This window comes from Sphaerodactylus townsendi, linkage group LG08, assembly GCF_021028975.2.
Source record: "Sphaerodactylus townsendi isolate TG3544 linkage group LG08, MPM_Stown_v2.3, whole genome shotgun sequence".
NCBI lineage: Eukaryota > Metazoa > Chordata > Lepidosauria > Squamata > Sphaerodactylidae > Sphaerodactylus > Sphaerodactylus townsendi.
Genome location: NC_059432.1, coordinates 20793423 through 20937601, shown reverse-complemented (window position 1 = coordinate 20937601; position 144179 = coordinate 20793423). Strand labels below are relative to the sequence as shown.

At 44.0% G+C, this 144179-nt stretch overlaps 1 protein-coding gene and 1 long non-coding RNA gene across 2 annotated transcripts; one reads left to right on the top strand and one right to left on the bottom strand.

Annotated features, from left to right (window-relative positions):
• Positions 1 to 6195: 6195 nt before the first annotated feature.
• LOC125437487 lies at positions 6196 to 15469 on the top strand. Its single transcript, XR_007245223.1, has 3 exons — positions 6196 to 6372; positions 12471 to 12609; positions 15335 to 15469. It is a non-coding gene; the product is annotated as an uncharacterized LOC125437487 (long non-coding RNA).
• Positions 15470 to 47976: 32507 nt separating this feature from the next.
• Positions 47977 to 130672, bottom strand: CABCOCO1 (ciliary associated calcium binding coiled-coil 1). Its single transcript, XM_048506158.1, has 8 exons — positions 130337 to 130672; positions 116450 to 116547; positions 115707 to 115876; positions 110933 to 111077; positions 106626 to 106698; positions 54193 to 54315; positions 53323 to 53457; positions 47977 to 49932 (listed from the first exon to the last, which is right to left on the bottom strand). Exons 1-8 carry the CDS (start codon positions 130430 to 130432, stop codon positions 49858 to 49860), a joined length of 915 nt encoding a protein of 304 aa, XP_048362115.1. The 5' UTR covers positions 130433 to 130672; the 3' UTR covers positions 47977 to 49857.
• Positions 130673 to 144179: the final 13507 nt, after the last annotated feature.

Here is a 144179-nt window from a genome sequence, read left to right as displayed (position 1 = left end):
TTTGGGAGAAGTCTCTTACTTCCCTGCATAATATCTCCCCGAAATTATTTAGCATCTACATGGGATCCCTGGTGCAGCTGGTTCAGAGCATGCTGATGACACACAGCTTTTTCTGTTGAAGGAGGGCCAGCCGGCTGCTGCTCCGGATATTCTGAAATCAAATCCAGCAAAGACAGGGGTCCTGTCGCTGGGGTGAGGGGTGCCAGAACAGGGGTTCAAACTGACAAATCTAAACAGTGAAATTTTAACAACTGCCTGTCCTGTAAAAAGCCTGGGAGTCCCCCCTGTCTATGGAGGGCCAAGTGACACATATGACTAAAGCTGGCTGTTCCCATCTTTGCCAGGGTAGACTGTTGGCCCCCTATCTGTCCCACGCTGATCTTGCCATAGTGATCCATGCAACAGTTGCCTCCAGGCTGGGTTAAAGTAACTTGCTCTATGCTGGTCTGCCCTTGAGACTGCTCCAGAAATTAAAACTGGTCCAGAATGCGGTGGCAAGACTGCTCACTGGGCTTCCGGTTAGGGAGTATATAAGCCCAGTACTCCACCGTCTGCACTTGTTACCTGTCGAATTCTGGATCAAGGTTTTGGTGTTAACCTTTACAGCCTTGAGCGATCTGGGACCATCATATCTTTGGGACCACATCTACCCATATTACCCACGGAGGACTCGTTAGTCCTCTGATAGTAACCTCCTGGTGGTTCCCAGCACCAAGGACAAGTGGCTGACTTCCACAACAGCCAGGGAGTTTCTGGCCCTGGCTCCTACATGGTGGAATTTGCTACCTGCAGATATTAGGGGTCTGTGCAATATCAATGTCAAGGGTGTGCTTTTCCCAGCCATCAAAGGGGTAGAATTGGGTGCGAAGACTCACACCTGGGGAGGGGGCAGCCGGCATCACCTTCTGATATGTTAATGGACCTTTTCCTTTGATGCTTGCAACTGTAGCTAACTAGGAGCGACCCTGGTGCCTTCCTAGTGGGGGTGGGGTGAGGGGTGGTGGCAGGTGGCTGAGAATTATTGTTGCTTTGGCCTTGTGATGCTCAACTCCCAAACATCTCTCTTTCCATTCTGCTATTCTCACATTCCATGGGAAACAGGGAGGGGGGATTTATGGCAGGAACTCTGGGGGAATAAAGGCAACTGTTATTTTCGTGGTCTGGCAGAACTGGCTTCTGAAAGCCCGGTACTTGATGTTATCAACAAAGACTTCTGATCCAGCATCCAGAGTCTGCTTATTGACTTCAGTCTCAAGATCTGACATTAAGCCAGTTCTCCTGGATCCCCGCACCTACGTCCATACATATGTCTGTGGATGGAGCTACGGGCGGGGCGAATGCTGACAGCGGGGCAAGTGGCAACGATGAAACCATCAAGGCCCAAGAGGGGGCTCAGGAGCTGCTCGTCATCCCCGACTTCCCGGTTGGGTGACCTGGGCCATGGCTGGAGGACATCATGCTAGACCTAGACTCCTGGGACCTCTGTGGCCCATCCTCGGGGCGGTGGTCCTCATGGATCTCGGTGCCCCTGCTTCGCCAAATGTTCAATGACAGGAATGGGGATTTTGGACAACAGGGCCGGTACCACCTCAAGGATGCCCTGACACTGACGGCGGGGCCATCACAAGATGTATCAAGAGCTGCTGTTGCTCCAGCGGCAAGTGGCCCTCCTCCCTCTACTAAGCAATTGAAAGCTCTAGAAACTTTCCAGGTAACATCTCTGTGAACAGCCAGTTCCTGTGTATTCCCCATAAGTGTCTGCACTTAAGACAAGACCATGAACAAATCTTTTTGCTGCACTCCATGATGCACAGCCCTTGCTTGGTCCCTTCCTGGTCCCTTCCAATGCAGTCTGACACTGGCAAAGTGAATCTGTTTACCAGGTGCCAGCACAGAGCCAAGTGCAAGCCACTTACTACTCCACATGACCATCAGGCCCAACTACCATAAGCTTCTAGGCAAGGACCATGTCAATTCTAAGCTCCATGCAATGTCCAGCTTAAAGCTGGAATTCAGTATTCTGGTGGTGGAAAGGGCTGTCAAGTCACAGCTGACTTACGGCAGGTAGGGCTTTCAAAGTAAGAGACATAGGTGGTCAACACAGCAACCCTGTACTAACCAGGATCTGACCCTGCTTAGCTACCAAAACCTGGCTAGCCTGACCTATCTGAGCCGGGGCTCAGTAAGTATCAAAAGACACTATCACCTTGTTCCAGGGTTAGCTGCCGTAGGACACATATTTGATTTTCCCCAATAAAATGTATCGCACTTAAAGGAATATGATTGTGTATTGTGTTTCAATATTGTGATCCCAAATGCAGTTTTTTAACACATAGTTTAAATTAATTGTAAAAGAAAAAGGCTCTCTGACAAGCAAATAACCCTAACGCACAGTAACACAAATCCACAGCAGCATCAGAACGCACTCCTGGACGCTGCATGCCAGACTGTACTTTAGAGCATCAGAATCAGCAGTACAGGAGATCCAGGCCATGAAGTGATGCCTAACCAGGTGGGCCTCGGACCACTTTCCACAACCCAGGGGTGAGGTGCTGGACAGAAGCAGTGCTGAACTGGATGTCACCCAGTGGTTATGTGGGAGTGCGGTGCCGACAAAAGAGGTGTGAGGTTTCTGTTGCACAGACCAGATGGCGGGTGCATCGCTTACCTGGCACCAAACGTGCCTTGCTAATCAAAGCGTGCAAAAGTATTTGCAAGAAACAACGAGCATCAGTCCAAAATGGAACAGCTTGTGGCAGCAACATCTTGTATACATATGTTTCTAGAAATACCAATTGGCATCTAGATTAGCTTTCTAAATTGTTTCAGGGAGAGAAAGAGAGAGGCAGAGAGTGGCGGGGGGAGCTCGGCTGGCATCAGATTTTTGCTGCTTCAGCATCTGTTGCTAATTCTATTAATTTTTGTTTATACAGGATTTCCTCCCCCCTTCCTGCCTAAACATTCTAAAAAGCACAGAGAGAGAGAGAGAGAGAGAGAGAGAGAGAGAGACAGAGAGAGAGATTTGGTTTTGTCCAGTCAGCTTCAATTAGAAAGAGGTTGCAGATTTTGAAAGAGGGGGGGATCCCAGGAGGCCATTGACAAAAACCCTACGAAAAATGACCAAATTGCAACAGATGCTGCCACTAAATGGGACGACACAAACCTGTTCCGCATGGTTTGTTTCACTGGTTCTGGCCTCATACTGATTTGGTTTATCCCAATTTCCAAACCCATTTTTTGTGCCTTCAGTTTTCACTTGTGTCCCCTGCCCAGGTATTCCCCCCCACTCCCGTTATTTATTCTATTTAGTTCATCCTTCTAAAAATATTATTCATAGGCTGCTGATCCTCAACGAGTCGGGCTCACTTTCGAGATCACTTTTACCCTGAGCTTTTTCTGGGAGCTGATTTTGAGCCATTTTTTCCCCTCAAGCATAATGTTTTTGGTGGGTTTCTTTGTCCCGCCCACTGGTACCCACCTCCAGCGTACTTTTCCTGACTAGACTGAGGTATGATCTAGTTCCCTTCCACCCTGAAGATGAGAGGTTGTTTGGCACCAAAATGCTGATATATCGCTAGAGCTTTGTAACAATAGGTTCTCTACCTTGCAAGGTTTTACCCAAGTGGAACTGCAGAGCCTTCCAGTCAAACGCTGTCAGGGCTGCGCCATACTTGGCCTGGCAATTCGCACGTACACAGCCTCAATGCAGATGGTCCAGCTATTATCATCGCCCAAGGCCGTGGGCCTCTTTCTTTTGCTGGCAAGTAACTAGCAATAGTGCTTAAACGGTTTCTCCTTATCAGCCTTCTTAAGGGAGTAAACTGCCTGTCCAAAAAACAATCTCTCTCTCTCACTGTCCTTTCACATGCTGATATTATGGGAATGCAAGGGTGGGGGGATACTGGGTTGAGTCAAACTGTAACCTTCAGGTATATACCAGGGGCCAGAGAGCCAAACCTCAGTTTCGGCTATCTGGCCATTGGGCTGACACAGTTCTAATAAAGCTCTTGAACCATTCTTGAGACTTGTTATTGACCTTACAAAAACTTACTATTGTTACAAACAAAATGGCCGCCATTATGATGGGTTTGGAGCATCTGGAAGGAGAGCTGCTACCTGCAGAGGTTCATTAGCCAGCACTGGACCACTTTAAGTCAGAGGTGGAGGGTGACTCTTACCTTCCCTGCAACAATGCTCCCAAGAACAGTGGCTGTGATCGCAGTTTGAATTTGCTTACTTATTTTTATGATACTTTGGCCCCTAAATTGGGACATTTTTCTCCCCTCTTTCATCTTAACCCCACAACCTTGTGGGGTAGGATAGGTTGAGAAATAGGGATGCATCAAAAGGCATCCAGCAAGCTTGCATGGCAGAGTAGGGATTCAAGCCCAGTTATCCCAGGTCCTATTCTAGCACTCCACCCAGATTTCTAGGGGCAGCCAACAGTGTCTCTCTGCCTGAAATGGAAAGTTGTATTTGCCAGTGTGCACCTAGCACAGTGGTGGCGAACCTTTGGCACTCCAGATGTTATGGACTACAATTCCCATCAGCCCCTGCCAGCATGGTCAATTGGCCATGCTGGCAGGGGTTGATGGGAATTGTAGTCCATAACATCTGGAGTGCCAAAGGTTCGCCACCACGGACCTAGCATATCTGCCCCCGCTGTTGAGCTCATGCCTCGTCCCATTCCGCTCTGTAATGTATCTTGTGGTCTCCTGGGTCTTATGGATCCATTATCATGTTTCCTATCACTTCTTGCCACGTTTCCATTCATTGAATAAACTCCCCAGAGACTTTAAGCATCTTCACTGGCTTTTGACTCTCAGCCTAGTAGCTGTGTGGCCAATGAAGATATTTTCTTCCTCTTGGGAATGGGTGCCAATCCTTCTCTCTCTCTCCCCCTCCCCAAACTCAAGTAAAATCCAAACATCTGGATTGGCCCCAGACCTCCTCAGCTGAAAAGGGCACCAAAATCTCCGCTAGGAGATCTGCAAAGCTTCTTACCACATGGCTCAGGTGTACACTTCCTGGATGGATTTAGGGGCAACACTTGTTGTTGGATGGAACGTGCCCTCACTGTGCTACCTGGGTTTGAAGTGGAGATCAAGGGACATGTCAATTTATGCTAGAGAAATAAATTCAATATAACTTTATAAGGAATTCTGCCCGTTTTGCCTGTTTTGGTCCTGCCAAACTGATAGCTTTCCCTTTCCAGAACACAACAATCCCAGTGTTGCAACTCCAGTGCGCCCCCCCCCCCCATGCCCACAAGGGCCTTCTGTGTGCAAAGCATGGCTCCATCCCAGACCTTTAGAACAGAGGGGCAGATTGCCCTGATTTGGGGGCAAATGTCAGATGACTTTCAGCTGGATTTCTATGCAGCTTCCCAGTCGGTTCTGCCTGCGCTATTACACAAGCAAAGCTATTAAGAACTTCTGCGCTTTGAATTAAATCCTTTAACAAAAGTTATAAAGAGTGTGTGTGTGTTTGTCATATCAGACTTATCCATTTGTTTGGGCAATGGATAAGTCAGGGAAGGTCTCCAGCTTCCCGAGTGTGGTGGAAAGTGCTGTCAAGGTGCACTCGCTGCCCACTTATGGTGACTCCACAGACAAGGGACAAACAGAGGAGAGTTGCTACTGCCTTCCTCTGCATGGTGACCTGGGAATTCCTTGCTGGCCCCCCATCCAAATACGAAGCCACCGTGATGTAGTGGTTAAGAGCACTGGACGCGGATCTGGAGAACCAGGTTTGATTCCCTTCTCCTCCCCCTGAAGCCTTCCGGGTGACCCTGGGCCAGTCACAGTTCTCTCAGAACTCTCTCAGCCCCACTTACCTCACAAGGTATCTCTTGTGGGGAGAAGAAGGGAAGGCATTCAAAAGCCACTTTGAGACTCCGCTGAGAAAAGCGGGGTATAAATCCAAACTCTTCTTCTTACTAAGGTCAACCCTGCTCAGCTTCCGAGACATGCGATTGGGCTGGCCTAGACAGACCCGTGTTGCCCGTGCCGTTGTGAAACTGTTCAAAATTAACAAGAACTGCACTTTTCGATGGCATTCCTGGTTAAGGGATGCAGAGCTCAGAGCAGTCAGACACGTAACATTGTATAAATAGCAGCGACGGAGGAATTTCATCAATGTCATTTGCACCGCTCGGCCCAAAATAGCGCACGGCAGTCATGTGTGATAGCTGCTGTTGGGGCAGCATTCAAAAGACTGCTATTTTAGCAATTAACCTTTTAAATGAAAAGTTCATTATTTTCTCTCGGAACACACTTGTTCAAATGTCTCCATTTTTCTACAAAGCCACGGCCGTTTTGAAGACTTAAAAAAAAAAAGTTCAATTACTTTCAATCAAATTCTCATTACTTGGTGAGTTCATTTACTTATTTCATCTGTAGCCCGCCTTCTTTGCTGAAGGCTCAAGGCAGAGTGCATTAGGGGGGGTCCTTCCTTTCCGTATCGGGCAGGTAATTCCACAAGGTGGGGGCACAGCAGAGAACGGTTGCATACGGGGGGCCTTCAGGAGGATTTGCTGTGAGTTAAGGTGTCACAATGGAATCTTGCCCGAGACATGCAAGGAGCAAAATAATGTAAGAATCGTTGAGGAAACAGGGTGATGACTCTGGATGATGATGATGATGATGAAGAAGAAGAAGAGTTGGATTTATATTCCCCCTTTCTCTCCTAGAAGGAGACTCAAAGGGGCTAACAATCTTATTTTCCTTCCCCCCAACACAACAAACACCCTGTGAGGTGGGGGGGGGGGGGCTGTGAGAGTTCTGAAGACCTGTGACTAGCCCAAAGTCACTCAGCTGCAGAGGCACAGCTAGGGGAAATGGAGCCCCGGGTTCGTATCTGAGTTTTATGCCTCCCTCAGGTGGTCAGCTGGTGATGCTGGAATCCACCCCGAACAGCATCACTTTCAATGGTGTTTAAACTAGGGAGCCCAGATTCTCCTTTTAAATCCACCTTAAAGGGAGAATCTGGGGTCCACAGTTAAATCAACATTGAAAGAGACGCTGCTTTGGGGTGGTTTATCCCCCACCCTTAAACAGCATGACTTTCAATGTTTTAACTGGGGACCTCAGATTCTCCCTTTAAATCCATGCCGAAGGGGGTGGATTTAAAAGGAGAATCTGGGGAAATTTGGGGGGAGGGGTGCCTGCTGTCAGGGGTGCAATTGTGAAGCTAGCAGCACCAAACTTTCAGAGTATCTTTAGGAGACTCACCTGATGATACCACCCAGGTTTGGTGAAGTTTGGTTCAGGGGGTCTAAAGTTATGGACCCTAAAAGGTGTAGTCCCCATCTCCTATTAGCTCCCATTGGAAACAAAGGGGGATGGAGCACCCCCTTTGGGAGTCCATAACTATGGACCCCCTGAACCAAATCTCAACAAACTTGGGTGGCATCATCAGGAAAGTCTCCCAAAATATTTCTGAAATGTTGGTGCTGCTATCCTAAAAACTGCTCTGCAGGCCCAAAACTGAAAAAAACACTAAAAATACAAAAAAACCCATGAACCAACCTGAATTTTTGCACGCACGCCCCAGGCGTGTGCCTGGGGCAACGCGCACCCCCCAGTCCCCAGGTAGCCTCTGCCAAGCTGGCATATGCTGGGGTGCACAGGCTAATCTGAATTCCCCAGATAAACCTCCTCAGCTCAAGTGGCAGGGCAGGGAATCAAACCCGGTACCTCCAGATTAGAGTACACTTGCTCTTAACCACTACGCCACTGCTGCTCAACTGAGCACATTGGGAGAGCGGGCACTGCAGAGAGATGGGTTCTAGGTAATGCCAGCCCCCCCCCCACAGCTGGACCTGGTGATCTCCTGGAATTTACAGCTCATCTCCAGACTGTAGAAATCAGTTCCCCTGAAAAAATGGATCCTTTGGATGGTGGACTCTGTGGCATTGTTACCTCGCTGAGGTCCCCGTCCTCCCCAGGCTCCACCCTCAAATCTTCAGGAGTTTCCCAACTTGGATTTGGGAAACCGACTTCCTATTCCCATAGAAGTGGCCAGGGGGACCTGGCAACCCGAATCCTATACCATGGTGGGCTTTGTAGGTAATGACCGATACCATGAACTGAATCTGGAAACAAGACTGAAAATCAATGAAGAGACTGCAGGATGGGCATCATATCTGCACTCTGCCTAGCATCCGATAGCAGCCATGCTGTAGTATTCTGCACCAACTGAGGGCACTCCCATGTAAAGTGTATTACAACAGTCTAGCCCAGGGATGTCCAACTCTGGCACTTCAGAGGTTCATGGACCACAATTCCCAATTGGCCATGCCAGCAGGGACTGATGGGAGTTGTAGTCCATGAACATCTGAAGCACTAGAGTTGAACACCTCTGGTGTAGCCTGGGCCTAGATTCACATGGCCAGATCAGCTGGCTCTGCGCTAAATGGAGATGGAAGAAAGCATTTTTCGCAGCTGCATTAACTTGTTTTGCAGCAATGCTGCTCTAATCAGCACCACCATCAGTCTTTTCATTGACGAAAACGTGGGGAGTTCAATACTCTACAAGGCCTCAATTTTACCAGCCAGCATCACAGCCATCTTGCCAGGATTCAGTTTTAAAATGAAGACCTAGTGGAATCAAGGAAAAATTCTGGTTCTGATCCAACAAACGTCACATCAAAAGGGGAAATAAGTAATGGAATGTGTAGGAAAACCTACAAACTGTCACCTGGGCAAGTTCACCAAATATCCTTTTTCTAGAGTAGAACGCAGCTTCCAGATGTACCATTAGGGTCCATATCTCCTATCAGCTCTACCATGGCCAATTGGCCATGCTGACAGAGGCTGATGGGAATTGTAGTTCCTGAACATCTGGAGAGCCGCAGGTTCCCTACCCCTGCCCTAGAGTTAATGAACCACCCGTGTCTCTGTATTCCACTAAGACCCCATCCTCACCTTAGACCTAGTTGCACATTCAGCTACCAACATGTTAAATAAAAAGACACCAACTTGCATGCCCAACAAACCGGGAAGCAAAAGGCAGAGGTGGAGCGAGGGGAAACTGCGCCTGGGGCACGTGCACCCCCTGCACCCCTGTTGCAGTGCTACCTGCCCCTGCTGCAGCTCCACTGGGGGCGTCGCACTCCCCGCCCCATTGGCACTACACCACTGGCAAAAGGTCAAGAATGAATGTTGGCAAGGCAACAGCCACAATTTAGGTACCCACTTACCTACAGCCAGTCCTTCCAACTATATTCCCTCCATTAGGTGGGCATTCTGAAGTTACTGAGACGATGCCTTGACTGCCACCCACTCTGCTCAGCAAAGGTTGAAGGCTTCCTCCAGTGGCTGAGAACCACTCGAGTCAGAGGGAGTCTCCTAAGTTCAGAGGAAGTCTCCTGATTTTTCTCAGCAGAGTAGGAGGAGGAAGGCCACTGTTCCCCAAACGTTTGGTATCTGGAGAAGAGCTTTATTCTGGATTAAAATCAGAGGCTGCGTCACTCTACAATCTTTTTATACTTTGAAGGGTCCCCCAACAAAGGGCGGGCAACTTTTATCTTCATGTATTGGTATTCTATTATGCCTTATGAACAACAGCAATACTCCTGGGATTCCTCCCGGTGGCCATAACCAGAATCCCAGTGCATCCTTCTGTCCCCCTGTATGATGATGTCACTGTCCATCAATCCACCATTGGGTCTTAACGCTCGATGAGGTGTCCTTCCTCCAAAGGGCACAGAGCAGAGGATGAAAATGCCACACTGGTTTTACATTTAAATGCACACAAGTGCGCTCACAGACAGGAAATCAAGGCACTACATGAAGTGATTTGAACACTTTGAAATGTACCATATAAATACTATTATTATTCTAGCTGATTGGTCTTTTGGCTGTGATAAAAAAAGGAGAAAGAGGGAGGTAAAAGAACCCACAGTGGTGCATACATCCTCACAGCTAGGTGATGAAAGGGAGTGGTTCAATAATGCATTAAGCACTTTCATGCAAATTGCCACTTACAGAGAGCTAATAAATGATTCCCTGTTAAGATTTTGTTATTTGTTTTTGTTTTGCATCTATTCTTAGATGTCCCCCCCCCCCCCACAACTTTAAGGATAATGTCCGAGGGTTTAATATTTACCTTTGTCACTAACTCCCTGTAGAATTATTTCCATAAAGTGCTTTCCCTCTTTGTTTTAATGTGCTAGCATATCATTAAAATGAACTGCTTGGGGTAAAACTGTTTCATTCAGATGGATGCAGAACCAATAGGACATACATGGATAATTATAATCTGTCACGTTTTTATAATTTTCAAACTACAGATTGTATCAGAAAGCAGTATTTAACAAAGACAAATATGCTCATGTTGATTAGTTGCTTTGACATTTCCAGAGCTATACATGTGCCCGTTTGTAAACTAAGTGTGCTGGGGCTGCATATAGAAGACTCCTCTTAGTTCAAGTAGGCAGCATGGTGTGTAGTGGATAATATCTTAGTCTTGAGAGCTAAGGGTTCAAGTCTCCACTTGGCCATGAACCTTGCTAGGTCCATTGGATCTGTTTATGTCTGTAAGTGAGGATTCATTCCCTAGTTTTGTGTGTTTTCACTCTTGAGCTTCACCCCAAAGTCTTCTTGTGGGACAAGATTTTAACTACACCACATTCACAAGAGCAGTTAACTCAGGTTCAGAGTTTCATGATACAGACTATGTTTAGCGGTGCAGCTCAAATACTTGTGGTTTAGTCTAAAATTTGAGGTGGGAAATTGCCATGGGTGGCAAGTCATGCTATTTTACTTGGATTCATGCAGCATCAAACCAAGTCAGTTTTTAGTCCATATGAAGCAGTGGAAGAAACCTTCCACATGTTGTATGCACGCTTCGTACTTCAAGGGACATTGTCCTACCTAATCATGCCTCTGAATTACATACCTAGTCAATGTCCACTAGTCATAATTCTGAATTACAGAAAATAACCAAGATTATACATAGTTTAAACTTTGAAAACAAAGCTGATAGCCTTAGCTGTGGTCACAATATGGACCCATACCGGGGTGTCGTTCCGCCCTCTCCTTTATATTGTACGAGCCAAATTTAATTGAGATTTGGCAATTAAGGGGGCTATCACCTTTCAATTTATTACCAAAAGTATCAATCAGAACAGCCTTGGATCAGGGACTCAAAAATAATAATTAAGTGCTGTCAAGATGCAACTGACTTATGGCTGCCCCCTTATTGGGTTTTCAAGGAAAGAGATGAGTAGAGATGGTTTGCCATTGCCTGCCTCTATGGAGCAACCCTGGCTTTCTTTGTCTCCTATCCAACTAGTATCCATGGCTGATTCTCCTTAGCATCCAGGTACCAGATAGTCTGGGCAACTCAAGAGACCCTTTCGGATGGATGAACTGCGTGGGGTGTGTGTGTGTGTTTTGAAGCCAATGGAAGCCTTCAGGCCTCCCCTATTGCATGAGTTGTTCATTCTCGTTGTTCAGTATTTGCTTTTTGGGAAGAAGAAGAAGAAGAAGAAGAAGAAGAAGAAGAAGAAGAAGAAGAAGAAGAAGAAGAAGAAGAAGAAGAGGAAGAAGAAGAAGAAGAAGAAGAAGAAGAAGAAGAGTTTGCATTTTTATCCCCCCTTTCTCTCCTGCAGGAGACTCAAAGGGGCTTACAATCTCCTTGCCCTTTCCCCCTCACAACAAACAGCCTGTGAGGTAGGTGGGGCTGAGAGAGCTCCGAGAAGCTGTGACTAGCCCAAGGTCACCCAGCTGGCGCGTGTGGGAGTGTACAGGCTAACCTGAATTCCCCAGATAAGCCTCCACAGCTCAGGTGGCAGAGCTGGGAATCAAACCTGGTTCCTCCCGATTAGATACACGAGCTCTTAACCTCCTACGCCACTGCTGCTCCACTGCTGAAGAAGTGTGTCTTCAATTCTGCAGGGACCTAGCAGGCCCAAAGTGAAGAGGTCATGGCCCTCCTCCGATTCACCAATAAGGGCAAAACTGTACCATGTCTTCTCCCAGTTTAGGACAATACAAGGAACTCTAGGAACAAGGAATTTGTTTCCAAGTTCCCACTGGATTGCAATTTTTCAAAGGTTTCCAGGAATAGATGCATCCCTAAGGGCAAATCCTTGTAGCAAAGAGCTTTTCTTAATGCCATATCTTATCGCAACATTCCAGAGTGAGATTCTGGATTTCATTCGCTCCTAATCTTCCATCCATTTTACATCACTAAGCTATAATAATATAGAAGTCCTCTGCATAGTACATTGGTCGATAAAACCTAATAGACACAAAATTACTGATTGTCTGGTACCAGCAGAAAATGCAGTAAAGGATAAATGAACAAGTAGTGAGTGTTAAAAGCTTATGTACTACCTTCTGAAATGGGTTGATTCTCATAAATCTATGATAAATGGTCATTTAAATCAATAATACGTCTTTAATCCGACAAGAAGGAAAAAAAAGAGACCTTCATAAAGAATTTCTATTAATACTTTTCAGATGCAGTAGCTGGCTGTGATCATAGACAGCAACATCTCTCCATGCTGAGATGGGCTACCTTGCAGCCTTGGTTCATGTATGCCACTTGGAGAAATAATAATGGACATCACACACTGCATAGGAAATGGCAATAGTCCAGGTAACAGAACACCTTCCCTTTTGCTTTTATTAAATGGCATATATCTAGTCAAATAGAAATTGTGAGTTTTGCAGGCTTGGCCACAGGTGTTCTTCTCCCCCCAAAACACTCCATGATAGAATAGATATTCAAACCTGAGGATCCCAGATTCTAGTTAAACACTTTAAACACTACACAACTTTGTCTCTTTCTATATCATCATTTCCTCTAACAGGGCGCTTCATGGTTGAGTGCCTCTCTCAAAAGCAAACAAAGTTAAGGGTTTCTACATACTCAGTACACTCCCTATGCATGCGGAAAAGTGCCTGTTGTAAATAAGATGGAACCCACCATTTCAACGAGAACCTCATTTAAAACAAAAACAAGGGAAATTGGCCTACTCGAGTCTCCGCACTTAAAAGCATCCAGAAGAAAGAGATTTGGGGTTTAGTATTCCTCCACTTCCAAGAAGGTATTGAATTTGTTCCCTATACTACCATAGCTCATAGTCAAGTACCTATCAGTAGTTCAGTGAAATGGAGCTACCAAAAAAATATGATAGGGATACGTGAATACTTAGGGGACTCCCCAACTGTGCAGACCAATGTTACTTTTAACATTTAAAAAGACCTACTTCCAATGGCTTACTAAGGACTAGGCATACTCAGCATCCTATAGAAAGCACAGTGTGCGGAGGGCAGTTAAAGAGCATTTAAACAGTGTGGGGGAAGGATAATAAAGGGGATCAACTGGTCAGCTCAGGTCCCAAAAGAGTCATTTATCTTTCTATTGCTATTCTTTGCAAATCCCAACTTGTTTTATTAGACATCCCAGCAACATACATATAAGGCTGGATCCCAAAACAATCACACCCCTGGGGGTTGTCAACTCCTTCTTCTGTGGTACCCTTCCGACTCCCCTCTCTTCCTATTGCAAGGACAGGATTTTTAAAAACCCATAACCAATAAATAAGGTCATATAATGACAGATTCTTCTCATCTATGGAGCATTTATGACTTGCATTTCCTACACAGACGGGGCACTCAAAATGACATACAACATACTATCAAAAATATTTTTAAAAACCCACAAACAGCAGCATAAAAAGAGCAAAACGAGAGGAGCAGTAAAGGCCAGCAAAAGCCCATGCAGGCTTCTGTAGACAGATTCTCAGGTGACAACCAAGAAAACCAGGGCAGCAGGCAACCAGGTCTCCCTCAGCAATTTCAGAGGGAGGCTGACACAGCTCCTGGTCACAACACACCTGAACAATGACAAATAGAAGTCATGTGAAGTGTTTCATCAACTGACCTTAGAGCCACAGCCCTACACCTGTGGAGGAGGATGCCAACATGGCTTTGTCTGTCTCAGTCCCTTCACCCTACCTCTGTGTTGCTAATGAACTTTGACCCCAAGTGGAAGGGGCAACAGGCAGGATAAGTGAGGGTAACGGCTGCCTGGGCACTAATACTGTTAAAAATGCCAGGTTGTCTAACCTGTAACTCGGGGGCCAACTTAAACTAGAAGAAGCTGTCCTATTACAGAGAACTCCACAGTGGGTCTGCTCTGGCAAACTTCTTACAGGTTAAACCATGGGTATCCAGCTCTGGTCCTCCAGATGTTCACAGACTATGATTCCCATCAGCCCCTGCTAGGGGCATCAACATTAATCACTGCCCCTTGAGAGCCCTGCCCCAGATGACTTACCACTAAAACAATACAACAAATCCAAGTGGGTCTTTGATAAACACAGAATCAAAAACAGCATAAAACAAATGATTGGTCTGAAGGGGTACTCATAAAAACAGGCTAAACACATCATGAAAACTGACTTAGAAGACAAGCTTGAATAAACAGAAGCATTTTCATCTGGCCCCTGAAGGGACAAGGGAAGTGCCAGGTGAGTCTCAAGGGGCAACAAAAACAAGGCACAAACACAGAAAAAGCTGTTTCTGATTACTCCCCTCCTCACCTCTGGAAGGCATCAGATAGACAGCAAGGTCTGAGAACAGATCCTGAACTGATGGCAGGACAGTACAGGAGGAAGTGGCTCTACATCTGCATCCTACTTAAAGCTGAGATGCAATCAAATTCCTGGGGCTAGAATAAATACTACTAGGTCTGAAGCCCTAAAAGCTCAGGGCAAATTGAGGCCTTCCATAATTTTGCTGCACTGCCCACCCACTTCAGGAACAGGCTACTGGTTCTTAAAGGTGCCATGCTCGGTTATAGCAGAAGGTACTCTGATATTGTTGGGTGATCTTGACTTTGTGGGGATGGAGGAATCAGTTGGAGGGAGACCTTAGATGCTGCAGTGGGCTCTGAGGTAGTGGGCTGAGGGTTCAAGTGTAAGTTACAAGGCAGGGCTGAGGGCTCCTAGAGGTGTCTGAACGGCCTCCTTCTGAAGTCCCGGGAGGAGCTTAGCCTCCTCCCCAGCTGAGACTTTGGACTTTTTTGCTTGATGAGGAAGAGTTCATATTCTGATGCATGACAGTCTTACTTGCACAAGACTTACTTACAAAGAACCCAGTGCCCATGAACTCAAACTGAATCAATATCTTACATGAAATTTGAAAAAATAAACCATGTGACTTGGGCTGCAGTCAGCGAGACTCCTCTGCAGAGATGTCTCGGTAAGCAGAATGTGGGGCAGGTACTCACAGTGGGTGGCAGAAGTTGGCCTCGATCTTTCCCTCTCCTTGAACAGAAGTTCAATTAACTAGAATTGGCCTTTTATCTTTTCCAGGCATCCCTGAGAAAACAGCACTAAACTATCCCTAGCCTTTCCAGCAGCAAATGCAAAACCAAATGGCTTCTGATCATGGACGTGATACCACTGGCAGGGTAACATCCAGAGGAAAGCATGTATGAGTTTGCCACCATAAACACACACATATCATCACAGCTGGACCAAGAAATATTTTTGTCCTCTTCCTTTCAATCTTCCTGAAATAGTACTCAAACATTTTCAAACTGAATAATAACCATTTGGAAAGTGGGTCATCATCTTCTCTGCGCTTAGTAAAAGCAGAAACCATCCTTGTAATTTACAGTGATCCCTTCTGGCACACACTGTGCTGCTTCGCTGTACACCACACTGCAGAAAGAAATATAATGAGTCTGGTTTTCCTAGAAAAAACTAATAGAAACTCTCACCCAGTGGAGTGGCCACTGTGGTACAGTGGCTCCATTCAGACATCGCACAAAACCATGGCTTAGTTCAACAAGCTAGGTTAATATGATCAACTGAATGTGGACCACCTGACTGACTGTGGTTAGCTAAGGGCCTGTTAAACTAGGAACTAAGCCACGTTCTGAAGTTGGTGTATTAAATGTAAGTTTTAAGGCTGGTTTCACAGGATGTGTGAATTCAGCGCTCCTGTCATTCCTGGTCAACTCCCCAGTGACTTGCTCTTTAGCCCCAGAGCAAAGAATTTGTTGAGGCAAATGGATCACCTGTGAGCTGAATCATAGTTTCACAAACTAATTACAGTTAAAATATACCATGGTGCTACTGTAGTGTTTGAACTGAGCCAGTGACAATTTGGATTTCTCTTCTTGGGGCTGTGCCGCCCGCAGTATGCAAGAAGCACAGCAGCAAAGCCTGACTAGCTAAAAACAGAAATTCATTGAAGGACACTATTTGGGGAATTATTACCAGGTCGTACCAACATGGCATGAAAATTCTGCTTTCCACGCTTCTACCTTTTAAAATTTTTTGGAACATTCACACTGATGAAGAATTCTGGTGAGCTTGAAAGCTGACACATCTTTTGTATCAGCTTGGTTGGTATCACACAAATTTCATTGTTAGTAGTCAGAAAAGACAGGGCGTTCCCCATTGATGATATAATCATACACCTGTCTAAAAAAAAGCAAGGAAGGTATTTAGCACAGAACAAGAGAACTGGAAAAGTTCTCAAAGGGAGGCCACTGAAGCCTCTAAACAAACAAATGAAAAAAAATAGCATTTGGATAGCACTTTCAGTGTTCAAAGAGCTTCACATACATTATTATGGGAAGCCTGAGAACAAGCGGGAAGGTAAGTCAGTGCTACTGTCAAAATGCTGCAGAGAAAGGATGGGCAGACATTTCCTGTAACTGTGGTTGAAAAAGAGGCAACAGCACGCTTGACTTCTAGTAGATTTATATGCGTTTTAGACTTCCATTCTGACCAGTGCCCCCAGACCTGGAATGATCTGCAGGCAGCCACTTAACCTGTTACACAGGCATCTGTGGAAATGGTGAGCTCATGAGGAGAGGCACCCAGGCTGACACCTTTAAGTAAATTGAGAACACCACCAATGATGAGATCTCACAACTTCTCTGGGTACTGAAAGTTTATGAACCTGGGGGTCTGCATTAGGTCTGAACCTTCTAAGGAACAAATTCTGCAAGATCTCATATTTAGTCTCGCATGGGGAACTACCAAGGGAGTCAAAGCCATCAAACTCAGGAGTTTCTGGATGTGGATGGCCTTTTGGAACTTGTTATTAGTAAAAGTAGTGAAAAAGGACTGAATGGCCCTGAATCTTGGAACCAGTAAGTAAGTCTTGAGGGAAATGGCATCCAATAGCATCTATATTTTGACCTGGTTGTTATTGGAATTTTTCTGTACTGATTACCAAATCCAAACTGGCGAGTGTTTGGAAAGCCAAAAACAGGTCATCTTCCCAAGATTGGTGAGAAGAAGTCACAAACAGGCAGAAATGCAGATAGGGATACAGAGCACGGCCCTTGGACATGAGGAATGCAAACACAGCTGACATGCATTCCGTAAAAACACAAGGAGCTGTGTTAAGGCTCAGCCTGGTCTGCATGGGAACCCCTGGGAGGAAGACTCAGATAGAGAAGAGGGGACAGAGTTGGTTCCAGATTTTCAGGCACTACCTGTAGATGCAGAGACTGAGCAGCCAGGTGTGGGCAGGGGCGCAGGGCACACACTTGCCCTGGGCACAGTTTCCCCTCGCTCTGGCCCTAGTTGGTAGTGAAGAGTTTACCAGAATAATGCTGTTGTGAATGTGTGCTTAAAACATCCAATGCTTTGGGAGGTGATGCAAGTGATGGAAAAGAAATTCCGGCCCCTCCTGTTTGATCTTATTAAAATTCTCCACATTTTGGTGGAAGCTCGCTAGAAGACAGTTTAACCCACATGCCCCCACCTATTTCCTGAATACCCTTGATTAAAGGCAGGGCAATTGGCCAAGTGTTAGTGGCTTATAACACTCTCATTATCGGATCCAAAGATTTTGGATCTGACTTATGAATCTCCACAGCCTTCACCATCTGGATTAGTTGCTCTGAATAGAGTTTAAGGTCTTTGGTGGGTGAGACCAGTGCAGAGCCTCTGACCGTATCCTCTGCAAAAGGGATTGATATGTCCTCAGACCTTTTCCCTTGTCTGATAGAAGGCTGTCCTCTGGATCAGGCTGTAGACATGGTGAAGCAGATACAGAGTGCTTGTTGGTCAATTTTAAGGTTGGTGGGAAGAGGTATGGCATGGTGGAGGCACATACAAGTGGGCCCAGAACAGCAATCACATGAAGACTAGCATGGATGAGACTGGAAACCTTGAATCAGGAAAGATGAATGAGGTGCAGGTCCAAAGGGAACTTCAAAAATGTCATCCTCTGAGAAAGGAGAAGATTCTCTGCCATATAAAAGAGAGGATGACCTCAGATGATGGAGGATTTCAGGGCTTCTTATGACAGCAGTCTCTATCACTGGAGATGAAGATGTTCAACTTCAAGAGAAGCAGAAGCTTTGACGCCCAGACGCTTCCAGTCTCCTACCTTGACTGTGTAATGGAGCTCTGCCTAGGCAGGGACATGGATGGTCCATGTCAAGAAGACTGTTGACTTCAAGTAGGCGAGTCACATGTCAAGGTGGAAATGGTGTTTGACATCAAAAGGAGATAGTCAGCTGGCAAGCTGGGGAATCAGGCTGTGAACGCAATGAGCCTCAGAGCTGACATGACCGTTCGACTGAGAGGTATTCTTAGCTTTTTTTAAAAGTCCTTTTTACAGGAGGCTTGTAGGTTGCTCATTTGGCCATCAAGGCTGGATCAGGAGCTGGATCAGGTAGAACTGCTGAGACTGAAAGCGAATGAGCCCTCTTGAAAGATTTCTCCACGGAAGCATGCACCGAACTGAGCGTTTTTTCCCCACAACACAGCCTTAAGCGTGGAGGCACATTCATGTCTAGACTTTGGAGTAAAGAGGTGGCAAGATAAGCAGGTCTTGGAGACACGGGTCTTACCAGGGCAGAACAAACGTTCATTATGCTCATCATTCTGAGCCATCTTTGTTCTACACTTGGTACGTTTGTTAAATAATGCCATATCAATGAAAAGAGAAAGAAAAATCCTGAGGCAAATGAAGTGCTCTGTTGAAGCAGATTATCTCTCCATGGCGGCAAAGAGAGAACAGAGGGAGGAGTGCTCTCCCTGCCTCTGTCACGTGACCATGGCAGAAAACCACACTGCCCTTGGCTGAAGATGGAGGGGAGGGGTAGCACTCCAAGTATTCTGAAGTTTCTAGAAGCCTTCTAGTCAGTTCTCTGATGCTGGCCTGAGCAGTCCCAGGCAAAATTGTACTAAAAACATGATGGTGAACATATTGGCAGAGAAATGAACCAGCAACTTCCTGGATCTTTTCTTGACCACTGTCCTTTACCAGGTCACAATATAATCTTGATGGTCTAGTCAGGAATTTTACTATAACACTGAAGGTCTATGTGGCAAAGAAGCAGTTACACCCCTCTCTCTGCACTGTGCAAAAAAATATCACAGGTGATGTGGTGGCATCACAGGAATGGCCAGTTATGAAGGCCAGTGTGGTGTAGTGGTTAGTGTCAGACTAGGTTTTGGAAGACCCAGGTTCAAATCCCCATCTATACACTCAACAGCTTCCGAGACACAGTTCCCAGCTGCAACAAGTCTCAGCTGTAAAAGTATCTGCGTTCATACGCAGTGTTACCAGTTTGTTATCTGCGTTGACGTGCTGTCCTTTAAACTTGACGAAACGTCGTTATCTTGTAGCAACTCATTTAATGGAGTGCCAGAGAATCAACCAGATCGGTCTGTGCAACATGAACGGAATGCGCTTATTCTAACCGTTTTCGAGTAGTCTTCATCAGATTAGACTTTCATTTTAGCAGCCATAATTTGGGGTATATATTTTAGGTGAAACCTTCACATCCATGCACATCCCCATCAAGCTATGGCATGGCTATAAATGAAGATTTTTTTTTTAAAGTGTGCTATCCACTCTTATTTTAAGAGGGAAGAATTGCCTGAATCAGGCCTCTCTGTGAGTGGGTAGAAACCCAGCTTGTTTGTATTATATACTGTGGCCCAAGGAAGGCACAAAACATTGTTAGAAACCAGTTTTAAGTAAGTGCCACTGAGCTTATTCAAGGAAGTATAAGCCCTAAGCTCACCTGGGACTCCATTTGCGGGCCTGTGGGGAACAGGTAGAAGGCGATGTGATGTTTGTTGGCTACTGCGGTCAGCATGACCAGGTCAACAGAGGCCAATGTGCAGGCTCTGGGGGTGCGCAGGCTCCCTGGCACTTCCATCCCTGGCTGTTTCTCCACTCACTGTTTGTTGCGCGCTACTCTACCCAAGTAACGCAGGGTCCAGCAGCACTCCCCACTACAGGGGCGGTGACAACGCAGCTGCCCTGACTCTGCCACTCTTGTGCCCCCTCAGTGCGCGTCATGTTCCGAACAGCGCCTTTTGGATGACCGTAGTGGGGAAGCCTGGGTGGTTACTCCAGGTTTCCTTTTTCCCGCTGCTTAGTGACATGGACCCTCCCGTCCAATCAGGGCATGGCGGGGTGTGCGCGATGTGTGCGCAGCCGGTTTAATTTTTTATTTTTAACACAAGGGATCCACATCTACATGCCGTTTTTAGTGCACATAATCATAGATGTGTCCACAGATAGCCGTGGGTTCGTCGGGATGTTGATTCATCCAGTTGAAAATTTAAAAAAAAAATCCCGCTGCAGCACAACGCAGCAGCCAATCAGGACACCCCCTGAGCAGATTGTGGGGAGTCCTGCCTGGCTGCTACGCGGCTGCCGCACTCATTGGACGAAGGGGCAGAAGCTGCGGTGGGGAACATGACCCCATGCTAAAAAGGTCCTGGAGCAAACGAAACCAGTGAGTATCAACGTCATTTTAAAAGTGGGGAAACGACCTCTGTGTCCTGGCTGGAGGTGGGGGGCAGGGCTAAGGTCAGTGGGCTGCAGCGAGAGTGTGTTCTCCCATGAACACCCACTCAGGATGTAAGACAGCCCAGCTGAACCGCCAAGGTCGATCAGCCTTGTGGCTTCATTAGAAATTGGTTTTAATTGTGCCGGTGAGCTCCTTCAAGAAAGAATGTAGCATGGGAGTGATAAATAAATTGCAATTAAATCCTTCAAGCTAGAATTGGAAGCACTCCCCCAAACACACTTCCATGTTCTCACAATTAAACCCCCTTTTCTCACCTCGATTTCTTTTTCCAGCTTTCCCAGCTTCCACTGCCTTGAGAAGGGAAAAAAATAGTCTTTTGAAAAAAAAAATCTTTTCAAATTATTCATGACTTCTATCTAGGCCATTCCATCTCTCAATTTAAGAAGCAATGTTTTTTTAAAGGAGTTTGATCTTTGTCAAAACCATTTGTCTGAGAACCTTGTAAACTCCGTTCCAGTGGAGTCACTTCCTGACAAAGCTTCAATATTCAAACAGAATAAAAGCCTCTGTATGAATGAGAGATGTAACAATAGGAAGATCTGACTGGAAAAGTTAGGAAATCATAACAAGACTGAGTGAAACTAAGTCTTGCTTAAATGACTAAGCAAGTTCAGTGCTGCTTCAGAAAGTGAGTCTTAGCCAGGGGTATTCGCATGGTCAAAAACAACCCCCTATAACCGTGGTGGCGAACCTTTGGCACTCCAGATCTTATGGACTACAATTCCCATCAGCCCCTGTCAGCATGGCCAATTGTAGTCCATAACATCTGGAATGCCAAAGGTTCGCCACCACTGCCCTATAATCTAATACAGGATTGGGGTAGTTTAAAACAACTCATTGAAAGGAGTTTAAGCTGGTTAAATAATCCAGTGAAAGATGGGTACTTTCCAGACCCATTCATTCCAGTGCTTGAGCGTATGCTTAACAGCCCGATCCTAAAAATGCTTTCCTATGAGTAAGCCCCACTTAATTACCCTGTGCAAGATTCTGAACAGAAAAAAAGAAGAGTTGTTTTTATACCCTGCTTTTCTCCACTGCAGGAAGAAGCCTCTAAGCAGCTCACAATAGTTTTCCCTTCCTCTTCTCGCAAGAGGCCCTTTGTGAAGCAGGTGGGGCTGAGAGAGTTCTGAGAGAACTGTGACTGGTCCAAGGTCTCCCAGGAGCCTCATGTGTAAGATTGTGGGGGGGGGGGAACCCAGTTTTATAGAACCAGAGGTGGATCTTACACACCGGCAGCCCTCAGGTTATTCAAAGCCAAAATAATCCCACAGTTTGTATAGGAATCAGTCCTGTGCTCCTCCCCCTCTTCCTACAGCTCCCTGGAGAAAGTTCAAGCTAAATTTCTAAGGTCACTCTTGCAACTGCCCAAGTGTGTATCTAATGCCTGGATTGAATAGGGTAGGGTCCAGGTTTCATGTTTTCCAGATAAATCCACCATTCTTATCAGCTTCCTTCCTGCATGGCCAATTGGCCATGCAGGAAGGGGCTGATGGGAATGGTAGTTCCTGAACATCTGGAGAGCTGCAGGTTCCCTACCCCTGGAGTAGAAGCTGGAATGGTCAAGGTAGAGGCCATAATCAAAATAACTTCAATAAAATAGGTGTCTCACAGCTCTTCTCAATCTGCATGGTCTGTTCCTTGCAATGCTGCAGGATAATTTCCAATCAAGTTGGCATAATGCAGTTCTAAGAAATGTCCAGCAAACTGTACTTTGCCCCAATACCCTTTTACTTCTGGGGCTAGAGAAAACTAGGGAGATTGTCAGACAAAGAGTTTATGATATAGAGAGACAATCTGATTTAAGGCTTACTCCGGAATATCTGACTTGTGAATCCCTTAGATCCAAGTTAAACCAGCCCCCTATCTATTTTTCCTAGAGAATAAAAATCATAAGAGGATGTTTCCATTGGCTCATAATAACACCCTGCCATCTGCTGTCTTACAGGGTAGATTCAAGAAAATCCTCTATGGACAGAGGCTCTGTGGTTACTCCCTGGAAGAAGTGAATTCACTTGAACACAAGGTGCTTAAGTGCCCCCTACATGATAAGCTTGGAGAAGAAATCCTGGGGCCTAACTTGACTGAATGGGCTGGAAAAGATAATAAATGAACATTGAACCATTTGCTGTTGGGTAAGGACCAGACAATTTCCAGTAATATGGCTTGGTTTTGTGTCTTAGTAAATAAATACAGGAAAGCAGGTGGATAGGAGACCATCAATTCTTTTAGAGGAATGTTAAAATAAGTTCTATTTTCTATTTTATCTTTCTACCTCTTTGTTTGTAAAAATTTGGAATTTGGCCTTTTATGAATTATTGTATTGCTGGTTGTTAACCATAAAAACAAACGTTAAACAAAACAAACCCAATTCTCCAGATCAGAGCCTGCTGCTCATGTGAAGGAGTGGGAAATCAAACCCAGTTCTCCAGATTAGAGTCCATTGCTCTTAATCGCTACACCACACTGGTGTATACGAAATATACTAGGTATCTTCAGTATTGTTCTCTCTGTTTCCTGTAGACATCAACAGGGCTTCCAACCTAGCACTATGAAATTTTACACAGAAGTAACCCCCACGGATTTCAAGGGAACTTGTCCTCTTGGAAGCCAGCCCAGGATTGGGCTCCTCTCCAAGCTGTTTACTCAGAAGCAAGCCCGACAGAGTTCAAGGGAACTCGCTCCCAAGAATGTAGAGGGAGTGCTTAGGTTTGTTTGGATCCTGGCTCATGATAAAATTACATTTAAAAGGTTGTATAATTTCAAAAGACTTTAGTCCAGCAAACAGAAGGATTTTACTGCCTCCTTTTCCCTCTTCCATCTAGGACAGCTGTAGTTACAATAACTCACATTTGTTTTCTTTCATTCAGTCCTAATGGATCAACAGAAAATGTAGGTTACAACAAAAATGAATAAATATCCAGCCCTGACACTGAGAAAAACTTTCCCAGGCCTGGTTACAACAGAACCTCAGAGTGGGGGGGGGAGGGGGAGGCAACGGAATGCCCTTCTATTTCAGCCAAAAATTTTAGTTGATTAACGATTAAATCAATTACAGCCTGCAACCCTGCAGTTAACATTTCTAACCACTTGTCTTATACTAGGGAATAAAGCATTTGCTTTATTGCAGTTCAAGAAACTATTGGTAAACAGGTAGCAAAAGGATATAATTTTCCAGTAGGTTCTCTTTAGGAAAAAAATTAAGTTCAATTGATTAATCAAAAGTGACATTTGTAGTCGACCCACGTGGTCAGCGCAAGAACGAGACGAGACGCGGAGATAACATCTGGTGGAGATCGCCAGCAGCGGGAGACCGGAGGTCCGTGGTTCTCCTAGCTAGAAGTCTCCCGGCCTGCCGTTCCTCCTGGCACCTTTATTGTTATTCTCTATCGGGCGGTAGGAGGGAGGACCGGGGAGTTCCGGGAGAGCGGAGACGGAGGTCGGGAGATCATCATGTGATGCATGATCCTCACCTGGCTAATGCGGCAAGGAGAGGAGCGTGAAGCTGCCTGGAGCTCTAATCCTCACCTGGGGCAAGCACTCATTGTCCCTGCACCCGTGATTGAGCCGCAGGCAGTTCATGACCCGCGGACTATGGGGGGGGATGAGGGAGGGGGCGTGCGCGACCAAGGCCGTAGGTCCGCTGGCCCCCTAACGTTTTCCTACTCACGGTGCTGCTGGGTCAGCAGTGCATTACTACATCTCCTCCTTTACATTTTAGAAAAAGGGGGACCGAAATGCTAAGGGGCTGCATTTAGTATGGACGCTTTTCGTCTCCTCCTCCGGCTTCTGGGTCAAGCTGGACCAAGCTGCTTGTGTAACATTAGAACTTGGCTATGGGTAAGGGAAATTCTAGGGGCTTCCTTACACACGCTACAGGCAATACATTAGACACACATTGAATCGTAAAACAAGATCCGATAATCGAGGCACACAATTAAACCAATGCAGAGCTGTACAATAGCACTCAACCATCCTCCTGGCAGCTGCCAGCTCCAGAGGGCCGTGACCACCAATGGGGCAAAACATCATATTTCAGGATTAGATACAATCTTGCAGCTCCGCCACGCATTTCATATGAATCAATTGGGGAATTATCAGAAAGATTAAAAAACAACACATATTATGTACATTCTCACAACCTTGGTGATGTAAAAATTTCTAACAATAAGTAATCAATAGCTGCACGATTGTCTAGGGTCGCTTTGACGAAAAGTTCCTGCTGCTCGGAGGCTGTAGGGCATCCAGGAGCAATGGAGGTGGAGTTGATGGACTTCGCGAAGGGCACAGGCCAGCCGGCCAATAGTCTTGGTGTTACAGGAACAAGTCCGGGACTCCCACAAGGGAAGTTGCGAGGGAACCATACACCCTCGCCTTTGGCTAGAGTCACCGCTGGTCAAGTCTCCGGCAAAGGGGGGTCGAGGGGAAGGGCGGAGCGGTGAGCTGTGCTTGGGCTTCCCGGGTGAAGCCTGAGGCAGAACTCGATGGTGAGGCGGTAGCAGAGAGTTCCGCAGACACAGGCGGAAATGCAGCAACAACAAATAACATAACTTCTAAAATTAAGGCATGCAATAACTTCAGCAATAGTTGGTTCACAGTAAGCAATAAAACATGGGCTAAAACGATACATAGGCCGGGATGATGTATCGGAAGGAAGCAAGCAAACCCGCGGGTTGCATTAATTGTCCAATGCATGGCTCCCTTAAGCTGTTTGACTACCAAAGCTACAGAGCCGATGGCGCTAGGAGTCCATGTGGATTTCGCAAGAGCGTAGGGCGAGCCACGGATAGTCTTTAGCATTGCAGGTTCAGTGTGATTCTCACGAAAGCAAGGTTGTGGAGGAGAAGGCGGTTCCAACAATATTCAAGCTGCTGAGAACATGGAGGGTTCCAAGGGTTAATCTATCAGGAATGTCCCTGGCTGCAACTCCAAGCTTCAGCCAGGGGGCGGCAGAGAGGGAGAGAGAATAGCGAAGGACAGATGAGGGAGCAGCAACACGCCGGGTGCATCAACCTCTGAGCCATGGCTGGCCCAGGCTGCCGCCTCAGGGGTGAACACAGCGGGGGCTGTGGATCCTTGTGGGAAGAATGGGTGTGCTGGGTTCCAGAGAGATCCCTCCCATCTCGGGCCCAGGCTGGGGGCACCGGCCCTCTCGACAGGGCGGGCGGGGTCGGGATCCTCCAGGGAGGCCCCGCTCCATCTCCTCGGGATGGGGCTGGCCTGGCATGTGGCGAGCCTGGACTTCTGTATGGAAGAGAAAAGACAAGCAACGCTTTTCCGCCCAGGGGTTTGTGGCGGCTGGCTGAGTTAATCCTTATAGATGACGCATGGAAAGCCCTTGAGCCCTGAGTGGGGGGGGGGGCGGGCGATTTTTTGATAGATAGAGAATAGAGAAGAGTACTTTGATATGGTCTGCTGGATGAGACCTGATTGGGTCGACGGGAGGGGAATCTACTCCCTTCTTTCGCTTTGTTTCCGGGCCAAGCTTTCAAGAGGCGCTTAGTTGGGCCCATTCTCGACGAACGATCACTTGCAAATTATCTCAAGGCGTTAAGAGATACAAGGCAGGGAATTCGCCCGAAGGCTTAGGAGAAGGGAGAGGTCATATCCAGGTCGGATGTTTGTTTGCAAACAATCCCAATCACCCGGCCTAAGGTGTGGGTTTTTTTGCAAAGCAATCTTGAACAATTCACAATTATAGTCATATCGTAATATAGCATCTATAGGAAAGATATAGAGAAGATGCAAAGAAAAAAACAGTTCCTGGGCTTGAGGTTTGATCACAGGAGCAAATTGGAGAGAGGGTTTGCAAAAAACCCTTTATCAGATCCTAGATCTAGAGGTGGGGTAAAGCGCCAGCCCATTAGAAAGAGGGAGGTGTGCAGAAAGGAAGGCAGGGGGGAAGGGTTTGGAAGTCAGCTCTACCTTCCTTCCTCCCGTGAAGGGGACTTCTGTGGCCGGTTTGAGCTCAAGCTTCCTACCTTCACAGCGTGAGGCTGTGTAAGATAGGTGTGGCTGAGAGACCCCCCCTTGGCACTGTGGACTAGCCAGGAGCCAGCAGAGAATGGGAGCATGAAAATGATTTTGGCTTCATATGTAAACTTTGCTTCACGCCAATGTGGCAGTGTAGGCTCAGATGGACGAAGGAAAAGGTTCTCAAGCGAGAGGTTTGAAGAAAAGTTTTGAAGGTTTAAACTAAGATGGAGGCGGCTTGAAGCAGGTCCCATCGGGTATCCTGGGGAACACGCATCGAGCTGTGTCCCAAGCTTTTAAGGCGGATGCTGTAATGGGCGAAGCCTTTCTGCCAAGCGCTATTGGCAAGGCACATAATCAGGAAGGAGAAAAACTTTAATTGAAGCACAAGAGCATAGCTTAGAAGCTAATGGAAAAATCCTCTTATGAGGGGAAAACTTTAGGGGTCTCTTGAAAGGGGGCAAGAGCATACAGAATATACATAGGCATACAGAGCACATATAAAGTAACAAGGAGGATTACAACTCTGGATTTGAGGATCTTGCTCTCTCTGAGGTAAATTTCGACGATTTTGCTGCCACTGGGAGCTTTGAGCTTAGGGCTTTGCACAGGCGCAGAGGCTATGAGATCTGGTTTGAACTCTTACAGCTGGAGAGAGGGCCAAGGGGGCTTCCTCTTCACGAAGGACCTCTTGGCTTAAGGCCATTGTGTGGAGTATCTTCCCTTTCCATGCCCCCTCTTCATGTCCTGGTAGGATTGGCTATGGGGCATTCCTGGAGGAGGGTTCAAAAAAACGCGGGCAGTCCTCTTCCCATCAGCATTTCTTTCTGTTGCAATTCAGTGGACTGTGGACTCCTGCAGAGATTTTGAAATGCTGCCATTCCTGGGGCACTGGCGGAGGCATGGTGATCTTTGGAAGTAGAAGGGGTTAGCAGAGCAGGAAGTATAGACGTAGGGAGGGAGCAAGCTGGCAAGACCAGCCCAATGGTCTCCCGCTGTGGGATGGGATCACCATACTGAGCTGGGGCAGCTTAAGATCTCATGGGGAGTTCGGGGAAGGGTTTGAGGTGCGGATCTTGGTTCCGGGCTGCAGATGTCTGGCGCGGGCCTCCCCAGCTGGGCATTGGGAGCGTCGGGTCTTAGACTTTCCTGGGGGTCTTCGCCTCTGGGGAGAGACCCTCCTCCGCCAGGGTTGTAGGTCCCCCCCTGCCGGGCAGCTCTGCCAATTCCTCCCGAAATGTCCTGGCTTGCCGCGAATTGAGACACTCTGTCTCGGCTGTCTCTATGGCAGCGGAGAGGGATGGGCGGCCAGAAGTTGCCGGCTTGATGGGCTTAAAGACCCGGGATATCCTGGCAAGCTTTGAGCATGTCGGCCAGCTCCTCGGGTTCCTTCCTTAGGCCTGTGATCGCTATGCACCTTCAGCGCCGGAGGCGTTTCTCCTTGGCAAGGCGCTGAGGAGTTCGCCTCTGGGCCTCCTCGTTGTCAACCTGTTCTCTTGAGGGCCTCCCCTGGAGCCTGTTCACAAACTCAGCATAGGGCTCCTTGGAGGCGTTTCCTGCCGGTGCTAGAAAAACTTTTGGGTTGGCCGGGTCAGGTATTGGGGACTTTCAAAAACGCCTCTTTGTAGGAGCATTCAGAGGCTAATCTGTAAGGGTGGGCCACCGCAGGACAAATCTGATTGTTGGGGTTACTGAAGGCATCGAAGCCGTAAAGCTGTGCGGCGGTGTAGGCACCGCCGGAGGCGGCTGTGCCAGTTCTGCTAAAGCATTAGCTGGCGGAACTCGCCTCCCAGGATCACAAATTGTGCAGGGCTCAGGAGCATGCGAAAGGTGGTCTTCCAGTCAGTCCCGAACCATTAAGTGATTCCTCGCGACCGCCTTCAGCATGCCCCCCTCTGCTACATAGGGCTGGTGGATCATCCCACGTCCGCATCGCTTATTGGCGGAGCTCTTCCAAAGTGGAGGATGTTATAGCTTAAGGGGCGGTGACTTCTATTAAACCTTCGCCGAACAACTCCCATCCTCCCTCGGTATGCTGTGAAATGGACGGGGCACAATGCCAGAATATCAAGACATCGCCTTCCTCGTCAGGGTTTCTTTCCTTGCAGATCGTGGCTAATACGCTCTAAGTAGAGTTTTGAAACCCGCGCCATTACGTGGGCGCTGACGGAGGTGCGGTGGCTTTTGGAAAATGAAGGCGGAGCAGGAGGGGCGGCTGAGCCGCTGGAGAATTTGAAATGGGCGAAGGAGCAAGGGGGGCAGAAGGAGGACAGGCGTCCAATTTAGCAGATAGAGAAAATTCCGGGGTTGAAATTGGAAGGTGAAAGATCGAAAGCGAGGGCAGCCTACAGCAAGGAGCCATAGGTCTGGCAGGCTGATGGCGACATAACATTGTTCTCCATCGCCAGTAGCAGGTGACATCGGCGCTACGAGGCTCTGTAAAGCGCAAGAGTGCGCCTGGATAAGTTTTCCCAGTCCCAGATTCACCGTCCCCCTCTGGGTAACACCATGGACACTGGAGCTTCAATCTCCTCAACCAATTCTATGCGCAGGGCCCTTCTCTTTACGGGGACCCTGCCGCATTTCGCTAACGCTTTCAGCCTCGCTTTCAACGCGTTTTGTCATAAGCCCTGCTTTTGGCAAGCTCCCATACTCACCGCCGTGTTCCGTCGGACGAGAGAGTGTCCTAGGACGCAGAGTCTCTGGATGCGCCGATCCAGAGGACAGGCGATACCGAAACGGTGGTCCCCTGGATGCTCCGATCCAGCGGACTTCGTATCGCCCTTCCCCAGGCGACGGTGAGCAGGGTGGAGGTTCGAGGATTCCCGGGTTTCGCACCAGCTTGTAGCTCGACTCCACGTGGTCAGCGCAAGAACGGTCCAGACGCAGACGCGGAGATAACATCTGGTGGAGATCGCCAGCAGCGGAGACCGGAGGTCCGGGTGGCTCCTATGCGAAGTCTCCCGGCTGCCGGTTCCTGGCACCTTTATTGCTGGCCCTATCGGGGCGTGCAGGAGGGAGGACCGGGGAGTTCCGGGAGAGCCGGAGGCGGGAGGTCGGGAGATCATCATGTGATGCATGATCTCACCTGGCTACGTGCGGAGAGGAGCGTAAGCGTCTGAGCCTAATCCTCACCTGGGGGCAAGACCTTGGCCCCTGCGCCCGGTGATTGAGCCAGGCAGTTCATGACCCGTGACTCATGGGGGGATGAGGAGTGGGGGTGCGGTGCGACCAGCAAGGCCGTAGGTCCGTTGGCGTCCCAACGTTCTACCACGGTGCTGCTGGGTCAGCAGTGCATTACTACAGACATTTTCTTGTAGAAAAAAAAAACCCCCAAACCTTTTCAGACTTTAATAAAGGTGCTGAATAAACCATGAGCAATCAGATTTCAATGCCTGGATGTCACCTGTGCTTGTGGAAGCCGTGTATCAAAATCTTCTAAATAATATGAACATCTCATTATCAGCAGGAATGTTATGCTGTTGTTTTCCCACTTTATGAATGCATTCTGGGAGACTGGGATGTTCGGGGAGGGAAAGAAGATTTGGGCATTTACCAATGTTAATTCTATTGACCAGGTTTTGTAAACACACCTGCTGAAATGATAGAATTGTAACACAAGGAGTACCCCAGCAGAAAAACAGCCACTGCAATATAATCCCCAAGAATGAAAGAAGATAAAAGTTTTGAAACTGGTCGGTAGTTTGAAAGCTCCACTGCTCCACTGTAAATGCACATTTTATTGCCATGGGGATAGTTCTGATATTTCAGCATGGTTTAGATTTAAAGGGGTGTGTGTGTGGGGGGGGAAACAGTATAGTAGAAGGCACGCATTGGCTAATACCCATGCTATCACAAACCTGTCCTCATAACAGGGTTCAACTTAAATTTCTTCTTAACATAGTTTTTGGTAAGGTTAAGACGTACACATATACACATAAACACATGTTTCAGCACATGAGTTGTTGATATGTATGTACATTAAAGTTGTAAAGCTTGTGCTACCTTGTGGGTAAAGAACTTGCTACCTCTGCACTTAAACTCTTATGTCTGTTTTCACCTTCATGGACTGGGCCACAGGGTTTGCTTTGATGCATAGTTTTAGCAGTCAGTACCCAGATAGCTGATTCCCAGCACAGAATAAAAGCTAATATCTTACTAAAATCCTTGGCAGACGCATCCCAGCTGTCTAATATGATTCACCAGAAAAGACCACGTTTGGAAATGGGTGCCATATGTTCAGCTGAACTGTCAAAACTACAGTGAATCCAGGGAAATATGCTGACGGGATTGTATTACATTAAGGAATGCTCTAGATGGTATTTTGTCTGTACTCCCTGAATTATAAAAATAACCAACTTCTTCCTAATAACAGGACTCTATTGCAAAGTAGAAGCATAGTTTGTGGCAGACTCTTCATGTGCGAATGTCTGCCAAATTCTTCCCTTCCCCATTAGTATAAATTCATTTATTATGAGCTTGGGAAAAAATTGTTAGTATGATACACATCACGCATTTGGCAAACAAGACAATTGAAAACATTTCCCTGGAATTCAATCAAGGGACAAAATTCTTCTCTTTGAAAAGTCTGATCATTTTTGACTTTAATATTGTGCTCTGGGGAAGATTATGACTCTGAGCATGAAGGAGAATGGAACATTTGAAGCTGATGTCTACCAGATAGAACAAAGGGAAGAATCTGATGTTGCTGGCATACAACAAAAGGCATATATCATCATGTATGATCAATTACAAAACATAACGTTTCTTTCCTGCAGAGGTTTTACTTAAGAGTGACTATTTTTTTATAGTCAGTCCCATCACAAAGAGATATTTCAGTGGTGATTAGTGGTGATTAGTTAAAGTAGAACATCCACACACAGAAGGAGTTTATCAGATATCTCTGAGTAGCTAGAGCATGGGATAACCAGCAGTTGCAGAAAGAAAGTTATGCAGATAAAATTTGATGAAGAGTTGAAAAATAACAGATGTTAATCCCACCAACCCCTTAACTCTCTTTTAGTTTCCCCGTAGTTCCCTCCCTTAAGTCTAGTGAACTTTAGAAATGCTCCAAGGAGAGGAAATCTGATGTTGGAACTGAATGACTGTGCAATGCCTCTTTGCACCAGGCATACCAGTACTCTAGAGGGGCAGAAAGGTACTAGGAAGGAGGGCAGATTTGCAGGGCCAGAGCAACATTTTTTTGAAGAGAGGATAAAATGACACACACACACACACCCCGGATATTATACACAGATTTTTCTTTACATAGACATAAATAATCACAACTCATTTAAATAACGGAATAAATTATGTTGACCTTTATGAACTGTTAATGAATAATTACACTTTTACATTATTTTATCTATCTATAATGTTTGAATAATCCCTCAACCCCTCTGCACACATTAAAAACACAACTCGAAAAGAAAGTTTTTCAGCCTGGCCTTTTCCCAGACATTTTTAAAAAATATAACACTCATAACACGGGAAACATTCAACACACTTTCCAATACTTTGCAGTGCTCAAGGAAAACTTTATCTGGTTATTATGCTGCTAGACGGTAAAAAGGCTAAACTGAAGCTTCTGTACTTTAGCGACTGGAAAAGACAATAATGCTAGGAAATGTTGGAAACAACAGGAAAAGACGAAGATCCACCATGAGAAAATGTATTTTTGTGCCTGGTCACATTTTATCCCTCAGTTCCCAAGAAATAGTTGTTAAGGGGACCTCACGGCTTTCCCTAAGCAGAAGCTAACGACAACTCAATTTACCAGCAGCAACTACAGTCAGAGGTGAAGCTACAATGGGGACATCTGGGGACAAATGTCCCGGGTGCCCACCATTGAGGGTGCAGAAAAATTTGGGGTCATTTCTATTTTTTTGGGTATTTTTTAGTGTTTTTAAATTGTCAGCCATCAGGAGGCGCAGTTTTTAGGCTAGGAGCTCCAAAATTTCAAGCTATCATCAGGTGACTCTCCTGATGATACCAGCCAGGTTTGGTGAAGTTTGGTTCAGGGGGTCGAAAGTTATGGACTCCCAAAGGGGGTGCCACCATCCCCCATTGTTTCCAATGGGAGCTAATGGTAGATGAGGCTACAGTTTTGAGGGTCCATAACTTTGGACCCCCTGAACCAAAATTCACTAAATCTGGGGGTATCATCAGGAGAGTCTCCTGAAGATAGCCTAAACCTTTGGTACTATTAGCTTAAACATTGCTCCCCTGACAGGCACTCTCAAATTTTCCCCAGGTTCTCTCTTTAAATCCCTTTTGGAGTAGATTTAAAGGGAGAATCTGGGCTCCCTAGATTAAAAATATTGAAAGTATTGTTGAAGGCTTTCACAACCAGATTCAACTGGTTGTTGTGGGTTTTACAGGCTGTGTGGCCGTGGTCTGATAGATCTTGTTCCTAACGTTTCCCCTGCATCTGTGGCTGGCATCTTCAGAGGTGTGTCACAGAGAGAAGTCTGTTATAAGAGAAGTCTGGACACAGTGTATACTTCTCCCTGTGAGAGGGCTTCTGGCTGGCTGGGGAGGTTTGTTGTTCCCGTCTCCCTGTGCTGGCTGAAAGCCCTCTGGAGGCAGCAGGATGGTGCGGTAGCCGCGCCACATCCCACGGCTCTGGATGGGGCTGCCTGTTCCAGATGAATCAATGAAATTCTGACCACGCAGTGTCCTCCCCATAAATCCTCACTCTGGCTTTCTGTTTGCTCATGCAGGCAGCACAAACGCCTAGTCCTTACCTTCAGATCCCCCCCCATGCCTTTGACCCCCTTCCTTCTCTCCACTTTCAATACAGCCCACGACCGTCATTCTCCTTCTAGCTCCCCACATCCTCAGCCGCCCAAAGATCTCCAAATTCCTCAAATGACTCCAGTCTCTCATTTGCCTATATTTGTTTCCCAGAAAACCTTCATGATGTCAGCTCTTAGCCTCTTCAAAACCCATCTCTTCTGTTAAGCTTTTAGCACAACAACTTAGTCCGCTCGACCTACTGAAAGAAGCACCCAAACAGAGGAGATGCCCACATTCTATTTCTGGAGTTCCCAGGGTTTTAAAAAACTCAACCATCAGTAAGACATTACATTCGCTTCTGATTAAATGTACGAGGGCATATATAGGTACTGTATATTTGGCCCAACGGGGAGCACATTGGCTCCTTGGAGCCATTTTAGATTAGCAAAATGGCACAAATGAAAGGTTTGTCCCCTTTTGCCCCTACACTGTGATCCCAATCCAAAATGGGACCTCCCAGCCTAATAATTATCTTTTTTAAAAAAAACACTAGAAACTCCCAGTGTCTCAGCTGGTTTGGCTCTAAATACAGCCCGCAGCACAAAAATGAGGCACTCTCTTTCCCCAATGCCTCCACCTTTTTCTCTCTTTGTTGCCCTCTTGCTTAGATTTGAGTCTCTTATGGGGCAAGGGCTAGTCTTCTTGGTCTCTGTAAAGTGTTGGGCAGATTCTCTAGCAATCAATAGTTACTAAAATAATAAAGTTGTACACACTTCACAAGGGCTCTTGGGCTGAACACATCACACAGGATTTTGCCTTCATTACACTTATTTTAAAAGCGCACAGCTGTCCTGCATATGTGCAAAGTCTACAAGTTAACAAATCAATGTTGTAACACTTAGAACTTGTACAGCACTTTTTCATCTTCAAAGTGCTTTATAGATCTCCCAGAGCCTTCCTAACATCTGGAAAATGGCAGGGGGTCTGGGTTGATCTTCAGAGACCACTGGCATAAATCAAACTCAGGCCCAGTCTGTAACAAGCCGAACTTGAGTCTCAGGCAATCGGCTTTTGATATTTACACTGGGTGATTCTGCTACTAGAGATGTTAGGAATTATTAGGAAAAGAAAAGGAAAATCACAAGGTTATTAATAATCTTTATGGCATGGCCACAGTTGGAACATCACGCATGGTTCTCTTGCACTTCAGAGCTGGAAATGCTGCAGAAAAGCGCTACTAAAAATGATCAGGAGAGAGTGTGTGTGGAATATCTTCCCCCAAAAGAAGGGTTATGGGTTTTATTTTGGAAATGATACCACTAACGGGAGGACAGAAAGGAGATTCATAAAAGTAGGAACAATGCACAGAAAATAGACAGATACATTTCATAACAATATGGTTTGAGCATCATTCAATGAAATTCTGACACTTCGTTCTTGAGTACACACAATGCACAGTTAAACTACTATTGCACACTCAACGATTTGCAACTTAACTTGGATAAATACAAAATTGTGCTTTTTACCCATAAATGGAAAGCCACCAATTGGCAGATAGGCCACAGTAGTTTCGAGCAGGTGCAGTCATATAAATACCTAGGGCTTACCTACCATCATTGACAAAGTTCCTCACCAGAGACTGTTAAGAAAACTCAGCAATGAAGGAATAAGAGGGGAAGTCCTCCTATGGATTAAAAACTGGTTGAGAAACAGGAAACAAAGAGTGGGTGTAAATGGGAAGTTCTCACAATGGAGAGATGTCGGGAGTGGTGTCCCCCAAGGATCCGTTTCGGGACCAGTGCTCTTTAACCTATTCATAAATGACCTGGAAGTAGGGGTGGGTAGCGTGGTGGCCAAGTTTGCAGATGATACCAAATTATGTAGGGTGGTGAGAACCACAAAGGATTGCGAAGAGCTCCAAGCGGACCTTGATAAATTAGATGAGTGTGCTCAGAAATGGCAAATGCAGTTCAATGTAGCAAAATGTAAAGTGATGCACATAGGGGCAAAAAATCCAAACTTCACATACACGCTACAGGGGTCAGTGCTATCAGTCACAGACCAGGAAAAGGATTTAGGCGTCTTAGTTGATAGTTCCATGTGGAGAATGTCAACTCAATGCATGGCAGCTGTAAAAAAGGCAAACTCTATGCTGGGGATCATTAGAAAAGGAATTGATAATAAAACTGCAAAGATTGTCATGCCCTTATATAAAGCAGTGGTGCGACCGCACTTGGAGTACTGTGTCCAGTCTCTGAGTCGCCGCATCTCCAAAAAAAGGATATTGAGGAGATAGAAAAAAAAGTGCAGAGAAGGGCAACCTTAAGGATGATTGAGGGACTGGAGCACCTTCCTATGAGGGAGAGGCTGCAGCGTTTGGGACCTCTTTAGTTTGGAGAGGAGAGGCTGAGGGGGATATGATTGAAGTCTACAAAATTATGCATGGGTAGAACATGTCGACAGAGAGAAATTTTTCTCTCTTTCTCACAATACTAGAACCAGGGCGCATTCATTGAAAATGCTGGGGGGAAGAATTAGGACTAATAAAAGGAAACACTTCTTCACGCAACGTGTGATTGGTGTTTGGAATATGCTGCCACAGGAGGTGGTGATGGCCACTAACCTGGATAGCTTTAAAAGGGGCTTGGACAGATTTATGGAGGAGAAGTCGATTTATGGCTACCAATCTTGATCCTCCTTGATCTGAGATTGCAAATGCCTTAACAGACCAGGTGATCGGGAGCAACAGCCGCAGAAGGCCATTGCATTCACATCCTACATGTGAGCTCCCAAAGGCACCTGGTGGGCCACTGCGAGTAGCAAAGAGCTGGACTAGATGGACTTTGGTCTGATCCAGCTGGCTTGTTCTTATGTTCTTATAGGGCCTCCTGGACACTACATAGGAATCAGGCCATCTCCGCCGCTAAATTAAGTACCTCAGCCATTATACGCTTCCTCTATGGGAAAGGCCAAGGATACATCCCTGCAGCGTTGAGAGCATTTAATGCCAAAGTGAGTCAACAAATCCTTTATGGGATCCCCATCTGGATAGGGGCATGGAGCAGAGAGGTTGAAAGGGTCCAGTCATACTTTCTGTATAAAATCCTTGGCTTGCCCCATTCTATTCCCTATGCTTTGGCCCTGTGCTTAGAAACAGGCCAGCATCGGCTGGAAACTCTGGCCTGGTGCCGTACATTCAAGTTTTGGGCCAGGATTTGTTTTAATCGAGATGAACTGGACTATACATCCCAGGGATGCTCCATCCTCCACACAACCCAGTGGTGGGTTAAAATTGAAGCCAAACTTAATGAGTTGGGCATTTCCTTGGAGGACCTGCTAATGCTAACAGAGCAGGAGGTCTATGGGGCTATCAAGAAGAGACTTTTTGACAGAGAGTTTCAACAGATGCTAGAGAGGAAGCTTGAATAAAGCCTGTTCCCTGATCTCTCTGGAAATACCGGTGGATAGATTAATTGTGGCCCAGTACCTTTATCTCGTGGTTGAGACCCGGTGAAATGAAGCAATCACCTTAGCTAAGGTGTAATGCCCTGCCTTCTTCCTTTAGCCTTGGACGCCACCTTGGAATCCCACATAAAGAAAGGAAATGCCCGTGTGGCATGGGTTCTGTGGAAACAGTATCTCATATGCTGTTGAATTGTCCTTTTTATGAGATAGGTAGGAAGAAGCACATAATCCCCTTCCTGCATGGAAGTGAAGGCATTACAGATAAACAGAAGGTTATATATCTTTTAAACAGCCACAACTACGAGCTGTTGGAAGTGGTGGCTAAATTTTTAAATGGTGTTATTTTAACTCGTCAGAAGTGGTAAAGTTGTAAAGGCTGTTATTATCTTGCTAAGTTAATCTTAAACTATTTATATGTCATTAAAGGTATTCAAAATCAAAATCGAACTACTACACGCACAGCACAATGCACAGTTAAACTACTACTGATATGATATAGCGACTACCTTAAACGTCTACTACTTGTAAGGACTGGACAAATGTATGCTGCAAGGCAGCTCTGTTAGTGGCTACCAGCCCTGATGGCTAATTGGATCCCCTCATGGGCACAGACAGTACAGTACTGGTGTCTGACCCTTTTCTGGCTGTAAAATATGGCACAGTACAGCCTAGGCGCAACAAATCCTTCTAGCAGTGAGGACAATGGATTTGAGTCACTGAATAGGATTGCACTGTTGAATACCAAGCCAGCCAAAACATTTCTACATAGGGTTCTTCTCAAATCTGGTTTTAAACCACATTGGATCCCTTATAGTCCACCTTCTGAGCTGGGTGTGGGGTGGAGACAACTCTGACAACCCTCATGAATGACCACTGAAGACACCTAGATCTGACAGCAGCATCTGACTTGGTCAATTATAATATTATGACCAACCGCTTCGTCAACTGCTTGGAGTTCATGGGACAGCCTTACAGTTGCTAATTAATTCCTCCAGGGTTGGGGACAGACGGTAGCGATCGGCGAGAGAACTTTTGCACATCATACATTCCTGAGTGGGGTCCCACAAAGGGCAATTCTCTTGCTGACATTGTTTAATACCCATTATGTGCCTACCGCTGGGTTGATTCAGAGGTTTGGACTGGGGTGTCATTACTATGCCGATGACACTCAGTTATATCTGTTGATGGATGGTCATCCAGATGCTGCCTATGATGTTTTGGTCAGTACTTTGGGAACTGTAGCAGAATGGATGAAGAACCGGTTGTAGCTAAATCCTACAAAGACAGAGGTCATGGTGGGGGGGGGGGGATGAGGAGTGCCAGCTGCCAGCTCTGGATGGTGTGCAACTGAAGCCTCAGTGTGCTCCTTAATGCCTTTTTGACAACGGAGGGTCAAATGATGCACACAACTCATGTTACTTTTTTTCATCTTTGCCAGGCAAAACAGCTGGCCCCCTACCCATCCAAGTCCAATCTAGCCACAGTGATCCATGCAATGGCCCTTTCTAGACTAGACTTCTACAGTTCTCTCCACACAGGGCTACCCTTGAACCTTCTCCAGAGGCTCCGACTGGTCCAAAATGCAGCAGGAAGAATCCTTATGGGAACCTTGTTGCGAGAGCATTTTCAACCAGGGCTCCGCCAGCTGCGCTGGCACTGGGTGGAGTACCGGATCAGGTTTAAGGTTCTGGTGTTAGTCAATAAGGCCCTAAATGGTCTGGGACCAGCGTATCTGTGGGATCATCTCTCCTGGTCTGTTCACCCATAGGTCACTGAGGTCAGCGAACAAATGGAAATCTCCTGGAGATCTGTCTTGCCTCCACCAGAGTCAGGGGCTTTTCAGCTCTGGCTCCAATCTGGTGGAACACTCTGTCTAATGAGACCCGAGCCCTGCAGGATAAAGTAGTTTTGCAGGGCCTCCAAGACATAGCTGTTCCATCAGGCATATTGTTGAGGCAGTTACGGTTGTTACATCTAGGCCTCCTGCCTCCCCTTTCTCCTTTTCTTTTTTCTCTTCTCTTTCCCTTTTTTCTGTTATAGCTTTTAATTGCTGTGAGTCTAAATTAAATTGTATTTTAATTGTTATGTGGATTTGTAAGTATTGGAAACTGCCCCGAGCCTATATAAAGCAGGGCAGTACCTATGCCTAATAAAATAAAATAATTGTTGAATCTATTTTATTTCTTCTGTAATGCATGTCTATATGTTTTATTGGTTATATGGTACATATTAGTTTGATGTTTGCTTTTCAGTGTTTATTAACTGACAACTGATTATTTATTGAATTGTGATTTTATCTAGATTTTACCTGAACGCCTGTGGCTGAGAAATCCCAGGATAGAACTCGTATAAATCAATCAGGTTTGCTGCTCACATCCTATATCCAACCATTTAGTCCCCAAGACTTAAGGAAGTTTTCTTAAGAGTGAGGAGAGGGGGTACACCATTTTCCCCTCCTGTTGCAGCCAACTGAACACCTTGAAACTTCATTCCAGGGAAACAGCAGCCCCCACACTCCACCCCAGGAACAAAACAGGAAGCAAGGAGGAGGAGTCTGTTCCAAATTCAGGAAATTTAAGTCATCTAAAGTCTTTGGAACACATGTGGCTAGATACAGATTGATGTGACTCAAGGAAAATAAAATTTTGATGGCTTATAGATCCCAGTATCCAGGTAATTCATAGCCACCAACATCCAGGTGTGCATTTGGGTAGAATAAATGGTGCTATAAACTATTCCTACTCAATTTAGTTTGATGACGGTAAAAAGGCAATTTGTCCTATTCCTTAGTGAACAATGGATGGACAATATTCTGCTCATCAGTCTCAAGAGCTAGAACAACAGCAACAGCCAGAACATGGCCTGTGGCAGAAATCAGAGGGATCTCTGCCACCACCTAGGGAGGGGCACTATTGGCCCATTCAAAGCACTGGACAAGGGAGTCAAACTGAAAGGGCTGAAAAAACAGACAGAAGACGTGTGGCCGGTAGCAGGGAGTTATTGGCTGAATTCCCATTGAAAATTTAATCTAGATACAACCAAGTTTCAAAAGAATCGGCACCTTTTCATCCAGGTTCTACTGCATCCTCACTTTCATGTTTCTAGTGAAGACATCTAGGCCTGCCCTTGGGGATGCTGCCTGTTGTCAGAGTGCAGACTATTTAACTTCTTGCAGCACCAAAATTTCAGAGTATCTTTAGGAGACCCTCCTGATGATACCACCCAGGTTTAGTGGAAGTTTGGTTCAAAAGCAGGGGCCGCGGTTATGGACCCTCAAATGTGCAGCCCCATCTCCTATTAGTCTCCATTAGAAAACGATGGGGCATGGGGGCACCTTTGGGAGTCACTTAACTTTGGATCCCTGGACAAGCTTTCACAAAAACTGGGTGATACTGCAATGAGGAACTCTCCTGGATGGCAAATTTTCCTGGAGTTTAGTGAAGTTTGGTTCATGGGAGCCAAAGTTCCGGACCCCCATCTCCTATTAGCTCCCATTGAAGTGGTTTTTTCTTCAAAAAGGTACATATACAAGCAGGTCCAGGAAAATCCCGTGATAAGGGGGTGGAGGCAGAAACAGGTCTGATCTGTGTTCTGCGGTTTGGCTGTGAGGAGATCTCGAGGGAATCTGGATATTTCGGGTGACTATCCCAGGATTAACTGCCAGTGAGGATAACACCAAAATCAGGGTGTTAGTCTTGCTTAAAGGAGATCCGCAGGATTAGCTTGAAAGGCCAGAGCAGGAATCGAAAAACCCTGGGTGCAGAGAGCTGGAACAAGAATTTTAAAAAAGACTTACCTTCCAAGTCCAATGAAGTCAATGGGCTCTGCTTAGGGTTGCACTGTTGGAGCCATAAAGAGGATAAACATAGGATGACATGGATAGAAGGTAGCACCGATGGCAACAGTCAGGCTGGTGGAGATACAGCAGAGCTGAGCCTCCGCTATTGTGAGGTAATGAGCTGCTGGCCAATTGGGGGAGCTCATGACATGAACACATGAAGCTACCTTATACCGAAGAAGACCTTTGGTCCATCAAGATCAGCAATGGATACTCAGACTAAGAGCAGCTCTCCAGGTAGACGTTTTGGGCAAGGGCATGTGGGAGAACTTTCTCTGTGAATGTCCCCAGGCTCTGGAATAGCCTCCATGGTCTATTTGGCCAGCTTCACCCCTTTATGGATTCAGGCTACATGAGTAAAGGCTGTCTCTACCGGAGCATTTATACAGCCTTCCTGGAAGCCCCTCTACAACTTCTGGTCTGCGGGATTGAGGCGAGGGAATGGGGGCTAACTTTATGATGTCATGTGTTACTGTGTTACTTATGATGTATTCATTGGCACATTATATTATTGTAACTTTATTGTGAGCCACCTAGAGAACTCTGTATAAAGCAGGGTAAAAATATTAAATAAATTTCCTACCTCCGTGGTTCCCAAAGAGGTGCCCATGGGTGCCATGCCTACCAAGTGGGTAGGGGCAGGTAAGGCTATTGGCCATTGGAGGTTTGATTCGCTGCGAATTCTTTTTTTAAAAAAAAATGTTGCTTTGGCAGCAGGTGCCACCACAACACAACGATCTTTATGGTATGACTGAAGGCAAGCTGTGGCAGCCATTTTGTGGTTAGCTCCTCCTTCCTCTGCAGCTATCATACTTTGTCATCATTCCAAGGTGCCCACTGGCTGAAAAAGGTTTTGATTTCTAGGGCCATGCTTCCTCACATGGGTTCAGGGCAGCTTACAACAAAAAAAAATTATAGGTGCTCTGTTAGAAAGAGAACCGCGGGACGCTTCCGGTGGAGAGTGAACGGGGAAATACGCGTCTATTCCAGGCGCTGCAAGTCCTTGCTATTCTCTATCTTTTGCTGGCATAAACCCACGGAATATACCTTCTTCCGAGAGAGGGTTTAACCAGCGACAAAAGAACAAATAGAGAAGGGGAGACGAGACTACCCTCCTGAAAGCGACTCTGTGAAGGGGGGTGAGCAACCGACTTCCATCACCGCGGCCATCATTGGGAGAGTAGCAAGGGAGGAAAGAAACCCTCCCTCGGCTGCGCTTCTGAATTTACCTACTGGACCTTGGGAGACTTAAGAAAACGCGATCTACAAGAGAGACTAAAGACGTCAGTGAAAGCGGAAGGCATCTTCCCATATCAACAACGGAAGAAAACCCTACGCTTATTTAAGTTTGATATTTACCAAAAAGAGAGACTTCAAAGCAAGAAGATCAAGAAGACAGAGGCCCGAAGAGGCTTGGAGCACATGAGTAAGAAAGGGGACCTTGACGGCAAGGTCCGCTTTTCGCGCCCTGCTTGGGAAAAAGAAAAGAAAAAAAAACACCAAATATTTCCCAAAGATTTGAATTGTAATGGGCTGTAGAAACTCGTTATTATACCCTATTGTTAAGTTTGTAAACTAAGAAATAGATCCTACCGCTTTTAAAACTAATTTAAATTCCAAACTAACTTCGATGCCGGAGAGTGAAGAAGACTGATAGAAAAAAAGAACAACTCCTAGATAGTCAGGAAGTGCAAGATGAGAGTAAAGTGAAAACATACTAACGGAGCTGAGTCTGTGTGGAAAGTCTAGATAAGTGAGTGCTAATAACTTTACATAAAAGTAATTGATTTTAAGAAGTGCACCTTTTATTATTCTTAAGCTTGTAGACAAAGTTGATTGGCCTGTTGGAGATACAGTTTTTTTCTCCTTTTTTTTTTTTTTTCCCTATGTAAACGTAGCGGACAAGTTTCAAAACGGACTGCTAGATCTTTGGAATTTAGCTAGTGGCAGTTATTGAAAGAGTAATCACATCTGAGGTAAGAATCCTTGTGGCGCAATCCTTCGTTACTCTCATTTTAATAAGAAAAGATATTTTATGTGAAAGTCAATTCTATTTTTTTCTTTGATGGCTGGCCACAGAAGAAAGGGCGTAAAACCAATAATGGCAAATGGATTAGCTGCCATAGGAAATAATAAGCAGAACTCCTAGAGAAGACAAATACAGACCCAAAAATGGAACCAACTTATAGATTTGATAACAACTTTCAAAAAAAGACACTAAAGAAAAAAAAATTAGACAAACCTTGACAACGAGCGTATAAAGCTTCAAAAAGATTTAACAAGAGGTGGATAAAGATGTACCAAGGACAGATTTAACAAAATAGACATGGAACTCCAAGACATGAAAAAACAGAGATCAAACCAAATCAAAAAAACAACAAAATGGAGAGCTCCATAGGCCAAATCAAGAGAGACTCTAAAAAAATAATCAAGACCAATTATTAGAGGTGATGAACAACAAATATGAGATCCTCCAGAAGCAAGTAGAAGGTTACCAAAATACCATTGCACTGATGGACTTAAAACAGAAAAAGAAAAGAAAAATAAGTTGCTACATAAGAGGAATCAAAGAAGAAAAGGGAGAAGATCTACCCCTCAGAATTGGAAACCCATATTAGCTGGAAATCTGGGAAATGGAGGAAAAAGAAACATACAAAGAATCACGATCGTCTGTACAGAATTAACTCAAGATATGCCAGCAATAATAAATTACCTAGAGGCATTGATTATAAATTGGTGTAAGAAAGTCCATGAGGAATGAGAAATACTCCATTTCCAATTACCAAAAACCAATTAAGACTTGAGGGGGGCAAAAACTTTAACAGTCTTAAAAGAGGTCCCAAATTACATTTTACGAAAAAGAAAGGAAGGACTATCAGTTTTGGTTGAGGTACTGAGGAAAACCAAATTGTGTTTTAGATGGAGACTCCTGGAGGGGTCTATCTTTTACTTTTCAGGAGGAGGCCACGAATCCCTCATAAGAGATTCGATTAAGGAAAAAAAGCACAGACTTTTTTTGAAAAAACCTTCACAAACTTAGCCTATCGTATAATTAAGGTCTAAGACCCAGGGTAAGCTTTGTATTAATTTATTAATTCTATTATTTTGTACAATTAGTTAACAGGCCATGGATTGTAATAGTAGAATTTAAGAAATTTTCTAACTGGTATTAGTGAGTATACAGCTATTGTTAACGCGTGTTACTGGTTTACAACTGAAGGTAATCATGAATTTCAAAACTACATCTCGGATAATGTAAAATGAGCCTTAACAATCCTAGGAAAGAAGAAAAGAATTGTTCCTAATATTTTTAAAAAAAGAAGAAATCCATGATATAATATGTATCCAAGAATCGCATATTAAGGAGGATGATGTAAGATTACTTAAGAACAATAACTTGGGGAAAGTCTTCTATGCTTCCAGCAAAGAAAAAAAAAAACGCAGTGCAGATTCTATGTAAAAGAACATCTGAATCCAAAACTACTCTTTTTCAGATGACGGAAGAACTCTAATAATAGAAATTTTAATAGGGGGTGAAAAAATTATATTGGTTGGTATTTATGCCCCAACAGAGACAAATAAGAAAAACAACTATTATTCTACCTTATTAAACAAACTATTAGAATTTACAGAAGACAATCTAGTAATAATGGGAGATTTTAACGGGTTTAATAAATGTCCTGAAATAGATAGGGAAAGAAACAAGACAAAGTAAAAAAACAGATCTAAAAAAAGAGACATAATGTCAGCTTCCGGGAAAGCTTTCTTCACAACTAATTGGTTGGGCTTTAAAAGTGAAGAAGGATGTATGGAGACTCAAAATGGAAATTCTAGGGACTATACCTTTTTACTCTTACAGACATAAAATGTAAAATTTTGAGGATTGGACATGAGTATGGAGCAGCAGGGAAAAGATCCACCAACAAATTACAGATATTTAAAAGATCCTGCCTAAAAATTCTTGTCAGGATCATAACTTGGCGATCGTAATCCAGGAAATTGGCATATAAGGAAAAAAATCTAGGACTATGGAAATTAAAAATTGAAGCTGAAGGTCAAAGAATGGAGAATCCCACTCACAATAAAAACTAAAACAACAATTAAAGAGTTTTGGGAGTTAAATATAAAAATTCCATAGATAATTCTTAAATATGTCCTGGGATGCATTTAAAAGCTACCAAGTGAGAGGTTCATATATATAAGCTCAAAGAAATAAAACAGAAAAAAAATCCTGAGATCAACAGGAGGCAAAAAATTCTATGAGGTCAAAACTCAAAATCTTGGAATTAGAACTCCCAAAAAAACCCCTAAATAAAAAAATTGCAAAAAGAACATAAAATTGATAAGAGAACAATTGGAAGAAAGAAATAGAAGAGGCTCTAAATGCAAAATTTAAAAAGAATTAAATATCGTAATTATGCCCAGAGCATGGGCTCCATCGAGAGAAAATGGCTCTCTTCAAAAAATAAGAAGAGATAAGTAATGAGAGTAAGATTCATTAATGTAATAAAAAGATGAGACATAAATATAAACCAGACCCTTTCAAAACAATAGCTAAGGAACTGGAATGAATATTATTCTAAGTTATATCAATCAAAATTGATGTACCAGAGGAGAAGATAGAGCAGTTACTTAGACAATCATAAATATATAAATATACCCAAAGAAGACCTCGAGGGTTAAATTCCTCCATTTAATCGAAATAGAAATCTAACAAGCTAATCAATAAGAATTAAAATTAAAATAGAAGTCTGCCAGGGCCTAGATGGCTTTACATCACTATTTTACAAAACATACAAAAGAAGAAAATGTGAATATAATTCTTACTGAACTGCTTTTAATAACTTAACCCGCTCCTTAGAGACATCCCAGATACTTGGAAAAAGAAATCATATTATATTAATTCCTAAAAACAACAGACTAAATTCCTTGAAGTATTAGACAAATTTAGGCCAATTAAGCTTATTAAACATTGATTATAAAATTCTGACATCAGTTATGTCAAATGCTGAGATTTAAAAAAAATATCAAGTGAAATGGATAAAAGAAGAACAGAGAGGCTTTTCACCTAATAGGCATAGTAAAAAATAACCTCAGAACAATTATTGATATTATTGAGATTCTAAAACTAAAACTAAGCAAAAAATCTTGCCCCCTTATCTCTCCTGTGAGGCCTTGAAAAAGGCCTTTGACAAAATTAATTGGTTATTTATGCTAAAATTATTTTGAAAAAAAAATAGGATTAAACTGGGAATCTTCTTGGATATAATTAAATTAATATATAGAGCTCCAGAAGGCCACATTAAAATAGCAGTGAAGCTCAAGATGAAGATTTAATATATATAGAGGAACAAGACAGGGTTTGCCCACTTTCCAACTATTCATATGGGTTCTAGAACTGTTATTACAAAACATTAGAGCAAGATAAAAAACTAGAAGGATTAAAAATTGAGGATTAAATTATAAAATACAGGCATTTGCAGATGACACGTTGATTATCTTAGAGCAATAAATAAAATCAAACATCTCTGGCAGATAATAGAAGAATTTGGCAACCTGGCAGGGTTCACAATCAATAAAAACAAAACAAAGATTCTAGCATTTAACTTAAACAAAAAAAAGAAGAAACTCAATTGTAGAAATATCAGGCTGCAAAATAGTCCAGGAGTCAAATATCTGGGAATCCAACTTATCAAAAAAATAATCAGGACATCTATAAGAATAACTATGTACGACTATGGAAAAAATTGAAACAAGATCTAAACAAATGGATCTAACATCAACTTATCCATTCTAGGGAAAGTTGCACTAGATTGAATGGCAATATTACCTAAATTGATGTACCTACTACAAGTTATTCCATTTATAGATAACTTGAAACCCTTCAAAGAATGGAAAAAGATATTAACAAATTTATTTGGGGTGGGAGAGAAAGCCTCGAGTCAAATATAAAATAATGATTTCTAGGAAGGGAAAGGGGAGGTATGTCATTTGCCAGACATACATCTATACTATGTGGCGAGCGCTAATCTGGATAAAGGATTGTATTGAGTTATCCAATATACACGTCCTAAATTCAGAAAATTATGACCTAAATTATGGTCGGTACGAAAGACTTTGGTTAACAGATCTATGAACAAAATATAGATCGCTTAACCAACATGTGCGTAAGAAAGTCACTAATCTAAAGTGTGGGATAGATATAGATTACTTCTATATAGAACTACCCCTTATGGCTATCAAGACTTGAAGCAATAAATATGAAAGGTTGGCGAGAGACACCCGATGGCCAACTTATAGAAAGAGAAACATTAGAATTTGATAGAACCTAAATTAAAAGAAAAGAACTGATATCCAAATAGAAGGGAAAGAATGTAATTGGTATACCTATTTGCAGCTCACAGACTGTTTCAAAAAGATCAAAATATACTGTCTTCCATTATAAAATCCACTAAATTCGATGAAATTTTAACTAAAGGTAACAAAAACTAATAAAGTAGGATCTATATGTACTTAATAGACCTAGAAACAGAAAGAAGAATTAGTAAAAAGACACTATGCTACAATGGGCCAAGGACTTAGGAAGAAATATTGACTTAAATGAATGGGAAACAGTCTGAAGAGAGCTATACGATCCATTTTAAGTATGGATATAAAAGAAAATGCACAAGATGATACATAGGTGGTACTTAACCCCAGTAGCCATAGCTTAAAATGAACAACACTTATCCAATATGTTGTTGGAAATCTGAGATGATATTGGGTACCTTCATTCATTCCTGGTGGTATTGCAAAAGTTGAAGAGATTTTGGTGTAAAATACACACTCAAATGCAAAAAAAAAAATTCTTAATGTACAATATGAGATGGAACCAGGGTTATATTTGTTAGGGTTTATACAGTAGCAAAGAACTCCAACCACATTCTAAGCTCTGTACCTTCACGGCGCAGCAAGGCTACTAATTGCAGACAACTGGATAGTAAGGAACGTTCCATCTTTAGATGAATGGTTGGAAAAAAAATTTACATGATTATGGATATGGATTGCATTGCATTATCTTTTGGGAAGAAGACACAAAGAAAAGAGAAAATATGGACACCCCTGAAAACCTTTTTTTTACAAAGAAAGACAGAATTAAATTAGTTAAATTCAACCTTTATTGTTTGTAAAGCTATTAGTGTAAAATTCATATAAGTGAAGCTCTAACAGTTATACTTCCCGTATTTTGATAGTAGGTTAATTTGTAAACAAGGAAGAGAAGCCTTATCTAATTATTTGGTAAACACACTCCCTATGGTGGGAGAGTTAGACAAGAAAATTTACAAAGAACGTTGCAAGATTGAAACAAGAAAGTATGTACAACTTTATATACAGCAATTTTTTTTTATGTATAATGCATGATATCTATTAATGTATTATATTTTAAATAACTAATAAACTTATAAAAAAAATTATAGACAATCGCAATATATTATATTTAGGTGCCTTAAAAACCTAAGTAGGGAACATGAACTAAAAGGGAAAAGAGGAAGGGAAGGAGAAGGAGAGAAAGGGAGGGAGGGAGGGAGAGAAGGGAGGCCAGCTATGATGGATTCCATTGCTGACTCAACAATAGGCCTGGTGGAACAGCTTTGTCTTGAAGGCCCTGCAGAACTATGGCAGGTCCCACAGGGCTGGGGTCTCATTCAACAGAGCATTCCTCCAGACAGCAGCCATAGCCAAAGAGGCTGTGATCCTGGTTGAAGACAGCTGGATATTTTTCCACCCAGGGACCATCAACAGGTTATTTATCCATTGAATTATGTGCTTTCTTCGGGGGGTGTTTGAGGAGACGGTCCCACAGGTATGTGGGTCACAGACCGCTTAGGGCTGTCAAGATTAGAACCAGAACCTTAAGCCTGATTCAGAACTCCACTGGAAGCCAGTGCAGCTGGCAAAGCACTGGATAGATATGTGCATGCCACAGGGACTTCATAAGGACCCGCGCTGCTGCACTTTGAACCAGTTGGAGCTTTTAGATCAGTCTTAAGGGCAGCTCAGCATAAAGCGAGTTACAACAGTCTAGTAGGGCAGTCCAGATGCTCTAGCGCTGACTCACAGCCCCTCCACTGCCCTTCTTCCAGACTCACTGCACAAATGGGATAAGGGGGTTTAAAAGGTATTTAACTAAGCACCGACAGGACTTCATGGTTTTAAGCTTCTGATGCTGCATTCTGGAGAGAAGCAGAACGTTACCCTCCAAACAAGTGGTCTTCAAGCATCTTAGGCGTGTGTCCTCCTTCAGTTTGTAATCATTGTAGGTAATCACTGTTTACCCATGTGTTTTAGCATATCCCATTCTTGACTTTCAGAAACATCTTTTGAATGGGTGAGTGCAAAGTGTGTGTATGTTATGTATGTTTTGGAGGTGGTAAACATGGAACAGTCACTACATCTTAACACTGTACACCGTGTTTACTCACTTGGAAAGATATTCTGATAATTCAGGGTAGACAAATGGCACAAGTATATATTTGCCTTTCCTTTATGTCTGTGTTTAACAGCCATGGGCATTCTCCAACTGAAGTGTGAAGGAGAACGTCCCACCTTGGAGCCAGGGGGGACAGGAGTGAGAACACATCACTAACATGGCTAAAAGGATATTGGCTATTGATCCCTACCAGAATATTTGTCCTGCCACTCAATCATTTAGATGTCTTTCACAAACACAGACATCAGGGGAAGCATCACAAATCAGATGTCATTCAAATTTCAAAAACAACAAAACAGAATCACGCTCAATTTTAATTTTCTTCCTCCATTATTTAGTTGTCAAAGAATACACCACTTTTTACGCATACGGAAGGGCTACACTAAATACTCAGATGTTATGTTGGAGGATTCAGAAAGACATTTGCCCTAGGAAACAGCAATGACCCAATCACGCTGAGAGTTGGAATCAAAACACATCGTAGACACTGAGTGTGTTTTAAACAACTGGTGGAAAGCTCCATACCGACATGCTTCACGTGCAAATTTTCTCAGCTTTTCTTCAGCTTTTCTATTCTCACAGAGTAGGCCTCTTCCTGCATTTGTAGCTTTCCGTTTATCTCAATCTGTAAAGACAATTTTTAAAAAGTGGATATAATGGGGCTATCGACTGCTGTACATTGTCTTTATGGTTTAGACATAGTAAAGACAGACGTTATCTTTCACACAACTTCCTGTTTTGCAGATGTTATGATGCCCCCAGCTTGCACTGAGATGATAACACTTTATCATGTTACTGTGAGCATGATTCAGTGTACTGTATGTTTGCCAAGAACGGGAAGTAGAATGGTGACAACGTCCCCTCCCCCCCAAAGCCTTCTATTCTCAGAGAAAAACTTTGCCAATAAATTCCAAACTGATGGGAAAAAGAAGGAATCATCTAGCATTTGGATTATTGCCCCCCTTTTTCTTTCCTTTGCTGCAGATGTTTAATCTTTAGTAAAGCTTTATTGCTTTACTGGACATTAAAGAAACAAAGCAAACCCCTCCCCGCCCCCCAAAAACCCACAGAACTAGTTGCTGCTTGTCTCTTTTCACCCCAGCTGTAATTGCCAATAAAAATTGTATACAAGGCGCATCAGAAAGCCAGGCTTACATTTCATAGTGGTTATTTTCAACAAAGGTACAAAGGTGGTGACAAACTTTCCCTGGCTGCAGTGACACGTTTCTGCACACTTTGTTGCCTGAAGAACTGTAAGAACACTGGATCAAATTCCATGAATATCGGCGCCCTTGGAATTTATGTAACCTTTTCAGTATGCAGAGATGTGTATGTTTGTGGAAACAGATGGTGCAGCTTGACAAAAACAGTCCCAAAAGGGACAGATCGCAACAGAAAAATGTAGCTTTTTCAAAAACTGTACATGCCCACTGCATCTTGAGAGGAAATGTAGATATCAGCTGTACGCTAAAATTCAGGAACAAATAACTGTGCTGTTTTATAATGATTTTTTAAAGAAGTGTTTTCATGAAGTGTTAGAAACCTGTTCATAAAGGACTCAGTCAGTTATTTTAAAGATTAAGGCAAGGTTATCGGCTGAGGTCCACCTGTTACCTAAGTAGGAAGTCTCCAATAACTGGGGGGAATTAGCCAGACAAAGATTGCAAGAGAAGAGAACCTATGATCTGAGAGAACTCTTAAATGAGCAGGTAGTTGTACAATGAACTATTGAGTTTTATTAATATCGTCATGAAAAACAAGGAATTTATTTTAAAGTTATGAGCATACACACAAGCTATAGAAGAGCTAACTAAGAAGAAAAGCGTGCAAGTTCATTATGGTTTCTGGGATGGGTGATGGTTACTGGCCTGGAAGAGAGGTCCAGGGAACGCAGCACTGTGATGAAAATGACCAGCCTTTCTATGAACAAAAGGAGGGACCCACACACAAGCGGACTGTGGTCTTGCTTGACGCGGTGAGAATGAAAAGTGAAAGAGGGGCTTGGAGAAATACATCTGTTCAAGAAATCTTACTGTGACAGACATTTGCCCCCACCACTCAGGTTGTGCACAATCGGCAAGAGAAATCCAAACTATTTCAAATTAATCTCTTTTGTGGGTGTGGCAACAGGACATCACAGTCACTTGTTAACAGCAACAAGGCAAAGAAGAAGAAGAGTTTGGATTTATATCCCCCTTTCTCTCCTGCAGGAGACTCAAAGGGGCTTACAATCTCCTTGTCCTTCCCCTTTCACAACAAACACCCTGTGAGGTAGGTGGGGCTGAGAGAGCTCCGAGAAGCTGTGACTAGCCCAAGGTCATTCAGCTGGCGTGTGTGGGAATGCACAGGCTAATCTGAATTCCCCAGATAAGCCTCCACAACTCAAGCAGCAGAGCTGGGAATCAAACCCGGTTCCTTCAGATTAGATACACGAGCTCTTAACCTCCTACACCACTGCTGCTCCACAAAGCCATTGAGGGTAAAAAACTTCAGAACAGCAGCAGAAGCTGGAAGACAACCCTTAAATATCTGATGGATCTGACTTGTTCAATATCTGAGCCCTGAATAGAGCAGGACATAGGGCTACAAGTGTCTGAGAAAACCAGGACCTTGGATTTTGTTGGATTGATTGAAAGTCGATTAGAAGTGCAGTAGTTGTTACATTTGAGGAGTAAATTCTTGAGGCCGACCCTTGAGTGGGACAGCAGAACTGCATCATCGGCATATAGTAGGATTGGAACCGGAACATTATCCAAATGAGGACAATGAGAGTTTATGCTGTTCAGAACTGGGGCAAGGTCATTCAGGAAGAGATTAAACAGTACAGGGGCTAGAACACAACCTTGCTTGACTCCCTGGGACAGAATAATTTTGGGGGTTAAGTGGCCTAATGGATTGATTCTGATTTGGCAGGTAGGATTTTTATACAGTGACATTATTAGCACGAGGAGCATGGAGTTCATTCCAAGTTTCATCAGTTTGGACCACAAGAGGCCCCTGTCGACAGAATCAAATGCCCCTTTGAAATCTATGAAGGCTGCGTAAAGACTGGATTTGCCTTTCTGGACATATTTTGAGATGAGTGTGCTCAAAATCAGGCAATGGTCTAGGGTGGACTTCCCTTTCATGAAGTCAATCTGTTCAATACCAATGATCTCTGTCAATTACTTAACAATGGGATCCAGGGTAGGAGGTCATATGATGGCTATCCCTGAATACATAACATGTTATGCCAAATGCAGCCTGGCACCCAAGTATGGTCCTCTACCATAAGTGACTTGATAAACTCTCTATGTTGGGAACCATTTGGGACTGCTAGAATTGAAAGGCTAAGGAGCTTTGTCAAGCACTTGAAAAGTTACAAAATGTGGCTGATATATATTAGCTCATCTTTTGCAACCCTACAACCAAAATCACAATATAGCAGTGACTGAAAGGAACCAATCTCCAATTCTCTACTAGAATTTACACTCCATTGAATAATTACATTGTTCTCAACTGGTACACTCAATACAACTGGTATTGCTCAAAAGATAAATGGCATGAATGCTAATGTCAAAGGGCATGCTTGCAGTACAATCCTAAGTAGAGTTACACCCTTGCAATCCTATTAACTTCAATGGACTCCAAAGGCAGAAATTCAGCTCAGGGTCTGCACTGTAAGTAATTTGACACACACACAATATTTTCCTCATGCCTAAGAATTGTACAAAGTCCACAACTGGCACTGTAAAGGGCCTTGCATCTATCCATGTGTTGGCTTGCTTTTTCATGACAGTGGGATGGTGGCACTGAAGGAGATACCATAAGAAGAACGAGAATAGGATCAAATCAAGGTCAATGCAGCTAATAAATGCATAAAGTTGTGTTAGAAAACATATGTTCTTGCATCATGTATTACAGATAAATTCCAGATATCCAGATAAATTCCTCAGCCATAACATAGATTCAGTTTACACTCACTGAAGCAATAAACTAGAGCTGGATTTAGCATGTGTGCTTCCAATAACAATACCTGAAGTTGGCCGATCATTTCATTGGTCACTTCGCCCAGTACTGATTTGACATCATCCATGCAATAACCTGCCAGAGGATCGACAGGGGGCTCTGCTTCAGGTTGCTCATCTGGTTGAACATCTCCCTCAGTTTCCTGATAAGAAAAAAAATCCCCCATCAGTGGTGCCAGCTTGAACTCAATGTGCAAAACGGGTCTCGTGGAGTTGGTGCAAAAAGAGGTCACTTTTGACACTGGGCTTGACCAACCTAAGGAAGGCCACCATATTGCTTGAGAAGACCGTGTCATCCCAGGCACAGCTGACCACGTCATCCCAAGTACAGTTTCTCCTTCTTAGCCCGCTGAGTTCCTACAGACTCGGAAGGGTTTAGTGCTACTGAGAATGGTGCTTCGTCCTGCTTAGGGCAGCACTTCGAACCATCCCCTTGAGGTCAGCTGTACTTCTGCTTCAGATGGCGCTGTAAGTGGATGAGCAGCACTCAAAGTCATAGAGCGGCACATGCAGGGAACGAGGCAAAAGCAGGTCAAAGTACGTAGGAGCCAGATTTAAGCAGGGTCTCTTTCTGCAGTGATTTTGCTTGTGATGTCGTTGACCAGGAGCGAAGGAACTAGTCATTGGGCTACTGTGTGGTTTCCGGGCTGTATGGCCGTGTTCTAGCAGCATTCTCTCCTGACGTTCTGCCTTCATCTGTGGCTGGCGTCTTCAGAGGATCTCTGAACGTCAGGAGAGAATGCTGCTAGAACATGGCCATACAGCCCGGAAACCACATAGCACCCCAGTGATTCCGACTGTGAAAGCCTTCGACAATACATTGAACTACTCATTCTCGATCAGTATAACTGTAATATGGGAAAAAAACCCACTCTCACCTCAACTGCATCCTCTGTAGCTGGGATTGACACTATGAACGTGGAATAAATGTCATAAGGCAGACCTTCTTCCAAGGGAGCAGGGAAAAGGGCATCTGCAGGCTTGACCAGTTCAACAATGTTCTGTGCAAGGAAACAACAACAAAAATGCAAGCTTATGTAATGAAGATGTAATTCACACTCATCGCTCCTTTGCTGATGGTTTTTTCGAGAAAGGTAATAAAATGCCTCCCGCCCTCAACATAACTGCACTTTCTGGAACTGCATTTAACTTCTAGTTGTATGTACATTTTTTCAAATCCAGGAGTCTTTCTGAAATTTGAAAAAAAATGTTCATCCTTAAGCAGACGTCGAACATTTATTTTATCAACGATGGCAGTTTGATACGCATGCAGCCTGCCTCTGGACCATCATCACAATTTAATACCTCTTGAAATGGTAGAAAGAAATTCTACCTTGCATAATTTCAACAGTTTGAAAATGACAATTCTATCTCCCTGGTACACCAAGCTGATGCTAACGCCCAGACTTTGCCAGTCTGTGAGGAAGTCAACTTAATATTTTGCTATGGAACTGTGATTTATTATTCCTCCAGCACACAGGTGTCAAACTCGCGGCCCTCCAGATGTTATGGACTACAGTTCCCATCATACCCTGCCAGCTGGCAGGGGGTGATGGGAACTGTAGTCCATAACATCTGGAGGGCCACAAGTTTGACATTTATGCTCCAGCAGCTATTGAACTGATGTTCCTTACCGGCTCATCATAGACATTGGAGCAAATTAAATAATTTTCTATCTTGTTCAGTTTATGCTGCTCCCTGGCCAACCTGGTCTTCTCTGGATGAAGCTGCTGGCTTGGCCAGGCTATGTGGATCCACCATCTCAGCCCTCTCCACTCAAGGGAAGGACTCCTCATTTGAGTCCATGCCTAGCTCACCAGGCAAGAACATGGCAGGTTTATCCATTGTCAAGCTCCCTTCCTCAAGAGGAACGACTGTCATTTCTGGTAGGTTTTCTGGAGTAATTTGAAAACCACCATTTTATCAGTGATTTTGAAGCTTGGGACCTGAATCTGGTTGTAATTTAAATTGCCAAAATTATTCAGCTTTAAAAATCAAGATGCTTTAATGTATACACCCATCTTTACAGGGACTTCTAAGCCTATAGTTCTTGACTGTGAACTTAGCATTTTCTTCCAACATTTCTTTTCATGTATTTGCTTAGCTTCCACCCCCACTGTGGCCCATTCAAACAGCCAATTATAACTACATTACAGCAGAAGGATTCGCTTTTGTAACTCACAACAGCTCTAACATTTAGCCAACAGGATTTCTTTTCTTTTTTAAAAAAACCCTGCAGTTGCAACATAGAATTAAAATGAAGTATTTTGTTTAGTAATAGGGGTTTATGAGCAGAACTGTGCTTTGAAGCCAGAATGTACGGATCTAAAAAGCACTATTTGACTCGTTCCTTCCTATATTTTGCATTCTTAACAAGTCCAGGGAAAATCAGAATGAGTGAATTGTGAAGAGTGCCCAGAGCCAAATGTATTTAAATGAATCCTTCTGATGCAATACTTTCCTTTAAAAAGTACAATTAAGTCTTTGTATTTCCTTTAAACAAAACCTCATGTATACTATTACCAATGATTATGTCGTAAAATCTATTTAAAAACAGAGGAGACAAGGTCAGAATTATAATCTTGTTTTTTAAAGTTACAGTTTTTTTCCAAGAGAAATTTATAGCTTTCTTAAGCATGTGAATGGATTTGGGGCAATTTGCTTCTGCCAGCTTTGAAGGAATTAGGTCCGAAAAAAATAACACCAGAACATTCTGCTTCTACAACAAAGGTTGTATGATTCAAAACTCAGTGTTTTCTTTACAACATTCCTTTCACGTGGGTGCCCCCACCATTGCCCCCACTGTAGGCCATTCAAAGCACTGACTGGTCAGTGCATTACAGCGAAACTGGTCAGTGTGTTACAGCCAAACCCAGACAAAAAACTGGCTGGTGACAGCCAAACCAAATGAACTTTCCATCTCTTGGTGCATTTGCTCATTTCTGAACCACAAACAAAATGCAAGCAGAAAAGGAAATGACAACTACTATGGGATGATTATGCAAATCTATTTCTTTGAACGATTTGTAATTTTTCTTGTTAGCAATTTCTCAGCCACCCCTCCGCTGTAGGAATGCAAAAGGACTTTGAACGGGGATTAACGCAAGCCATTGTACTATATAAACCACGCTGCATGAGATATGCTAGTCTGAAACAACAAATCTTGTTTGCAAAGATAAAGAACCTACAACAGTCCATCTACCCTCTTTGTTCACTCCCTTGAGTCACGCACATGACCCTGCTTGTGCTCAGCTCCATCCAAGACAATGATTACCAACGGTCTGCATGCCTCACTATGTTCAACAACGCTTACACCCAAATAAATAAAAGGACCTTCTCTCCTGGTATGAATGTATGCAGTAACTTAGATCTGCTCCAGCATTTCCTCCTGGTTGTTGCCACATTTATGTGTGTTAGATCAGATGCAGCTGGATTGTGGCAATGCTACCATCTTTGTGGAGGTCAGGAGGGGACCCTCCCTGGCTTGGTTTTGAAAGCGGTGTTGTTCAAGAGAGCCTTTGGCACAGATTGTTACTTCCATTGGAGGGCTATTTTGGAGAGGCAGACAACTTCTTGAGCTGGTTGAAACACATTTTAATGTTCTTCCTGCTTTCACTGTGCCTTGCTTACCTGGGGCACATGAGTGAGCCTCCATCACTGGAGAGAAAGATGGAGCATGAATATTGCTATAAGGTTTTAAATAAAGGCTGCCAAGGAGGTGCCAGTACTTAGTGGAATCATCCTGTTACTATGTCCTTGTTCTCACTGGTGAATTGAGAACTTGTGTCTGGGTTATGACAGTTCAGACTGCCGGAAAGTCGCCAGCATATGTAAAACAGCAAGTCAAGGAGAAAGCTAGACTGCATCCCTCCCACCTGGCAATTGTTTTGTATTATTTTATCTATTGGAAAAATTTATTAGTGGGCTTCCTTTCTTTCGTAGCTCAAGGTGGCTTATGATAGAAAGGAAATACATAAAATAGATCACATGACAATATAGAACTGCTTTGATCAAATGCAGGCCTAAATGAAACCATTTTCAGTGGTCTCCTGAAGATCAGAAGTGAGGAGAGATTGTTCCATAATTGTGGAGCTGTCCCTGAAAAGGCCCTCTCTTGTGTACCCATCAAGAGAGCTTCTGAGATTGATACAACACTCACAAACTGCAAGTGAGCGCTTAGATGACTGAATGCTTGTGCAGAAGCATTCAGTCGTCTAAGCGGCCACTTGCAGTTTGTGAGAATCCCAAGCAGGTCCACCATCTCATTGACAGCTTGGCGTACAGGCAGTTGCACACCTCTGTGACTAAAATTCTGTAAGTTGACAACTCTCAGTAGTTAAAGGGGACCTGATCTAGTTGGGGTTATGGGGATGGAGAATGGGTTATTAACTCTCCTCCCAAAACAGTTTTATTAATCAAAAGCTGGCCTTCCCCCAAGCCTTTGCAGGAGAAAAAGAGAGGCATTATGCTGATGCCTGCGTATTGTCAAAGTATTTCACAGTCGGAATCCACTGGCTGTTGTGGCTTTTCCGGGCTGTGTGGCTGTGGTCCGGTAGTTTTCGCTCCCAATGTTTTGCCTGCGTCTGTGGCTGGCATCTTCAGAGGCATATCACTGTAAGATGTGTTTCTCTCTGTGGCACAGTGTGGAGTGATTGGGTGGTGGGGTGCACATTTTGTCTACCTCACAGGGGGGTGAGGCGCAAGAAGTCTTCAGGCAGTCTGAGCCCTCCTACTCCATCCCCAGGAAGCACTTCTAAGCAGCCCAGGGATGTCCGGCCAAATTCCAGCTTCCTTTTTTCAAGAGTTTTCTATCTACAACTTTAGATCTTCACAGCAGAGATACTACTGGATTGGAATCAAGGAGACAAGTAAACAAGAAGCTCAGTTTCAATGTCATACAACACACGCGAGTTCTGTGGTCACATCTGAATTTTTCACATCAGAGTAGAAATTTCAGAACAAAAAAATTATGCAGATCCTGTTTGTGAAATGTGTTTGCCAGTTTCAGAAAATGATTTGTAAACTGTTAGCCATTATGATAATTATGCAAAATAGGTTCAGCCCCTCCTGCCCCCTCTCAAGATTATTATGAAGACTGCTTTAGAAGTGAACAAGTTGCTTAGTCAGCTCCAAAGCCAAGGGAGTGCTGCCGAGCTCTGTGAATGCAGAGGCTTTGGAGCCTACACTTGAAGCTTCATCATTCCTTACCTCACTTCCAGTTCCTCCTGCCAGCTGGAGAAGGTTCACAAGTGACTTGCGTTGCCATGTGAGGAGCTGCAGCCACAGAGGTTGAAATGGAAGCAACCAGTGTGTCTTTGCAAATCCTTGAGCACGCCTAAAGGAGCTCTTCAGATTGCAGCCTCGGTCTCAGCATTACGCTGTACCTTCAGACATCCTTTTCATTTGCATAGGGGGCGGGAAATCCTACAGTAGATCTGCTTTCCTCCATTTGTCTCTCACATGCAGTCTTTGTGGCTGATTAACAGCAGACGGGCTTTCTACGAAACCGGGCAGGACAGCCACATTAAAATAGAATAAATAATAACTATTTTGCAGAGTGCAGGATAATGGACAGCTAAAAGGTCCTAACAAATACGTTTCCAAGATGCGGAACTTATTATAAAATTAACATTGCATAACGTACCAATATAAAACTTGACTTCCTCCAGATGTTATGCTACTTAAGTTTGTTGAAATGAAAATTATTGTACCATTTATCTACATGTGATTCTACATTTATGGAAATATAAAAAGGGAATTGATGGACGGAAATACTTTTCAGCAGCACACAGAATTGAAAACGTAACATTACACAAACGACTCCGGAACTTATTAGCCTCAATACAGAACGCCTGTTGTCAAAACACGAGGAAATCAGAACCAACTATTTATTTACATAGTTAATTTGGGCCATGGGAATCCCTGACAGTCGTTATATATGCAGAACATAGCCAGCTTACTCTACTCAAGGAATAACTGCTAGGCTTTTGGAGTGAAGAGCAACAGCAAGGTCAGTTTGTATATGCTGCCTAATATATTGCCGAAAAATCAGAACCTATTTAATGACTGCTTGACAATATCATGCCCGGGCCTGTGCCATGGAACAAGGTTGCCCAGATAGGAACATTGGACTGGCCATGCTGGAAGATGGCCAGCGGTTCACTCCTCGAGAAGCCGGCAAAAGGAACAGCCAGGGGGCAGGAGCATGCCCGTCACAAGAGTCCCCAGCAGTGACAAACTGGGACCCTCAAAAAGTTTTGTAAGAGCAGAAAGCAGTGTGGAGCTGCTGATATGGTCACCAGGGAGAAGCAGTGTAGTTGCAGGTCAGGTTCTGGGTGAGCCACCCGAACCTGAAGAAATATGGATCGGTGGTAATTGCATTCCTCTACTGCACAGATGTTACATCAAACTTTACCCCATAGACTTCAACACCAGTGCTGAAGGGATTGGGAAATCAGGAAGGCAAGCAAAATCTGAATATCCGCCTTTCTCTTGCGGAGGCTCCACCCTCTCATTTTCCTTAATGCCGGTAGAGAATGCGGCTGGAAAAATACTACAGCCCCAGCCATGGCTTCGACTTTAATGAATTTAACAGCTCAGATAAACATGGAAATCCTAACCTGACCCTTTGATGGGCTTGCCCCCACCCCCAGCCCTAGGCCCTTTCTGCACGGGCCATAAACAGCGTCCCAGGGATGACAAAAACACCATCCCCTGGGAGCTGTTCGCATGGGAGGCGCTGTTGCATTGCAGCAGCGCCGCCCTCACTCCCCCCCAGCAGCTGGAAGGCGCCATTTCCCCCCTTTCCCGAACGCCTTACCATCCCCTCCGTCTTTCCAGAGCTGTCGCGCAGAGCGGGGGGGGGGCGTGTCCCCTGGACTGTGTGACGTGCCGGAAGGCCGGAGGGGATGGTAAGGCGTTCGGGGGACGGCACAGCCTCTGCGCAGGCTGTGCCGTCTTCACCACCCCTACCGGGACTGTCCATGCAACCGGTCCCGGGGGGGGGGGGTGCGTCGGCGTCGTTTATGCCGACGCATCCCCGCAGAGTGGCCATGTGGAAACGGCCCTAGATAGAACAGTTCTGGCTTTTGGAATTAAGCATACTGAGCCGCCAGGCCACCCCTCGCTCATCACAATGATGTCTTCTGCCACGACTACCTGCATTGTGTCTGGCAGGGAAAAGCACAAAGTGCTGGACAGCCATTATCTCACCCTCATGCTTTCTGTCCCTTTCAACAGGGATCTTTTGGGAGCAATCTGAGGGCCTTTTCTTCCTTTCTGGCTTCTTCACTCACAGTCAAGGAAAGGAGGAGGCACCAAAGCAACGGATATGGAGCTGAATCTGCTGCAACCACTAAGCCCCATTCCCAGATTTGAACTGACCTAGAAGAAGTCTGCAGGCATCCTTCCACCTTCTTCTAGTACCGGTGTGGATACGTCTGAGTCAGAACCACCAGATGATGCCGATACTGGAAACTGTGTCCATTTCTAGTTGGTTCAGCATGCCTGCAGCTGGCTCTTTGCTTCACTTCTCAGCTACTCCATCACCCTTAACAAATCAAGGCTGTACTCCCATGTAAATAAAACACCTATGCAGACCTGCTATGGATGGTAAAGGCATCTAGACAAGGGCATGCCTTTAACACCCACAGCAAATCAACCAAATCTCCAAGGTCATGTTTTGAAGCATGGAACACAAGCATATAGAAGGATCAATTCCTGGATCAGTTGTTGTTTGAATGTTGTTGACATTCCCCAAATATCCCTAGAGGAGCCCAATTTAACCTTTGGTTTGCACACTCTTTTTGAGAACTTCCAGCAGAACTGGTATAGATATGGACAGTGCTGACAGCACTAGGCAAAGAAGAGCTAAACACTCTTACAGAATCTTTAGCAGTAATCACCAGCTGCCCACTGCTGGGTATTAAATTACCACAGATGGTCCAATGCTGCCCAAAGACCCACTATGACTGGAAGGCCAAGAGGTAGCATTTTTAAGAAAGGAACCTCATCCAGGTTAAGACTGTAGTTGATGGATCCTCCTCCATCTTGTATCAATATTCTTTCCTTTTAGTACAAAAGAAAGGGCAGAATACTTATTAGGTGCCAAACCAGAACACAAGCTTAAGTCCTATATCAGTGGTGGCGAACCTTTGGCATTCCAGATGTTATGGACTACAATTCCCATCAGCCCCTGCCAGCATGGCCAATTGGCCATGCTGGCAGGGGCTGATGGGAATTGTAGTCCATAACATCTGGAGTGCCAAAGGTTCGCCACCACGGTCCTATATGCAAACATGCCAAATTCCTGTCATGAACAGGATGTACCTTGTGGTAAGGCCCCTGATGAAATGGAGTTCTCTCTTGTATTGGACCATTACAGTTCCTGAAGTAAATGTTATCACTTCAATGGTGTTGCCACAACAGCAATCACTAGAGGTGCTGATGAGGGGCAACACAAAAATATTTGTAGATGACCTACTGCTGGTTATTTTGCAAGGTCTGCAAGGGAAACAGCCATGCTGTGGTATTTAGGCACCTGGGATACAGACTGCATCTTCTTCTCGACCTGAAAGAACAATTGGCCCTGGGGTGGATTGGGGGGCGGGGCAGGAGAGACCATCAACGGCATGGACCCAACCAACCAGCTGTGCCTTAATCCACACACAGCTGGTGCCCAGTGGCCATAAATCAGGCCAGCATTGAACAAGGGGAATAAATAATATTAATTTATCTAAAATTTCTGCTGCACACTCAGATCAGAATATTTAGTAGTTTTATTTAATCAAGCCAGGATCAAGCCAGAATCCCACCTGCTTACCGTGCTTACAAAACCTTTCTGTTATCTACCTTCTGCTCACATACCCTACCCCAGGCAGAATCAAACAAGTTCATTTCAGACATAAGCAAGCCTGTAAACTGAATCACTTAGCTTAGTTAAGGAAGGGTTTTGCCAAGCTCATTCAAAACACTCATTCATAGCTGTACATTTCAGTTTGAGGAATAAAAACAGAACACATCAGACATGCCCACGCTTGTTCGACAGATGAGTAAAATGCTAGGGCTAATAAGCTACAAAGAGTTGTTCATGTAATTCTAAAAGCTGCTCTTGTTCCATAGACAAAAAGCATGTTATTCTTTGAACTGAATTGTTCCTTAATTCATCTCCAGATTTTGCCTCCCATAGATGTACACCAGATGGTATGTTGGCTGGGATCCAAAGACCTTGAGCTTTCCTGATGCGCCACAGCTTTCAAGTACCTTTTCAAAACCATGAGGGCTAGATGCGTTTTTTTTTAAAAAAAATTAATTGAAAATGATTATTAGCAGTTAAACAGAACCCTATGAGTCCCTCAAATATGCCTTATGAGCAGCATGAGTTCCTACCTGGACATTTTATTTCCAGTGAATAGTCATTTCTTAACATTCTCTGGTCTTCTCAAAACATATGAACCTATCAAGAGAAAACAATTCTATCCCTGTGGAAAGTAATTCTGGAGGCAAAGTATGTCTTGTACATATTTTAATAGCAGTACAACATTGACAATTCAGGAAGCTGTGCATCAGTTAGAGGCACCTTGCCCTCAAGGACATGAGAATAGAGTGAAAAGTGGTAATCTATATTAACGAACATCAACATGAGATCTTTAAATCATGTTTACCAACAACGTAATTATTTAATGGTTTCTGCTTTTCCTTTTCTACACTAAGTCCACCAATTATGAGCTGGAAACACACTGTCAGGATAATACAAATTTTCCCTTGAGTTAAAGTTAATAAATAGTTTTGAAATATTCTCCTTCTGGCCAACAGGGAAAGGTACAATAACGAATGCTGCCAAGGTATGTTCTTCGCCAATCGCAGAGAATGCTGCTGGCAGAAAGCAGCCAATATCTTCCTATATTTTGACACTTCTGTTAAAAAAAAAATTATGTCACAAACGGAAGCCAACACACCATCAGGGACCAAGCAAACAAGACTCTACATTACAGAAAGGCTTCTATCATCTGAGTCCCAGTTTACCAGAACCTCCTGATTCATCAAAATTCACCAGGCATACCACACCCTTTAGACTCATGCCAAAATTGCTTTAGGATAGAGTTTATTTTTAAATATCAGGCGGCCTCTCTGGAGCCTTTCCACACCAATCCAGCACCCAACTATATGTTTTACCAGTCAGCATGAAGAGATTTTGGCGCACAGTCTGCTGTTATGTGTCAGAAACTGTGAACTGTGGTGCACCACCATTAGAGAAGAAATAGAACAGGAGCTCCTTCCACTCCTAAAGCATAGGGAAATATCATTTTAAAAAATAGAAGCTCTTCTTCCCAGCTCACTTGGGATGATGAAGCAACGACAATATGCTGCCCTCCACAAATCCAAGTTGGTCCATTGAGGGTCCTCTGCTAGGTAGAACTGAGCACAATCCGAAATTAGATGATAACAAAGGCATCCACGGCCTCAAATTCCTACCCCTTCCTAAAATTTAACATAACTTCTGAGTATCCCTTTGCACTCAAGGGAAACCTCCCCTTGCCACACAATTTAAGAACAAGGGCCTTACAAAGGCAACTTTGCTCACATTAGTTTTTACAACTGCATTTAGTTGCTGTGAGGAACCACAATGCCTTTAAACCGTGGTTTGTCTGCCAGATGTAAATAATGAACCCTTGATTCACCAGCTTCTTGCTTCTACTCAATCTTCCAGCAAGTAGGCATCCTCCTTGTACTGCCATCTCCGTGGCTAGGATAGTTGCCATAGCACTATCCAACCAAATGTAATCAGTGCATTCAAAAATTATAACAAACATTAATACAAACTAGGGTTTAGTAAACTTGATACAAAACTTGGTTTGAAATCTCCATTTTTTAATCAAATAAGAAATCCTTTTTTAAAAATCATCTGCCCTCAGTTGTAATAACTGGGGCTTGAATTATTCTAATTTCTGAATATCGCCTAAAAGAGACTTTAATTCATTATTGCCAGTACTGACATATTACAGAGCTAAGAATTGCTTCTGAAGTGACATATTTACTAATTATTTACGACCCTTTTTTTGCCCTGACCTGAAAAGCTCCAAGCTTGCCTGATTTCATCAGATCTCAGAAGCTAAGCAGGGTCAACCCTTGTTAGTACTTGGATGGGAAACTTCCAGAGAATATTAGGGTTGTGATGTGAATGTCTCTTGCCCTGAAAACCCTACAGGGCTGCCATAAGTCGGCTGCGACCCAACAGCACAAACAAAGCCCTTTTTACTCATCTGCCTCCAAAAAGGACGTTATTTGAAACCAACAGGAATAAAGTCATGAGAATGTAGGAGGCCTCCTAACATCTTCTGAATTTCTCTGACAGGAAAATCTCTGGAACAAGCAGCACCGTTCCAACCTGTCTTCAAGAGCCATTCTAACCTGCATCAAATCTTAATTTGCATGGCTGAGGTGTGATCGCAAACTATATTGTGAAAGAAGATCCTGGAGCTATATGCGTCTCATGTTGGGCATCACCAATAAGAAACATTTGAGGATTTCTATGCAATTCCTCTTATTTCGACATTAACCTCTAAACATTTTAGCAATATCATGCAATCCTCAATGCTCAAGGCTGCCGATAAATCACACAAAAACAATGAAGAAGAACAATCCTTACAATGCATAAAAAGAGACTGTCCTCCAGGGCAACAAACCCTGTTTCAGTTCTGTAGCCAGGGCAGAAACTAAACTGAGAAAGCACAAGGGCAGACGTGTCGTCCAGAAATCCCTGATACTGCTCTTAGGGGTGAGCAGTTGGCAAAAGCTGAACCAGAAAAAACATCCTAAAAAAGCTCATTGGTATTTTTCAAGTGGGGAGGGAGTTCACCCCCCAAAAAACACAATTTTAAGGGAGCCGAAAAGCAGATCTCAAATTATACTCAGTGTTTTCCTCTCAGCTTCAGCATTAGATGGCCTCTAGATTGGTGCAGGGGTATGACACATAGAAAGCCCTTCCACCATTACCGCAACTCATGAGGGCACAGCTATGCTGAGAATGAATTACCCAAGGGTAAGTCATTATTCAACTTGTTTAATCTGTTAATCCTTTGAGCAAATCACTTTATGGCGATTTGGTGAAGAATACAGGTGATGGACAATGATGGTAAGCTCTCTCTCCCCCCCCCCCCTTCCAAGCTGCCATGAGTCCTTCGGGAGATTGGCAGGGTAAATATATATATATATATATATATATCCCTTACCATATATATTATTACATATATCCCTTACCATCATTGCATATAGAAAAATAATGTGTGTGTGTGTGTGTGTGTGTTTGTGGTGTTTGCATAAATACATCTCCAGGAGGTAACTCTTGTTTTTATTGGAATGAACTTGAACCACCTCTATTCCAAACATTACTGAACCTCTAAGGGCCATCTATACAGAGAAGACAAAGCCTCACCCTGAATGCGCTGCATTCTCCGTCAAGCTGCACATGAACACATGAAGCTGCTTTACTTTGAGTTAGACCATTGGTATATCACGATCAGACTGGCAGCAATTGTCCAGGGTCCTCAGGTAAAGTCTTTTACATTTTCCACCACATGATCCTTTAAACTGGAGATGCCGGGGACGGAACCTGAGACCTTATGCGTGCAAAGCAGATCCTGAGCCACAGATGCCCACCCCTCATCACCAATTTCCTTCGTCTAATTTTTCAGATCTCCTGATATCACGATGCGGTGCCCCTATCCTCACTCTTCATCAATGACTGCCGGTAAAGGGAAAGATTTTTTTCAAACTGAGACTTGGGTGAGGGGAAGATCCCACTGAGAATGCTCTGTGGAGACAATCTGAGCTCCCTTTTGATGGAACATGAAGCCCTGCCTGATGGATTGATCTTAATGAGCATGTGCAGCAGGGCTCATAGGAAGGAAGTCTCCTGAGCCATTGAAGGCCAACACCAGTACTTTCAATTGGCCCAGAAACAAAACAGCAATGGATACGGTTGTTTTAGAACAGGTGTAATATATAAGAGCAAGTTTATTCCCATTAACCAAACAGGCAGTCCAGCCACACTCTATGAAGTTGAAGTTTATGAGCTGTCTTCAAGGGGAGCCCCATGTAGAGTGCATTAGAGCAATCCAATCTAAAAGTAACCAAAGCTTGACCATAGCATCCAGTTTTCAGTACATCATCTCTTCTACCGAGAGAGGGATAGACAAAAGAGATAAGGGCTCATTATGCATGGAGTGCTTTCCTTGAGATGCCTCGCTCCACAGTGGGGCCTCCTCACAGTTCTCTGTTTACAGGTGAGGAAGTGTCCCTCTGCCAGCTGCGTGGCTGGCCTGCTCCCACTTTCATTTCACTCCTAGTCAGTCGCAAGATTGTTGGCTTTAAAACAAAATCCCTTAAACGTTTTATATTGTTTTTCTTCATAGCACTATTGCGATGGCTAATTATTATTAATTTTGGGTTGTTGGTTTTTTTTAAGTCAGTCGTCAATCCCTTGGAAATGCCTGCAAGGAATGGGAGGGGGAGACGGGGGGGGGGGAGTGGGGGGTAGGAAAAACTCTCAGGAACCGTGGGGCTTTTGGAATCTGCTGTGCCATCAGTCTGAACATGTCTGCAACCAAAACTCTGCTCCAAAGGAGACATACCTTCATTGTGGGGCAGAGCACCAGGGTATAACTGCCCAAGAACAGAAGCTACTCAGTTAATGTCTCGGGGACAAAATACTGCACAGCCACCAATAGGGCAGAGGCCATTCACGAATTCTGCAGCAAAGTTCCTTTGAGTCCTTGCAGATATATGCTAACCCTGCCAAATTTCAATTCATTTCCAACTTACGTATAAGAACATTATTTTTTTAGTTCAAAGAAACTGGCACTTAAAAATAAACTTAACAGTCTTCATCCAGAGGTAGAAAAACATAAAATTGTTCTGAGATATAAAAACTCCACTATAGAGTTTCTTTTTGTAAATATTACACATTTAGCTAGACGTGTGGGTTACCGGGAGACATAAAGGGTGTAATGTTGTGTCCTCTACCATTAGATGCACCATACAAAGAGCTCCAGTCTTCACCACAGAGTGTGTTAACAGTCTGTTAAATAACCATTTGTTCTTCAGGCTGAAAATTCAATTACTTATTTTACAGGGATCACATTCTGCTGTAGAAACAAGCACACAGAGAGACAAGCACCAAGCTTAGACAGTTAATAAAAACTCCAAGCAAGCACAATTGAGTGAGCAAACTGGTTCTGAGTATTCTTTGCCTGTGAACAAGCAATGTGTTCCAACCTATTTCCATATTTTAAATTAGCACCTATTTAAAAATAAAACTTGTACCATCGGCCAAAAGGGGGAAATACAAAGTTCACTTTATCAAAAAACTAACTAAGGATTATTTTTTGGCAACTTTTCTTTTTCATGTTTCTATCAGTAAAATTTAGTTATTAGCATGCCTTCCCATTCTTGAATGCAGGGCATGAAAATAGGCCTTTCCAATCCATCTAAATGATTATAACTTGTGGCTCTACAGACCTTGGGTCATGGACAGTACAAAACAAGGGGACTGTTTGGAAAAGACTGTAATTTTCATACCCTCCACTTATTTGTTACTTCTAGAATCTAGTTAAACTGCAAGAAGTTCAAGGCTGTCACTAAAACTAGCAGTTTTGCTACATTTCCCTCTCCCTCTCTAGCACATGTAGAACGACTTATTTCAAGTCCTGATGTCAGAGCATAACGGTCCACTGGATACCTACCATGAAGGGTCTTTTTCCTGGTAAGCTAGTGCCCTCCTCCGGGTCAGCCTAACCGGCTTCCTGAGGGGGTATTGGTGCCTTCCCTCTGGGACAGCCTAACCAGCTTCCCAAGGAGGTACTAGTGCTCTCCTCTGGGTCAGTTTGCCAGCTTCCCGAGGGGGAGTTCGCCTCTCTTGAGTTCGCTGCTCAAGTCCCTTATGTCGATGACGGAAGAAAATTTTCCTTCTGAGGAGAGAAGGGCCCATCCGCCATCTTGGTTCATGGAAAAGAAAGCAGGAAAACTGCAGCCCTACTAAAAATTAGGCAAGACTTTGCCTCTCCTGACCTAAACACACACTGAGGGTAGGTGGGAAAGGAGGGAAGAACTGACACAGTAAAAAAAACCTACACATGGCACATAGTAGGACAAGGAAAAAAGCCAATGACTAAGGATATGGGCGCCTTAACAAAAGCCGTGCTCTCCCTTAAGAGGCAGGAAAAATACTGAGGTAATATGGTGCCCAGACTACAGAGGGGAAGTGACAGAAAACAATTTCCTGCCTCCCAGAGAAAGGAGTGTGGAATCACCCATGCAAGATGTCCTCCGCCTCCAGGAGAAGTAGGCTTTAGTCAAGCTGGGCCCTGTTTTTGGTACCAGTCTCATGCTCCTTGCAATGTTTAGTTCTGTCCTAATTCAGTGACACATAAAATTATGGTTATTTTCATTGTACCTCATTATACTTAAAGGACTCTGAATATCTCTCTATCCCAGAGTTTATTTATTACATTTTGATGCTACTCTTCCAAGAAACTCAAGGTAGCATGCACGATCTCCTCCATTTTATCTTCAAAACAACTATGTGAGCTGGTTAGGTTAAGGAAGAGTGACTGGTTCAAGGCCACCCAGTAAACTTCATAGGCATTCATATTAATAAGGTGACGTGAAGGACTGCAGCAAGTTTGGAGAAAGGGCACACATTGCTCCCTTTCTTACCCAATGGAAATGAACACCTTTGGATCCAACCACCTTTGGATCCAACCAAGAATGATTAATAATTAGAGAAATAAGCCCTACTAAGCAAACATCAGCATGATTTCTGAAAAGAAAAGCCACATCTCACCAAATTTTTGGAATTCTTTGGGAGTGTTAACAGGTTGAACACTACTCATCACTCAAGGCCAGTTCTCTACCCAAGCCATGCTACCAGTGCCACAAAGACTAGTGACATAGGAGAAGGGGATAGGTATGGCTCATGCCTGTCATTGTCTCTTGGACCCACACCGCTGCTAAATGAGGTGTGAAATTAGTTCTTCAGGTGCTGGCAGTACCACTGGGGTTCAACTTGCTCCTAATGTGTCCAGCCAGGAACCATGCTCAGTCTTTGCCTCTCCCTGGACCTGCTGGCACATGGACATCTTCTCAGTGACACAGCTGCAAGATTCCCTTGGTGATCAGGCCAAAGAGGCTGCCTACCTGTAGACTTGGCAGATTCAAGGAGGACTGGTCCATTGGCAGATGTTCATCATGGTGATTTAACAAAATGTCTATGGTGAAAGGCAGATGCTTCTCAACACCAGTTGCTGAAGAGGGAGCAGTTATTTCCTTCATGACCTGCTTGTGCACTGCCATGAGACATCAAGCTATGACCCTTGGTCTCAAACAGATTCTTGACCTCATTCAGCAGGAGCTATCTTATATTCTTCAATGAAAAAGTGGGGGAGGGGGAAACATCACTGCCTCAGCAATGAACTGAACAGTACAGAGGAATTTTCTGCATTGTAGCAAAATATTCCTGTAGCACTGGAACAATACTGACATTTTGACATTGCACAGTTGTGTCAAGTCAGTATTTCTTGTTTGAAAATTTATTCGCAGTCCAGTAGTAAGGTTAGGTTGTTAGTAAGAAATACAGAACAAACTAAGAGGAATATGGTCTTCCAAGGGAAAGCCCCAATGTTTACTAACAAACTATTTTTAAGCTTTACCACTAGATCAGATCTGAAGATTTCAAAGATAATCCATCAAGGAACCAGGAGTTTCCAGTGTAACCCATGAATCCAACCACCTGTCTATTTCAATGTTTTTAAAAAAAGATCAACACAAAGAGTTAGCCTGGAGCTAAAAGTGTATGAAATTAGATCCCCAAATCAGGGAAGCTTCAAATCTGGAAGAACGTGAAGTTATTACTTAGAAGCCAGAAGTGTTATTTTTATTTGGGCACAGTCAAGCATTGGAAAGTTTTGTTTCTAGCTTTGTTGGGCTTGAAACAAGTTTCTACTGTGAGCTGCTCTGAAAACTGCCAACAAATCATGCTATTAAATCAGGGTATTTAAAATGTGTTTAACTGGGAGTGGGAAGAAACAATAACCATTTTCAACCAAATAGTTTCCCCCTGAAGTGAATTGTTACATAACACAGCTATTTTGCTCCTTATCCCTCGCCATCTGTAATTTAATTTCCATTTCTTAAAAGCAAAAGAGATGACATTTGTTTAAACAAGATCCCCATAATCAAGAAGAATTTAACCTCAAGCTGAGATTCATGAGAAAAGATCTCGTGCTGTAAAACACTACTTCGCTTAAAATGCAATTGGGAATTGCTGGGAGAATAGAGGAGTCAGACTGCCTTTTTTTCCCAGCCTTCTCTGTATTGTGGCTCGCCTTCCATTCTTTAAGTGAATACCGAGTGAAATAATTTTTTCCCCTGACAGACATTCCGTTTGGAGCTGGATGTTCACATGACTTGATTAGTCTGTGCAAGTCTGTTACAAGCTGTTTTGAAGCATTTATGTTTCATCTTTCATCACTACATCAAATGGGAGGAAGATTTAAGATCTACCGTGGATGGCAGGAGCTGTGATAAAGTTTCAAAAGAATATTATAAGCCACCTTCCTCAATCAGAAGAGGCTACAGGATAACCATCAAGACTTTTCATTTTAAAAATTTCGCGATTCAGGGTTGCCAGTTTAACCCATCAAGGAGGTCTGCTTTGCCCTCCCCCCAAATTATCAATGTCTTCATGAAACAATGAACAGTAAAAATGCTAACCCAAGAAAAAAGGAAGCTGTGGACTGGATGGGAGGATAATCAAGGTTTCATGAGCAGGGCATGACACAGCTACAGCAAAATCCAAAAGAACTCTTCACTGGAATCTAGAATTCTAGATCTGCTGGGCTTCCAGGGAAAGTGCCCTTCAGTTGGGATTCAGAGTGCTCCTCACCATTCTTGCTGAAAGGAGCAACTTTGCTGGCTTGAGAGCAAGTTTTTTTCTCAGCTCTCGCCTGCTCAGTCACTGAGGACCCAAAATTTGACAGGTGGACTAGAAAGGGCTTGATTTATTATTATTATTATTATTATTATTATTATTATTATTATTATTATTCAATTTCTATACTGCCCGATCCCCAAAGGGCTCCGGGTGGTGAACAACATAATATATAAACAATAAGCAGGAGCAAATCCGGTACAATACAAACATAGGCTCCGTCAATAAAACATCTTAAAATACATAAAAACAGCGGCTAACAATTAGCAAATTAAACAAGAGGCGTCCAGGCTCAATTTAAAAACCCACCCCAAGAAGGAGGGATGGCAGGCCCCTCAATATGAGGAGCTCTGTTGTACCAGTGCCAAAGCAGGAGCAGTGGGGGGGGGCACCATATCAGCGGCTGGACACTCCAAAGACCCACTAGTTCTGGAAAAAAACTTAGAATCAGCACAAAAGAAAAATACAATTGTTAATTTGTACACTAGTAAATATCTTGTTTCACTTATTGAAATGGGTCTGCCTTGCCCTCCCCCCAAATTATCAATTTCTTCATAAAACAATGAACATTAAAAATGCTAACCCAAGGGGGAAAAAAAGAGCGAAGTGTAGCAATGAAACATGAATAAAAGCAGCCCAAGACAGAGCAAACTGGAATTTACAACACATGAGAATAAAGGTGACTTTGCCTGCAGTCTAAGGGTTTAACACAACCCCCAGAACTGCAGAATTATAACAACAAAGTTCCTATCTGATGGAGGGGTGGCGCAGGGACCCAGAGAAGGCGGGTGATAGCTGGCAAAAAGGACAAGTTTGGAAAAAGTCATGGATATCCTTCAGATATTCTGGGAGCAGGCCATTTAGAGCTTTGTAAGTTAAGACCAACATTCTGAATTACATGCAGAAACAAGCTGGGAGCCATTGCTGATATGACAGAAATGGTGTATTATGATCATTTTGGTGTATCCCACCAGCATTCTGAAACAATTAAACTTTCTGAGCAGTCTCGAAAGGCCCCACGTGCACTGCATTCCAGTAATCTAACTCTGATGGACCACGGCAAGGTCATTTTTGTCCAAGAAAGCTACAGCTAGAACGCCAACTAAAGATGGTAGAAAGTACACTGAATTGTTATTCAGAATATGCCTTCTGGGCATATTAAAATAAAGGGTAGATCTAGAAGTACCCCAAGTTATGGGCTGGATTTTTTTAGGAGACTGCAATTTTGTTTAGTGCAGGCCACAGCCATCTCCCTGGTCAAGTAAATTCCCCAACAGCAGCTCTTTCAACTTGTCCGGATTTATTTCCAGTGTATTAGTTATTCAGTCTGTCCACTGGACCACCCTACTCTGGCACAAAAGAATACAGCACGTTATCAGAATACTGATGACACAACAAATCCTCTGATGACTGAAGCAGTTTCATGTAGACATTAAATTTCATGAGGGACAAAATTGAGCCCTGAGAGGTTAATATCCCAAGTATTGCCTTCTTGAAGGTATCTTTTTGACAGGAGCAAAAAACCCCCAATGGAGTACTGCGCCTGTGACTCCCAGCCTGAGATTCCTGAGAAGCATATCAGAGCAAATGGCCTCAAAAAGGCATCAAAAGAGAATCAACATGGTCGCACTCCCTGTTTTCTTTCTCTCCTTTCTACCAGAGTGACTAGGCCCAGGTCACCAAGTTTCATGTTTTCTTTTTGTGTGTGTGAGGTAGCCTCTCTCTTCAAGGCAATTATGCACATTCACAGATACCATACAGAACAATTTCTAGTGAAGTATGGAAGTACTACTGTCACCACTGCTATACATTGTGACATCAGGTTCTGCACTTTGACATCACCAGGTCACACCCCATGAGCTGCAAGGTTTGGGATGTCAGGACTACAAGTATAACCAATATGGTAGCCAGGTTGTTCACCCCCTTGATCGCTGTCTCCTGCCACTGCTCAGTAGGACGCAGGAGGAGGTGAGTGAACTGGTGGTCTGTGATGTCACTTTGGATTGCATAATCAGAAGTATGTCGCAAGACACCATGTTGCAAGACACTACAGAATTTAACCCCAAATTTAATGCTTTGTACAATAAAGTTCTGGTTAAATCCTAGAGCAGCGTTTCCCAACCTTTTCGAGGTCAGGGTACCCTTGACCTCACTCTTCATATCTCACGGTACCCCTGCCGCCACCCTCCACCTTCCCCTCTCCTATTGCCCCTGCTTGCCACCCCCCCCACCTTCCCCTCCCAGGGTGAAAGGTAGCACTGGGGGTGGTGGTGGCTGCTGACCTTGTGGCAGGCCCTGCCCCATGGGCCAGCTCCATGTCCTTGCTGGCGCCGGTGGGAGACACCACAAAAATGAGGGGGGAGGGGCGGTAGTGTTGCCACGGTACCCCTGGGACATGCTCACGGCACCCCAGGGTACCACGGTACCCTGGTTGAGAATGGCTGTCCAAGAGCTTCCTGTGACATGGCAACATCACTTTTGGTAATGCAGCTGAAGTGAAGTTGCAAGACACTTCCTAGGTTAAGTCTCTCACCTACCAGTCAATGACCAAAGTGATTTCCGTGTTGAACATGGATCAGAAAGCATACTGAAATGGATGCAGGCAACCCCCAACTGCAAGTATATGAAACAGAACCACCACCACCACCAGCAGCTCAGGATGAGAAGAAAATCATCATTATGGTCCAAGGATCATTTATTTAGGAATGGCTTTATTATTGCTTCTTTCAGTACAATCAAGACTATTCTCTTCCTCAATGAAATATTTATAGGATAATAAGATATTTATAGCATTAACTTACCGCTCCTCTTTTGGCTAGATTAATCAGCAAAAAAGAGCAAAGGTTGAGCAAACAAGTGATAAGTCATGCTTCTTTAAGTCACTTCTAAGTCCATCAGCTGCAGGAACTGAAATGTACCTCAGCAACAGCGCAAAAGGAAGCTCTTTCATTGCGACCACTGTGGCATTTAGGTTAGAGTGGTTTTATTGGCTATAACTTAGCAGGTAAGTCAAGACAGCTCCTCACTATTCAATATAATTGTCCCCCAAATCTGCATTCAGCAGATTTTTCACTACTAGGAACAGTTCTGCCACCTGCACAGGGATGCCACGGTTGCTGCCACTTAAACAGACTTTTAAACCAGAGGTCCAGTTCAGCAGGTCTGCAGCTGTAGTGAAGCACAATGGCTTCAGGTAGCAGGTTGGGTCCGGTGTGTGTTGCTGTGGCCACAAGGATTCCTTTCCGCAAAGTGTGACTTTGTTGGCTCCCTATGACAGCCCAAAATGTCCCATGAAATCCTGTTCCTGGGGTCTCCTGTCCCGGAGGGTCAGGGAGCATTTGGAGCTGCTGCAGAAGGAAGGAGCTTATGCTCTGTGGGTGGAACTCCTTAAGCTCACAGAAACACTGCCCTGGATCCGGCTCACTGCCATTTCAGCCAGACATTAAGAATTCTATATCCAGGCAATAATACTCCCCCCAGTCTTCTTCTCACAATTCTTAATAATATCAGCACATTCTTAATACGGTTTTAAATTAATATAGTACTCTGCATAAAGCTTGTTATTCCATATTACAGGAATTACATTACATTTAAGATTACACTGTAATGAAAGTAAACATTGAAAAGAGAAAGCAACATGCAGTGGGACTGCAGCCTTAGTTAACAATTACCCCATTCAACGGGAAGACACCTAGTCAGTTACACATCATGAAGAGGAAGAAGAAGAGGAAGGAGGAGAAGAAGAGGAAGAGGAGGAGGAGGAGGAGGAGGAGGAGGAGGAGGAGGAGGAGGAAGAAGAGTTGGATTTATATCCCCCCTTTCTGTCCTGTAAGGAGATTCAAAGGGGTTGACAATCTCCTTTCCCTCCCCCACCAACAGTTCTTCTGAGAGAGCTCAGAAGAACTGTGACTAGCCCAAGGTCACCCAGCTGGCAGAGTGCACAGGCTAATCTGAATTCTCCAGATAAGCCTCCACAGCTCAGGCGGCAGAGCGGGGAATCAAACTCCGTTCCTCCAGATTAGAGTACACCTGCTCTTAACCACTATGCCATTCCTGGTCCACTTAAGCCCCCCCTTACAACAATCCCAGATTCAAGGCCAGCTCCCACCATGCAGGGAAACACACAAGACACTTGTGGTCTAGTTCATGAAACACTGCATGCATTAACACTGCTGGCCAAACACTGTATTTCCTGCCACCTTCCCTGAAAGATCAATCAATTGATATTTATTCACAGTCAATGACCAGCACAAGATAAAAAATAATAATCACAGTATAAAAAGAACAACACAAAATCCAAACTTAAGTAACTGACTTAATTCATACAGGTGACTACACCTGACTATTCATACAGGTGAGAGCAATATATTTATCATACTGCGTTAACCAGAGTCCTCCTAATCTTGCATGCCTCCATGCCAAATTTAGTCACTGTGTCTGTTCTTTCAAAATTCTTCTCAGAAGCAAAAGGGCAAGACAAAACTGCCTACATCTTTTGGGATGACCCATCAGTATTGGTGTTATAAGGGTGCTACGTATCTGTACCTGAAAAGCACAGTCCAACAGCACTGGAACAAGCAGCAGAGCAAACAGTACCAGGGACTGGGTGTCAAGCAACACAGTCCTTAGGAAAGGTTATTGAAGCATCATTATCTTCCCCAACAGGTAAATCTTCAAATGCATAACTCAGTAGACAGCACACTTGAATGGGGGGAACTGACCACAACGTAGGGATGGGCACTCAAGGCAATGTGGGTGTCGCACCAGCCCTGTCAGCTAACCTTTTAGTTCCACCACCAGCATTGATTGACAATTGTGAAACTGCTGACGGAAGGCACACTGGATGGAGAGGGAAGGGCCCACAAGAGGAAGAGCCAGCTGCGTGCAAGAACTGCAGCAAAGGACTTGACAAAATACCTAAAAAAAACTTTGACATAAAGAACGGTGACCTCCTTAGATCATTGGGGCAATTCTCCCTCCTCAACCCAATAAAAGGACCCTGACACTCTAATGGTTAGACTTGCACAGGTGTCAAACTCGCGGCCCTCCAGATGTTATGGACTACAGTTCCCATCATCCCCTGCCATTATGGACCATTAGACAAGGATCTGGGAGACCCACTTTCAAACCCCTACTCTGCCGGCAAAGCTCGGTGGGTGGCCTTGTACCAATCACACACTCCCAACCTATCCAATAAGGTTGTTGCAATGAAGATAAAGAAAGAACAGTGTGCATTGCTTTGGGTCCCCACTGGGTAAAAATTGAGGGCATCAATTAAGGAAATAAATAAAGCTATAAAAATGCTGCAGCTGGCAAAAAGGTTTATTGTTTTGTAAAGATGGTGCTTGTATTATCCTTCTGAATTGTTCACGCCTGTAAACACACTACTGTCAGCAAATTACATTGTGAACAGCACTGGATGCAAAGTTCTCTGAATTTAGAATACAGCACAGTGAAATATCTGCTTCTGTCTGGATTCTAAAAAGTGCATCTTCAGAGGTGTATCTCTCTGTGATACACCTCTCTGTGATACACCTCTGAAGATACACCTCTTCTCTCTGTGATACACCTCTGAAGATGCCAGCCACAGATGCAGGCGAAACGTTAGGAGCAAGATCTGCCAGACCATGGCCGCACAGCACGGAAAGCCCACAACAACCAGTTGAGTGCAGCTGTGAAAGCCTTCGATAATACATTGTTTTTAAGTGACTTTCACACCCTATTCTGATCCCCACCCCCAGCTTCCATCTTGAAACATCTCTCTGAGATTAGGACAAGCTGAAAACCAACTTTCACTGAGCTCATCCCAAAGCAATCTGAATTCTTTAAATCAGAAGCTACTGATTGGAAAGCAGACAGCCCCACACTTTGATCATTACATTACCTTGGATCTCATTTATCACTAAGGAAACACACACACACCCCACACGCACAAAATTACAACAACAAAATCATCATACAAGATCTTGATCAAAGTGTGTCACTATCAGCTTCCAAGTCTACATACTGCCAGTAAAACTGGCACGTTGCCTAGAAAAAGAAGGCAGCAGCTGGTGGATTTGATTACCATCTGTAAATCTTCTAATGTGTAAAGGTAAATTGTTTTGTCTCCATCTAGTGATCAATTGTGTTTAGCAAGAAAATTGGGTGAAATTTATTTTACAAGAAAATATGTTGACTTACACAAGAGTTCTTGGCCAACAACGTTTTTCCGCTTATGCTACAGTTTTAAAAGTGTGGCTTTAACTAGAGTGACACAAGTGTTCTACATGAGGTTACCAGCCAATTTTCACATCTCTGCAATGTTTGGCACACTGTGCGCTATGTGCATCAGAATGTGAACAGGGCCTACTTAGTTTGTGCGATGGCCACCATATGGTAAAGTGGCTTTTGCCACTGTAATCCTGGGCAATGTTTCAAAAGATGAAACGTAGGGCAATATGACTTTGAATTCCATACTGAAGTCTAACGTCCCTCCCCTCCACTAGAAGTCCCAGTTAAGCACCACCCTTTCATAAACAACATACATAATAATGTGGTTCCAGCATTTTTACTCTTTTCCTTATATTTTTCTTAATGTTCATCTGCTCTGTTTCCAAGAAGAAAATACATTAGTAATTGTCTGCCTTGTTAGAATGCTTCTGCCTAGGAGCCTTGATGTTAGAAGTGCCCAAAAATATGCAACAGAATGCCTCCAAATCCTACTCTGACCCAGAAAGTCAAGTACTGGTGGGTCCGTCATCAGAGCTATACTACCAGCCAACAGGTAAGAAGATCCAGAAGGAAGTAGGACAGACAGAGTCTCTCAGACAGATGCTGCTCCCTCTAGATGGCCATGTATGCAGCCTGAAAATGGAGATATCCCTGCTGGACAGAGGTGTAGCTGCGCAAAGCTGCCCTCGGGGTGGCCTGCGAGTTTTCCACCCCCCCCCATTTATCTTACCTTAAAGGTATGATGGTGCGGCACGGGGATCCATTGGGGGGCCCCAGAAAATTTGGAGGCTGCCATCCCCTCTCTGCCCCATGGACCACCTGCTCCGTCGGGCAGAGGGGGTTTCCCTGCCCAGCGCCACCACCTCCTGCTGCACAAGAGGCGGCAGCCCCAGATAGGCCACAGCCGCCATTTCCCCACCACCTGACGGAGCAGGTGGGGGGCCCAGAGGAGGCCGCCATCCCCACTCTGCCCCACGGACCGCCTGTTCCGCCAGGCAGAGGGGTTTTCCCCCACCCGGTGCCTCCGCCTCCCGCAGCGCCTGGGACAAGCCACCCCGGATATCCCCTTTCGCACTATACCTCTGCTGCTGGAGTCAGACTATTCTTCTCCTCTATGCTCCCTTCCCTGTTTAAATCATGGGCTAGGTGCGTATCCTGGGGTTGTCCTAGTTCCGTGGTGGTGAACCTTTGGCACTCCAGATGTTATGGACTACAATTCCCATCAGCCCCTTCCAACATGGCCAATTGGCCATGCTGGAAGGGGCTGATGGGAATTGTAGTCCATAACATCTGGAGTGCCAAAGGTTCGCCACCACTGTCCTAGTTTCAGCATCTCCACATGACCTCTAGCTGTTTCCCCCATGGTTATTTTAAGAGGGCCTTCTGCATGGCACAGTGTCTCACATTTGTATGGTGATTTTGCTGTGAATTAAAAACTTAAACTGTATTTCTACTTATGCAGTCATTCAAAGTATGATTAGCATATCCAGACTGTATAAAAACTACTGATTATATTTTTTAAAAAATATCATTCTTATCTGCCTTTGTACAGATCTTGCTGTCAGAGAAACTGACTGAAGGAGTCATGAAAATTACACGGGCAAAGAAAGACCTACACATGTAACACTATTGGCATGGAGATCATAAGGATACATGGCATACAAATGTAGAGATCCTTTTGTACTGAAGAAATGTCAGAGCCTTTATGAACCATAATGTGTAATATAGGAATTATAAAGTGAAGGTAGGAACAGATCAAGGTGGGGGAGGGGAGGCTACTAGGGAAATAGCTACTCTTTTCTTCATTAGGTCTCATCTAACTCAGCGTTTAATCTTGGGCAAGAGCCAGAAATTTCAAAGGTAGAACAGTGCAAACAAATAGCATAGAATTATAGAATTATGCAAGAATTACACCATCAGGGTAGCTAAAAACTGGTGGGAACATCGTTCAGAGAAAGTCTTGGGAAATGAGAAGGTCAAGATCTTGCAGGACTCTAGAATCCAAAAGGACAAAGTGTTGGTGCATAACATACCGGACATCACAGTGATCAAGGACAAGAAAGTGACCATCATCAACATAGCAACACCTGGTGACAGCAGGTCAATGAAAAAGAACATGAGAAGGTCATTAAATATCATGATGTAAAGATCAAGACTCAGGGACTATGGAACAAACCAGCTAAGGTCCTCCAAGTGGTAATCGGCACCCGGCCATTCTGAAAACACTCGGGTTGCACCTGAAACACCTTCAAATTGACAGAGTCAATATTTGTCAGATTCAAAAGGCAGACCTGCTAGGATCCGCACAAATACGACACTGATACATTACAAAGTCCTAGACCTTTAGGTGGGGCTTGAATTGTAATGAAAGGCCAACAACCAGCTAAAAAAACTGGCAACTGCGATATTAAATAAAATTAAATCACCATCGTCATACCAAAATATTTGTAACAGCTGCGAAAGTGTATGTTCTCAGCAGATATGTGGCAGTAATAATGGACTTGGTGAAGGCCAACAGACTAACACTTCAGCCACACAAGACCGGAATGCTGTTTGATAACAGCACTAATCAATCTGACTGAGATGAGGTTTGTGGCTTGAGGATACTATTAAACCTACTGCTGCAGAGGACCATGTGAGTCTCATATGCTTAACTAGAGTGACAATTGCTGCAATGGGGTGGTCTTTGATGCCTGTTTGGCACCTTCAATTAATACAAAATATAGCAATGCAGTGCGAACTGACACTCTGAAGAGAATGTACCCAGCCAATCCTGAAGGAGTTACACTAGTTGTTGAGTGATTTCTGAGAAAAATTCCAAGTGTTGGTCCTCACATTTAAAGTCCTACATGGCTGGGATCTGGACCACATTCTCCCATTACTAATCTGTCAAACATTCTGATCCCTGGCGTCTTCATTGTTTAGGCTCTAGGTAAAAACACTCTTGGTCTCACTAACTTTTATTAGTTCTACTGAATATATGATTGACTGCTTTGTGGTTTTATTAGTCTAGCTTTGTGGTTCTGCTGCTTGCTAAAGTTAATCATGGTCATACTGTGCTGTGTAAACATGCTGCCGCTTTACAGTTTGCTACTGTTGTTATATGATGATGTCTGTTTTAAGTCCCATTAGCTTCACTGGTGGTAATTTAATTGTTACACTTTTGTACGTAACCTTGAGAACCATACGTTGGTCAGGCAGCACATCAATGAATTATACAGTTTTGTAAAATATTACCCGAGTTGCACTATTATTTGGATGCACCTCAAATCACACTTATTACTTTGCAAGGAAGAGTCTTGCAAAAGGGGCTCTCGTGTAGTATCAATTGTTATACACGCCATATGACCTCAACTAGTGCACCAACAAAATGTCAGATTTAATCAGAAGCAGATCGACAGCATAAAAGCCACCTTTATGGAAAACATGGCAGCTTTGGGAGATGCTCAGCAGTAAGAACTGCAAAGCAGGAGCGGATGCGTAATAACAGCAATTGTGATAATTTATTATAAATTATGGTTTTTGTTAGAAATGGTACAGAATAAGGGCACTTTCAATCTGAATTTAAATTCCTCCCTAAATAAAGACGAATATGGAATCAACTTACAAGGTATAAAAGAATATTCAATAAGGAAGTAGCTACAAAAGATCCAGGTCCCTTTCAACTAATCAAAACTGTGCATCAACTGCACGATAAGAGACAAGCACAACTTTTACCCATGTTTGCCCCCTAAAAAGCAAACAGGATGTGCTCCCATCCTGAAGCGAGAGAATGAACAGAGGAATCAAAATAGCCACTTTTCAAAACAGAACAAGCCCACAAAATGGCCGGGTATTGTGGGTCAGGAAGGGCGGATAATCTTGCTGGTCCTCGCCACTTTTCTTACTTATTAAAAATGTCCATGCAACATTAATAGGACAAGTTAGTATTGATAGAACACTTCAGAATGTTCATTTCCATATAAACAAAGTCAGCCTTATTAGCCCTTTATTGTATGGGGGGGGGACCAAGGGGGGGGCAACGCAGTGGCTTAGTGAAGACCACGTGTTTCATTTATTTACTTCATTTATCCCACTTCCCCCCCGTCTGAACCCAAAGCAGTTGACACTGTCCTCCTCTCCTCTCCTTTATCCTCACAACAACTTTGTGAGGTCGGTCAGGCTGGATGTTATAGACCCAAAATCAGACAGCAAGCTTCTGCAGTGGAGTAGGGATTTGAACCTGGGTCTCTCCTACTTTGGCTTGAGACTCCCCCCTTTGCACGTGACAGAGACTCTACTCCACCTTGGTGGGTCTTCGTGTGGCATCCAAGGGCTGGGGCCAGCTTCCTTTGTCTCCTCTTAACCATGGAGATGTTGGCAGGGCCGGCAGACCCACGACATCAAGTCTCCAGAGTTCCCCACTCCTCTGGACATAAGACAATGACCCGGGTTTGCAAGACAATAACCACAGCCCTCAACTCCTCCCCCTCCCACCCCAGTATGAGTCTCCTGGGTAACAATCATCCCTTGGAAACTGTAACCAGGAACAAGTCATGCCTGCAGCCCCATATAACTCAGTCACGTTGTAATTCAACTTGTCTTCTGACTGCCTAATTCTGAATCAGGCAACCGGTCCATCAAAGTCAGCACTGTTTACTCAGATTCACAGGGGTTCTCCAAGGTCTCAGGTGGAGGTGTGTCACACCATCCGCTGCCTGTGCCTTATACTTACTGTTAAACTTATACTGTTAAACTTGAGGTGCTGGGGATTGAATGTGGGACCTTTTGCATGCCAGGGCAATGCTTTGGCCATGGCCCCTGAAATCTTTAACATGTCTTCCAGCATTTTCTTTGACACAGAAAGAAAGCCTGTAACAGTTTGCGCTCACACCCCCAAACCAATGGGAACCCAGATCCTCAATATTGCCCCAAGCAGAATGCAACTCAAAATTCATTAACGAATATTCAGGCTCCAAGCTCTGATGCAATCCTGCTCCCAACCCCCCTACATTTACCCCAAAGTCAACCAATCCAGGTACTCACAGAAGGCATCGCACACTCTCCTTTTCTGGTAGTATGTTTTGCACCTGGACCTTATTGCTGTTAGTAGGTTTTACTCCTGAACCTTTCCACTACCGGAATTGGAGGATCCCCTCCCAGTCACTGGTTTCGCTCCCAGACCATCTTCCAGTCCTGCCAACCCTTGATCCTTCTCTTTAGGACAGGCAGTTTACAATTTCCTCGATACCTGTTTGTGTTTTTTTGCCAGGTCTCCATTCTGTCTGGTTCCAGGGCGGTCTGTCCCATTGCCAGGCAATCTGCCATAGTTGCATTCAATTAGGCAAGAGCTAATTCTAATACACCAGGTTTTATTAGGATTGTACACAAACCGTCACATTACAACATAGTTCCGTTTGCTTTTCTGACATTTCACTTTTCTAACTCTGTATTTGTTCATTAGGTTACTGTCTTTCTTCTAATCCTTCTCTTTTTAAAAGGGATTATTATATTAAAATGGGATCTGTATATATATTAGACTAGATGGTCACTGGTTTTTACCATGGAATATATGTAGGACTCCACATGTGATAGGCCTGACACAAGGACTTATTTGGGAAGCACTGGGAGTTATCCCACTAAAACACAACGGGACTATTTCCGGGTAAATGTGTGCACGATTGGGCTTGCTAGCCACTATGCAACACAAAAGGGAATCAATGTTAAAACAAACTGCGGAAGTTCCAAAATTCCTTAGGATTCTGAATACGTACAGGGTATTGATTTTGGCACAGTTCCACTATATCTTATCTAGTTAATACAATTTTGCTGATATGATCCTGTGCAACCAACATCAACCAGATTAAATGGATGACGAATAAATATTTTATAATTGTAAGTAAATGCTTAGGGTTACAAGCGTTGTATTACTTTGGGCACTTTCGCACATGCAGAACAACGCACTTTCAATCCACCTTCAATGCACTTCGCAGCTGGATTTCAGTGTGCGAAATAGCAAAATCCACTTGCAAACAATTGTGAAAGTGGACGGAAAGTGCACTGTTCCGCATGTGTGAAAGTGCCCAGAGGTATCATAAGCTAACTCTGGTTATTGGAAGGGTGTGACAGGATATATCTAACATCCTATCATTAGATATGCGATAACAGTAGGCTGTTATAGGATTGGAGATGGGGCATCTGGTGAATGGGACAAAAGGTAAAAAACTGAACAACGCTAGATGTGCAGCAGTGAGTTGCTGGAGATGGAATGCGACCAGCACGTTGCTCAGCCTCATCGCAAGCCACCTGGCATTCCCTCAATGCTTATTTTGTCTCCAGACTGGGAGGGGGCTCATGACAATGTTTAATGGCTGCTCTCTGCCTATGAAACCCGCCCAGGCAGCAGCAGTTGAAAGACTCAAATATACATCCCACAAATGTAATTTCCACTGTAATGCATAAATGCAGCTACAATCCCTCGTTCAAGCTAAATATTATATAGCTACATTAATTTAATGTGGCAATAAGAAGGGATAAAATGTTACCGAAATGCATTCAGTATGTGAACTTCTGGATCCACTGGGAAAAGACTGCATTAGCACAAAATTTAGACAGCGGACTTGTTTAAATTGCCAAGAGGAATTTAAGTCAGGGTGCAAACAGAAGACATTTGCTCACAGCGTTTTAGGGCCACACAAGAGAAGGTATTGAGAGATCTCTGAATGGCCCTTCCCAGCATTTTGTAAATGGAAATAGTAACTTCACAGGGGACTAATTTGGGCCAGGGCTGTGGTGTGCGGAATGGGGGAATAAATCTTCCCTTCCATGTGGTTTTATCAACTGAAACTAATCTTCCCCGGGCCATTAATAGGGAAGGGAATAATGAAGGGGAGAAGGGGGAGAAGATAACCAAAGAGCGGGCACCTGCTTTCTTTTTCCTTTTTGGGATTAAAATCAGCATATGGGGTTGGTTCTGGTTGACAAAAAAGGGCCAGGAGACAGGCCAAATGCCCCCTATACCTGCACCTCAACCCTGACTTGAATTGGTTGTCCATACAGGTACAACTGCTATTAAACATGCTATCAAGATCTGATCAGCATCTAAACTCATCTTGCACCCTGATTGCTTGAAATGAAGAGTCCCCAAAATATCAACATTGTAGGACAAAAACATTTCTTTTATGATCAGAACCTGATTTCCTATGACAGAAGCCAATATTAAGACCACAGGGCCCCCAACATCACTGAGCCTGCGGGCACCTTTGGAATTCTGGGGAGTGGGGGTGAGTGCTACCTGTAGAAAGTGAAGCTCAACCCAAAATGGCTGCCACAGGAGATGGAGCTATATGGACTACCCCCTTCCCCCACACCTCTTGGGAGGAAGGAAAGCCTGAAGGGGTAATGGATCCACCCAGGTGTTCACCGGTTGTGATCCTCCAGTGGAAAACACTTTCATCTGAATTAAGGCAGCCAAAAACAAGCCCTGCATTATGATGCCCCGGCCCACTTTCTGAAAAGGCTGGTGGGTGTTAAAGGAAGAACAGGTGGATGCCATGGAACCCTTGGGCACCACGTTGGGGAGCCCCCAGTAAAACTAACTCTTGGCCCAAATTCAGAAGCTATTTTCAGCAGTGATGAGTCAATAATCATGCACTCATTGCTATCACATCCACATTTTATAATTTATAATACAGCTATGTCAAGCAATAAATACATTAAACAATTTATTGAACGCTCTTTTTGCCTCCATAGAATTCTTCAAATTTCTCCCTTAATTTGCCTTCAACACAATGCTTGCAATTTCAGTTTTTTTCCCTAATTGAACCATGAGAAAAGGTGGGGTATAAATGTTTTAAATAAGAGACAATAAAGGACCCTCCCAATTAAAAAGCTGCTTGGATCCTCAAAATGTTTTAAATTATCAGCAAATTAAGCTTCTGATTGCCAGCTTATGGCTCTAACCTACTTTTATGGGCAAGTGATAGAGAAATTTCAGGGGTGTAATTTTATCTGCAGCAGATCCAATAAAAGCACAGGGATTTCCTTCAGGTCAGAAGCTGACAATCTTATAACCTAAGTAAGAATAATCCACTATCAGAAAGAAAGAAATCAAATGTAGTTAAAGCAAATAAAATATACAAGCAACCCCTTCAATAATGAACACAGATTTTTCTCTCTGTTCCGCCCCCTCAAGTTTGTAGTACTGTCCTGTTCGAAAGTAGTGGGTTGCCCTTCACACTGGTAACTACAGGTGGACCTATAGTTCTAAAGACCACTATGTGTCAAGTATCAAATGCAACAAATTACAAGAATTATAAGCTAAATTTGCTCCTAAGTTACTTTTTCCTCTACACGTGGAACATGTGGAAAGAGTAAAGGCGGCTTTGGAAACACTTAAAACCACTTGTTCCTGGATAAATATCTTGTCCTTGGGACACTTCTGACCAACAAGCTGGTTTCTATTTTTACAGCTAGCTAACCAGTTAGTAATAGTTGGGCTTTGGCGGCCCTCAGAATGAGCCTGATCTGTTTCCCTAGACATTCTGCATGATTAATACATTGCCACAAACACTGGGCATCCTATGCTGAACTGAGAAAACTCACCTTTCAAAAAATAAAATTTACAAGGTTCAGGATTATTTATTACTGACAGTCAAAGGCTGTAACACACAACAAGTTTGAGCAATATATTGCCTAGTCAGGCACAGCTTTGGCTCAGATATTCAAAGCTGGCAATGCAGAAAGAGAAACCATGTGATTTATACATGAATCTGTGTCAGACTAATTTTCCATCTCTGAGCGTGAGGGTAAAACTAACTGTGAGAAATGCATAGGTACAAGACAAGACAACCTTTAATGGCACAGTGTATAGGTACAAAATAGACGGGGCAATACCAAACATGACGGAGATCCTCTAGATTAGGGGTTTACAACCTGCGGCTCTCCAGATGTTCGTGGACTACAAATCCCATCAGCCCCTGCCAAATGGTCATGCTGGCAGGGGCTGATGGGATTTGTAGTCCATTAACATCTGGAGAGCCACAGGTTGCAGACTCCTGATCTAGATTCAGAGTTCTACAGACACCTTATTGCTGACCCTCTGGGTATAACAAACTGTCATCATAGCTTTTGGCACAGTTTGAAAAAGGACAGGCATAAAGGCTAACCTAAGTTTATAAAATGTTATGCTGGACAATTAGGACATTCTATTACAGTGGAACAGCACCACAGATCCATGAGCGACACTCCGTTTGGCCCTCCAAGGCATCCAGGCACCAACAACTGCTTGTGTCTCTGCCTGGTGCTGCACCACTCTTCTGACCCACCCTCTCTCAGTACCACTGCCACCAACTGGCTGTTTTAGGAATTGCCCACCAAGATGGCCAGTGTTCCCAGATTGCCTTCAGTGCTGAGGATAGCTTACTGTATTTGTTCCAGGGAATTAACGATTTACCAAGGGACCACCTTCCCTCCACCTGACCACCATTTTGAATACTGTGTTCAAACAGTGGAGGTTTATGTAGTACAGAGAATTATGTTTAAAATAGTGAAGACTGTATTAAAAGTAAAAAGGTCTATATGTGTTCTCCCTTTACAGCAGAGGTGGGGAACATCCAGCCCACAGGCCCTATAAGGACCGCAAGATCATTTGGTCTGGCCCTGCTGGCCATTCAGATCGCCCCTCTCTGCGCTGCGGGGCTCATGTCCACACCAGCCCGGTCTGGCTTCAGCCACAAGACTCAGGAAGACAATCAGCACTGCCGCCTGTGCCCTGCCCAATTCCAGGAGCTCATCCTTCCCGCTCCCAGCAACTGCTGGGCTGCTCAGACAATAGCTGGGTCCTAAAAAAGCCCCTGGGCACCTCTGACGATCCAGTGCCCTACTAGCCACACTGCCTCGGGGCAGGGACAACAGGAGAGGTGGGAATCAGGAGAAGACCAAGGTAGGACCAAGTCGAAAAGAGTCAGAGAGAGCAAGAGAAGGGGATCAGAAACTGGGTTGGGGCTGGGCCAGGGAGAGAAAATGCATGAGCCAGGAAGGGCAAAGGGGGTGGGTCTTGAAATTCAATAAATCTAGAAGCTTTCTTCATAGCAACATAAATGTATATTAAGTGAATCATAATAATAACATACATTTTGAGGGACAAGCAAGGAGCGTCCATTACGGGATAGACCAAAGAGAAGCAGTTCCAGATATCACATTATGGGTGAGTTAATTAAATGTTTGACCAAATATAGCAGGCTAATTTTTAAGTTGATAATTGTGTATGGCCTGCGAATGATGTTATAAGTATCCAAATGGCCCTTGGCAGGAAAAAGGTTCCCCACACCTGCTTTACGGCAATGCACTGAGCAAGAAATACAAAAGAAAGGTCTAAACAGGAAGTGCCTCTGCCCACCGTTCTATACATGCCTCTAGCTGGTCTTACTCTAAGGCAGTCTCTTTGAGTTCTAAAAGCTTCCCACTACACGGGAGTCCTTGTCGAAGTAGCTAGTTCTGTGTCCACTCATAGGGCAATGATGGCCATCAGCTCAGGTGCCAAAGTTCCTTCCTCCAGAACAGTTCTTACAAAATGGACTCCTCTCCCTCAATGCTAAGGGATTTTATTATCTCTGTCCACCCATCCCTTGTCGTCAAAGAATCTTATTCTGACATCTCCATGAAGATATATTCTAGGCTCCCTACCCCCTCCCAAGTGTCTTTGTTCCTTCTAGGTGTCCGAATCCTAGTTAAGGTGTCAACCACCCATTTCATTGACTCTAGCCAGGATGGTCATTAGCATTTCCAACACTCTGAGGGTTGGTACTTGATGAGGCCTGGGAGCAAATGGCTTCTCCTTTCCTGCCTGGCTTCAGCGAAGAGGGAGAAAAACTCCTAAAAGTCAATGTGAAGGTTTTTTTTTCAGGCCCAAACATCCAAATAAAGTGCATTTCTCCACATCCACTACATGTTATTTACCACAAAACAAATTAATTTACCACACTCATCAAGATTACTAAACATTAATGTTTAATCTTTTGTAGATATTCATTAAGTGGGGATAAAGGTACACCTTTCATAGGGCGTTTCCCCACTCACACTGAGTGGGCGTTTCCCCACTCACACTGAGTGGGCGTCCCCACGACCCCGCATTCTGCGCAGGGTCATCAAAAGGCGCCGTTTTCTCCAGCGCCAGAGGGCGCGATAGCGGCAGCTTCGGGGCGGCTGCCCCGTCGCTTCCCCTGTCGTGGGGAGTGCCCCGTGACCTCGCGCTACATGAGGAGAGTAGCACTGGGCTTATGGTAAGTGGGGAAAGACCCATACTGAATCCCACAAAACTAGCCTCTTTTCTGAAAGGCAAAAATGTTTTTTTTGCTAGAAAGCCTCCATGACCTAAATTTCCCTACTCACAGCAATGTGTAGGATGCTCACTCACCTATGCCACTAGCTCACTCACCTATGCCACTAGCTATTACCCATGCCACTAGCTCTTTCGGTGCAACAGCCAATATACAGAGCCTAAGTGGTACCTATCTTTAAGGAAGCAAATATCCTTTATCTAAACACTCCCTTGGCCTGACGGGATCCTTCAGCATATTGCTTTCTGCCATTGCTTTATCACACAATATTAAACAATTAAGAAATTGGCAGCATAGAGATCTACTAAGTAAGTAGCTAAGTAAACAAATCCTCATCCTTTGTTCTTAACCTAGTGAGAGACTCCACATAGAGAACCCATGCTACATTCAATTCCAGGAGCACGTACAGCGCCAACAACATTTTTGGCATATAAGGTTTCAAGAGTCAAGGTTCCCTTCTGCCAGATGCTAAGGAACAATGCTGATCCTGGAAACAGACTTATTGCCGTCTTTTAAAAAATTCTCTTCCCAAATCCAAGACTCCCACCACCCTCAGTGTCTTCCGTTTCAGAAAGAGGCAGTATCATTAGACAGAGTTCTTGATCGTCATGAACATGGCATCTTGGTGCACGAAACACAGGAGATGCTGGACAACAGTAACATAAAAGCTGTATCCATGGGGCACAGAGACTCAGGGACAATATTATATCAATACAGGCAATGGCCTTGCCATTTACTGCCAATGTTCTATCTGCTCCACCCTCATAACAAACGTTCTCAATAGGAAAATACTGACTTAAATTATTTTCCACACTTACAATTTCTCGTCCTGTGCTTTTAAATATTCAAACACTCAAGTTGCATTTGTCAAACATGATTAGTTCTTTGGAACGCAAGTCCTTTGTAGCTGAAATTAATGAAGTTTACTCATGGTGCATTTTTTTCCCTCAGTAACTGTAGCAGTCAAAGAGCAATGATCTGTCATTTAAATTAACAGAATACATCTTGTTTTTCCCCCCATTAATGCAATACTGTCAGTGCTATCATACACAGGTTCAGACTAGTGTAGCTCTGTGTAGGATTGTACTCCAAGTGTCCCAATTCAGCAAGTGCCTCAATTCAGCCAGGGTTAAGGTCAGTTGAACCCAATCATTCTCATTGGATGTGGTCTTGACTTCCCTTATCTTAGAAGAAGAAGAGTTGGATTTATATCCCCCCTTTCTCTCCTGCAGGAGACTCAAAGGGGCTTACAATCTCCTTGCCCTTCCCCCCTCACAACAAACACCCTGTGAGATAGGTGGGGCTGAGAGAGCTCCGAGAAGCTGTGACTAGCCCAAGGTCACCCAGCTGGCGTGTGTGGGAGTGCACAGGCTAATCTGAATTCCCCAGATAAGCCTCCACAGCTGAGGTGGCAGAGCTGGGAATCAAACCCGGTTCCTCCAGATTAGAGTACACCTGCTCTTAACCACGACACCACTGCTGCTCCTGGCTCATGGGCCTGATAAGGCCTCACAAGGGACCAAATCTGACCCCCAGGCCACATATTTGACACCCCACACTACTGCAAGCTGTTAGGAGAGATCTTTCACAGATTTGAAGCAAGTTATTAAAAACATGCTGATGACATATCATTTTCCATCTTCTTTCCATCAAAATCCAGAGAAGTTATATCTGGTGAATGGCCAGATAAGGGAATAAATGAACAAGATAGAAGTGCTGTGGATGGGGACAAAGGCTGATCCAGGAAGGAGAATTTGAACAGTTCTGGAGAGGGTTACCCTCCACCTGAAAATTCAGGTCTACATTTTGGGGGTGCTTTTGAACTCCAAATTGGCCTCTGTTAGGTAACTAGTCACGCCTAAGGTCCGGCTGGCTAGGACCCAAGGGAAGTCCTTCTCCGCTATGGGCCCCTATCTATGGGATACTTGCCCCAAAGAGCTGTGTGGCCACACCCCTAACAGTCTTCTAGATGGGTATTCAGGGAGTTCATACCCTGAAAATCTTGCCGTTCTCTAAGGTGTTACTGGACTCATATCTAGCTGTTCTACTGCAAACCAGCACAGCTACCCTCTGAAACTATCCAGATTAGTTTAAATGTCTCTATTTTTAAAGGGATTTTGAGTTAGATTAAGGCATTTTTATGCAAATTTGTAGTTTTGGGGTGGCACTTCTGAGAACATGGTTTTGCCCTTGGATATTTTGTGGATGCTTTTGCAATGTTTAGGTTTTTGTTATTTATAAGTAAACTGCTTTTGGCTCCTGGCAGTTGTATTGGTTGAAAGGCATTCAGTAAGTGTTCTAAACAAAACAAAAGCCAATCACGCAGAAAGAACTATACATATGGAGGATTTAGAGTATATTCCAATAAATGTGCAGTTTGGAGACATACCTTGCCCCCGTCATCCTGGTCCGCCCACAAGTCATTCATCCCCCTCCTTTCAGAATGACTGAAAAGCAATAATGCTTTCAATGTGAAAAGCCACAACTAGCTAGCCTAGGACCCACAACCTTTGAAGCAATTAAACTGTTTTCTACCACCCTGAAAAGCTCCAGAATTTCTTGCACTGCTTTAAATGCTTTTATAGGCACAGTCTTTATCCTCTTTACTATTTATGTATTTAAATGAGGATTATTCCAAACAAGTTTCACCTGTTATTCCTAGCATTTTTGTGCCACGAGGTTTAAGTGAACAGGAAATGCAGAGATAAGGCAGAATTGCATATTAAACCATTCCTCCTGAACATTAATTCATTCCAAGTACCTCTGGAATGGAGAATAATTGTCTGTTTCAGGAGAAATTTTGATAGCTAAAATTGAAAGGAAAGAGAAGAGGAAAGGTAAAACTCCTTTAAGAAATTGTTTTGGAAGCAAAGTAACATTTGAGTCACGGTGAACCTGATTTAATCTGAGTCCAGTTACGTGGAAGGATTCCAGGTGGCAAAACAACAATACTGTCAACACAAAGTTACATGTGTCAGCAGTCATGTTAACACAGGCATTTTCCAGACAGAGCCAAAGACATTTCCAGAGCTTCCACAAGAGAGCACTGCAGAGCACACTCATACCAAATTTTGAAGCGTAACCTAACCTCTGTACAGTATCATCTTTTAACCAATTTTGCAATACCGAGCATTTATCTTGATGGGGGCAGGGAGTGTACAGGTCTCCAAGAAGAGAGGCAGGTGAAAGAATAACTCCATTAAATATCCGCTCTGAAGAACAATCATCATTACAGGTTAATTTAGTCCTACCTCTAAATGCAAACTCTTCAAATATGAATCCGAAGACCTCTGGAGATTCAAAAGCTAACAAGCAGTTTTTATTAGAACAAATGATGAACCATTAAGGGGATGGTATGAACAACAGAGAAGAATTATAATAATAAATGGACATCATAAATAATAAAGGGAGAACTCGGGAAAGCTGCAGGAGAATGTTAAACAGGCACTGCAAGCAATTTAACAAGTGACCCTTTCACCTGCGTTTTTATATAGATATAAAGATAAAGACCCTGAGAATATGTAATAGTAGAGCAATGCTGGCACCACCAATTACAGTTTTTAAAAACTAAACTGTACTGTCTCGAGACTTGCATTCTATCCGTGAAACGTTTAAAAGTAGACGTTAGTCACTTGAAGTCCCTGGAACAGATCTGACCCCCTGCAAAGTCCAAGCTAATTCCTGAGCTGCCAATTCTAAGATAAGCAACAACAACAACACAACCCTAAAATGCAACAAAAAACAAAGAAAGTAAAGAAGGCGTAAGGACGCTGAAAATAGGGCATGGGGGATTCTACTTATAACATGGGGGAGAGGGGTCACATGCTGTTTCCATCCCTGCCACAAAAGCAGCCCTTCGGGAAATGTTACTAAGAAATCAAGATTTAAGAACATAAGAACAAGCCAGCTGGATCAGACCAGAGTCCATCTAGTCCAGCTCTCTGCTACTCGCAGTGGCCCACCAGGTGCCTTTGGGAGCTCACATGCAGGATGTGAAAGCAATGGCCTTCTGCGGCTGTTGCTCCCGAGCACCTGGCCTGTTAAGGCATTTGCAATCCCAGATCAAAGAGGATCAAGATTGGTAGCCATAAATCGACTTCTCCTCCATGAATCTGTCCAAGCCCCTTTTAAAGCTATCCAGGTTAGTGGCCATCACCACCTCCTGTGGCAGCATATTCCAAACACCAATCACACGTTGCGTGAAGAAGTGTTTCCTTTTATTAGTCCTAATTCTTCCCCCCAGCGTTTTCAATGAATGCCCCCTGGTTCTATACACATACACACATACAATGAATGCCCCCTGGTTTTTATACACACACACACACGCACAAACAAATGATAGATTTATATCTTTACGTGTGAATACACATCTTTGTGTTTCTCATTGCTTCTAAGCACAAAAAACTAAACCCACAAAAGAAACGACAGAAACAGCAGGGACATTTAGTAGAAGAGATATAAAATCTTTTTCAGAGTCAGGTTTTTCAACCTCTCCAGGCCTCTTCGGGAAGGTCACCCCAAAGGCCTTCCCTCCCAAAACCCAATTATAATGGCAGCAGTACTGAGTCAAACGAACTAGGTGACATGCACCTGACATCATTTGTGTAGGGAGAGACCCCAGAAGCCATCGACTTCACATCAGTCTAAGGAAGGGATAGTCTGTCAGTGGTTTGGGAGCCACCTGTGCCTCTTTGACATGCCACCTGTGGTTCTTCTGACTGAGCAATGTTCTTCAATGTGGCACCTGCCCCTTGTTTCAAGAAAATGGGCAAGCTTCATGCTTGGCGGGATTCTGATTGCCAGTTGGTGACTATCTTGAAGCCGTTGCCACTGGAAGAGAAGGTGAGCTGCCAGCCTCCCTGAAATGCAGACCTCATTCCAGGGATGGAAGTAAATGTAGTGGCTCCTTTGGTTGGTGGTACTTGTGAATGTGGCTGTTCATGAGCTGCAGAGTTAGTATTGCTGGTCTAAGGCAACTGTGGAGTGGATCCTACCTCTATACTACCAGCGCAGAATTTGGAATCTTCCTCCAGCTTATGTGGCTCCAAACCTTGCGCAGGAGAGGGTGAAAAACCGGGCTGAGTATGAAAAAGATTTTATATTGCTTCTACGAAATGTCGCTGCTGTTTCTGTTGTTTCTTTCGTGGGTTTAATTATTTTGTGTTTGGAAGTAGTGAGAAACATATAGATATATATAGGAGAGAGGTAGGAGCCACTCCTCTGTCCCCAGCGTTTAGGTCTGAGGAGAAGGCTTCTCTACTGAAATCTGTCTAGAATAAGGCCCCGCAGTGCAAGATGGAGGCAGTCCATGACAGAGCCAGAAGGGTTTGTTTATTTATTTATAATTTAAATTTGCTAGACCGCCTACCCCCGAAGGGCTCTGGGTGGTGTACAACACGTTCAAAAACTAACAAATACACAGTTGAATAACATAAAACCTTAAAACTATCATTTAAAATCCCAAATTGCTAATTTTAACATATACTAATCAGATGGCGCTGATCTCACATTACATGTCACAAGGGCTGGTCAAGGTGACATTCTAGGCTGTCAACTGAACAACAGGAGTGGCAGCCTTTCCATGGCTGTCCCCCTCCCCCCCACACACCAAAGGCCCGGTGGAACAATGGGGGTTTTGCAGGGCCTGCGGAACTTCTCGAGGTCCTGCAGGGCCCTAGATGGTAGTGAATTCCACCAGGCATGGGCCAGGGCACTGAAAGCCCTGGCCCGAGTATAGGCCAGCTGTATTGTACAGGGGCCAGGGACAACCAGTAAATTGGCCTCTGCAGAGCGCAGAGGCCGAGTAGGGACATAGGGAAAGACGGTCCCTAAGGTATGAGGGCCCCAGAGTGCCTTGAAGGTTAACACAAACAACTTGAAGGTGATCCGGTACTCCATTGGGTTCCAAAGGAATATCCATCAAGATTGTTTCCTTCCTGATTAAATAACAAGAGGAGGAGTGGTTTCTTTGGAAATGCCTGCCTGTGGACCAGCTCCATGTTGAATTTACAGTTGTGGGGTGTCCCAGGCCCTCTCAGAGGTCCAGAGTGACTTCAAGCCACTTCTAAGTGTTTGAAGATCCAACCCATAAAAATGTTTTTTAAAATTATTTAAAAATTAATACATACATAACAATTTTCAAAACTGATCTAATGCCAGGAACGTTCTTTATTTAAGGACTAGACAAAACAGCCCCATTCCAACTGACCCTGGGCAGCCACCCTTCCTGTATTGAAACCCAAATTTGTACTGTGCTACGCTGATGGAGGTGCAGGGTATCCAAAATGGAAACCAACATTCAGTCTTTTGCTTTTTGTTGTTGATTGTGCACATCTGTTACAAACAGAGGAAATCACAGACCCAATTTTGAGCTCCTCGACCTTCTTAATAAAGTTCATTTCCTTAATTTGAGAAAGCAGATGCTTTGAGATTCAGAGCAACTTTTTAAATACTCTTGGAATGGGCTTAAAGAGTGTGGGATTTCTGGACTCCCTTCCTCTTCCTTGCATTGCTAAATGTTTCCATTGTCTTATGTTTTGATAATTTAGTCAGACCAAACCCTGTGCCAAACAACCATGGATTAACAACCCACAAATATTTGAACTCTGCAAACTTCTCTCTTATTAATATCCTGTGTTCTCATAGTATACTACTTATTCTTTTATTAAACTATAAACAATTCCTTAGGTAATGTTTAATAAATATGCAGATATATGCTACAAGACAAGCCATATGGTAGCAATTTAAAAAGGATGTATGTTGTTCATCTCTGGCAGTAGCTATTCAGTAAGTATAATCTCTATTTTATACCACATGTACTGGATGCACTGATTTTTTAGTTAGTACTGGAAAATGTTCATTAACTGAACATAGCTGGATAGTAAATACTGGCTACCTTACTTTGGTATCTTCTGCATCTTTATAGAGCTTAGTACTCGGGCAGCCCAGTCCAGAGGCCGCCGCGGCTGGGGACTGCTCAACCACCACGCTGCCTCCAGCGGGCTTTCAGGGGACATGGGGAGGCTGTAAAACAGGGGGGTACCCAGACTCCTAGAAAGCCCTCCATAGGGCTGGATGGAGTTACATCACCCTTTTGGGTGGTGCAAGTCCAAGTCCCTAGTCACAGCATTCTCAGCCTGAAAGCCCAGGTAGAGGCCAACTCCAGTTGGCTCCGCCCCTGCCCCCCCTGTCCATCCGCCTGCCCATGTCAGCGTCCGCTTGGATACCAGAGTAGCTCTGCAGCACCCACTTCCTGGTTTTGCTGTTTGCAGAGCTGTGGGGTACCCTGACACTGGTGTCTTTGCCCTTTCTGCTGGCAAAAGTGTCCCTTATGCTGGAGGAGAGGGCAAATATGCAGGTGCAGCCCTACACCAGTTCCATTGGCCCATTTCTCTCCCCCTCCCCCTCATAGGACACTATGTAGGACACTAGGAGACTTTGTTATGACAACACTAACTGAGATGCATGACATTTAGAAATAGAAAAGTGCTCTCTGGATAGTAAGATATGCATTTTGTGCAGTTTATAAAGGTTGTGAGAGCCACGTCTCCCAAGAAATGGCAGAACCTTTGGGAATAATTAATATAGGAGAGTATACATTGATCTACCCTTCTTAATGTAACCTTCACAATCACACTGTGAGGTAGGTTATGAGACTGAGCAACTGGCCCAGGGTCACGCCGTGAGCTTCCATGCCAGGATTTGAACCTGAGTCTCCCAGATTCCAGTCCTGCATTTCAGCCACTATACCAAGCTCACTCTCAGCATAATCACCAGTCACCAGGATGTATGTATTGGCAAGTCAACCAACTTACAGACTTTTTAGTTGATTGATCTGTTTAGTTAAAAATTGAGTATGTTCCAAAACTCAGTGCAGGCTATTTTCAAAACCAATGTGAGATCATTTAAAACTTATTAAAGAAGTTATCGTTTAATATTTTCTTTTTAATTCCCTGTTACAGTCACCCACAAGAATCAAAATAGCTACAAAAATTAATTTGCCCTAAACCCTGATTCCTAACCATTAACTCCACTAAAGCGCTGTTAATTATTTGCCAATTAAAACAGTAAAAGATTCAGCCCTTGGTTCTTGGTATGACTCACCGCGTCTGTCAAGATACAGAGATTTCTGAAAGCATTTTCAGACAATTGATTCATAACCCCAAGAAAGAGATAGGAAACGAACTTCCCTACTGAATCCAGCAGCAGGCTTGAGTTATCCCTCCACCCCTGCCCCCCAGTTCTGAAAGGATTCTGGACCTCCAAAAAGAAAGAAAATACTACAAGGACCCCCCCCCCCCCCCCCCCCCCAGCAGGTGAGAATGAACTAGCTGGGCTGCATGAACCCATCTGTTTATTTATTTATCTCGTTTTCATAATTCCCCTCCCTTTAGTGGTTCGGGGCCAACATAACATAACATATACAACATTGTCCATATAACTATATTCCAATTTCAATAAAACAGCTACCCAACAATACCTAAAAAATATTTCTTAATGGCTTTAAAGTCAGTTTACACATTTCCTAGAGTGCGCCAAAATTCAAATTTAATCAAATTCAGACTAGTTAGCAGACCAAATAAAATCTAACCAATCCAATAAAACCCAACAGAAGAACAGATGGAGCAACACAGCTGAAATAACATAACTGAAGTAAAGTGGGAGGGCATAGATGGTAACTGTGGCTGCCTCAAATATATGCCTGGAGGAACAGCTCGGGCTTACGGGCCCTGAAAAACTGCACTCGCAGGGATTCCCAAGGCCTAGACTTGAACGACACCACTAATTGCGCCATTATCACATCTGTGGTACTACCAGTCTTTTGCAGAATCACTTGCTCAGGTAGGATGTGCCATAGCTATTCAGATCATCTATGGATGCATGCAGTTTCCGGGCTAAGTGTGTGCTGCCCTGTTGTGCAAACAGTACTGGAACTGGAGTGTTGTGTGGTTTCCGGCCTGTCTGGCTGTGTTCCAGTAGCATTTTCTCCTGACGTTTCGCCTGCATCTGTGGCTGGCATCTTCACACAGCTCGGAAACCCCACAACACTCCAGTGATTCCGTCCGTGAAAGCCTTCAACAGTACTGGAGCTCTTGGACAATATGCACAGCCCAGGGTTTATCGAAACACCTTGTTTACAAAGATGTTGCTGTGGCAGTCTCAATTGGCTAAATTAGGGCTCTGCACAAACAAGTATTATCACGGATGCAGCCAATGCAGTCTAAAGTGACAGCAAGTTATGAGACTGAGAGATACAGTATCTGCTTTATTTGGGTGTCTGGGACATTTTGGAGCCATTCCAGAAAGTCATTGCATCTGGAAAGACTTCTGAGTATGGCTATCTGACTTCCCACCAGGCAAGGCTTCCTACTGGCTATACTGCTCTATTCCTGAGACAGGTCTACCAGTCTTGACTATTCTAACTATTTCTGCATTAGGAATGCCTCAGTTCCTCTTTCAGTGGATTCACTGTCTAGCCCCATTACCCCTACTATCATCAATCCACAGTGTACTGCTTAGCACTTTGTTCTTGTATATAAATACCATGGCTCAAAATTCAGTCCTTGGCCTCTCCCTGACAAAAGGGTAGTAACATATTTGTGTCTCACATCACACCTAGAACTGACCCTCCAGGTTTATTCTTGCCATACTCTTGCCTCGATTGTTTGGCAGAGAACAACAGTGTGTTAGGAGAGAATCGGTGGCCCACTGTGAGGAATTAAATACTTCTCATGCATAGAGGCTGCCTTACATGCAAGGCTTGGGTTTGCCTCCTTCCAAGCTGGAGTCTTAAGGAGTCGTCAATAAACACAAGAAATTGGTTCCTTCAAGGCTGTTCTTGCAAGCTCTAAAAATAAGCTGGCTGTTGGGTGCGTAGTATGGTAGTTTTTGCTTGCTAACATTTTGCCCGCATCTATGGCTGACATCTTCAGAGGTGTGTCCTGGTGAGATGTGTTACTCTCCATGACATGCCTCTGAAGATGCCAGCAAAAACTACCAGACCACAGGCACACACAGCCCGGAAAACTCACAACAGCCCGGAAAACTCACAACAGATTCTGGTCGTGAAAACCTTTGGCCCCTTCTGCACACGCAAAATAATGCGTTTTCAAACTACTTTCACAACTGTTTGCAAGTGGATTTTGCTATACCGCACAGCTTCAAAGAGCATTGAAAGCAGTTTGAAAGTGCATTATTCTGCATGTGCGGAATGAGCCTTAGACAATACATCTAAAAATAAACCTTTTCAGGTTCAAGAATACAGTTTGCCTCATAAAAAAGAACAAGTGTGTAATGGTGACGAGTAGCTGGGGAACAACTGAACTGTGTACAACGAAAATGGTACAGAAAAGGCACCATCTGAATTACCATATTATGCTGGCAGCTCAGTCGGTAATGTCCACATCCAGACTCCAATTCCCTAATTTTCCAAACTCTTTTCAGTAACTGCCTTATTCTTAATACAAATCAACCAATTCGGAGAACAGAAATTTCCTGTAACGAATTCAAATGAACAAGTAATTCAGTCCAAATGAAATGAAAGTGAGATCTGGAGACCATCCAAAGCTGGGAATTCTTAGAACAGTGGTGAAGAGTAAACAGTCGCCGCTTTGCGAGGTTAACCCCGGCAGATGATATCAGGTGACTGTGAAATTAATGACAGATCACATTTAATATTCTCTTGTCTCCCTATCCAAGCTGCAACCTGTGACCTTTCTAAACTTTAGGCATAATGTGCTAAAAAGTTCTCCTGCTCCAATAAATTCATTTCAGTGAAGCCTGTGCAGCCAGATTCTTGTTGTCCGTGTCTGTAATGGAACTCTTTCTAAAATTAATCCAGTCAACTGGGCCATAAAAAGCAGATTATTCCATCACAGTGGCTGATGCAAGAAGGGATAAAACTACATTTACTGTTATTATTAGGAAGCATTTCAAGGCAGGCTTCATTCTGAAAGAGCTGAGGCTCATTCCATTGAAGTACAGCATGAATATAAAAACTAAAGCTGGATTTGAGTTACCAAGAACCCTTGAAATATATATCACAGTGTATCATCCTAAGTAAAAATAAACCAGCTGAATCCCCAAAATAGAAAATAATAAAAGCTTCTATGCAATTAATGTCTTAGCAATTTTAAATATTTATTATGAGAGCTGACATGTGTTAAAGGAAATTGTTTCATTACATTCCTCATCTAGTGTGCTCACGGTCTCTGAATATATAGACTGGGTTAATACACTTACGATAAATTAGCTGCTACCAACGGATCTAGGCCTGAGACACAGAAAGGAAGACCAGAGATTTAAACTAGTGCAATGGAGTCTTACCTGTTTATTCTGAACAGAAAGAGAAGCACTAGGCTGGGAGGAAGGATTCAGAAATCTCCAGAGGCGAAGTCTCAAAATGGTAGAGTAAGCAACTGCTTTTCAAAACCAGAAAAGTAAAATATATAAAATTGATATGCAATTCTGCAAATGCATCTGCCCATCTCACAGGCATATTGGGCTAGTCTTTTTCTTGCTTGGCCTCTTTGTGTTTTAACCTCAAAGGTTAGATATGCATATAATGAATTCCTTTGTTACTTCAATAGTTTGGAAAGTTCAGATTTTACCATATAGTAACACCACTATTTATACCCTTCTTTTCTCTTCGATGGGAACCCAAAGTGGCTAGAGCATTGATCTTCCCTCCTCCATTTTATCTGATCCTAACAACTCTGTGAGATAGGTCAGGCTGAGAGAGAGAGAGAGAGAGGGACACACACACACACACACACACACAGGCCCAAGGTCAGGCACAGAATATCCATGGCAGGGTGAAGATTCCACCCCTGTTCTCCCAGATTTAAGTCTGACAATCTACCCACTACCCAAAGCAAACAAAAAGACTGAATTTAAATAGCACCACACATTTGTACATTACCCTTCACCCAATTACCTGGCACAGGTTGCTTCCAGGACACTGGGTGGAAACAATCTTAAAAACATTTTTACTTTTATTCCACCAATATGTTGAAAGTGGCCAACATAGCATATAGAAACTTTGGCAGGTTACTGAAAACATTCCTAATGGCAACTAGTGCCTCTCGATTTACTCACAAAGTTGCTTGTACTGTACTAGCAATCCCCCAGGTAAAATATCTCTTGCATCCTTTCTGTGTAAATAAATGTAATTTGTACACAAGTTATTAACATAAGAAAGGTATACCCAATGTTCTAGTGGAAGTTTTCTGGGGTTTTCCTCTTTTCCCACTGACTGGCCATCTGCATGATCTTTGCCAAAGGATCTTGCTAACTAAGGGCCTGACACTACAGAACCTATTACAGTGGGTTTAGAATTACTCCACTCTAAACCCACTGAAGTCAGTGGATTTAGATTGAGGTAACTCTTTGCAGGATTGCACCATAACATTACAGTCCTCTGTATAACTACTTACTCGAGAGCCCCATGAACAGAGTGGGATTTACTTCCAAGTAGACATCCAGGAACATGCAGTGGAGACTGCCTACCCTGTCCAACTCTCAAGCTCAAGATTCAAGTTCATGGAGAATTATTTCTGGAAGGCTTTATAGTGAAATAAGGAGAGATGGGCCTGCTGCAGAACAAATGTTTTCCATTGGTAGATAAATGCCAAGGTGTGTCCTTTCACAAGAGGCTGACATTCATATCTGCCAATTTACTTTTGCAATGGCTTTAATATTATACAAAGAAATTTATGAGAGAGTGCAGTTAGCACAGCAGTAGTGACATTTACTTCTTGCTCCCACGCTATAAAGTAGCCTTCTCGTTGGCTAATGATTTTCTGAGCCATTCAAAAAAGAGCTTTCTGATAGATTTCTTTTAAAAATAGTTCTCGTGAGTTACTTATGATGCTCTTTGTGTATTTAAGAATATATCCAGTTGCTCATGCCAGAAACAATAATACAAACCAAAGGAGCAATACCTGTTCAGCTTGAACTCCGACTGTCCCTTCTACCACAGGTCCCAGAGCCAACCTATCTGCTGATGAGCTTCTTTAAAAGAAAATGGATTGCCTCTTCAGCAGAGAGAATGGCTGCTGGACCAAAGACAAAAGAACACAAGAAAGAGCCTGCTGGATCAGACCAGAGTCCTTCTAGTCCACCAGCACTCTGCTACTCGCAGTGGCCCACCAGGTGCCTTTGGGAGCTCCCATGCAGGAGGTGAAAGCAATGGCCTTCTGCTGCTGCTGCTCCTGAGCACCTGGTCTGCTAAGGCATTTGCAATCTCAGATCAAGGAGGATCAAGACTGGTAGCCATAGATCGACTTCTCCTCCATAAATCTGTCCAAGCCCCTTTTAAAGCTATCCAGGTTAGTGGCCATCACCACCTCCTGTGGCAGCATATTCCAAACACCAATCACATGTTGCATGAAGAAGTGTTTCCTTTTATTAGTCCTAATTCTTCCCCCCAGCAAATTACCGTTGTGTAGCTGAGAACTTCACCATGTGCAATATCATTTTGAGAACTGCAGTCGGAGACGTTAGGAAACCGAAGTTAGACAGGAAGACACTATGTGATTAAACACATATGAGGGTTCTAGATGAAGTCAAATGAGAAGACAAGACTCACTGGAAAAGACCATGATGCTGGAAAAGGGTGAAGACTGCAGGGAAAGAGGAAGACCAGTCATGAGATGGATTGACTCTATAAAGGAAGCCACGGCCCTCAGTTTGGAAGAACCAACTAAGGCTGTTAACAAGAGGACATTTTGGAGGACACTGATTCATGGGGTGGCCATGAGGCAAAAGCAACTTGATGGCACTTCATGCACACACGCAGTGGAGGAAAAGAAGGTGAGAAGGCTGAGTCAGAGCCTAAATTAGAGGAATTGTTATGGGCAGATGGAGAGAGGAGGAAGGGACAGATGACTGTCAGGGCATGTCAGACAGGTATATATTGTAGGGGGCGGGGCCAGAAGACCTGAAAGGCTCCAATTTGGTGTGCGCTGCATGTTTCAAAGACAGTGGAAGGAGACAGACTGGGCATTTGAAGTGGTCCCATCTGCAAAACCCATCTCCATTACCTGTGCTTTCATATTTTTTGTGCTGGGGCTCATCTTTGCTTTGTCTACAGGGGGGGATGCTGGTTAACAGGGCCGGGAGGAACTTTTACCCTTGGGACTGATTAGGTGACAGATGGGGGGAGGGGTTGCCCTCCTACAGCAAAAGCATATGTTTGACCATACTGTTGAATGAGGATGACTGTCACAACTGGCTGCTGGTTGTTTGGGCATTAGCTGGGGACACAGTACAAGGTGGGCTCCCTCAACGACTTGAAAAGGAGGATCCCCTTCAGAGGTGGGGCATGACAGCCACCTTCAGTGCTGGGAGTGTTAACTGTACCCCCAAGAGGAGGGAAGTGGGCTTCTGCTGCTTCGAGCCCCAGAAAGAGCCTCTCTTTCCTTGGGTGGAGTGGGGGGTTCACTTTCAGCAGTCGGGCTCTCAGCTGCATCCAGTGCCTCGGGCCAGTTCTGCACCAAGACTATAGTCAATAAAGCTGTGTCTTGTTTTTCTCCCAATCTTGTATGTGTGCTTGTGCGTTGCTCTTCAGAGAGCCAGCATGGAGTAGTGGTTAAGAGCCGGAGGACTCTAATGTAGAAAACCAGGTTTAATTCTCCACTCCTCCACATGAGTAGCAAACTCTCATCTGGTGAACCAGATTTGTTTCCTCTACACATGAAACTTGCTGGGTGACCCTGGGCTAGTCAGTTCTCTCAGAACTCTCTCAGTCCCACTTATCTCACAAGGTGCCTGTTGTGGGGAGAGGAAAGGAAAGGAGCTTGTAAGCCCTTTTAAGTCTGCTTACAGGAGAGGAAGGCAGGGTATAAACCCAAACTCTTCTTCTTCATCTTCTCTCGCTCTCGTTCAGATTTGTCTTCGCTCTGAACGTACCAGATAAAGAAGAGCTTTATTGTGATTCATGGGTCATTGCTTTTATCTTTTAAAAGAATCTTTTAAATCTTACAATTCCAGCTCTTATTCACTCTGCCTTGTGAAGAGAGTATTTGAATATATACATGATAACAGGCTATTTGGACTCTGCTTTCTGTGCCAAAAGGAGTTGTTCACATCTGTTAAGGATGATACAAATTAGCTGATGGTAATTAAGTCTGAAATAGAGAGTGAAGTTACAACAATGACGAACCAAATGAGCCTATCTCCTAAAATAAGTTATGCACAAATGAGAAACTGTACGCCGATAGCTGCAGTTTGGAAATCTAAAGACAAGTTTGTTAGGAAAACCTTGAGGATATACAGAATATATGAATCAAACAGAATATATGAATCAAACTGGTTATTCACCATTATAAATGTTTCAGATTAAAGATCCCAGCTGTACGCCAACACCTTGAACTCTCTGGCCATTTTCATTCACAGCATTTATTTCCTGCCTTTCTGTCCTCACATGTGTCACCAAGGCAGCTAACAAATTAAAACATGAATAGGTAAATTCACACTGTAAACTGTTGAAAGCCACACACCCCTGCCCCCAATACGCACAAAATCTTTAAAACAATTAAATCTGAGCTAAAACACATACAAAAGCTTTAAAAACAACAAAAATACTGATCAAGAAGGAGGGACCACTAAGGAAACTCCAACCAAAAGAAAAGGTCTTCTTCTGCTGGCAGAAGATGGCAATAGAAGGGGTCAGACATATCTCCCTGGGGAGAGAGTTCCAGAGCTTTGGGGACGACTGAGAAAAGCCTCCCCCAGTTTGCTACCCACCTGATCAAAGAAGGTACCAGCTTCAGAAGCAGGACCTCCAAAGATGACCATAGTGGTCAGGCAGGTCCATAAGGGAGAAGGTTGTCCTTCATGTTGAAGGTCAACACCAGCATCTTGAATTATGCCCAGAAGCAAATTAGGAGTCACTGTGTAGATGAACCAAAAATGGAGTGATATGGTCCCCATGACCCACTCCTGTCAACATCCTGGCAGCAGCATTCTGAAGTAACTGATGTCTCACTGTTCAAGGGCAGCCCCATATGGAGCACACTACAGTAATCTAATCTAGATACAAGCAGGGCATCCACCACAGAGGCCAGATCTTTCCTGCCCAGGAAAGGCCACAGCTGTCTAACCTGTCTAAGCTGGTAAAAGGCACTCCTGGCCACAGAGGTTATCTGCTCATCCAGAAGTAGGTCTGGGTTCAACAGCATGCCCACACTACTGAAGGGGAATGCAAACCCATCCCGGGGAATGCAAACCCATCTCAGAACTCCTTAAATTCTGGGTCAGCCCTTCCACCCACCAGCAGCACTTTTGTCTTGTCCAGATTAAGTTTTAGTTAATGAGCCTAGTCACTCTAATACTGCCTCAGCTTCTCTAAGATCTGCTGGAAGGGTCACTTGCATATTGTTGACAACCCAGCCCAAACATCTGGATGACCTCATCCAACTGTTTCATATAGTTGTTAAAGAGCATAGGGGACAAAATGGAACTTTGCCTGACACCAGAGACCAAAAGCTAAGGGGCCAAACAGCAGTCCCCTTGCATTACCTTCTGAAACCACTGCAGAACACTGCCTCCCAATCCCAGTCCAGGTTGGACAGTGCAGGAGGAGATAATGATAGAATGCTGCTGAGAGCTCTAGGAGAACCAACACGGTCCCACTCCCTCTGACCCACTCCTGGAATTCTTCTCACTTCACAAGAGGTTACACCAAACAAAGAAAGAACCGAGAAGAGCAGAAAAATCATCATAAGGATGGAACTGGTTTCCATTCAACAAACAGCTTACAGGAGTACAGCTTTTCCTATTAAACAGCAGTCCACAGGATTACTCTACTTAGCAAAAATTCTCATCGATTTCTGTGGAATCCGGACCAGGGGGAATTCTCTCCCTCACTCCCCTGAGGTTGGCCGGATTTTAGAGGCAAAGGTTTTATGCTTATAGAAAAGAATACTACACAAAGCTTTTGAAACATCATCTCCCGATGAAGCTCATGAGAAACACGTAGGGGTGTATAGACAATAAATAAATTACGGCAAGCGCCATTGTTTTTTGCTTTCCCTTCGATTTGCTTGGGGCAGCCCTCAGGATTTTTTTTCACTTATTCAGGATTTTAGAGGACAAGTAATAGCACATGGAAAAAGGGGTTCGCATAGAATGGAGAGCTCCAGCCTGAGGCAAAGGGAAATGGACGTGCTGATGAAGTCTGTTGTGATGACCGCAAAGGGATGTCAGCAGACGAAATGTAAAAGGGCGCACTCTGGAAGTGGATAATGAGCGGCGCTTTTGAGCTTAGCCACTGATTTGACTTTTGCCCCCTTCTCCTGCGGTGATGTGTCAGTGGGAAATTATCAGAGTGGACCTTGGACCTCCGCTGTGTGTGTGGAGAGCTCGGGCTGATGACCCATTCGGGTTGAAACCCCCCGGTTCTAGCCACATGCCAAATAATATAAGAGAACAAGTTCCGTGAACCATAAACAGTCATTTAAAACCTTTGCAAATTGGGGGGGCCCTTCCTTCCCAGCCACACGTAATCATGATTAAATCCTTTATATCACCTTGATAAATGCTGTCAGAGAAGATATTCTTGACAATACGGGCAAAAGCCTAACCGAAAATGGTACATTTATTCTTTTAAATTTCAAATTCCGCAGGAGACAGGCATTACTGTATTTCTCATTTATTCTTTCATCTGCTATTCTGTGCTGTTAACACTTGAACAATTTTGACACAAAGTTGCTTTGAGCTATAGAAAACAGATGCCGGAGAACATGCATTAAAATATTCCGCCTAATCAGTTCCAGTCATATAAATTACTTACCTCATCTCCTATCACAAGCTCTTCCCGCGGACTATGGAAAAGATACTCATACAGTGTATAATGCTGGAATAAGCTGGAAGACAAGAAAATGTGATATTTATTTAGAAAAAAACAATTTAAGACATGCTAGGGGCTGTGTGTCCGGGGTCTCTCTCTCTCTCTCTCTCTCTCTCTCTCTCTCTCTGTGTGTGTGTGTGTGAGAGAGAGAGACAGAGAGAGAGAGAGAGAGAGAGAGAGAGAGAGAGAGAGAACCAGACAATACTACTTTAACTAGACTTTGTGATGTTTATCTAATTTCTCATTCCATGACTACACCTATTTCACAGATCTTTATTCCCGTTTTAAACTTGGGAAACCAGCTTTGGGTTGATCTTCTCTGGGCTTGTAAATATCAATGAGTTGATATCTTACTCTCATCTAATTGTTTCCCATCACATTTAGCAAGGAACACCAACACCAGATGCACTTCCCCAATCTAGGGGAGAGACATTTCTCACACCAGAGATTTCTGAATGTTTACCACTACATAGGCTCCAACATTGGCATGTGATATTTATAGGCCTCTTCCCCTTGGATTTTAAAAATAACTGTACTTTTCCTCAGAACTCAAAAGGAAAAAAACTGTTTGTCCAAACCAATCTCTTTTATATCAGAGTCCATCTGTCTGTGGTAGAGAATCAACTGGTGAAATCACAATGCTACATTAATTTTTAAAAGGCACCTTTTGCAGCCAAGCCAAGACGGTACAATTCACTCAGCCACCTTATTTTGTGTTCTCTGTAGACCAGGCCCCTCAGACAAGGAAAAGTTCTCTCTGAAGAAAGGTTTTATATCCAGTAGCTGTTTTCAATAAGCAGTGTCCTAGGATTTGATAACTTCTTGTCTAATCTAACAGGAGTGGTGGTTTCTGTTTGGCTGAGAAATCTGACAATTCTGTTTACAGGGGTATCTTTTGGAACCATTCAGAATTAGCAAGGATGGGCACAGGAAAGCCTCCTCTGTGACCCATGGGCAGCCCACCCCCCTCAGCATTTCTGTGGATGACAAAGGACTGCCCTGTAATCAGCCTTGCTCTTATAGGTGACTCCTTCTACACTCTCTGATGCCATAATGCTTTCATGCTACTGTGAACATGATTGTGATTTCAATAAACTGTCTCCTAGCATCTGTTGAGGTCATCTCTTTTTTCCCTTCAGGACTTACAAGTAGACAAGTTCCCTGTGGATAATTTACTGGGTGAATAGAATGGGTAGGTATCGGAATCAGTGTAGTCACAAATGGCTAATTTCTTTCTTTAAATGTCAGGCCTGTTCTAGTTTTAAAATATCCAAACACAGCAGAACTGCTTTTGACATGATTGCCTTTGACATGAAGGAGTTGGGGATATGTTGGAGAAGAGAGGCGTGTGAGGTGATAGGATTGCCACCTTTCAATACTTAAAAGGAAGCCATGCAGAGGATGGGATAGGTATGTTTTTGGTCAGATGACCAGATGAGGACTAATGGGGTCCAGGAATGGGGCTGCCTCTCACCCCTCTCCTTAGCACAGATGCCCACCCAGGAACCCTAGAGCACCTCAAAGCCAGCAGCCCCGCCCTCGGACTTACGAGCAGGAGCAGAGGCCTCCAGGAAGCCAGAAGCTGAGAGCAACTGCAGAGAAATGGCAGATGCAGCAAGAACAAACCTCAGAAGTGCCAGAGAAAAGGGTGGAGATAGCACAGCCCTAGCCAAGTGGCAGTCTCAGAGAATGCAGTGGGGCCAGCAAAGTCCCAACCGGGCTGCAATCAAGGAGGAGAGCCAGGAAAGCTGAAGAGCCAGTCCCAGGCCAGCAGGCATGACAGACAGCTCACCAGCCACTAGGAAGCTAGTGCAGGGAGCTCCCAGAAGGATTAAAAGGAGGCAGAAAAAGAGGGAGAAGGTTGGTGTGGGGCAGGGGCTCAAGCTTGCAAGAGTACTGTTAAGTGCCTGATGAAAGTAAAGAGCTTATGAACAGAAGCCGGAGTAGTGTCTTGTTTGATCCAAAAGGGTAGCTAAGCTCCTCTGAGGCCAAGGTAGGCTACCCTGCAGGGATGGCCGGCAAAGGGGGCACTCACAAATGGATATAAACTAAAGGAAAGGAAGTTTCATCTAAATTTGAAGAAGAATTTACTGACAGCAAGATGCATTAGACACTGTAACAGTATCTTTTGTCAAGTGGCGGATTCTTGTGATTGGTTTTGAAGAATTGATTGGATATCTACTTGTGGGGGATATCATCATTGTAGTTCCTACGTTAGCAGAGGGTTGGAGTAGATAACCCTGGTGGTGCCTTCCAACTTTGAGATTAAATACATTAATAATTCTGGCCCTTTCTCTCAGGAAAAAAAGCCCCACCGCATTATAGCTGGAGATAGCCTCTTGGGTTCCAGGCCATGATATTTTAGGCATTCCAAATTATTACCGCCTTGGCTTCCGCCAAACCTAATCTGGATGTGTTTCCATCAAATCATGTTGCTTGTGCATTTCTCTTCCAAAACAGTACAGATTTCTCATTTTACGACACAATGGAACACGCTTGGCAGCTGTTTCTACTGTTCCCAAAGCTTAGATTTTTCAGGTCGGTGCGACAAATGATTGCAGATGCGAAAGAACTTACAGGGCACCACTTTTGATGACACCTCGCAAATATCGCGACGTGATTAGCACTGACGTATTTATCTAGCTTAACTGTTTTCTGGAAGAAAATGTTAACGGATATATTGATGCCTGCTTGGTCCCTGGGTCCAAGATGAAAAAAAAAGTGTGTGTGTGTGTGTGTGTGTGTGTGGAGGGAGGGACGGGGACATAATCACTGGCAGATCTTGTCAGAGCTGATGCATGGATTGAGCCTCCGTATGAAGGCATTTGACTCATTTTGATGATGTTTCTCAGGGGATCAATGGCAACTTTCTTCCCCCCAAAATTATAGGAACTGAAAAGGAGAACACTCATTTTGAGGAAAAGGAAACATCTTAGGCTTGTCATTTTACACGTATATGGAGGGGGCCTGGGCCTGAAGAAGAATGTAAACACAACTTTTGTTCTGTAGTGGGAGAGGGGAGAGACCATGGAAACAACTGCACGGATGTATACTCTGTCTAAGCATAAATTAGAGGTTCGCTGCCAGGAGGGAAGGCATCACAGCCCTCCTTTTGTGTGTGCGTGTGTGCGCGTGCGTGTGTGTGTGTAGGCGTTCAGTGGGCTGGAAGAACACGCCTTATGGGTACTATTTTCCAAGAATCCATGGGAAAGGCCACCCTCCCACAGAATCACACATCCTACCAAGATGTACTTGTCTTCTTATGCTGCCTTTCCACAGAAATGATTTGAAATGAGGAGAGCCTGAACACAATGAAGAATATGGATGGTGAGCTCACCTGCTACCTGCTCACCGGATGCCACAGCGAGACAGTGAACTATATACACAGGTCCAACTGGCAAGGGTCTTGCTCCTAAAAACTGTGGGGCAGCGATTTTGTGGACTAGGGAAATGCACTCCTGGTTAAATGGCTACTCCTGTGCAAAGGTGAGTACTGGGTTCAGGAAGGGAGGGAGAGGCAGGTGGGGTCCTCATAATCCCAAACTCCACCATCCTTGGCAACTATACCAGAGGAAGACAAACCTTTTGGCCTCAGTGCTAAGAAACAAAATGAAGGAAGGAAGGGGAAGAGAGACAAGGGTTGTACTGAGCTAGACACAGTGAAAGCAAACTGAGCCCCAGAAGGATGGCTAGTGCCTCAGGGCTTGCCTTGATCCAGGTTAGAGGCTGTGTGGATACAGGGCAGAACCTTCTCCCATACCACTGGGTCCAGTGGCTCCACCAGTGCTTCCATGTAGCATGCTGCTGTTTGGCACATGGGTTCATACCCACCACCTGCACAGAGCCATATCTGCATAGGAGTCTTGTCTAACGTAAAATGGGGCCATTTACAAAGCTAGTGGCCTTTGCTGGATTTGGGGGGGGGGGAGAGGGTGAGCTTTGCAAAAGGACTCAGAGGGCTGATTCAGGAAGGCTTACTGCAACAAGATTGTGCATTCTAGTTGCATTCATAGTTACACCCCCCCCCCTTTTTTCCCTTCCTCCCCCCAAATAAACCAAACAAACTCCCTCTGCCTTTCTGGTCTCCTCCCTGCAGCTGTTGAACACGGAGCAAGGAGGGAAAGTGTATCAGCGTCAGTGAGTCTACCAAATTTTGTTTGCTGGAAATGGTGGCAGAAGTCCAAACACGGCAAGCATATAATAGCATATTTATCACTTCTACGAGTTGAAGCAGAAGACCAGATAGATACCTGATTTCCAGATAGCCAATTATAGCCTTGGCTTGATCTACAGTGAAGAACTCAAAACCCCCACTTTTTTCTGAAGGACACTGCCCAATTCCAGCCATTGTTTTTCTAAGTTCTTGAATGTTCTCCATCAGTGTCATATGCTGAGCTGCAACACAAACAGAACACAACATTGAAAAGCTGACCACACTATTATTTAAGGCTTAGACATTTTTATATCAAGTCAGAAAGAATGCCAGATGATTTGATCACTCGGTATTGGCTGGTAAGGCTTAGAGCCCAAATATTTAGAGATGAGAAGCACAGCTTTGGTAGATGTTACAGTTAGATCAGGGGTTATCAACCCATTGGCCAGGCTGGCAGGGACTGATGGGAATCATAGTCCATAAACATCTGGAGGCCCAGGGCTGGACACCCTTGAGTTAGATGACATGGGATTCCTTAGAAGTCTATGATAATTGACAAGCTTTGTGTGCAATATGGTTGCTAGATGAAGAAAGATACAGCTCTTGTTTACACACGTAATTATCCTGGAAAAAATTATTGAAAACCTGTAAAAAAAAATCTGGACATGGGTACAGGTAATTTAAAAAAATTGACTTAAACTTCATGAGGTTAATTCCTGCACGAGTTTTTTGTGCCTGCTAAAGTCCTAGCCGCGCAAGCCATAGCGCATGAAAAAAAAAACCCTGGGTTTCACATGCTCCCAAAATATACTTATGCCAAGATAAATCAGATGCTGAACCAAAAGAAAGGCATACTCTATGGTCTAAACAGGTAACAGCTCCACTGTTGTGTTTGGAATATAAAGGTGGTGGAGAGCCCTGTAAGCAAACACTGGCCCACAGACTGACTGTAATAGTCAACAAGAGCGTGTGGCTGAAAACAAACTGGAATTCCTTGTTTGGGGAAGCTTGCTTAAAACCACTGCCTCTGAAACAACATCAGGCATAACTGGCTGTGGAAATAAATCCACAGACAGGCAGATTATACTTTTGACTGGAAAGCCTATCAAGTTCTCAAGTTTCAAAGAACTTGTTTTCAAAGAACTGGTTCGTATTTCAAACACATTGTCCAAAACCCAGAGTTTCCAGTTCTCATATTATGCCAGCTATGGCCCTCTCCCCATTGTTAGAGGCAACGGAGTGCTATGGATGAGCAACATCTTGGGAAGTTGGATTTGGTTGGTGATCTGAGGGACAGAAGAACAAGGCCTTGGCTAGTTCTGCCCCTCCCCGCCCCTCCCACATCTTCTCACAAACTGTGTATTCTGCAGAACTAGACCAGTATGATAGTACAAGTCACAAAGGAGTTACACTGCTTAAACTCTGTAAACAAAAGCAACTGATCAGAGAGCTTTGCATAGCTATTACATGACATTCAGTTTAATCTGGCTTGGGTTTACAGATGTCTTTTGATTGGTAAGAATAGCTTTGTAAACAATGCAGTAGATTCCACATACTATTTTTCAGCTGCAAGGAAGCATCAAGATACACAGGTAACTTTGCTGACATCAGTACACCATCTCTCCCCCACCCACCCCCAAGATGTATCTGAATTAGATTAATCTGACTTTAATTCCTTAGGTACATACATGCTTTTTTCTTTACAGAAGATAAAATATATCCACTCAATCAGTGCAGACTTTTCAATGGTTCAGTAACCTCAGGCTGATTACACTCTGGTGTTCTGTCCCGCAGTGAGAGTAGGATCCCTACGGGAAAGAGATTCTTGTGCTGACACCATCAGAGTGGCATTGCTGTAGATCCTGGGTGCTCCACAGTTTGTGAAGGTGTGGAAACCACAAGGATTCCCTCTCGCTGCAGGGTTTCCCTCCTTCCAGGTCACTGCAGTCAAAACGATGAAGGTTGCCGGTTTTGTTTCTTTAAAGCCCTTTAAAGGTGATGTCAATATCGTTGAAGCTGCTATCCGTCGCTTTTGCATTTTAAGAAAAAAACAGCCATGGATCCCTGAGAGGAGTATGGGGGACCGTTCCCCCCATCAGGGATCCATGGCTGGCCTTTCCCTAAAAATGCAAAAGCAATGAAAAGCAGCCTCAATGGTATTGATATATCAGTATAATCAATATTGATATTACCTTAAAGAGTAATATGTTGCCTTTTGAGTGAGGGCAGGCAGCCACAAGTACAATTGCAGTTCGGCGGCAAACAATGTGGCTCCTCCTTACATTTAAACAGGGAAGCATGAGAGGAGACACCACTGCGAAGGGACTGCGGGGCTCAGAGCCTTACAGAAAGTGCTCAAAAAGGCCTCAGTGTCATTTTGCTCCCAGAGCCTTCAGCTATGTGGCCAACAATTATTTTTCACTGTACAGTGATGCCATGCCATCTGATTTAGGGATGGAAGGGGGGCATTTTAAGCATGTTTGTTCACTTAAATCTCAAGAGTCCACTAATATGGATTGTGTTTATGGATTGTATTTATTGTTGTTGTGACCCACCCTGAGCCCTGCGGGGATAGGGCAGAATATAAATTCGGAATGAATGAATGAATGAATGAATGAATGAATGAATGAATGAATGAATGAATGAATGAATGAATGAATGAATGAATGAATGAATAAGGCATGTTTGAAATTTCTAAAACAGGAGAACATACTGGAGAATCCATTTAAAGTGCCAGCACAAAAGACCATACTGGGGAATATGTTTACAGCACATCTGTGTTGGGGTAATATGTTTGCACATCTGCATAAGAGGCACCTTGTTAGATTCCACAAAGCTCTACCCAGTCCCACATTCTTTTCAAGAAACCCAGCAACCAACACATGCCAAGGGGATGTGCTGTATATCAGCCAGATGCCTACCAGTAGATTGTACTCTGCTTTCCGCTCATGCTGATTTTGCTGATACTGATTATTATTATTATTATTATTTATTATATTTATAAACCGCCCTCCCCCGAATATAGAAGGCCACAAGGGGAAAAGAAAAATATAGAAGGCCACAAGGGGAAAAGAAAAACTGTTACCATTACAATTCGGCAGGCAGATGTTGAAGCTCTTGCACAATATGCCAAGTTACTGAGATTCTCCTAATATAGCTTCACTAGTGTATCGGGGGGGGGGGGGGGCGGGGTCACATGGGGGGACATTTTGGACACCCACTCCCTCTTTTCCCCGACAGGCCAAGAACGTGCCATGAGAGATGGGTAGGGTGGGACAGGCTTGGGCAATGGAACAAATTCGCTTCGCCTGGTTTTCTTCAGAGGTTATCTTGATAGAAACCAAGAGGGCATTTTCCAAGCCAGCATGCATGAGATACCACTGGGATGCAAGCCACTTCCCAGGCGCCCACACTGACTGCATCCCAGGGAAAGGGTCCTTCCCAGGTTCCACCAGGTGGAGTGCAATGATCGGCAGTCACCAGAGCAACTGCAAAGAAAGAAATGCATTGGGGATGGGGATTGCCACAGCTGGGCCAAAGAACTTGACAGTGCCACTCGGATACCTTGGAAGTTTAACCCGGCCCAGCTGCTCAGTTCCATTCTGCAGGGCCCACCGAGAGCGCAGGATGAGTGGCTCCCAGGCACTTTTTCCAGTCCCCTAGTGCAGCGGCAGCAGCTGCTGCTGCTCCAGCGTCAAGTTTCTGCCACCTGTCCCAAGCCAGACTCTGGGCTACCAACTGACTCTCAAGCACCTCGTGGAACTGGGACCGGGCAAAAGAGGTGCCGCCAACTGGGTGGAGGAACCCACTTCTGGCCGTGCAAGGGTGGCGCCTTTCCATGTGTATCGAGCAGGGAGCATGTGAGAATGCCACCTCTGGGCCAGGGTGAAGGGCACTCAGACAGGCAGTTGCTGGCTCCAGTCCCTCCAAAGACTGAGCAAAGATGTGCCTCCTGCCATGTGGGGCGCCTGCCCAGCTGTGAGCCAAAAAGCTCACAACTCGGACCAGTTGCAGGGTCACCAAGTGATCTGGGTGTAGCGCAGGCCATGCTTGGGACAACCACAGAGCAGTGAAGCTCCCCTTTGGAGACCGGGCTGCTCTCTGCCTAGCCTACCTCACAGAGTTGTTGTTGTGGTAAGAGGGAACAGGAGAGAGCGCTGTTCAGCTTTGGAAGCTATGGGAGAGGGCGCATGTTCAATGCTTGCCCTTGGGCACCATTTTTTCTAGATACGCTCCTATATGGCTGAGCTTCAACCGATTCAACTGATTCCAGCAGGAGCAATTTAAGTACATGCTTCACTCTCACCACTGAAATACCTGAGACTAACAAGTACTGCACGTTGGCTGAATCATGCCCAAAATTCTTGCAGAAATCAACTCCCTGCAAGGGAGAAAAAGAACATTTTGCAGAATCCAGTTTCAGCATATGAAAGAGAAATTCTGGATAGTAGACAGTGCCTGGATTGTGCAGCTGACCTGCACATATAAAATAAATGAATTATATTTTCAGGTCAGCTTTCAGAGGGATGCATTACAAAACATTTTTTTATTGGTAACAGGCAGACATTTTTACACAGTCCAAAAGCTTGCCTACGCAATACATCACTGTAACAGCGAAACCTCTTGCTGGCTCTCGCTCTCCCCAGCTTACCAAACTGTAACATAATCTCTTCCAAGCATATAGTTGTGGCCAGCAGTTAGCTAAAATAGAACATACAGCCTGAGGAGTCATAGAAAATCAAAAGAAACTGAAAAGCAATCACTCCTAAGAAAAATTAGTTACTTTATAGAATGGGTCAAAAAGAAAACTTAAATCCTTATAAGTCACAAAAATACCACCCCACCCCCCCACCCCCCAAAAAAAGACTTACTGCCAAGGTTCTCCAACAGCAAATTCAGCAGAGTCATGAATCCGGCTATCTGAACAGCTGCAAAGTTCGTCTCTTTAGCCCAACAAAATCCTGACACGTAATAATCCAACAAAACAGCTTCTTTCAAAGATGTCTTGAATTGTTTCAAATCCAGAAACAGTTCCAAATGTCTGTGATCAAAAAGTTGTAATTATTTAAAACTGGAGCATAAAACCAAGTGGGACAAATGAATTTCCATTTCACCCAGTTTTAAAAGAGCAGGTTAAACAGTTTTTTGTTATGGGTAAGTCCTGCTGACCTAGTGGCAATGCGCTATCCTCTCATTCGTAGAACTGCTGCCCCTCAGGCACATTTTAATAAATTATTGTAACACGTCCATGTTTTTAACTGCCCTGAGTTTTAGGTGGGTGGGATTTATATTTACAGTGCAATCCTAGGCAGAGTTATATCCTTTGAAATCCACAGAAGTCAGTGGCCTTAAAATGGTGAAACTCTACTTTGGCATGCATTGTATAATTGATGAATTCTGTCTTTATACATTCCTCTGAAATGAGTTTACAAGGGAACTAAAAGCATACAAATTATATTTAAGTGAACATCTGGGAAAAGGGTGGGATTCGGTTTGTGGGGCCTTTAGAAAAAGATTGGCAAGAACATTTATAAGTCAGTCAGATTGTTTATCAGGGATAATGACAGAAGCTGTCATACGTATCCATACTGGAGAAAAAGTTCCACGAACTTACTGTTGAACTCCCGCTACATCTTGCTCCAGCAGAAGGTTAATCTGAGTAGCAGAAAGGAACTTCCAGGCCATTGTCTCATCAATCGTTTTGTCTTCTTCCTATACCAAGACAATACATTACAGTTGCAACCGGATTCACATGTATAATGTCTTTGATCTCAAGGAACTCATTTAATCAGCATATAAAAAGAAACAATGACTGCTGCCAACACTGACTACATATTAGTTGATTAGGGACAGGAGACATAATGGGCAGATAAGTGAAAATTAATCTGTTTTAGACTTGCAAATGAAACATTACTCTGAATGCTTCGCTGCAAAACAGAAATTCTATCTCACGCCAGATAGCAAACCAAATCTGAATCTCTCACTCAGTGAACTGAGGTCTGGGGATTGACTCTTGAGCTCTAAAGCAGTTCATGTTGTTCACAGATTGCAGTGAAAAAAATTAAGTGGACGGTAGTGAAGAGTCAGGTTTCCAGCCCAAGCAAAAGAGGTAACCCACTCAATTCCTGCAAGTTATTGCTCTTCTTCCTTCCCCTTAACCTGCTGGAGAAACCACTGAAATGTTTTATCTAGGGTAGGGGTCTGCAACCTGCGGCTCTCCAGATGTTCATGGACTACAATTTCCATCAGCCCCTGACACCATGGCCAATTGGTTGTGCGCCCAGGTGAACAAGCCAAATCCTCTCTCCACCAGAGAACCATCAACAATAAGCAAACACACAATAGCTATACATGTTGCAGCATATAAAGAATGCATTACAATTGGATAAGTAAATAATGAACTTTTTGTAACACATCTGTGTACTCTGACCTTTAGTATTTTTTTAAAAGGGTATCTTTGGGTATCTTTGCATCACACTCCTTTCAGAAAGTATCTGTTTGAGGCTGTAGTCTTCCGAAATAAAGTTTCCAGTTCACAAAATCTATCACATTAGACAAACCAGCAATATATGCAAAAAAGAAACCAATCTCCCTCCAAAAGAGAATACAATTTAGCCAAGAACAAGTATTATTGGATGGCTGGACACTCTTTATGGACCAGGTTCTACATTAATTATTTTATGCAACTTGCACGTTAGAAAAAATATTTAGTACATTAGGTTCAAAAGCTTACTCTACGCATAATTGGAAAAAATGGTGTAATAGAAGATGTGCTCAGTGTTTCTAAACACACATTTTGAAAAAGCATCAAATGATCCATGACATCACTAGGCTGCAAAAAAAAACATACACCCTCAATTGCATCTATTTTTGAGCTGTTCTGTTTCTTAAACAAGGAAGAGTGCCAAAAAATAGATGGGTTGATTTATAGTCACACTCAAAATAGAAGCCCTGTCCTACAAGACAAAGTCAACACAATGAGCAACTTCCCACCCTAAGTTCTTAGCATCACAAGCAATTTTTCAAAGATCTAGACTGCAGAACTCTTGGCAGAGCTACAGAAATTATTATTTATATTTTAAAAGGTGTTTACCATAAAAGAAACTCACAGTTAAGTGGCAACAAACAAACAGCATGATTATTTATTCATATCTATACGAAGCACCTCATTTTGGACACGCATTCTACATCCACAAGCCACTAGTCAGTGGTCGCCATGTAGATTCACATACCTTTAAATATGCCACAGTGATTTTTGTTCTTTTCCCCTTGGGAAGGTATAAGTAATTATGGAATAAGCATGACTGTCCCATAAGTTCTGGATTTCAAGAGGGTTCAGCTACACGCTACCATTTCTTCTGCGCAGTCATTTTAATTCTTTTCTTGTTGCAAATGTAGAAACCAACCAAGACTGCGTTATTGAGAGAAACTGCATGGGAACTGGTGTCAACCTTTCCCCCCCTTGTCATTTTCTTGCTGTACAAAGTCTCTCCCAAGATGCTTTTAACCCCTTAAAAAGAAAAACACAGGTAACTAAGTTTTTCCCATCACGGGTGATGCCCAGCTTACCACAAATTCTCCCAGCAGTCAAACCTTGTGTCTTGGAAACGCTTTCTGTGAAATCATTCCACAGACTTCCTTTCCCTGCACGATTTCCCTTGTCTCTACAGCTGCTTTTATTCCATATGCTACTGTTGAAAATGTATCATTCCTAATGGTGGTGGGATGCCATTGTGACCAGAGGAACAATTCCTCCCCATTTCTTCTTTTATACAGGTGCTCTAGTCTTCCTGCGTAATTACATTGAAGCAAATTCAAAAAAAGTTTCAGCCTCCATTTCTACCACTGAGAACTGCCCACAGAAAATAGAAGACAAAAAACCCTACTGGAGCAGGTGCTATTACCTGAATGAACAGAAACATGTAGCCCACCTCCCCCCAAAAACCACATTTTCCAGCCAAATTGGAGCTGCAGTAACACATTACTGTGGCAACCTCTTGTCAATTTCACTTGTTCTTAAATGTAGATACAGTGTTTCTTTGCCTTAAATACCTGGTTAGTTCAAGATGAAACTGACAACATTGCTCCAATTGCCCCTGCTTGTTTATATCTGTACCTGAATGATAACATTGCAAGTTCTAGAAGAAATTGACAAAGCTAATCCAATCACCCCTCCTTTTTGCATCAGTGCCTGAATGTTAACAACACAAACTCTAGGTGAAACTGACAAAGCTGATCCAATCACCCCTGATCCTTATCTCAGGGCCTTTCCCCACTCGCTTCCATCCCCCCTATGCCGCAGCTGCTTTCTCATGCACGCTTTGGCATCCCCAGCAGCAGCGGCCGAAGCGTCCCCACGACCCAGCGCTCTGTCGCGAGGGAGTCGTCAAAAGGCGCCTGCGTTCAGGAAGAAGCGTCTGGGATGCCGTGCTGAGGCTGGTGAACAGCGAAAAAACAGCAGCTTCGGGGCGGCTGCGCTGTTGCCGCCCCTCTCAGTGGGGAGTGCCGAGGGACCCCGCGCTACTCTCCTCGAGTAGCGCGGGGCTTAAGGGAAGTGGGGAAAGGGCCTCAGTCTCAATGCAGCATTGTTAGTGCAATATAACAAAGAGAATTTTTTAAAAAAATCCTTTCAAAAATGGAGGACGGGGGGAGGAGAAGCTGTCGGAGATGTTTGGCAACTACACCAGGGCATGCATGAGGACCAGGTGTTTGGTGGGATGGAGAAATGAAGGCCGCTTCAACATGGTTGCATGCTCAAAGGAAGCTGGCTCAGAAACTGATTTAAAAATGTTGCAATAAAAGTGCTTGGGAAAGCAACAGAGGAAAAATGAAGGAAATGCTTTTCCAGAATTGAGAAAAAAACATGTAGAATCAAAAGGGGGGGGGGACCTACTATTCAGTGGCAAGACTTCTTGTAAACAACATGTGTGAAAAAGGCTACGGAAAAAACCGGCTCAGGGAGAAAAGGCCTGAAGTTTCAACCTCTCCTACCACATTCTCATCCTTGATAAAGCAGTTAATTTTTAAAGTGCCATTTAAAATAAACATGGAAGAATCCATAACCTCAGGCAACTCAGAATAATTTTAACTATCCATATTCCCTATAGCCGTGGGGGCGAACCTTTGGCACTCCAGATGTTATGGACTACAGTTCCCATCAGCCCCTGCCATGGCACCGGTCGGTGGCCATGCTGGCAGGAGGCTGATAATGTGATCTTTCGCCCCTGGAGATACTGGGATTACCAACTATAATACCTATAGTATACCAACTATCATCCTCCTATAATCACCTTTTCTTTAAAAAAGAAAGGCCTCCCCAAGCATCAGCTTTATATCACAAGGAAAATGCTTTAGCCCCTTTATAAATATATAACTAATTGATTACATATATATTTTAAATAACATAATATAATCATAGGTATAACAATATACAATAAAATAAACCCTCACAGATAAAAATGACAAAAACGTACACTCATGTATATGTTTTCAAACCCTGAAACCTGGGTTTTATCATCTTGATAGGAAGTTATATAAAAGCCGGTATAGGGCATTATTCCAAGTAATATAAATCTGTTAAGATTAGTCTTCTTTTAAAGGTCAGAATAGATTAAATATCTGCTACACACTAGTTACATCAACTGCAAACCAAACAGTTGCCCTTCTTACTGCTTAAAAACATCTATAGATAATAGCTTACTGGATCTATTTTTGAACATTAATACCATATTTTAGTTACCTTTCTTACTTGTCCAACACATTATTTAGACATTTCAGTACAATGCAAGAAATATAATTTCCATTTCTCATGAAACTCCTGTTTTGGACATTTGTTTACAAGACTAGTAAGCTTTGCCCTTGTAGCATTTCCCCTCATCTTCTCTTTCCACATTTCTCAGTCAGGACAAATGTCTGCTTTCTGGCTGCAATTAATAAATACAAGAATAGTTCTTGCAGTTTTCCTGGCAAATTCTTTGGTAGAAGTTCCTGTAATATAGTCTTTGCATCCACTTGGAAATTGATTTTCAGTATTTTATTTTGATTTCTGCATGTATTTCTTTCCAATGTTTTTTTCACTTTTTTTACAAGTCCACCACATATGGCAAAATATTCCATTTTCTTCCTTGAATTTCCAACAGATTCTTTTAACATTTTTTGCTCATTTTTGCTATATCTTTTGCTATATCTTTTGGAGTGATGCACCATTTATAAAACATCTTGTCCCCGGTTTTCCGTTAAAGTTTGGCAGATTGTAAGTTTAATTTTCTTCATCCATAATAAAGTCCATTGTTGGAAAGACATTAATTCTTGAAAGCTTTGCATCCATTTTATCATACATTCTTTCACTTGTTCCATTTCAGTCTCATATTTTAACAAAAGATCGTACATTGTTCCCAACAAACGCTGTTTTTCTGCCAGCTCCCTTAATAATCCTCCAGCCTCTCTTAATTCTCTTCTCGGTCTTGAAGCTATTTGAAAATGTCAGTCATTGTATTTTCTTTGCTTCATCTTTCATCTCTTGCCACAATTTTTCCTTGTGTATTAATCATATCTTTATAAATTGTGTATTAATCATATCTTTATAAATTACGCTGTCACTTTCCTTTTAAATTGTGTTTGTGAAAATAAGTCTTTAGTGAAGACATCAGTGGTAAAATTACAATTACAAGACATTAGTGGTAAAATTATAATAACTTAGTGGTAAAATTAGGGGACTCAGAGCATAATCCAGATCCTGGAGGTGGCCAGGGACGGAACCGCTGCCACACGACCCCACGGCCTCCAGAGGGCTTTCAGGCAGCACAGTGAAATGGAAGAAACAAAAAGCCTCCCCAGCCGCTTGAAAGTCCTGTATAAGGGAAAACATCAGTGGCGTATCTGCCAGTGGCGCCACTCTTCTGGTCACATGGGGGGGTGCAAAATCGGTCCCCCACGTGACCAGGAAGTCCTGCTGGGGGAGTCTGGGGGGGAGGTGGGCACCCTAAACCTTGCCCATGTCCATGGTGACATGGGCGGGGTCAAGGGCAGTGGGGGCGGGGCCAAGGTGGGCGGGGCAGGGGCAGAGCCTGGGGCGGAGACAATTTGTCTCCGGGCGTCATTTACCCCGGGTACGCCTCTGGAAAACATAGGGCAGTGGTGGCGAACCTTTGGCACTCCAGATGTCATGGACTACAATTCCCATCAGCCCCTGCCAGCATGGCCAATTGGAGATAACTCCCAGCATGTTGGAGATGGGAATTGTAGTCCATGACATCTGGAGTGCCAAAGGTTCGCCACCACAGACATAGGGGAACGCCCCCAGGATACCCCCACATTAGGTCAGCACGACCCTGGAAGCAGCAGCTGGAGGCAGATCGGGCACTGCAGAGCTCTGCCTCCCTATTTGCCATCCGGGCCAGTGTAAGTGCCATTTACTCCAGCCAGGAGGGCAAATGCTGCCTCTTGTGGCCATTCAGCCAAGAGGCCTGTGCTGCCTCTTGTGGCCATTCAGTTATCTCCATCTGGATTGGGCTGCCCGTTTTTAAAACATTTTTATCCAAATATCGATTCCTTATTACATGAAAGTCTTTTAAGTTTAAACATTTTCTCTGTCCCACTTTCTCTGTTTTTTTTCTCTTGTAAGACTTTAAATCTTATTATGGGTTTCTCGCCGCTCCAAATAAATGTATTTATTTATCCAGATAAATTTATTTATCGGGGTTTGCCATTCCTTCAAAGTTTTATCTTTTATATAGAAGATTGGGAGCAGAAAGTGCTCTAGCCCTTGATTATTCTGATTATTCTTCACTGTACCTTTTTCTGCTCAATTATATTCAATATGTGTCAGAACTGTAACCGGTATTCCAGATGTGTCCACAACACAGACCTGTATAAAGGCATAAGAACACTGCCCATTTTCATTTAAATGCCTTTCCTAACAATTTGTCTTTTTCACTGGCATGCACACTGTTTTATTTGAATTATTCACCGAGACCCAACAGCCATGCTTCTGATTAGTCACTGACAGTTCGGACTATCTGGTTAGGATTTTTATTTTACCCCTATGTACAGCACTTCACACTGAATCTCATTTGCTGTTCTGATGGCTATGATTATCGTATTCGGAGAAATATTTTCAGAGCTCTTGGGAGTCTGCTTGGGATTTCACTACTCTGAATATTTTTGCATGTTCCACAAACTTGGCTACCTGACAAATAGTCCCCATTCCAGTATCTTCTAGTGGATCTCTACTGCTTACTTTCCTAAACCAATGCAGTAGCTCCATTCCCCCAACCACTGGGTTGATCCAGAGAACCACCAGCTAAAGGTATTGATGGTCTGAGATCTTAACCTTCTTATTTCCTCCACCACCTAAACCCTTTCTGATATTGGGAAAGATTGTTCCCATTGTCTGGAGAGCCACATGGACTCACAGCGGTTGTGGTTTGGACAAGGAAGAGAATGAGATTGCCCCTTTCTGCCTCTTGAGTAAGCGGAATTCTGCTCATGAAAGAGAAAGAACAGAAAGATTTCAGCCCCTCACCACTACAGTTGCCCGACCGGTGCAGCCACCAGTCCACGCAGATCCCCTTACCTCAGGAATTCGTTTTCCCAGACTCACAGTGCTCAGGAAAGAGGAGATGGAAAAGTTCACACAAACCTTGCAACCACCGATCGCAAGATCCAACTCAAAATCTGTTAAGCATTCCCTTCTGATGCTATGCCAAAATGGTCTTTTCAGTTGAGGTCCCCGTAATGTAGAGAGCATGGTTTGATATTTGGGAAGTTCTGCAAGGCTGCTGGACTCAACCTGAGCTGCTATACTACAGACCAACACAGCTGCCTTCTGAAACTCTCTTGACTCTGCCCAGTTAACCCAAGTGGTGGATTAACATCAAAGAGATACCAGGACACAAAGGAGTACCATAAGAGACATAAAATAGGGAATTAGACCACAAAACTACCCTGGGCCTCCTTTGCAAGAGAACAGTCAGGCAGAAAGACCTTTTGAAAAGAAATATTTAGATGCTTCCAATCAGTAGATATATGGCGTAGGAGGTTAAGAGCTTGTGTATCTAATCTGGAGGAACCGGGTTTGATTCCCAGCTCTGCCGCCTGAGCTGTGGAGGCTTATCTGGGGAATTCAGATTAGCCTGTACACTCCCACACACGCCAGCTGGGTGACCTTGGGCTAGTCACAGCTTCTCTCAGCCCCACCCACCTCACAGGGTGTTTGTTGTGAGGGGGGAAAGGCAAGGAGATTGTAAGCCCCTTTGAGTCTCCTGCAGGAGAGAAAGGGGGGATATAAATCCAAACTCTTCTTCTTTTTCTTCTTCTATCTCAAAGGGTAGCCGACCAGCCCAACAGAGCTAGCCCCAAATAAATCACAGCACTAATTAGAGTTAAGGGGAACTAGGGGAACAAACTGCAGCCTGCATCAACTCTTCCTGATACTTCAAGGAACATACATGGGAGAAAAAACATAAGCACATATGTGTTATTGCTTTTCCACTTATCAAAGAGATTTTCTGCAGACAAGCTCTTGAGAAAGGTGCTTGTGCTTAATGGACGTGAACCCCACCCTTGGTAAAGATTCTGCGTAAGTTTTCATATGTGCAGATCTCTTTCAAGAACACAGAGTTTTCTACGTCGCTGTTTCAAAAACTGATGAAAAACAGAGTAACATTAATGTGTCAACCTTTCTCATTTTTGACTAGACAAAATTGCAGTGCAAGAAAATGCCAGCACTTCCTCCTTTAACAATGTTTAAAGTAAATCACACTATTACAGTGCAATCCAGAGACCCCCAGCAGTGGAATGGAGCATCGCTGCAGTGCTATCCAGGAGGGCTTCTCGGCGGCACAAGAAGGCAAAGAAAAAACAACAGAGCTTCCCAGCTGCCGAAAAGCCCTCCGTTGGGCTCCATGGGCTTGCCCAAGCCCCCAGTGCTGGCATTCTGGTAGGCAACGGCTGGGTAGAAGCTGACTAATGTCAGCACCACTCTCAGCCACACCTCCAGAATACCTCTGCTACGCCAGGGGATGTGCAGGAGGTGATGCAGCTCTTTGAGCCATGTTTGCCCACCGTGGAGGGCTGCGGCGGCCGCCCTATGGTGGATTTGCCCCTCTGCTGGGTGAAGTGCCTCCAGAAGGGCAAATCCATCAGCACAGCCCCATGCTGCCTTCATAGGCGGATTCACCCCCACCCCTCCCGAATTGCCCTGTATATTTTTACATAATCTGAAGCAATGGACTCTGTCCTTAAGATGATGAGCATTAACAACTCAACCTTTAAGCTTCTTGCACAGGGCCATGGTATGAATGCATCTGATCTCAATCCCTCGCTTTTAATTATTGTTGAGCTTCAAATGTATTTATTTTACATCATTTGTAGCCCATATTACTCCACCACACCTAGAGAGAGAGAGATGTTCCAGCCTGAGAATTTTAAACGTTTTTTTGAAAAAAATGCGCACAAGCTCCTGCTTCTATTTTCAACATATTTTTCTGCCAACAATTTTCTCTAACATTTTATTAAAGGAAGTTATGAACATGTTATTGGTTTGCTAGGGCAGCAATGCTCAAAGTGTGCTCCCAGGGACGGCAGGGTTCCTCAGAAGTTTGCCATGTGTTCCTCAATGAGAAGATGAATAGTGGCGGATGAGCCTCACTGAAAGACTGCTTGTGCATCATTATCTGCCTTCCTTGAAACACCAGCTGTGGAAATGCTGGGAGTGTTTGAGAACACACACAGTGTCTGAATGGGGCAATGTCAAGGCCCAAGAAACCTGGCCAGTGCCCCATAGGATATGACCCCATTCCACAATCCTCTGCAATGCACAAACCTGTAGAGATTGTCTAGCAAACAAAATCTATGTGAAAAATGCTTCCTGAAATAAGGAAGTCTGAGTATAATTATGTTAAAGTCCCCTGTGGAAGCACGACATCATTATTGACCTATGGGTTGACATTATATCATAGCGTTTACTAGGCAGACTTTGTTTATGGCAGTGGTTCTCAATCTTCCTAATGCCCCGACCCTTTAATACAGTTCCTCATGTTGTGGTGACCCCCAACCCTAACATTTATCCATTTTATAGATGGAGAACATTGATGCAGAGAGTCTTAGGCGACCCCTGTGAAAAGATCATTCAACCCCCAAAGGGGTCCCGACCCCCAGGTTGAGAACCACTGGTTTATGGGGTGGTTTACCATTGCCTTCTCCATTAGACTACACTTCAGTCAGGCTTTAAAAAGAAAGGCATTCCATCAGTAAGGGGCCATTACTAAAAAAGCCCTGTCTCTAGTTGCCCCCCCCCCCCATCTTCCCTCTAAAGGAGGAGGCACCAAGAGAAGCACTTGTGGGATAGCCATAGTTCCCTTTTGGGGGGGAGGGGTGCATGTCTGAATGAAATATGTGTCAATATTACCATTATTTTTCCCTCTTCAGAACAGCCTGTGTAAGATTCCAATGTGGTAGGTATAATACAAGTCTTCTTAGAAGCATGGGTGGTCACCAACAAGAAGAGAGGAAGCCAGCATCTCCGAGACAGACGAGGCTTTTTACCTAACCATCAGTTTTAACGACAAGTGCTGAGGAAAGGCAATGACGGAAACAGCTCTCTGCAGATAGCCACAGGCATAGAAAAGGAGGAGAAACTCATCAGGAAGCCATACTGTGCCCACTAACAATAACCAAAAAGACGCTTCCTTGCAGCAAGAAAGGGTTAATACGTTTCTTTAAAGCCTGTTCTAAATTTGTAAAACTCTACTGAAAAAAAAACTGAAGGACTAAAAATGCACTTCAGATAGAAAGCATCTGCTCTCAGGTGATAAAGAAACTGAAGGAAGGTTGAAGTGCAATTTTAAATCTATGGTTCTACACGGCACCAATTTAAAAATCAGATACCAGCAAATGTAAGGCCACATTTCTGCCTTCATCTGGGTAAGCATCAACAGGAGAGAGATATGTAACACTGCAGGTCGAACATCTGAAATCACTGAGCAGTGTACATTTAAAAATAAACCTCTTGAGAGTAAGCTGTAATTGCTTAAAGAAATTATGAAGTATTCTCCTTAACAGATGTATTAGATCATTTTGTGTTAGTGGTACATGACCATAAACTGATGAGCTAATTGTCTGATTAAAATTGAATATTTGAATCAAGCATTTCTGCTATTTAAAATACTAATAGCTTAATGCTACATGTTTACCCAGAAACAAGTTTAAGCAAGTTGAATGATGCTTGTGCACAGGGCTGTAGTTCAATTGTCTTGATTTTTTAAAATAATGATATAATTTATCTTATTATATAAAAGGGTAGTCATGGTACGACTCACTTCCGGCCAATTGCCAAGCACGACTCACTTCCAGCTAATCACCACATGCACAAGGCTTAGGGGCGGGGCTCACACAGAACACAAACAAAGCGGCAGAATGTGGTGGTTACTCACTCTCTCGTGTCTTCGCCTTTCTCCCCTACCGCTGAATAATTACAGTCACTATTTCATCTGCAGCTGCCTGAGGAGGAGCAGGAATCAGCCACTCCCAAAGGGAGGGTCACAACTGATAGCGGTCGCAACTGTGCCATTAACTATTGCAGGGTGATACAGGCATCCACAAAGAGGAGCAGGTGTCCAGAACAAGAGGAGAAGAAGGGAGTGGGCGACTTGGGGCTGGGAGGGGGGGAAGGCAGGAGAGCTCACCCTCTGTGGTGAGCTCCATTAACCCTTTCGTGCCGATACAGGCATCTGGGAAGAGGATGAGGAGGGATCGGGTGACGGAGAGCCAAGGGAAGAGGAAAGGCAGAAGGGTTTGTCGCCTTTGGTGGTATCAACCCACCAACAGTTTTCTAGCACCCGTGGTAGTTGTTCATACAACAGGCTTCACTGCTAATTTAAATATAAAATATCTAAAATCACTAGGTGCTGCACAAAAGTAAAGAAGGCTCTGGTTTCAGTCTAAAGCGAACAATAAGCCCAAATATATAGAAGTCCTGGGGGTGGGAGTGGGGGCAGCAACCCAACATATCAAGTTCATATCTCTGTAGAGTCTCAAATTTTACATTGTCCATCTTTAATAGCTTCACATCAGAATCCACTGGTAAAAACGTCTCAGCATGAAAGTACAATAAGAGAGAATCTTCACCTGTCTCCATTGTTTTATTAAAGCAAGTATGTGAGCATGCACCTGATGGGGAAAAGCTTAATCTGGTAGATTTCTATTTCTCACACAACTTTTGAAGTCTCCCCAAACATAAAGGAGCAACCCTATGCTATTTATTTATTTATTTATTTATTTTATTTTTCAGTCTTATAGACCGCCCAACCCCCGAAGGGCTCTGCAATCAGTATTAATTAAACCAGAGTAGACAACTGTCGGGCTTCATATGTGTTGTCACTGCTGTGAGACAGCAGGTCAAATATACTCATAATTTGCTCAACTTTTACAAATGCAGTTGGAGGAGAAGCACATAGTTTTACCACGGGGCCAAGAGTAATGACCTTGAAAATGTGCTCAAGGTTATTGTTCTGTTAAATGTTCTTCCAATCCAATCCAAGGGCTTTATGGGCATCTAGGTTATGAAGTAATAGTTACTTTATCTTATGTGCCCTCAACAAGTGTAGAACCAAAGGGGAGAGAGCAAGGCTACAGTCCAGAATGTACTTACTAGGGAGTATGTCCCATTGAACTCAACTGCTTAGGATTGCACTATAACATATCAGACACATATTTTGTGAATGTGACATCAAGTCACAGATGTCTTATGAGAACCCATAGGGCTTTCATGGCAAGAGATGTTGAGAGGTGGCTTGGACCTTGCTTCTGAATAAACACATTTATGATCATGCCCCAAGGAATGAAGCTTGTAAGTCCCCATCTTGTTTCTACCATGGACCCACCAGGTAGCCTAGAAAAGACTAAAATTTCTCTTTCTCAGTTGGCATGCACAATGTGGAGATAATACTGACACACTGGGTTCTAAGGATTATAAGAATAGGAGGTTTGTGGCACATCAAAGGATGACAAAATATTATACCAGCAACATATTATTCCCTCATTTCTACAGGACCAACTCTCCTGCTATGCTCTGCCACTCACTGGAGCAAAGCCTTCTGAAGGTGCCAGACTACAAATGGCCAGACTACAAATGGGCAGGATCCATTGCTGTTTGGGCTCCCTAAGGAAGCCAGAAAGGGTCCCACACTTCAGCCATGCTACAAATTATGCAAAATAGAATGGTTCAAGAAAGAATTTTTATAAAGGGAAGAAGGCTATATTATCACAGAATGGCTAGCCTTAGGAAGACACTTTTATATGAGAAAGGGGACCGTGATGTATACCATTGTGCATAGTATAGTATTACTGTATAATGCTGTTTTGTAACTTGATTTGTTTTGCATCATTTGACATTTCTGCATTGCATTTTTACTGGATAGCTCTCGCTATGTGCTTGCATTGTTTTACACTGTGTTTTACAAACACCTTGAGTCACAGTGAGAAAGGTGGGGTACAAACAAGTTGATACGCTTTCATGAACTAGAGCCCACTTCTTCAGATGCCAACATAATAGTAATGGAAACACAAGGTAACATGGCATATGATTCAAGGCCACCAGACATCTTTCTCAGACGACAGTTCTCTTTTCTGGGCCTGGGCTGCACCTGAAATATTCCGGTTCTGCTTCTGTCCAGTAAAACTGGCTGAAGTGGTGGTGGAGGCTAGATTCTTAAGCAAAGTATCCATAGATGTCTGCTAGTGCTAACTAGGCTGTTGGAAGTAAATTAAAAATAATGAGCCATAAGAAGGGGCAGCAGGGGCCTTTGGAAAGGTCCTCGTCATCACTTAACACCTGGATAACAGAAAAAGCTGACACTGTGGTGAGTCATATTTATACTAAGTGTAAATTAAGTGCAAATTTGCATCTATTAAAATAAATCAGCACCTGCAACCTTTGTCCTGCTTCTGGTCATCCATTGACAGAAACACCAAGAGAGAAACATACAAGAAAAAAAAGCAGAGAAGAATTCTGGATGCTGGATATCAACGTCAAGTGTTGTTATTATTTTGTCATCAAGGTCACAGCCAATCTTTGGCCCCCTCACAGGGATTTCAAGGCAAGAGAGGTGGTTGGCTGCTGCCTGCCTCTGTGTAGTGAACGGGGGACGTGTGTTGGGTGGTCTTCCATCCAAGTACTAACCCGGGATGCCCCCACTGGACTTCCAAAGTGATGCTAGCCTGGGCTATCCAGGTCAGAGTTAAATTATAACTGTGTGATTAATTTTCGTGATCGAGTCACTATAGCCTTAGCCCGGTTTATCCCCACGGGTTAATTGCAGAGAACAGGCTTATCAAGGAAGGGAGGCCCAGAGGAAGCCGAGGAGGAGGAGGAGCTAAAGGGGACAGTTCGCGCTGTAGCCAATCCGCAAGAGGCATGAGGAGTTTGGGGTCGAGGGTGATGCCCAGGAAACCGGGAGGCCCAAACTCCCCGCCGTAGGCTTGCTGGCGGCGCGCCTCCTACCTGCGCGGCTCCGCTCTCTTTCTCCTTCTCCTTCTCTTTTGTTTTGTCCTTCTCTCTCTCACTCCACCTTCTCGCCATTCTGAGTGTCCCAAACATCCGGCATCACCCGGGGAAACAGCTCACGTGGGGCCTCCCTCCGCCCGGGGAAATGCAAGCGGCGTCGAAGAAGCGCGGCGGATGTTCTTCACCTGGAGGCCTGGCCTGGGCCGGGCCGCGGGTTCTCCTCAGAAGGGGGAGCGAGGAATGAAACAGGGGCCGGTGTTGCCAGACAGGAGGGAGCGCGGTTGCGAGAGAGGCGGTTGCCGGGCCACGCGCGCCCCCGCCGCCGCCCGCAGACCTCCGCGCGCTAAACCGAACTCAAGCATCGCTCGATCCGGTGCAGACTCGGTCCCCACGTTGCAAGCCACTGCTGGGGATACTGAGTCCAGTCAATCGCATGAGGCGCATTTCAGACACCCGTGGCCAAGTTTGCAAACAGCCTCTTCCATTCTTCTTACGCCAGTGGTTGCGCAGGAGGCTTCCGTGGGGTGCTCCAGGTGAGCCCCGTTGTCCCGCCTTTTTCTTAAAAGAGTGAGCTGAAAAGCCACGAGAAAAAGACGCAGAAATTTAAGGAACTTCGCTCGGTGGGGTCGAAAAGGGACTCCTTTCACTCGGGTTTGCTAAATGCTTCGTGACTTCGTGAGCTCCCAAAGGCACCTGGTGGGCCACTGCGAGTAGCAGAGTGCTGGACTAGATGGACTCTGGTCTGATCCAGCTGGCTTGTTCTTATGTTCTTATGACTTCACCCTGCCCTGAACAATGAACACTGGTTGGAATGAAATGAAATCAACATGAAACTAAAGAGCATGTCTTAGTCTGCAGGAAGCCCCAAAACAATCATGCAGCCCACGCTTTGTGGCGCGGCCATGGCCCAAAAACATACTTGAAAAACATGGATCCTCATGATTTTTGCACTAAGTAATGCCTCAAACAAAATCACAACACAGTGCAAGTCCTTAGACACATGCCTGCACAAAAGAATCATGCATCCCACACTCCGTGGCGATGGCATGGTGCAAAAATGTGGTTAGAAAGCATGGATCCTCATGATTTTTTCACTCGATCACCCCAAAATCACCACCACATCACAGCTCAACCCCTTTGCCACTTGTCTGAACACAGCAATTGCTCCTCCCACACTCCGTGGCGCCGCAGGGGCCCCAAAACCTGCTTGAAAAACATGGATCCCCATAGATACTCCTGGATTTTCACTTGGTCACCCCAAAATCATCACCACACCACAGGTCAACCCTTTGCCACATATCTGAACACAGCAATCTCTCCTCCCACACTCCGTGATGCCCCAGTGGCCCAAAAACCTGCTTGAAAAACATGAATCCATCTGGTTCTTTCCCTGAGTCACCCCAAAATCACCACCACATCACACCTCAACCCCACATCACACCTCAACATGGATCTCGTGGATCTACATGGTTTTTCACTTGGTCACCCCAAAATCACCACCACATCACACCTCAACCCCTTTGCCACATATCTGAACACAGCAATCTCTCCTTCCACACTCCGTGATGCCCCAGTGGCCAAAAAACCTGCTTGGAAAACATGAATCCATCTGGTTCTTTCCCTGAGTCACCCCAAAATCACCACCACATCACACCTCAACCCCTTTGCCACGTGTCTGAACACAGCAATCGCCCCACCACAGTATCCAAAAACCTGCTTGAAAAACATGGATCCTCATGGATCCGTCTGGTTTTTTCACTTGGTCACCCCCAAAACCACAACCACATCACAGATCAAGCCCTTTGACACCTGACAGAACACAACAAGCTCTCCCCCAGGAAGGGTCCAGATTGGCTATGAAAAGTTTTATTATCTTGCATTTTTGTTTTGCAGAAATGTTGCTTGGGCAGTGAATCCCAGTTTAACCACTTGTTGAATCCATCCAAAAAAATATGTTGTCTTCATATACCACTGCACCACATACATAATGCTATAAACACATTCATGACTTCCCTCATCCACCTGTGCTGTAGACTGGGAAGTCCCAGTGCCCTCAGCCTTTCCTCACAGGAAATATGCTCGACCTCTTTGATGGTCTTAGCTGCCCTCTGCCCTCATCTAAATGGACTGATTTGCAATTAGGTTCAGAGTGAAGCATGTGCTCATTTAAGACTTTAAAGACCTGCACTCTGAATGTGGACTGAAAGGAGGCCAGCAGGCCACATGAATGTTGAGGAGTAATCATCCTAACATGATCCCACCATTCTGCCCCTGCCAACAGCCAGAATGTCTGACTCATGGCTAATGGTCAGACATGAGCAGTGATGTTGTGGTGGTTTTGGGGTGACCAAGTGCAAAAACCTAGTGCAACCCCCCCCCCCAATATCTCCCCAGATTCTCCTTTTAAATCCACCCCCTTTGGCATGGATTTAAAGGGAGAATCTGAGGTCCCCAGTTTAAACATTGAAAGTGATGCTGTTTCAGGGTGGAGGATAATCCACCCCCAAACAGCATCACTTTCAATGTTGTTTTAACTGGGGACCCCAGATTCTCCCTTTAAGGTGGATTTAAAAGGAGAATTTGGGGTCCCCAGTTTAAACACCATTGAAAGTGATGCTGTTTGGGGGTGGATTCCAGCATCATGACAGCCATCCATGGGAGGTGCAAAACTCAGATTTTGCATCAGGCTCCATTTTCCCTAGCTACACCTCTGCATGGAGCAGAGGGCAGAAGGGACTGCTGGCTGCCGGCCGGGAGCCAAGCCAGTGGGGGGGGGGCAGGGCGGGGGGGAGGGGAGTATGCCGTCCCTCACCTTGGAGAGTTGCTTTTATAAGCACTGAGGCCAGGGTGGGACTTGGGGAGGCATGGCCATGTCCCCAGGGGTGGGGGCATGCCCCCACCCCCCAAAAAATCTATACCTACGTCACTGGTTCCCACAGAAGCTTAAAGGGGCCGAGTATAGTACAAGAGCTGGCACTGCAAGCTTCAAGACTGTGGATCCATCCTGTCCACCAAGCAGAGTTCTCCAGAGGAAGGAGAACCACCAGCCTTGTAGGGTCACTTGCCCTCTTTCATCCCTTGGGGGGTCTCCATGGCATTGGGCTCGCAATTGGTGGCAGGAGTGCAGCAGAGGGGACATCATATAGCCACGGCGGAGCTGATGAGGCTCAGCAGCACACTTGAAGCACCTGGAAAGAGTGAGTGCCACCAGCCAATCGGCCCACTTGCTTTGGAGAGGTAGGGAGCAGGGAGCGCCTTTGGGGGATCTCAGGGGGGCACAATTTCCTTGCTTGCCCCAGGCACCCTTTTCTTCAGGTACGTCAGTGGATGGCTATTCTTAATATCAGTTCCAATAATCTAAAGTATAGAAAGAACACTGATTGATAACTTCTATTATAACTTTTAAAAATGTTTCTCAAAAAATGAAAGTTGTATTGAGATATTATTATCATTTTTCATCATGCTATTAATCATTTGTTGGTTTCCCTTTAAAACTTTTTCAATCTAATGTATAAATATCAAAAAAGTTAATGATAATTTAGATACATAATTTCAATAATATCCTTCACTCTTCATCATTCTCCTTTTTAATAATATAAGTAATACTCTTTCCATTTATCTTGAAATTCTTTGATGGATCATTTATTCACAAAGTTCATTAATTGTGCCATTATGGCATATTCCACTACTTTATCTTCCCAGTTCTCTTGGCTTGGACATTCTTCTGCCTTCCATTTTGTTCAAGTACTACTCTGCTCACTGTTATCAAATACCGAGCATTTCTGAAATTATTATTTTTTTGTTTTTTTGCAATATACGTAATAGTGTAGTCTTAGCATCCATTGCACATTTGATTTTTAAGATTTTCTGAATTTCTGATATTAATTTCTTTCCAGGGTTTTAAAACTTTTATACACATATGATAAAGACTGCTTTAAATTTCCAACATTTCCCTTTGAAATTCTTGTTCATCTTGACATCCTTTGGTTCACTGATAAAACGTTTTGTACCAATTTTCTCTTAATGTTTGGCTAGCAGCAAAATTCATACATTTTGTCCGTAAGATTTCCCATTGTTCAAAAGATATTTGTTCTTCAAGGTTTTGCATCCATCTGACCATACGTGTTTTCACTCGTTTTGTTTCTGTATCAAATTGAATAGTTCATAAATTCGTCCTAATAAATGTTCCTTTTATTGCGTAATCTCCTTTTTGAATTCTGTCAGACCCTTTATGATATCTCTTGCTGTATTAATTTCCTTTCTTAGTCTTGAAACTAACTGAAAGTATAATAGCCATTTTTTTTTGTCTTCACCCTTTATTTTTTGCCAAGACTTAATTTCTCCTTGAACATCTATCATGTTTTTCAGTGGCCCTTTCCGCACAAACCTTTTAAAACATTTTGAGACATGAAATAAAACATTTAATTCATGGGGTTCTACATTGTTTTAAACCCCCCCCCCAATGCTTTATTTGCAGCCTCGTGTTTTATTTGCAGTTTATTTCAATCATTTATGTTTGTTTTTAATTCTGTGGAGTTCTAATCTTTGATGCTTCCAGTATATAAAGTATTGAGAATAGTGGCAAGAATCTTTGAGGTACTGAAGCATCAATTCAACACAGAACACACAAAAAAAAGGCAAAAAAAAAATCACATAATGGCAGCCAGGAATTGTTTCGAGGGAGTGAGTGTGGAAATATATTGTGGTAAAGGGAGGCACTGAAAAAATTGTCTAAACATTTTTGGTGGTTTGAGTGGAAAGGGCACCTAAGGTCAGCCAAGCAGTCCCTCTTGAAAGAACCCATAGCGGTAAAGATATCAAAGATGGGTACAGGTATGTGGGCCTCAGTAGCATAGTGCCAAGGGGGCAGGGATGCTGCTGTGAGGGCGTGGCAAGGGCATTCCAGGGCATTTTGGGGGCGTTCTGGGTGGGGCGGGGGTGGAACCCCCCTCACTCCACCCCTGGTGGGCCTTCTCAACATCCACCTTGACCTCTGGAATTCCCTGTGGATACAGGGTAATCTCTTTGATGCTGTTAGGTAACAAAAATGATTTCTCAGAGTGATTTCAGCTCAGGCAGTGAACAGAGAGACCGCAGGAGCTGGGGGTTCTTCAAAAGCAAGTGGATTCTTTATTGTGTATCAAAAGTTCTCCAGAGAAAAACCGCACTGACTTCAACAGAACACCCACATTTCCCCCAGTAACCCAGAAAGAGGGTGTCGGGCAGTCCCACCCCCACAGTGCAAAACCAGGAAGGGAGCGGTCCCACCTAATACAGAGAAAATATCCTAAAAAATCAAAAGGGTGACATCTTCCAACAGTCAGTCCACACCCTGAGTCCATCCTTTGTACGTCAAAAGGTCCTTTTGTTGGTGATGATGGGATTACTTGAAGGGCTGGCTGCTGGCTGCTGATGAATCCAGGCCCAGCCCCTGCTGATGAGGAAATACTAGTGCAGAAAATAATCCTATACTATTTCTCAAATGAATACATAAGACACACATACAAAATATCACTTAAAAATATAAAGGATCTATGCTAATATAGATCAAATTCTATCTGAAGAAAACCCATCAATATAATATCTAAGAATCTACACCGTATCTAAGAGGGTGCCTTTAAACCAAAGCTGAGAAGTTTCAGTACATCATTATAGACAAAATAATATTACTTAAACATCAAAGAATCTACTATGTAACTGACTATCTTGAAATATACATTATATTGGGACAAAACAAAACAAAAGGACCTATCTAGGTTACATTCATGAATCCATATCCAAAAGTTAATACAGTCCTATTCTTCTAAGATGTAGGCATACAGATGGTTTTTGGAGAACAGGGGAACATGGGTCTCAAGTATTTTCTTTGCTAATACATACACATACATATATACATATCCAGGACTCAGCAAGATACATTTCATAATGGATTTCTGGGAATCCACAAGTAACAATGCCAGCCTTCCAATGACCAGCAAAATGTTCTAAACTGTGGTTTACGGCAACCACTAGTTTTCTGCCTTTTGTAAGTTGTTTTAAATATGGATTTTCCTTATTTTATCATTATTGTTGCACAGTATTGACTGTGAGCCACTCTGGATGACTTCCAGATTAGAAAAGTTATATATAAATATCCTCAATAAATAAATATTACAGTGGTTAAAAAAAAAACCTAAGTAGTGTGATTCACATCTTTAATGCTTTTCTCAAAAAATTATCCAAACTCAACTCACTAAATCCTGTAATAATTGTAAGAGGCACAAAATCATGCTGGGTTAGGAAATTCTTCCTTCGTTATAACTGTTAACTATTCTGGCAGTATGAACTGATGGATAAGGGCAATTTACCTGCATTAAATAATCCAGAGCCAAAATAACAATTTCATGATCACCATGCAGATATCCCCCATGCCCTTGGTGTGCGCAGGGCACACCCAGAATGCTTCAGTGGAACCTGTACAATTTCTGAATAAGCTCTATCATCATGTTCACATATTGAACAGATGAAAATATCGAGTGTCGGGAGATCTTCCAGCAGTCACATTTAATTTTCCACATTTTACTTCTGCTTTACGGCAAGCTGTGTCTGCTTCTCAAAATAGTATCTTTAATAATATATGTGTATTTAGCAGAGGAGGAAGTAACTGCCGCTCCTCCACTGTCATCTGCAAAGCATTGCAGGGGATCCATACAAGAATTCATGGGGTTTCATCTACACAGTCTAAATAGTTTTTCTGAAATGCTGTGACTAATTCTACAAAACGCAGCAGGATCCAATAGCCCATGTCCTGTTCTTACTTTTTTGGAAAAAACCAGTTGTTAGAGATGTGTGTAGAGAGGTCAGAGAAAGAAGATACGATATAATATGGTGATGCTCAAAACATAAATCATAGCCTTCACGGGCAAAGTAATGGGCTTTTGTTACTTTATTATGATGTGAACTGCAGGCCGTACATCACTCCTTAGTATTTTGCACAGGACGGAGCCTTTGATGACAACCTTTAGAAAGTAGCCCACTGTTTAGAAACAATGGCCGCTATTATAGGAATTTCAGATATCCCAAGAGGTCTATCTAGCGTGCGGAATATTTTTTTTGGTGATGCTAAATTGTAGACATTAACAATAAACTTTAAAAACGGGCATTCTTCCTTGGTGTCATAACTATGTTGTTAGATGCAGAATTATTCCAGGAGTTGGAGCAGACTCTCCAGGGCTGGAGAATTTAGGAAAAAATGGCTAGATGAGGACAATTATGAATTAATTTGGAAAAAATGTATGCACAGACCCCCCTTCCTCCTATTCAATGAAGTAGGTGGGCAGTAAACGCAGAGAAAAAGTACTTCTTCACACCATGCCTAATTAACATATGAAATTCAGTAGAACAAGATTTAGTGGCCACTGGGTTGGATGATTTTAAAACAGTATGGCTGTTGTATTGTCGAAGGCTTTCACGGCCGGACTCAACTGGTTGTTGTGGGCTTTCCAGGCTGTGTGGCTGTGGTCTGGTAGATCTTGTTCCTAATGTTTTGCCTGCATCTGTGGCTGGCATCTTCAGAGGTGTATCACAGAGAGAAGTGCGTGGAAAGCCCCCAACAACCAATATGGCTGTTGGTAGTAGAAAGTGCCATCAAGTTGCAGCTGATTTATGGTGACCCCATAGGCAAGAGATGTTTGCTATTGCGTCCCTCTGCACAGAAACCCAGCTAATTATAGGATAATGTGGCGCTTCCCCTCCCCGCCCAGGGCTCTCGGGTTGTGGTTCCTTCCCTCCCTCCCTGCCCTGGGGGCTTGTCTCCCCAGAGCTGTCTTTTTCCAATTGGCCTGAGGGGCCAAGAAATAGTTTAGCCCACAGGGAGCCTGCTGTTGTAGGCAGCCCGTCCCTGGCTTCATAGCCTTCCCTTCCTATTCCTGTGAGTGCAGGAAATGCATCTGCTGCAGTTGCCTCACTGACAGCTGGACCCAAGCTCCAAAAGGGGTGGCACGCCCTGCCCAGTTACCTCACTGGGCTAGAGTCAGTTCCCCCGGGCTGAGCTGTCTTTGGCCTGCCCACCCGGCCCAACCTTGCCACTACCTCCTTTTTCCTCCCCACCGTCACTAACAAGTCCCCTCCCAGCACCCCACTGCAGCGGCAGCTCCAGCACGTTGTTGCCTCTGCTCTTAAATGCCCTTCCAGCTCTCAAATCCCTCCCTCTCCCCAGCTGAGGCCACTCTAAACCTTGTTGATCGGGCTCAGCTGCGCTCCGAGCACGGCCGAGTCTACAGCCTCCCTGCACCGCCGAGCCTTCGCCCTGTTTCCCCATCACCTCTTCGACCTGGCACCGCTTCGCCCCATCGCCTGGTTCCTCCTTGATTGTGTCGAGGTTCCCGCCCGCCCGAACGTGCAAGTCCGGGCACGGTGGTGGCGGGAGCCCCAGCCACACCCGGACAGATAATTAGGTTATTAACTTCCCTCATGGAGGGCTCTTCAATTATTAGGAGTTGGGCAATTAGCATCAGGCATTTGTAAGGTTTTTTTGCGGATAAAATCTTGATGCTCCACACAGACCTCCCCATCAATATTGATATAGTTAATGAACTGGAGACCCTTTGGCTGTCTTCAGCTCCTATGTTGCACAAATTCAGCTTACTCCACCAAGTCGTGTCCATAGGATCTTGATGGCTGTGAAGCCCACCACTCGCCCCTTAGACATGCTCATCATGGCTGATGAAAGCTGGCATTGACAGGGTCCCGACTCTCCTGAAGGACTTTATTAATCTGTCCCTGAATTCTGGGGTTTTCCCAGCAGGGTTGAAAGAATCGGTGATGAGACTTCAAAAACCATTGCTGGATCCACTTGATTCGCCCAACTACCACTCAGTGTCACATCTTCCATTCCTGGGTAAGGTAGTTGAGATAGTGGTTGCAGAACAGTTGAACAGATTTCTGGAGGACCCATCACTCTGGACCTATTTCAATCATCTTCTGGCCTGGTCATGTGATGGAGATGGCTTTGGTTGCCCTAACAGACAACCTCTGTATGCAGCTGGATCGAGGCAGGTCAGCACTGTTGTTATTACTCAATCTGACAGCAGCATTTGACACAGTCATTTATGATCCTATGGCTCACCACTTTGCCAACACTGGGATTCATGGGACAGCCTTGCAGTGGCTCACCTTAATTCTCCAAGGTCAGGGACAGAGGATAGCTTAAGGAGAGAGGATGTCACTGTGCCACTGTGTTATTTAGCATCTACATGCAGCCTCTTGGATGCTGATGACACCCAGCTGTATCAGTTGATGGGCAGTCAGCCAGATGCTGCCCTGGATATACTGGCCAGCTGTTTAGAGGCTGTAGTGAAATGGTTGAAACAGAGTCAGCTGAAATTAAATCCATCAAAGACAAAGGTCCTATGACTGGGCCAGGGAGACTTAAGGATGGGATGCTAGCTCCTATTTCTGGACGGTGTGCAATTAATGCTTACTTCAACCATTAAAAGTCTGGGTGTGATCCTGGATGCCTCTTTCTCTATGGAGACCCAGGTCACAAATGTAGCCAAACTGGTGTTTTTCCACCTACGCCAGTCATGGGCTGTTTCCGCATGGCAACGGAAATGCACCTCCACCGGCATAAATTATGCCGGCGGAGGCTCAGGGACTGCTCGCATGGCAGCGTGCGAGCAGCCCCGCAGATCTGCCACACCGGAGAGGTGGCTCCAGTCCGTTGCCTCCACTGACCTGCCTGTCCAGCGTTGCTCTGGAGGGCTGCAGGGACCCACCCATGCTGCCCTCTGACCTCCAGGGGTTGGATGGCAGCGTGGACGGGTCTCTGCAGCCCACCAGAGCGGCGTTGGACAGGCAGGTCAGTGGAGGAGACGGGAAAAGTGGCGTCTTCCTGCCGGTGCGGTCCCGAATCTTACCAAACCGGTTTGTATCTATTTTCATTTTTGAAATGGGGAATCGACCAATATTTGTTCTAGCACAAGCCTTAGTGACTCAGAGCTTACTTCATCAAGTGGGTTATGTGTCCATCCTTAGCAGTTATATTTATTCTTAAAGTGACTAGCAACACGAAGGGGTAGAAGGGGGAGATGTTACTTGGAAAGTCCAGCATAAAAGAACCAAAAAAGTTATCAGTCCTTTCAGAGAATTCATTCATACCAAAGAACTTATCTAACTACAGGTACTAGTGTATTGGCATGACCCACCCTAGTTCAGCAGTATTTTCAAATTGTCTCTGTAGTGCCCTCCTGTTTAAAATGCCTCACATTGTATTTTTCATTATCAGATTTTATACTAATCCTACCTTGCCTGTCTGTCAACTAGAAGTGGTCCTCTTCCATTCTGGATGATCATTCTTTATTAATAATACATCTTCTAACAGATCTTACTATCTGGGCAAGCATCTCCCAAGAATCAGTGTGGCGTTTATTTTTTATTACATTTGTCTGTAGTGGTTATTATAATATCCAATTTTTAAAAATCCTTTAAAACATACTTGTAAACATTGTATCCTACATTAGCTTTAAGGGACAAGGCTGGTTGTGAATGCAGATTAAGCATATAGCACATAATCCATCCTAAGTAAAAACAAATGTTCAAAATCCCATTGATTTCAAAGGGCAAGCTTGGCACATATTTACATTTCTTCCATTTCAGTCAGCGGACTTAAAAGTGGTTGCCATGGGCACAATTAGACAAATAAACAATTAAATAAAAAGAAATTAACATAGAAAATATCACTGTGTTGTTGCAGAAGATGATATTGAAAACTCATACGTATGCTAATATGTGTTTAACTTCACTGGTCATTTGCATTAGATTTTAATTAATATGTGCTGATTTTGGCCCAGTTTTCAGCTGGAACACAGCTAACAATAAATAAAAACAACTAGAATCCATGTAACTCAGAATGAATCAGATCGCTCACTGGATGAAGAATGGTGGGCTAGCTTCTTGTGCTCATATCTTTCATTCATGGGGGGAGGGGGGAAACACTAATATAACTGGAAACATTTGCCAAAAATAGGAGAGAACCTATATACTGCAGTTCGTTCTTCTCTCCAATGTCTGAAGGCGGGAATTTTTTGTTTGATTTGTTTTAAATGGCTATTTAAAATATCTATTTTTTTTATTTTAGGGATCACGAATATGAAACATATACTTTGTTAAAGACTGTATGGACAAAACCTTCAATGAGGCCTTTGGATCCGTTGCCATTCATAGTATACACGAATCCCAGGGATTAAATTAGAAAGGACCCAGGCTAGCCTGATCTCACCAGATCTCAGAACCCAAGCAGGGTTGACTCTGGTTAGTATGTGGATGGGAGAACACCAAAGAAATCCAGGGTAACTTGGATGCAGAGGCAGGCAATGGCAAACCACTGCTGGGTGCCTTTTGCCTGCCCTATGGGGTAGCCTCAAGTCAGCTGTGACTTAGCAGCACGTCTACCAGGCATAACTACAAAACTGTTCAATTTGTAAATATTCAAATTTACTCAACTTGTCATCTGTCCATACCACCACCATCCCCTTGCCACTGATAGGAGCCCAGCCACTGATAGGAGCCCAGCCCAGCGTCATAAACCTTTTGTGTTTTGCTCCATGGCACCGAAACAAAAGGAGGAGGGGCGTCAAACATATGCCAGGCCATACTTGGCTGGCAGGTAACATTTGGATTGGAGAATCACTAGTTGGGTAGGTCTGGTAAAATTTTCAGTTTCTGCAGATATACATTTTATTTTGCAAGGAACGGTATGATAGCAGGAGAAGATGTACAAGCTAGCAAGGAAAAACAGAGGTGCATACAATGGGCAACATGATGAATCCTCAGTTCATGCATCTTTTCTAACTAACACAACCATGAAGTCTTGTTTATATATAGTGAGGGAGGAATCCAGATTCTGAAATGAACAAGTTAAGGTGGTGGATGCCAGACAAGAAACCTGTATTTGACTACTGTTCCCTTCATACACATGGAGATGTTATCCCCTTGGCAATGAACAGCCATGTCAATGAACAGCCAATGAACAGCCTGAAAGACGGACCTGTTCCGCCAGGCATTTGGCCAGCCTGGTTAGGATCATCGCTGCTGTTACATCTGGTCTCCCGTGGGCACAAAGGTGGGGAGGGGGTAGGATGATGCCATCTGTTTTTATATGAGTCCTGTTTTATTTTATTTTATTTGATGGTTGCTGTTTATATATGGTTGTTCACCGCCCTGAGCCCTCCGGGGGACCAATAAATAAATAAAATAAATAAATAAAATAAATATTGGTGGCAGCAGCCCCCTTTCACCTTTTTCCTTCTACCCTAATGATTGGATGTCTTACCCATTTGCAAAAATATTAGGGGCAGCAGTAGCCACTGGTCCTCTTCCCCTCTCCTCTCCCTCCCAGTTTTTCTCTCCAATGTCTGCAGGCCATCATCTGTCCTGGGAAGAAAGTGATCATAGCCAGGTCAAAGGGCAAGTCCAAAGCAATGGGGATGCCCCATGAAGCATTTCCCAACAATTGATATTGGTTGTGGGGAGGAGATTTTCTCACACAGTTCATGCTTCTGACGTTGCCCTGATATCTTGAGAAGAAATGTCATTGCAACCAAGATTATATAAAAGCCCAATTTCCATTTGGTACTCTCAGAACAAACATCGTTTCATTCCTTTGTGGGTTCATTTGCTGACTATTTGTCTCGTTTGCAAATAGAAACAAGTACTCTTCATTAGACGTTGCCTGTTGAATGCCAGTGTAAAGACTATAGTCTAAATGCAAAGATAGTGGACAATGTTGCAAATCAGGGACTTGGTTGCCCATAGACACTGGGCACCTGGGAAGCTTAGCCAGCTGCAGAGGAGAAATTAGGGTCTCTCAACTCTTTTGTCACTGAGTCCTGATGAGCACACATGTAATAGCTCAAGCTGAAGAACAGCTTTCATTGAATGGGCTCAGTTTCTGACTTTACATAACCAACTGTCTCTCAGCCATGACACAACAGGCCGATGGAGAGGTTAGGTTGTCTGGTGCAACAACCTTGCAGTAAAACCTTGGTTGGAGCGCAGAACAGCGATGATACATTGGTGGTATTGGGGGTAAAGCTGTTCCATAAAAATGTTTTGGGCCACAGAAGAATTTCCCCTTAACTGTTTGTGCACTCTAAGGTTCCAACTAAATGCTCCTCTGACACAATTTGTATTCCCTGCAAATGCAAGCGCATCAGAGCTGTGAGGAATGAACCCACTGCATTGGCCCAGTTTGGACTGGGACTATTTTATTTATTTTTTTATTTATATTTCAAACTTATAGGCCGCCTCTTCCCCAAGGGGCTCGAGGCGGCTTCCAACATGGCTGTTCTCCGACAGCAACTCCAACAACATAAATTAACACATTTAAAATCCAGCAGCAATCATATACAATTTAAACAGTAACAGTAGACCAATAAAACGGTAAAACGGGCGCCCGATCCCAAGGCTAAAAAGGGAGAAGTAAGTAATAGAAAAAGGAAAGGGAGGGAGCAGGCGGGCCCAGATGGAATCAACAGTGGGCCCGGCCGAAATAACAAGGGATGGAGAATGGCAGCCTCAGTTTTAATTCCGATGTTTCAGTGGGGGGCAGTAAAACCGCAGCCAGCCTCTCCAAAGGCCCGGTGGAATAGCTCTGTTTTGCAGGCCCTGCGGAACTCACCACAGCTGTCCCGCGAGGGTCCGGTAACTCGATGGAGGGGTAGAGCATTCCACTAGGCAGGCCAGAGCCGTAAAGGCCCTGGCCTCGGGTCGCAGGGCCAGCCGCCAGATCGCCGCTGGAAGCTGGGGGGTCACCAGCAGTTCTTGCCACTGCTGAATCGTAGTGGCCTACGGCATGGGACAT

Excerpts from the sequence above, each read along its gene's own strand:
- CABCOCO1 (XM_048506158.1), bottom strand. The coding sequence starts at position 130,432 with ATGTTTGGGACACTCAGAATGGCGAGAAGGTGGAGTGAGAGAGAGAAG. Across the intron at positions 106,699-110,932 it reads ATTGGCTATCTGGAAATCAG|CTTATTCCAGCATTATACAC; the intron begins GTATCTATCTGG and ends CTTGTCTTCCAG. Across the intron at positions 49,933-53,322 it reads AAATGATCGGCCAACTTCAG|ATTGAGATAAACGGAAAGCT; the intron begins GTATTGTTATTG and ends TTGTCTTTACAG.